The 144,179-nt window shown below is 45.8% G+C and overlaps 1 protein-coding gene across 1 annotated transcript; it reads left to right on the top strand.

Annotated features, from left to right (window-relative positions):
* Nucleotides 1-71,611: 71,611 nt before the first annotated feature.
* On the top strand, nt 71,612-128,741 carry LOC138268432 (trichohyalin-like). Its single transcript, XM_069218056.1, has 3 exons — nt 71,612-71,762; nt 85,720-85,880; nt 119,163-128,741. The coding sequence occupies exons 2-3, from the start codon at nt 85,743-85,745 to the stop codon at nt 127,311-127,313; spliced, it is 8,289 nt and encodes a 2,762-aa protein (XP_069074157.1). The 5' UTR covers nt 71,612-71,762; nt 85,720-85,742; the 3' UTR covers nt 127,314-128,741.
* The last annotated feature ends 15,438 nt before the right edge of the window (nt 128,742-144,179 follow it).

The raw sequence follows: 144,179 nt of genomic DNA, 5'->3' as shown, positions 1-144,179 counted from the left end.
GTACAAACAGGAGCAGGTCCAAGCCTTGGATTCTCTCTCCACAGGTTCAGCAGCAGATGCAGTCCTTCTTCAGTCTTCCACAGGTCCAGAGGTGGTCTGAAGATGGTACTGAGGGTGCCTCTTTTATGGCCAGTGCCAGCCTGTGGGTGGGCAAAACTGCTGGTCACTCCCTAACCAATAGAAAAAAAGTTCCCAGGGATGTCTCCACTCACTTTACAGCACCTCCTGTGTGTTTTATTGTAAACTACTCCATAGTGCCCCTCTCAATCAACCTGAAAACCAATATGGCTGAACCTTTCTTCCCTTCTGCAGAGCTCCCTGGGCCCACCCAGAGGTGTGGCTAGTATAATGGGTAAACCCTAACCTGTGGTCTCTCTGAATAGGTTCTGGAGGTAGCTTCCCTCCCACTGGGATTGGTGTCCAATCAGCTATCAGGACACTGGAGTGACACAACTGCGTTACAACTGGTTACAACTGCTTGTGACATGGTAGGCACCTTTTGAAGTTTAATTAAGTTCCTTGCACAGTCCAGATGTTCATCCGTTTAGGGTGGGAAACCTCTCTACACACCCCGGCCTTTCGTCCATTGTTTGGTAGCAATACATATCTCACCACAGGAAAGACATTAACAGTCAGATGGCAGTGAACACTGGCAAAAAGGGAAATTTGACTCTGGGAGGACAATGCTAGCCTTCTGAACGCTACTTTTTTGTATCAGGGATGCACTGTTTTTGAAAAAGCATTAATGTTCTAAAAGCCCTCAAAATAACATAGTAATTGTTCGAAGACAGAGTTCGGTTCCAAGGTGACCCGCAAATTCTGACTGGCTCAGCAGGATGATATCTTCTCTCGGAACAAATAAGAGTGTCATAAAAATCAATTGAATAGCTACTGGTTTAGCAGGACATAATCTGCTTGTGGGACAAATAAGAGTCTCTAAATCAATTGTAAAAATCTGAGTACCCACTTAGACTCTAGGAAGTCACAGTTCTATTCCAGGTCATGGTCCTGAGGAGAACCTTGACTTAAAGGGTTAGAAATGTGTCAGCAGTCTATTACCAGGGATTTATCTTTAAGATAGGCTGGGTTAAGGGAACCTTTAACCCCTTCGCTGCAAGACCTTTTCCCCCTCCTGTGCCGAGCCTTTTCTTGGCTATTTGGGGCAGTTCGCGCTTAGGCCCTCATAACTTTTTGTTCACATAAGCTACCCACGCCAAATTTGCGTCCTTTTTTTCCAACATCCTAGGGATTCTAGAGGTACTCAGACTTTGTCGGTTTCCCAGAAGGAGGCCAAGAAATTAGCCAAAATACAGTGAAAATTTCGTTTTTTTCAAAAAAATGTGAAAAGGGGGCTGCAGAAGAAGGCTAGTGTTTTTTCCCTGAAAATGGCATCAACAAAGGGTTTGGGGTGCTAAAATCACCAGCTTCCCAGCTTTCAGGACCAGGCAGACTTGAATCAGAAAACCCAATTTTTCAACACTATTTTGGCATTTTACTGGGACATACCCCATTTTTACAATTGTTTGTGCTTTCAGCCTCCTTCAGCAAGGGGTAATGTAATTTGTGTAGATCTTACAAGGGTTTCCTACAGAAAATAACGACTGAAAAAAATAATATTGAAATTGAGGTGAAAAAAAATGCAATTTTTCTCTACGTTTTACTATGTTACTTTTTCCTGCAATGTCAGATTTTTTAAAGCAATATACCGTTACGTCTGCTGGACTCTTCTGGTTGCGGGGATATATAGGGCTTGTAGGTTCATCAAGAACTCTAGGTACCCAGAGCCAATAAATGACCTGCACCCTGCAGTGGGTTTTCATTCTATACCGGGTATACAGCAATTCATTTACTGAAATATAAAGAGTAAAAAATAGCTATCAAGAAAACCTTTGTATTTCCAAAATGTGCACAAGATAAGGTGTTGAGAAGCAGTGGTTATTTGCACATCTCTGAATTCCGGGGTGCCCATACTACCATGTGAGTTACAGGGCATTTCTTAAATAGACGTATTTTTTACACACTCTCTTATATTTGGAAGGACAAAATGTAGAGAAAGACAAGGGGCAATAACACTTGTTTTGCTATTCTATGCCCCTAGCTCAGCCGGCACCTAGGGAAACATACCAAACCTGTGCATTTCTGAAAACTAGAGACCTAGGGGAATCCAAGATGGGGTGACTTGTGGGGCTCTGACCAGGTTCTGTTACCCAGAATCCTTTGCAAACCTCAAAATGTGGCAAAAAAAACACATTTTCCTCACATTTCGGTGACAGAAAGTTCTGGAATCTTAGAGGAGCCACAAATTTCCTTCCACCCAGCGTTCCCCCAAGTCTCCCGTTAAAATTGGCACCTCACTTGTGTGGGTAGGCCTAGCGCCCACCAAAGGAAATGGCCCAAAACACAACGTGGAGACATCCCATTTTTTGACAGAAAACAGAGGTGTTTTTTGCAAAGTGCCTACCTGTAGATTTTGGCCCCTAGCTCAGCCGGCACCTACAGAAACCTACCAAACCTGTGCATTTTTGAAAACTAGAGACCCAGGGGAATCCAAGATGGGGTGACTTGTGGGGCTCTGACCAGGTTCTGTTACCCAGAATCCTTTTCAAACCTCAAAATGTGGCTAAAAAAACAAATTTTCCTCACATTTCGGTGACAGAAAGTTCTGGAATCTGAGAGGAGCCACAAATTTCCTTCCACCCAGCGTTCCCCCAAGTCTCCCAATAAAAATGGCACCTCACTTGTGTGGGTAGGCGTAGCGCCCACCAAAGGAAATGGCCCAAAACACAACGTGGACACATCCCATTTTTTGACAGAAAACAGAGGTGTTTTTTGCAAAGTGCCTACCTGTAGATTTTGGCCCCTAGCTCAGCCCGCACCTAGGGAAACCTACAAAACCAGTGCATTTTTGGAAAACTAGAGACCTAGGGGAATCCAAGATGGGGTGACTTGTGGGGCTCTGACCAGGTTCTGTTACCCAGAATCCTTTGCAAACCTCAAAATATGGCTAAAAAAACACATTTTCCTCACATTTCGGTGACAGAAAGTTTTTGAATCTGATCGGAGCCACATATTTCCTTCCACCATCGTTCCCCCAAGTCTCCTAATGAAAATGGTACCTCACTTGTGTGGGTAGGCCTAGCGCCCACGAAAGGGAATGGCCCAAAACACAACGTGGACACATCTCATTTTTTGACAGAAACCAGGGGTGTTTTTTGCAAAGTCCCTACCTGTAGATTTTGGCCCCTAGCTCAGCCGGCACCTAGGGAAACCTACTAAACCTGTGCATTTTTGAAAACTAGAGACCTAGGGGAATCCAAGATGGGGTGAATTGTGAGGCTCTGACCAGGTTCTGTTACCCAGAATCCTTTGCAAACCTCATAATTTGGCTAAAAAAACACATTTTCCTCACATTTCGGTGACAGAAAGTTGTGGAATCTGAGAGGAGCCACAAATTTCCTTCCACCCAACGTTCCCCCAAGTCTCCTGATAAAAATGGTACCTCACTTGTATGGGTAGGCCTAGCGCCCACGAAAGGAAATGGCCCAAAACACAATGTGGACACATCACATTTTTTCACAGAAAACAGTGCCTACCTGTGGATTTTGGCCTCTAGCTCAGCCGGCACCTGGGGAAACCTAGCAAAACAGAGCATTTTTGAAAACTAGACACCTAGGGGAATCCAAGATGGGGTGACTTATGGGGCTCTGACCAAGTTCTGTTACCCAGAATCCTTTGCAAACCTCAAAATTTGGCTAAAAAAAACACATTTTCCTCACATTTCGGTGACAGAAAGTTGTGGAATCTGAGAGGAGCCACAAATTTCCTTCCACCCAGCGTTCCCCCAAGTCTCCCGTTAAAATTGGCACCTCACTTGTGTGGGTAGGCCTAGCGCCCACCAAAGGAAATGGCCCAAAACACAACGTGGACACATCCCATTTTTTGACAGAAAACAGAGGTGTTTTTTGCAAAGTGCCTACCTGTAGATTTTGGCCCCTAGCTCAGCCGGCACCTACAGAAACCTACCAAACCTGTGCATTTTTGAAAACTAGAGACCCAGGGGAATCCAAGATGGGGTGACTTGTGGGGCTCTGACCAGGTTCTGTTACCCAGAATCCTTTTCAAACCTCAAAATGTGGCTAAAAAAACAAATTTTCCTCACATTTCGGTGACAGAAAGTTCTGGAATCTGAGAGGAGCCACAAATTTCCTTCCACCCAGCGTTCCCCCAAGTCTCCCAATAAAAATGGCACCTCACTTGTGTGGGTAGGCGTAGCGCCCACCAAAGGAAATGGCCCAAAACACAACGTGGACACATCCCATTTTTTGACAGAAAACAGAGGTGTTTTTTGCAAAGTGCCTACCTGTAGATTTTGGCCCCTAGCTCAGCCCGCACCTAGGGAAACCTACAAAACCAGTGCATTTTTGGAAAACTAGAGACCTAGGGGAATCCAAGATGGGGTGACTTGTGGGGCTCTGACCAGGTTCTGTTACCCAGAATCCTTTGCAAACCTCAAAATATGGCTAAAAAAACACATTTTCCTCACATTTCGGTGACAGAAAGTTTTTGAATCTGATCGGAGCCACATATTTCCTTCCACCATCGTTCCCCCAAGTCTCCTAATGAAAATGGTACCTCACTTGTGTGGGTAGGCCTAGCGCCCACGAAAGGGAATGGCCCAAAACACAACGTGGACACATCTCATTTTTTGACAGAAACCAGGGGTGTTTTTTGCAAAGTCCCTACCTGTAGATTTTGGCCCCTAGCTCAGCCGGCACCTAGGGAAACCTACTAAACCTGTGCATTTTTGAAAACTAGAGACCTAGGGGAATCCAAGATGGGGTGAATTGTGAGGCTCTGACCAGGTTCTGTTACCCAGAATCCTTTGCAAACCTCATAATTTGGCTAAAAAAACACATTTTCCTCACATTTCGGTGACAGAAAGTTGTGGAATCTGAGAGGAGCCACAAATTTCCTTCCACCCAACGTTCCCCCAAGTCTCCTGATAAAAATGGTACCTCACTTGTATGGGTAGGCCTAGCGCCCACGAAAGGAAATGGCCCAAAACACAATGTGGACACATCACATTTTTTCACAGAAAACAGTGCCTACCTGTGGATTTTGGCCTCTAGCTCAGCCGGCACCTGGGGAAACCTAGCAAAACAGAGCATTTTTGAAAACTAGACACCTAGGGGAATCCAAGATGGGGTGACTTATGGGGCTCTGACCAAGTTCTGTTACCCAGAATCCTTTGCAAACCTCAAAATTTGGCTAAAAAAAACACATTTTCCTCACATTTCGGTGACAGAAAGTTGTGGAATCTGAGAGGAGGCACAAATTTCCTTCCATCCAGCGTTCCCCCAAGTCTCCCGATAAAAATGGTACCTCACTTGTGTGGGTAGGCCTAGCGCCCACAAATGGAAATGGTCCAAAACACAACGTGGACACATCACATGCCTACGGGGTCGCCACTGCGTGACATTGGCGCAAAAAAAAAAAAAGATCCCCAGTGCCTAGTTGTTTCTGCCCCCCTTGGGGGCAGATTGACCTAAAATCGGCCAACTTGCCCCCAAGGGGGGCAGAAATGGTCTAAATATAATTTGCCCCCCAGGGGAGCGACCCTTGCCTAAGCTCCCCATCTCTAAAAAAACAAACAAACACAAAACAAAAACACAAAAAAAAAATTAGCCCTGGCGCCTAGCGGTTTCTGCCCCCCTGGGGGCAGATCGGCCTAATAACAATAGGCCGATCTGGAAATGGGCTAAAATAAATTTGCCCCCCCCCACCCCACCCTGGGGAGCGACCCTTGCCTGACAGCGCAAAAAAAAAGATCCCTGGTGCCTTGTGGTTTCTGCCCCCCTTGTGGGCAGATTGACTTAAAATCGGCCGATCTGCCCCCAAAGCGGGCAGATATGGCCTAAATACAATTTGCCCCTCCAGGGGAGCGGAACCTTGCCTAAGGGGTCGCTCCCCATCTCTAAAAAAACAAACAAAAAAAAAAAAACACAAAAAAAAAATGTGCCCTGGCGCCTAGAGGTTTTTGCCCTCCCCGGGGGCAGATGGGCCTAATAACAATAGGCCGATCTGTCCCCAGGGGGGCAGAAATGGCCTAAAATAAATTTGTCTTTCCCACCCCCCGGGGAGGGACCCTTGCCTACGGGGTCGCTCCCCTTGCGTGACGCAGCCAAAAAAAAAGATCCCTGGTGCCTAGTGGTTTCTGCCCCCCTTGGGGGCAGATTGACCAAAAATCGGCCGATCTGCCCCCAAAGCAGGCAGAAATTGCCTAAATACAATTTTCCCCTCCAGGGGAGCAACCCTTGCCTAAGGGGTCGCTCCCCATCTGTAAAACAACAACAACAACAAAAATCCCCGGTGCCTAGTGGTTTCTGCCCCCCTTGGGGGCAGATCGGCCTAATTAAAATAGGCTGATCTGCCCCCCTGGGGGGCAGAAATGGCCTAAAATAAATTTGCCCACCAGGGGAATGACCCTTGCCTAAGGGGTCGCTCCCCTTACGTGAAATTCACGAACAAAAAAAAAAACTCCCTGGTGTCTAGTGGTTTCTGTCCCCCTTGGGGGCAGATTGGCCTCATAAAAATAGGCCACTCTGCCCCCAAGGGGGCAGAAATGGCCTAAATATAATTTGCCCCCTATTGGAGCGACCCTTGCCTCAGGGGTCGCTCCCCAGCTGTAAAAGAAAAAAGAAAACAAAACCAAAAAAAAACCAAAAGAAATTATCCCACGTGCCCAGAGGTTTCTGACCCCCCTGGGGGCAGATCGGCCTATTGGGGGCAGATCTGCCTAATAATAGGGGGGCAGAAAAGGCCTTAAAAAAATGCCCCCCCTGGGAGCGACCCCTGCCCAAGGGGTCGCTCCCTTATGCCAATTTCATTTTTAAAAATAAATCCCTGGTGTCTAGTGGGCGTTTCAAAAGCCAGATTGCTTTGCAATCCGGCTTTTGAAACGCAGAGAGAGACTTCAAAGGGAAGGAGGGAACTTTCCTTCCCTTTGAAGCCTCTCTCGGCCTCCCCCACGTGATCGGAAGAGAAATGCTGAGCATTTCTCTTCCGATCGCGCTGGAAGCTATGGGAGGACGACCTGCGTCTCTCTGGGCTCTGTGCCCAGGATGTAACCATTACGTCCTGGGCACAGAAGGGGTTAAGAATTAAAAAAGAAATCTAGGTCCCATCCTCATTGTTGGCCCTGAAAATGAAAAATTACAATCTCCATCCATCCCCTGAGATTATTGGTTAGGAGTTTGGATAACAATGTGGTCTAAAATTTCTTTTTACTCCTCCTTGAAAGAAAAAAAACTGGTTCTAATTATTTTGTGTGATTATTATTGTGTGGTTAATTGTCGATTGTTTATAGGTTGTCTAATGTTAGTGTCAAATGTAATGGTAATGTATTTGTTTTTGAACAGTAAGGTGGTGAAGCCCTTTGCTTGATTTGGTTATGGAATTGTAGTTTCTCTGAAGTGTATGACATATTTTTTTCAATTGCATATTAATTGTGTTGATTTATATAACAAGTAACTTAACCATTAAAATTGTGTGTGCCAGTGTCAATGAAGTTGTTTCTTTCCCATATACTTCTAAAAGTGGCATTTCTAAATTGTAAAATATGACTTGAACATTAGTGGATCATTGAGGTACCTCTTCAGATCAGGTTGGTGGCAGCGGAGATTTATGGCTCCAGGCAGACAAAATTAGTGCAATCTATGATGAGGGAGCTGATCCATCGGAGGACGGGTACTCATATGCCGGTTTCATGGAGATGTTGAATGAGGATGGGGTGGAGATGGTGTCAGACTTGGCCAAGATATCAATCAGTATGAGTGCCACTGTCTCTCCTGTGTCCATGATCAGGCAGATGTTGTCAGTGGAAGCAATAAGGGTGGTCTTGGTGCAAAAATTGGGCCTGAAAACAGATTGAGAGGAGTCCAGCAGGTGGTTGCCATTGAGGTGGGTGGCCAACTGCTTCTTTATACATTTTCAGTACTTTGGCTGGGTAGAAGAGCAGGGAGATCAGTATGCAGTTTGCTAGCACCTTCAGCACCTAAATGTTTCTTCAGGAGTGGTAGAACGGTCGCCTGTTTCACAGCTTCTCGAAAAGTGGCTGTGATGAGGGATTTGTTGAGTATTGAGGTAAGTGTTGTGCAGTTGGGGTTGAGTCCTTTGGTGAAGCTGAAGTGTGGGTAGGGATCTGATGGGAATCCGACTGCATAGAGCACATTGTGGTAGCGGTCTCTGTTGCAGTGATGCTGGACTAACAGTTCACTGCTGTTACTGGGGTGTTCACCTCATCAGGCTGGTGAGTGGTAGGGGTGGATGGGTTTGGTTGACAGCTAAGTTGTTGTAGATGTTGCTGATTTTGTCACAGATGTAGTAGAAAAGCTGGTGGAGAGATTGTGTGATGGGATGACGGTCGTAGAGCTGGCAGCATTAGAGGTGAATTCCTACACTGTGGCGAAACATTCTTTGGCATTGTTGGAGCTGTTCTCATGCGTTCGGTCAGTGCTGTATGTTTGCTGGAACTAAGTTGTTGGGAATGTTTCGGTCGCTTTCATTGTAGGTATGTTTCTACTGGTGTTTTAGTTGTTTACAATGGAGTTTTGGAGAGTCACAGGTCTTCTGTGTACCTGCTGGCTTGAGGACTGTTCCTGCGGCTGGTGATGGTTTTGAGCGGGGGGAGGTGGTCCAGAGAATCTGCCCAGGAGGTGGTCTAACCATTGAAGATGATGATGGATCAGGAGAGGTCTTGGTTGGCAGTAGCGAGTTGGAGCTCTGAGGTCCATGTTTTCTTGGGGATCTTATTCCAATTGCACCAAGAGGCTTTGGAAAGTGCAGTTCTTCATCAGTTGGGGGGTGAAGGCCAAAGTGGACGAGGCAGTGGTTGGTCCAGGTGAGGCAGGGGGGGATTAGTCCTCCGTGATGCCAGAGAAGTCAGTAATGACAGGGTCGAGGAAGTATACGGAAGTCCATGTGCGGTCCTTCACTCACTGGGTATTCAAGGAGGTTGTTGGTATTTTGGTCATTGCTGTCTTCCAAATGGAAATTAAGATTGAAGGAGGATAAAGGAGCTGGAGGAGAATGCCACTGGGGAGATGAAGTGCTGGATGGTGTTTTGGTTGTTGAATCTTGGGCTAGGAGATTGGTACAGTGAGTCTCCTACCCCACGTAGCGTTGGTAAGGACATGCAGCTGGAAGTTGCTGAGGTGATTAACCAGTAGGTGTATTCTTTATATATGATGGCTAGTCCTCCTTTGGGTCTGCTGGTTCTATTCCGTCTTGGATAGCTACTGTGAAGTAGGGCCGAAGTTGGGATGAGACAGGTTTTGGTCAGGAAGAGAAGGTGCGGGGAGAGGTCATGCAGGACATCCCATACTTCGATGGCATGTCTAACTGTTGAGCCTGTGGTACGGAGGAGGCAAGTCACAGTGGGATGTGAGTTGTTTTTGGCGGTGTTTTGTGGGTGTCAGCATTGGGAGTGCAAGAGGGGGGCTGACAGCAGCTGCTGACAGGGTGCACATAGTAGAAATGGCAGGTGGGGCAAGAGGATACACATTCTTTGTTGGAGGGGGAGTCATGGGAGCAGTGAGTCAATGGTTCACCAGTGTTCAGAGCACAGAAATTGGCAGCCAAGTAGTGTATGGGGTTGTGGTGGGCTGGAGGAGGTCCAGAGGTCCTGGAGCTGGGGGTAAAGGGGTTGTGGACGGGCACAGATAAGCTTTACTTAGGCGTGCCAGGATCACTCCAGCTGTGCATCTGCACTGCAGCCACCATTAATTAGGCCGGCAGGGACTGGTGGGGTAGGAGCGAGTGAGGAAAAGCCAATGATTGTGCAGCACTGGGAGAAAGGCAGAAAGGCTGCAGAGGGGAGAAGGGATGCAGAAGAAGTAAAAAATAAAAAAGAGAAGGCTACTTCTTTTGTTATTTTTACCCGGCTTAGCTACAATACCCCTTACCTCCTCTAGTTGCTACACACTCCTTCCTCTCCCTCGATTTATTTTTTCAGCATCACCAGCTCATTAGGTCCAACCCCATTTGCTTTCACCCATCTGGTGTAAGGCAAATTGATGGGGGCCCACCTGAAGAATGGGGTGAGTGGTCCCCATTTCCTGTACAGGGAGTGCAGAATTATTAGGCAAGTTGTATTTTTGAGGATTAATTTTATTATTGAACAACAACCATGTTCTCAATGAACCCAAAAAACTCATTAATATCAAAGCTGAATATTTTTGGAAGTAGTTTTTAGTTTGTTTTTAGTTTTAGCTATGTTAGGGGGATATCTGTGTGTGCAGGTGACTATTACTGTGCATAATTATTAGGCAACTTAACAAAAAACAAATATATACCCATTTCAATTATTTATTATTACCAGTGAAACCAATATAACATCTCAACATTCACAAATATACATTTCTGACATTCAAAAACAAAACAAAAACAAATCAGTGACCAATATAGCCACCTTTCTTTGCAAGGACACTCAAAAGCCTGCCATCCATGGATTCTGTCAGTGTTTTGATCTGTTCACCATCAACATTGCGTGCAGCAGCAACCACAGCCTCCCAGACACTGTTCAGAGAGGTGTACTGTTTTCCCTCCTTGTAAATCTCACATTTGATGATGGACCACAGGTTCTCAATGGGGTTCAGATCAGGTGAACAAGGAGGCCATGTCATTAGATTTCCTTCTTTTATACCCTTTCTTGCCAGCCACGCTGTGGAGTACTTGGACGCGTGTGATGGAGCATTGTCCTGCATGAAAATCATGTTTTTCATGAAGGATGCAGACTTCTTCCTGTACCACTGCTTGAAGAAGGTGTCTTCCAGGAACTGGCAGTAGGACTGGGAGTTGAGCTTGACTCCATCCTCAACCCGAAAAGGCCCCACAAGCTCATCTTTGATGATACCAGCCCAAACCAGTACTCCACCTCCACCTTGCTGGCGTCTGAGTCGGACTGGAGCTCTCTGCCCTTTACCAATCCAGCCACGGGCCCATCCATCTGGCCCATCAAGACTCACTCTCATTTCATCAGTCCATAAAACCTTAGGAAAATCAGTCTTGAGATATTTCTTGGCCCAGTCTTGACGTTTCAGCTTGTGTGTCTTGTTCAGTGGTGGTCGTCTTTCAGCCTTTCTTACCTTGGCCATGTCTCTGAGTATTGCACACCTTGTGCTTTTGGGCACTCCAGTGATGTTGCAGCTCTGAAATATGGCCAAACTGGTGGCAAGTGGCATCGTGGCAGCTGCACGCTTGACTTTTCTCAGTTCATGGGCAGTTATTTTGCGCCTTGGTTTTTCCACACGCTTCTTGCGACCCTGTTGACTATTTTGAATGAAACGCTTGATTGTTCGATGATCACGCTTCAGAAGCTTTGCAATTTTAAGAGTGCTGCATCCCTCTGCAAGATATCTCACTATTTTTGACTTTTCTGAGCCTGTCAAGTCCTTCTTTTGACCCATTTTGCCAAAGGAAAGGAAGTTGCCTAATAATTATGCACACCTGATATAGGGTGTTGATGTCATTAGACCACACCCCTTCTCATTACAGAGATGCACATCACCTAATATGCTTAATTGGTAGTAGGCTTTCGAGTCTATACAGCTTGGAGTAAGACAACATGCATAAAGAGGATGATGTGGTCAAAATACTAATTTGCCTAATAATTCTGCACTCCCTGTATATCTCACTGTTCTTTCTTGAATTTGGGCTGAATGGGCTCCCCTCTGCCGAAGCAGGAGCCTGCAACCGCCCCTATTCCTCTCCCACACTCCACGCTACACTCTTATGCTCATTCTTTTTATCTCTCTTTCATTTGCCCACACTGGGACGTCCACCGAATCCCAATGAAGGGCTTGTAAACTCAGAATGACACTCCTATTTCCCTCATCTTTGCTTACCCACCCAGACCTTTCTCTCTTTTGATCCACTGTTCTCCCACTTTAGTTCTATTATTCCTTTGTCTGTTGAGAAGTTCAATCTCTTTTTTTGCATTTAACCTGTACTCTCTTCTATTCATTTCTCCTTAGCTCATCTTTTCCTATGAAGCGTTCCTTCCTAAGAGATAATCCTTCTCTACTTTCCAGTTTATGGTTGCAGAAAAGACAGAAAACAGACTATTACAACCTAGGTTTTTTCACGCATTACTTTACCGCACTTATTTTTTCTGTTTTTATGGCGCATAACTTTTTGCACATCCTCTTTTTCATTGTTGAGAGACGAGTTTTGAGCTTTTTTAAATTATTTATATTTCGTTCGGGAAATTTCAATTTCAATTTTGTTGAATGAAATGCTATTCTTTATAGGTCTGCCCAGTACGTGCTGTGCCTGATGTGGTGCTTGCAGAATTGTGCAACACAAATAATAACTAACACTTATAAGCATCCCGATCTCTCCGCTTCTTCCCACCTCGGCACTCTGTGCGATCAGACTATGAATCAAAAGCTGCCCTGGCAAAAATGTTCCAACCAGCTTTGCTCCCTACCCCTACCCCAACAATCGCTCTCTCTTTCAATCCATCTTCTGTCTCTCTCATTCTGTCTTTCTCTTCTACCCCGGATATAGCTCTCTCTCCTTCTTTCTCTCTCCCGAAGCCTCCACTGTGCTTGCTATAGCTCAGAGAGCTGGAAAGGGTGACATAGGCGACAGTAGCGGCCCTTGACCTAAAGATGGCTCAAGTACCCTCTGGGAAATGCCCGATGGGATGCACAGTCAGTGCTGCCCTGACTCCTCTAGTACATCACTGTATGGCATTTTAGGCGTTATGTATGCTTTGTGATTGGCGTACAGGGCTCATCTGGGGAGTCCAGTCAATCAGGTTAGCACATTTTTGAATTACATCCCTAGAAGACACCTGTGATCTGCTTACAACTGTTGGTTTAAGGTATGACCACGTGAGAGGGCCCACGGGGGAGGACATGCTTTTTCAGCACAGGTGACTAAGTTCTGGAATTCACTCCTTTTGGACTTGCATTGCGAGAACAATCATCTGATGTTCTGTAAACAATAAAAGACATGGCTGGTTCTGGGCTAAATACCTGTAGTGAATAGTAACTGGCAAGATTGTAATTGTAAATGTATTTATGTAGCGCTTACTACACCTGATGAAGCGTTTTGGCAAATAGCACGCTAATCCGAACCCTAAGGATTAGTGGTGGATTAGTACAGGGAAATATAAATTGTTAATTTAAACGGTGAATATTTGTGTTGGACAAATAGTACCTTTTTTAGTTTCTTTGATTGGAGACTTGTATATTCTGATACGTTTGTGTAGGTGAAGTATGTCTTGATTACTATTTGTTTTGAACCAGGTGTGTTTCTCCTTTCCAATTTGTTGTTTTATCTGTTTTAGTTCTGCATTCCTTCAAAGTGCATTTTTTACTTTTGCCCTGTTTTGTTGTTCTTAGTGGTATCAGGATATCAAACACTTTTTTGAGCCACTCAAAGTTTTTGAATGGAACTTATTGTGTCTAGATCTGTGTTGGAAGTTAGTTGTGTTTCTAAGCATTCAAACTGAGTTTGTTCCACGGTCGATGGGTGGATGCATGTATGGTGGCCTTAGGTATGTTAATTTGTGGTGCTTTGTGTTGGAATGCTACTGGATGGTGGTCTGACCATGTGATTGGAGTAACCCTTTGAAAGGTAACCAGTTGTGATTTGAAACTTGACATCTAGGATGTGTCCTGCGATGTATGTGGTTTTGTGGATGATGTTGGTACAGTGTGTCTAGGCCAGTGATGTCAGTTCTTGGACGCAGCATATTGAGTTTTTCAAACCATATATGTAGGTCACCAAGGATGCATAGGTTGGAGTGTAGTGTCATAACATTTGAAACTGTGTCTAAAAACGTGTCTGGGAATGTGTCATTGCTAGCTGGTGTTCTGTAAAGTAGGATGACGTTCCAGGAGGAAGTTGGTGTAGGACTGCATCTGGTCATGATGGTCTCACAACCTTGTATGGAAATGTCGTCAGTTTTGGTGAGATGTATTGTTTCTTTGAACATAACAGCTAGTCCACCTCCTCTTTTGCCTATGCGAATTTGCTTGACAGCTTGATAGCCTGGAGAAACAGCTTCATGAAATACCTGAGCCATGTCATCTCCCAAACATGATTTAGCTATGAAGAGTAATTCAGTTTTGTGTCACTGAGTAGGACGTCAATGCGGTGCTTGTTTTTAGAGAGTGATCGAGCATTTATTGGTAGGCAGCCAAGAGATTGTGTTTGGGTGGTGGTGTGACATTGTTTGCTATAGGAGTGAGTAGTACTCTTTGAAATTGTTGCAGGTGTATTATTTGTGCTGGTATTAACTGTATGAAAATAGCCATGATGTTGTTTGTATATATTGTAATCCTCATCCACCAGGTTTAGAAGGCATTTTGTTGGGACTGAGTGTGTAGGTGGTGGAGACAGTGGTTGAGAATGAGTTGGTGAGCTGTGTTGTTTTTGTAGAGTAGCCTTGTTGTGTAATGGATTTGGAGATGAGAAGTGGTGAAGAGAAGTATGCTCTTTATTTTGTTCACATATGTTTAGGGTAGCAGGTGTATTGGTTAGTGGTTGTGATGGAGCATGTGGGTCATGTTTTAAGGGTCCAAATTGTGCAATTGATGAGAAGCGGGTCATGAGTGGTACTGTGTTGGAGTGTTTGTAGTAGGTGTTGGTGAAGATAGAAGATTTGGAAGTAAAGATAGTTTAGGATTATTTGTGTAGTCATGAGGGTGGGAGTGGGTGTTTGTTTCTATTTTGTGCCAGAATATAGTATGATGCTGTGTGTGAGTGAGCTCTTGTTGTGCTGGTGTGTGTTATGTTTTTTTGTGGAGTAGTGAGATGAGATATTGATGAACTTCTGTGAAGGATTTGAATGTACAGTACTGCTGGTGAGTGGAAGTTGAATGGTAAAGGGGGAGGTAATGTGCATTGGAGGAGAGGGTATGTGGTGTGTGAGAGTGGATGGACAGGTGTTAGGAGTGTTTTTGTTATATTTAATAGCAGGACGAGGTAATACGTGTGGTAGAGTGGAGTGTAAGGACTGTTTGGTTGTGTGTTTTGGTAGAAAGAGGAGGAGGGTGTTGTTGGTGGATGTTATGAGAGAAGGTTGATGATAGGTTTGGTGGTGATGCAAAGGGGTCTGGTAGTATAAGCAGAGGGTAGAGCTGGTGTCTTGTATGAACAGGAAGTGTATGTTTGAAGGGATTAAGGTTAGGTACAATGTGGGTCTGTGTTGTGTTGGTGATGTGTGGATTTGACAGTGATATACGATTGAGTGGTGTTTTTTGTGAGAGTGAAGGTGCCATTGTGTTGCAGTGGGGTAAAGGGCTGCATAGAGTTGGATGTTGTAAACGAGTACTGTGCATTTGCTGAGATTGTGTTATTATTATATATGAGAATGTGGATGGCTTAAGGTGGTTGCTGGTACTTGAAAAAAAAGAGCAGCATTTCTAACCCTAGGCCCGACTTGGCCTGAACAGGCCCAAACAGGCAACCGCCATTGTCCTCTCTTCCCTGATGCCTGGGCTGAGGCGCCCTGAGCCCTAAGTTTAAATAACACTAGTGATCAGATGACCTTTGACCAAAGGGGACCTTGACCCTAACCCTAACTCTAACCAATCAGAAAACCTTGTCTTAAACCCTGGTACCAATGGAAACCTGGCCCTATCACCCCAGTCACAGCCCTAGTGCTGGTAGCTAATCAAAACCCAAACCCTAAGCCTTAGTTCCAATAGAAACCCTAGCCCTAGGAACCAATCAGCACTCTAGCCCTATCAGTCAATCAGCACTCAAACCCTAAGTCGGAACACAGATGCAACGAGTAAGAAGGATTTATAAGGGGTATATGACCGTAAGCAAAAACTGGTGTGCAGAGGGGAAGGGAGGTGCTACAGAATACAGAATCTCATGGATACAGACAGGCTGAATCCACTCTTTGTAGTTCCTGTTCAACACTGCAGGTAAGACTCAAATCTAAAGCAAGTAACATTTCTGCTTTTCACGCACATGAACAAATCACTTTTTCTAGCCAAAAATAAGTGGTATAGACACTTTCCAAACACAATTTAAACCACAAAGCAGACTGAGCACACTCTTAAACACACTCTGATTAGGCTCTAGGGTGTATTTTGCCTATTTAGCTTCCAAAAGAGGTGGGGGTGCTGCCTTGTAGTGGCCTTAGCACAGCATAGATGAAAACCAGAAGAGAATTTTAAACAGTCATGTGTAGAAGAAAACAGCTGTTTTAAAAGTGCAAATTGCACAGAACCCTTCAATGGCTACCCTGTTTTCGGCAGACACAATCCATCATAGATCTAATGCAGTGGCACAATATGGGATGCTCCACGGCTGGAGAACTATATCTTAATGGCACCTTCCTCATGATGGAGAGACACAGGACTGCTTTCAACTACAACGTGGCCAATTCCTACAATATGCTAAGATCTTCAACACAACTAGCGAGATCTGGATTGGTTTCCCACTGGAGCCGGAGTAGTCACAGACAATGCAACTACTGCTGGACCCGAGCTCCTCCAGAGAAATGATCTCCTGAATATACAATGCCCTGAAGGCCATCCGCCGAGTGGGTGTGACAGGGATTCACGATAAGTCATTTATCGAACTACCTGAACTCCTCACAGAAGGTAAGGGGAGACGGGCAATCTCACAGATCCAGGAAGTTGCCAGCAACGCCCGCTTCAAGCGAACACAATATTTTTATTTGCACCGCACCTACCTAACATCTCAACGATTACATAGATGTAATACAACTTGCTCTCCAGCTTGCCCCCCGATGTGGGGCTGAGCCAGCAACATTCTCCCACGACATGGGACGGCACTAAACTGCAGCCTTACTGGGACGGGACACTGCGTGAACTGTGCGGGGACACATGGCTCCAGATAGAGACCTTAGTCAGGCACTGCCTGCTGGGTGCCAAGACAAAAGAGAGTCCCTGAAGCAAATATAGTAGCTCAACCAGGGAAATGAAAGCTGAAGCTGAATGAAAAATTAAGAGCTACTCTAAATTCCACTTTATAAATAGATACACAACAAAGAATCACAATATAACAATATTCACTTTATAATGTATGTCAACAGTTATTTCTTGGCTGTATGTCCAATCCAGAGCATATTCACAAAAAATATAGCAGGCAGGAACAAATCTAATCATTAATTAAACTAACCAATAAATTCACTTTTGGTTAATAGGGTCAATTACTTTCCCAAATATGTTTATTCATTTATTTACAAATAGCAATGTATACCTCATCATGAGAACATATAAAAAACACCAGTAATAACATATCAAATCAAAAACTATTACATAAATTATACTACACAATTACTTACAACTAAACACAAACAATACATAAGAATGGGAAATGCCCAACAAAATAACTCATACAGGTCACTCTAGCACAATTCTCATTGTGATCCTGCCTACTAAAGATGACCAAGGGGTTAGCACCCAGCTGCAAACACCTAAAAATCTTTAAAGGTATTTATCTAGTGCTTTTGAATTATTACTTGTGGCCTCTTCAGGACAGTCGAAGGACACTGGCACCACTTCCTCTAATCAACAAAATCACATATTGAATACAACCATCAGGCCAAATTATCTATTTGGCTGTTAGTATTATCCTGACGTTTCTGATTTCACGCGAAGCTACGAGCAAGTTATCGGCATGAACCGGGATGCTGCTTGGTGAAAGAAAAAACTAACCGCTTACAAATGATACGGACATTCAACTGCATGGTGACATTACCGCCTAATAAAATCAGAAACGTCAGGATAATACTAACAGCCAAATAGATAATTTGGCCTGATGGTTGTATTCAATATGTAATTTTGTTGATTAGAGGAAGTGGTGCCAGTGTCCTTCGACTGTCCTGAAGAGGCCACAAGTTTAAAGGCCGAAACGCATCGACACTAGTCTTGCGGGACCAAGGGCGTGTAATTAATGAATTGAGAGTTTAAATAATTCAAAAGCACTAGATAAATACCTTAAAATATTTTTAGGTGTTTGCAGCTGGGTGCTAACCCCTTGGTCATCTTTAGTAGGCAGGATCACAATGAGAATTGTGCTAGAGTGACCTGTATGAGTTATTTCGTTTGGCATTTCCCATTCTTATGTATTGTTTGTGTTTAGTTGTAAGTAATTGTGTAGTATAATTTATGTAAATGTTTTTGATTTGATATGTTAGTACTGGTGTTTTTTATATGTTCTCATGATGAGGTATACATTGCTATTTGTAAATAAATGAATAAACATATTTGGGAAAGTAATTGACCCTATTAACCAAAAGTGAATTTATTGGTTAGTTTAATTAATGATTAGATTTGTTCCTGCCTGCTATATTTTTTGTGAATATGCTCTGATAGTACCCTAAGCAGGGTGGGGTGAAAGGGTACTCCCATCCTTTTGTAAGTATGTCCAATCCAGGGCTACATGAATATCATAGCCTTCACTTCAACAGATCTCATTTCATAGAGTCATACAAATATTTCATCAATATTTTATTACATAATACCAAATACATTATAAAACAGACAATACATTGAGTCAATCATACCACATTCACACAACAATAATATATACAACAATATACAGAAATACATTCAAAGATGATATATATATATATATAATAATAGTGTGATATATTGTTAATATATATATTTATATATACACATACAAGGTGCTGTAAGACCTAATATCTGATATCACAGTATTCTAGTACAATACTCCAAGAACATAGTAGGAACCAAGAGCCTACGCGTGTTTCGGGGATCCTCTCATAGAGAGGCAACCTTCATCGGGGCTGTTCCCAACCTTGTGTTTAAAAGTGGATACAAACGCCATAGAAAGGACATATATGTTAAACGGAGTGTCAATTTCTTGATATATGCCACATCAGGAGAAGATATCTGGTACATAAAACACATAAAAAAGTAACCTTGAAATCGTGGAGTCCAGTGTCCAAAGTGTAACATATGTACAGTGACACAAGCTTCCCATGCACAGAATGGCAACCATAAAGGAATACAGACTAAGATTAAAAGAATAGAACATGCAAATAAACATATTAGAAAGACCCATTAGTGAAGCGTATACTTAAGAAACAGAGAGAATAGATACAGCCTCATGTCCATTAGACATGCCACAAGATGCACTTGGACCTTAATAGTCATTAATCAATATGTGCCATGTATCACCACAGATTTATTCCACCCAGATGAAGTTAGGGGATCTGTGTCCAACTAATCCCATCAAGTTGTTTCAAACATGTCTTTACCTGTAGGGATCTCTAGATACACATTGTCATAAAGAATAGACGATCTTCTAAAAGAAGGGAAAGAGACCGCTTTGCGTACGCCATAATGTCCACGTTAATATTTGAAGTATTAAGTTACCTATAAGGCAAGACCAAATGATGGCTAAAAGGATAGGTGCCAAAATAATAATAATTACGGTGTCTTATGGGGCCAGAGTCCCACTGCATTCATTTTACCTCTGCTAATAGATGGCTTATTACGTAAAGAGACTTCTAGAAACCGTTGATTTAATAATTTATAGCCGTCACTCCAGCAAATGCGTCAGCTGTGTTAGTCTAAAAGAAAAAAATAAAGCATTTTCTGACTAGCTTTAAACAAACGTACGTTTGCTGCAACTGTTAACTTGGTACTACATTATGCCAACAGGATAAGTGCCTCCGCCGAACAGCTTACCGTGAAACAGGATGAACGGACACACGTCTTCCTGGTAAACGCGTCTACCTCATGAACGCCCCTGTTGTGATCACTTCCTTTTGGCCTCCTAGTCACGTGACTTTACATGATTTAGGGATTATGTGAGACGTACTTCGACCCGATATTCGTTAATGACATCCATGCAACAAACGGTCGCCATATTGACGTGGGGTAACTAAGTCTCTAACGCATGAGCCATTATCATACATGTAAACAGAATAGAGGGTATGATATAAACCCCAAGCCACAAAAACTGACCCAAGCCAAACCAAAGTAAAAAAATGGAAAGATATATAATAAATGTGAAAAACAAAACTACATAATGAGTATATAAATGTGTTTACAAAAAATCTATAACGTATACAGATTTTTACTGATTTTTACAGGACAGTAACACTGATAAACTTAAGGCAACGGAGTTACAGGCAAACATCATGCCTGATACACACAAAGAGTACATAGGCTAAGCCAACTTAAGGATCCTCACGTTTAATTCACCAATAGAGTGGAACAATTAATCATAGAAGACCTAGAATGGAAGTAGGTATCTATAGGACCAAAAATTGACAAAACGGGGCTATATAGAGGACCCACGGGCTGATGACTGTTCGTATAGAAAACGTTTAGAAGCTCACTAGAGTTTTACATGTACTCCTAACATACATTGTCACCATTTCAAGTGTGTTTAACATGGGGAGCTCTCTAACTTATAGGTGGATTTAACCAATTATATTTTCCAACGCAATATATTAATTGAGCCCATTTTTACAGGTATCCAGGGTAAAGATCCAATATACTTCTCGTTTTTTACTAACTTTATTATCTTCAGCTCCTCCCGGTTTTCTTATCTTTTCTAGGATTGTCCATGACAAATCCTCTATTTTATGTCCAAACATTCTCCAATGTTGGACCAAGGGAGCTCCCTCCCTATTATTGCGTATATTGGACATATGTTCCAAAATCCTCACTCTTACCGCTAATCCTGTCTCGCCAACATATCCCAAAGCACAAGGACAGTGGATCAAATAGACACAGTTGGCTGTTCTGCAATTTGTCATGTCAATAAGTCTGAATTGTTTCCAATTTCACTGCAATATATCACCTATAATTGCTCCAGGGCACGCCTTACATGTTCCACACTTGTGATTGCCTTTAATTGGCTGTTTTCCCCTTAACGATTTTTGGCAAAAGCCTTGATCTCTCGACATATTGGATCTAACCAGGTTGTTACAGATATTCTGATTTTTCCTAAAGGCAAGTAGCAGGCATTTAAGAGGTGGTAGATCTTGATCACTATTAAGTATGTGCCAATTATTCAAAATTATTTTTCTAATTCTCTCATTCAAGTTGGAATGTTGTATGACACACACCATTTGAGATTTTGGAGCTTTATCATGTTTTTCAAACATACTCTTTTAGGATATCCTCGTAATAGGAGTTTTTTCTGTGAGATGTCCGCATGGTGGTCATAATCTTGCATGTTTGAGCAGTTCCTACGGATACGTAGAAACTGACTGAAGGGTATTCCCTGCTTTTGGCTTCTTGGATGAAAGCTGTCAAAATGTAATATGGTATTCTTGGCAGTGGGTTTCGTATAAAGGGACACCTCTAATTGGAAATTATTATGTCCTATCCAAATGTCTAAGAACTCAACCTTGTCTCTACTTTTATGGATGGTAAACCTCAGATTAGGATCACAGGCATTGATCCATACACAAAATTAATTGAGTGATTCCTCTTGCCCGGTCCAGATGAAAAAAATATCGTCAATGTATCGAGACCAGAATTGGACATTCTCATAGAAAGGAGCCACTTCATTATAGATAAGAGTTTCCTCAAAATTACCCACATAGATGTTCGCTACACTCGGGGCACAGGCCGCCCCCATGCTGACTCCTTTCATTTGTTGATATAAAGTTCCATCAAACGCAAAGACATTTTCTTGGAGGACAATATCTAGACTTTGGAGGACAAATTTAAGATGATCAGTCATCCCTTCTCTTTCAAATAGGTGGGCGACAGCCTGCCATGCTTCCCTCTGCGGGATGTTAGTATATAAGGCTTCAACGTCCATAGTTACCAACATCTGAGAAGTTGGGTTGTAAGAAATACCTTCTAATTTGGAGATGATATGCCAAATGTCTTTTATATACGCACACTGGGCAGATGGAGGGGAGACTAGTGCGTGTGTGGTGTAGCAGGGGAGAGACGGTTAAGACTTGTCCTCACTGATAAGAAAGTGGAGAGGGACCTGAAGCTATGAGGCGACATGTTGGATGGTCTGAGGGCTGGAGTATCAAGCCTTATAAGCACTCACCGGTCGCAGACTTAGCTGTATCCTCGGAGACCATACAGACAGGATCTTCAGACAACAGAATGACATGTATGTGTGTTCGTATGGGTGTGTGTGCTTGTGGGCAGGCGGGTGAGTGTGGGTGTATGTGCAATACTAATGCCTCTATATATGGGATGAAGCAAGGCAACTTCCGTAGGCTTGGGCTCTGAACATCCTTGGCCTTTTACTCTCCACCTCCCTTACATCCCAGTTCAAGTTGGAGACAATTCAAAGACACTGTCCCGCCCCAATCCACTACCCCCTCCACAACCGCCGTGTCTCCATGGCTTGCCTCCCCTGCTTCTTTTTCATGGAGGCAGGTTCTGGAGAGGACAAACACACACTTGTTAGCTGCTGCCACTATTGTTTTCTTTCTTTTCTTTCGCCCTTTTGAGTTCTCCATGGTCATTGCATTAATTGTTTTCTACTATGCTTAGGTGGCATACTCTTGCACCGCAACACATATGCAGAGTGGCGTGATATACACTGACACACATGGCTATGTGACTACTCAAAGGTGTCTTATGTAGTGGGTTTTCGGCCCCAATTGGTGGACCACTGTTTTATTTGTTCCCTTTTTATTGATAGCTGTACCAGATTGTATTAATATGCCTTCTGTGACACCAACATGTATGCTATCCTGTTATATTATATACTATGCGGCTGCTAAATAAAAAAACATTTTTTTTAAAGAAATGCATAGAAACCAAAAGATAAATTAAAACAGTCACAGGTAGAGGAAACAGCAATTTTAAAGTTTTAAAATACATAGCACAGAGTATGTGTTCTTACCACCTTGTTTGTCTTTCCACACTGGGCTGTTTAAGGCTCAGAGATAGTGGGGCTGCAAAATGGAGGTGTCTGTCTATGGGATAAAACAGCTTAACTGAGCCCAAAGGTAGAAGGGCATTTATAAAATTAATATGCAAATGCATTCATTTTATCCACTAATAAGTCTGGGGAAAAGAAAATAATACTGGACCCATAAACTTGGATTTGGCTATCAGGGAAGCCAATTGTGAAAAGGACAGTCAACCATTCTGGCCAGTTTAAATTTCTTCAAATAAATGGCTTAAGACTTAAATTATCATCTTATTTCGTATTTCTCAACTGGAACTTGACTACAGCAACAAACAGGAAAGTTCTAATCTAATTTTAGGTAGAGTGGTATGTTCGCCTTCATTTTCATACATTTGTACATTATTTTCATTCACCTCTCTTTGTTCTTGATCTCTCATCAGTTTCAAATTATTTTCTTTCTCACGTCAGTGTCCATTTATTTGATGTATCTTGATGTATTTCCTTCTTCAATTCATCAAGATGATTGACATTTCATTAATCAGGTAGAAACAATCCTACATCAAAGATGATTTTAGGTGACTGAATTGCTGACCAGGGAATTGAAGCTGTTCTTTTCATCACGAATTTAAAAACAGGGTTAAACAAATGTACTTTTCAAAAAAGGAATGCATGCCTTGTTTGAAGAGAAGCTCTGCTAGCTTGGACCCAAACTTTTCTCTTCAGTTCTACAAGAACAGGGACAAGGATTGTAATTCTTTAAAATACATCATACTAATAATTTATGTTTATCGACATGTCAATGTAAAGGTCAAAATGATACACTTACAGATGGACTTACTCCTGCTCTTCGTTCTATTGTTCTGTCAATGAAAGTTCTTAGTTTGTTGGATTGGAAGACACATATCTGCAATTCAAAAATGCTTAGGTCTTTTGCTTCTCTGGGTTCAACGTCAGTGTGCTTCCCTTCTGCATGATGCCAGCTTGAGCACTGTGGCTATAGCTGCAAGTCTTGGCAAGGAAAGAGCTGCATTTAGAGTCTTTGAGGCCACAAGCAAGATCTAAAACTATCATCTGAATTAAAGTAGCAGTGCCAGAGAGCCTGGTGTACTTGTGCTGCTTTTTCTTCTTTCTCTGCTAATTCTGATGGATAACACCTCGAGGTGGCCACCATGGAGTGCCTTTCCACCACTGGCTGAGTAATGTGTCTTGTTAGTCAAACTGAAAAGAATTGCCTTCTTCTCACAGTCAAGGCTTCTTTCTAATGATCCAAAAACAGTGGATGTAACTGTATCGGACAATGTTTTGACAAAGGCATATATCAGCAGGAATTGAGCACACATTCTCTTCCTCTGGCGGAAGTTGAATTTGAGATCAGCTCTTTGGAACAAGAACACCTGTTATCCTTTGTAGACATCCACATTAACTATAAAGAAAATATGGGAGCACTATGAGCTCGACTGTAATAACAGATTCTTGGGTCTCAAGTTTGTAAAATGCATTCGGTGAAAGTGGTCACAATTTTAGCACCAATGTTTACTTAACGTTTTGTTTTTTCTGAACTGATATATGTTCAAATATGTTGGTTTGCAAAACTACAATTCGTAGGGGGGTTCAATTTGACCTATCTCATTAATATGCATCAGGCAGCTTATAAAATGCAACCCACTACGAATCGCTGCCATTGCAGGGATTGTGACCTGGTGGGATCAGCAGCCCACCAAGTCTGTAATTGCTATTAAACAATCTTTTTTTTAAGTGCTGCCTCTTTTCCTAAAATGAAAACGGGATGTGTTTAAACAAAGAAATATAAATGCTCCTGAAACCATTTTTTACAAGTAAGCAGTGGTCTTTGGGACCACTGCCTTCTCCTAGAAATGCTTTACACAACATTCACAAAAGGGAAGAGGTCTTTAAGGAATCCTTTCCCATTTCCAAGTGGGTTACAAAGTCCTTTAAGGTGTCAGTAACCTATTGATTTGCAATGGCAAATGCAGTTGCAAAACATTGGTACATACCATAAGGAATCACAAATTGAAAGGTATGCCCTAAACACGACTTTCAATTTGAGATTCAGTATGTCGTTGCAAACCTATTTTGCGATTTAGTAACAAGTTACCGAATCGCAACCTGTGTTTTGAACATATCCAAAAGCTATTTTGTGGTCGCAAATTATCACATTTTGCAATTCAGAGCATTTGTGACTACAATATACCTTCGTTAGACCTGACAGCTTTAGGGTGGTCACCCCTAACTTTTTGCCTGCCTCCCTCCACTTTTTAGACACTGTTTTTTCTGGTTTTTAGACTCTGCGCACTTTACCACTGCTAACCAGTGCTAAAGTGCATATGCTGTCTCCCTTTAAACATGGTAACATTGGATCATACCCAACTGGACTATTTAATTTACTTATATGTTCCTAGAACTGGGCACTATATGTGCCCAGGGCCTGTGGATTAAATGCTACTAGTGGGCCTGCAGCACTGGTTGTGCCACACACTTAAGTAGCCCCTTAACCTTGTCTCAGGGCTGCCATTGCAAGGCCTGTGTGTGCAGTTTCACTGCCAATTCGACGTGGCATTTAAAAGTACTTGCCAAGCCTAAAACTCCCCTTTTTCTACATATAAGACACCCCTAAGGTATGCCCTAGGTAACCCATAGGGCAGGGTGCTGTGTAGGCAAAAGGCAGGACATGTACCTATGTAGTTTACATGTCCTGGTAGTGTAAAACTCCCAAATTCGTTTTTACACTGCTCTGAGGCCTGCTCCCTTCATAGGCTAACATTGGGGCTGTCCTCATATATTGTTTGAGTGGTGGCTGCTGATCTGAAAAGAGTAGGAAGTTCATATTTAGTCTGGCCAGAATGGTGATGTAAAATCCTGCTGACTGGTGAAGATGGATTTATTATTACTATTTTAGAAATGTCACTTTTAGAAAGTGAGCATTTCTCTGCACTTAAATCTTTCTGTGCCTTACACTCCACGTCTGGCTGGGTTTAGTTGACAGCTCCTTGTGCATTCACTCAGACACACCCCAAACACAGGATACTCAGCCTCACTTGCATACATCTGCATTTTGAATGGGTCTTCCTGGGCTGGGAGGGTGGAGGGCCTGCTCTCACACAAAGGACTGCCACACCCCCTACTGGAACCCTGGCAGACAGGATTGAACTGAAAGGGGACCTGGTGCACTTCTAAGCCACTCTTTGAAGTCTCCCCCACTTCAAAGGCACATTTGGGTATATAAACAGGGCCTCTACCCCTTCCAACTCAGACACTTCCTGGAGAAGAAACTTGTAACCAGAACCTGCATTCTGTTAAGAAGAACTGCTAGGCTGCCCAAAGGACTCACCTGTCTGCTTTCTGTGAAGGACTGCTGCCTTGCTGCTGCCCTGCTGCCTTGCTGCTCCCTGGCTGTGGTGAAGAAGTGCTCTCCAAGGGCTTGGACAGAGCTTGTCTTCTGTTCCCTGAAGTCTCAGGACCAAAAAGACTTCTCTCTTGCAGCTGGACCCCTTGTGTGGCGAAAATTAGACGCACAGCTTGCTAAAAATAACACACAGCCTGCCCCGTGGTGAAAAATTCACCGCATGCCAGGGCGTTGGAAAACCCCGCAGCCCAAGAAGATCCACGACCGAGCGCCGGAAATCGCTGCACAGCCGTCCCTGCATGGAAACTAAACGACGCATCACTGTGTGCGGCCCGAGAAATCGATGCACACCTCGGTTGTTTTCCCGCTTCTCCTCCTCTCCGGCCCATGGCAGAGATTTTTCACGCACACCAGGTACTTTGTGCTAAAAATAGACTTTGTTTGCTTTAAAAAGACTTAAGACACTTTGGGGGTCATTCTGACCCTGGCGGCCGGTGACCGCCAGGGTCACCGACCACGGGAGCACCGCCAACAGGCTGGCGGTGCTCCCGAGGGCATTCTGACCGCGGCGGTTCAGCCGCGGCCAGAAAGGGTAAACCGGCGGTCTCCCGCCGGTTTACCACTGCCCTTGTGAATCCTCCATGGCTGCGGAGCGCGCTCCGCAGCCATGGGGATTCTGACACCCCCTACCGCCAACCTGTTCCTGGCGGGTCTCCCGCCAGGAACAGGATGGCGGTAGGGGGTGCCGCGGGGCCCCTGGGGGCCCCTGCAGTGCCCATGCCCATGGCATGGGCACTGCAGGGGCCCCCGTAAGAGGGCCCCGCAAAGTATTTCAGTGTCTGCTAAGCAGACACTGAAATACGCGACGGGTGCAACTGCACCCGTCGCACCCCTGCAACTACGCCGGCTCAATTCTGAGCCGGCGTCCTCGTTGCAGGGGCATTTCCTCTGGGCCGGCGGGCGCTCTTTTGGAGAGCGCCCGCCGGCCCAGAGGAAATGTCTGAATGGCCGCCGCGGTCTTTTGACCGCGGTGCGGTCATTCAGCGGCAGTACCTTGGCGGACGGCCTCCGCCGTCCGCCAAGGTCAAAATGACCCCCTTTATATCACTTTTCAGTGATATCTCTACATTTACTTATTGCATCTTTGATCGTTTTCACCTGCAAATATCCAGATAAATATTATATATTTTTCTAAACACTGTGTGGTGTATATTTTGTGGTGCTATATTGTGTTATTGTATGATTTATTGCACAAATACTTTACACATTGCCTTCTAAGTTAAGCCTGACTGCTCAGTGCCAAACTACCAGAGGGCGGTCACAGGATAATTTGGATTGTGTGTGACTTACCCTGACTAGAGTGAGGGTCCTTGATTGGACAGGGGGTAACCTGACTGCCAACCAAAGACCCCATTTCTAACTTTGGTGATCAGCGGTGAAGATAGGACTTGTATTTGTGCAGTGACATACAGTACCTAAGTATTTCACTACCTACCCACAGTTGAAGGTCAACTTGATTTTATTTTATTTTCTGCAATTTCGTTTTTCCTGTAAATTTTTCTAACCAAAATCCTCACTCATCATGTCTGAGGCTGGGTCTCAAGCAGGAGATTTTGACCTAGCCCTGATGGAGACATACACTGTCAAACAGCTGAAAGGGTTCTGCAGGGATATAGGAGTACCCACCCAAGGTGCCTCCAGAAAGGAGGAATTTCAAAAGGTGCTGAGGGCCTGGGCAGAAGCCCATTCAGAGGAGGATGCTGGGGAGGAGAAGCCAGAAGATGGCTCCCCAGAGGATTTTTTGCCATCAGTGGATGTCACCACTGAAACTGTGCCCCCTGCCAAACCAGGGAGCAGTGTCTCTGATCAAAGCCTGACCGCAGAGGAAAGGAGAGAGAGTTTCAGTTGTAAACGGCAAGGCTAAAAATTGAGGCTCAACAGGAGGAAAGGAGGGCAGAGAGAGAAGACAAGCAAGCTGAGGCTGAAAGAGCAGCCAAACAGATTGAAGCCGAAAGAGCTGAAGCTGCAGCTGAAAGAGCCTTGGCTGAGAAAAAAATATTGTTGGCTCATGAACTGAGTCTCAAGGAGCTGGAGATCAAGGCGAGACAGTCTGAGTCCAGCAGTAATGCTGGCAACATACAGACAGCACCTGCTGGAGAAAAGAAGGTTTGTATACCCAAAAATGTGGTGTCATGAACTGAGTCTCAAGGAGCTGGAGATCAAGGCGAGACAGTCTGAATCCAGCAGTAATGCTGGCAACATACAGACAGCACCTGCTGGAGACAAGAAGGTTTGTATACCCAAAAATGTGGTGTCCAGTTTTGTGGTGGGAGATGACATAGATAAATGGCTAGCTGCTTATGAAGTTGCACTAAGGGCTCATGACGTTCCTGATGGGCAATGGGGTACAGCTATGTGGAATTATGTGCCAGCACTGGGGAGGGACACACTTCTCACACTGGATCCAAAGGATAAAACACATACCCACTTCAGAAAGCCATTTTACCTGCCAAGTTTGGGCTGACCCCTGAGAAATACCGTCAAAGGTTCAGGGACAGCACCAAACAGTCCACACAAACATGGGTAGATTTCTTTGACTTTTCCAGTAAGGCACTGAATGGATGGGTGCGGGGCAGCAAAGTAGATGATTACAAATGGTTATATGACTTGATTCTGAGAGAGCATATACTCAATATTTCTTTTACAGAGTTTCGCCAGCACTTGGTAGATAGTAAGCTGACTGACCCCAGGAAGCTTGCTGAGGAGGCGGACCTCTGGGTTAGCACCAGCGTGTCCAAAAAGGCATCTGGGGGGAACTCCCACAAAGGTGGTCAGGGTTCCCAACAAAAGAAGGGGGGGGAGAAAAACTTAAAGAAAAGGAGTTCTCAAAAGGCCCCCAAAAGAATTCCCAAGGGGCGGTGGATACCATTCCTCTTCTAGGTTTGCAAAGAAGCCAGGGTATTTTGATAAAACATTAGGGAAATTCATCCCCAAATGCTTAGAGTGCTACCAGCATGGACACTCTAAGGGGGACTCCCAGTGCCTCAAGAGGGCACATTCTACCACTGGACAGACACCTGGGTTGGCTAGTGTAGTGCTCGGGGGGGGAGACAGTCCCAGGTAGCTTTGAGGAGCAGGAAGAGGTTTCCCTAGTGTCCCTGGGAGAAAGAGAGATGGTGCCTAAAGCCTACATGCCAGAAAATACTTCATAGTATAGGCAGTGGGTCACCATTGATGGGCAAAGGGTGGAGGCTCTGCGTGACACAGGAGCCAGCATGACTACTGTCAAGAGTTAGCTGGTGTCATCAGAGCAGATAGTCCCAGATACATTCCACTAGGTCATAGTCGCTGACAATCGCGAGAGTCACCTACCAGTGGCTCTGGTTCCCCTTGAGTGGGGGGGGTCTCTAGTAGTCTGAAAGTAATGTGAGTCCTGCCATGCCTGTAGATTGTCTGTTAAGCAATGATCTAGAGCATACTGCCTGGAAAGAGGTAGAGCTCAGATCCCGCCTAGAGATGTTAGGTTTGCCTGAGTGGGTCTGTATGACCACACGGTCCATTGCTGCCCAGGAAGGGAGACAAGGGCGTCTGGAGCCTGGAACAATGGGCCAGACAGCTGCAGAGAGGAAGGGCACGAGGCGCGGGAAACCCACCTCAGATGTTCCCACGGTGGTGGACAGGGCCCCTGAGGAGGAGGAGGCCCCTGAGCCAACTGGTGAGGACATAGCTGACCTGGGTAACCTACCTGAACTTGCTGACTGGCAATTAAAGGGTGGGCCAACCAGGGCAGAATTCTGCAAGGCGCAGAAGGAATGCCCCACCTTTGGGGGCCTGAGGCAACAGGCCACAGCCCAAGTAGCAGGTGACGCCTCTGGCACTCACCATATTTACTGGGAGAATGATCTCCTTTACAGTGAGCCTAAGGTTCCAGGTCCTGGGGCAGCACATGTGCTTGTGGTCCCCCCCAGTGTTACCGGGCCTTCCTACTGGGTCTGGCTAACGACATTCCCCTGGCAGGACATCTGGGCGAAGACAAGACCTTTAACAGGCTTGTCACCCACTTCCATTGGCCCAGAATGAGGTTAGCCTCAGATAATTTCTGCAGAGTTTGCCCCACCTGCCAGGCCAGTGGGAAGACAGGGAAAAGCATAAGGTTCCCCTGCTCCCACTGCCTGTCATTGGCACCCCTTTTGAAAGGGTGGGCATCGAAAGTGTTGGTCCCTTGGACCCCAAAACTGCCTTGGGCAACAGGTGTATCCTGGTTTTGGTGGACCATGCCACCCGCTATCCAGAGGCAATCCCTCCGAGAACAGTTACTGCACCGGTGGTGACCAGAGCCCTGTTGGGAATATTTACCTGTGTGGGATTCCCTAAGGAGGTTGTGTCTGACAGGGGCACAAACTGTCAGCGTACATGAAGTCCATGTGTGATGAGTGTGGGGTGACCTACCGGTTTACCACACCCAATCATCCGCAATCCAATGGGCTTCTTGAGAGATTCAACAAGACCCTGAAGGGCATGATTAATGGACTGACTGAAGCCATGAGGCGTAAGTGGAACGTTCTCTTACTGTGCTTGTTGTTTGCTTACAGAGAGATGCCCCAGAAAGGGGTGGGGTTCAGCCCCTTTGAGCTTCTCTATGGCCACCCTGTCAGGGGACCTCTAAGCATTGTTAAAGAGGGCTGCGAGAAAGCTCCCAAGACACCTCCCCAGGATGTGGTCAGCAACATGCTGGCTCTCCACAACCAAACCCAACGCTTCTGGAAGCAGGCCAAGAGTAACCTTGAGGCCAGTCAAGAGGTGATGAAGAAGTGGTATGACCGGAAGACCACTCTGGTTGAGTTCTCACCTGGAGACAAGGTTTGGGTGATGGAGCCAGTAGAGCCCAGGGCTCTCCAGGACCGCTGGACTGGCCCCTTTGAGATCAAGGAGCGTAAAGGGGAAGACACCTACCTAGTGTACCTCAAGACCCTTGGGCGCCCCCTAACCGTCCTCCATCACAACAGGCTCAAACCTTACTTTGAGAGGTCTAAGATCAGTATGCTCCTGGTCACAGATGAGGGCATGGAAGAGGAGAGTGAACCTCTCCCCGACCTCCTCTCTGTCAAAGAAGGTGATGGGTCAGTGGAGGGTGTCATTCTCTCTGACTCCCTGACTCTAAACCAGAGAGGAGACTGCTATGAGCTGTTAGAGCAGTTCTCCTCCCTGTTCTCCCTTACTCCTGGACTGACCCACCTATGTGTTCATGACATTGACACGGGTGACAGTCCCCCTGTGAAGAACAAAATTTACAGGTTATCGGATAAGGTGAAGGCCAACATCAAGGAAGAGGTCTCCAAGATGTTGACTTTAGGGGTTATTGAGAAATCCAGTAGTCCCTGGGCCAGCCCTGTGGTGCTGGTTCCTATGGCTGCTGCCCCCAGTGCGAAGCCAGAACTCAGGTTCTGTGTGGACTACCGGGGTCTCAACTCAGTCACACAGACTGATGCTCACCCCATCCCCCGAGCTGATGAGCTCGTTGACAGACTAGGCGCTGACAAGTTCCTGAGTACGTTTGATCTTACTTCAGGGTACTGGCAGATCGCCCTGAATGAGGGGGCCCAAGAGAGATCAGCATTTTCTACACCTGATGGCCATTACCAGTTCCGGGTGATGCCATTTGGGTTGAAAAATGCCTTCACTACCTCCAATGGCTGGTTAACGGGGTCCTAGCTGGCAAGGATGCCTACTGTGCAGCCTACCTGGACGACATAGCTGTCTACAGTTCCAGCTGGGAGGAACACCTGCTCCACCTCAAGGAGGTGCTTCAGTCTCTGCAACAGGCAGGCCTGACCATCAAGGCTAGTAAGTGCTAGATTGGGCAGGGTTCCATGGTGTACTTGGGACACCTAGTAGGTGGTGGCAAGGTGCAGCCACTCCAGGCCAAGATTGAAACTTTCAAGGTCTGGCAACCATCAGAACACAGACTGAAGTGAGAGCCTTTTTAGGCCTCACTGGATACTACTGCAGATTCGGCAAGGGCTATGGTACCATTGTGTCACCCTTGACAGAACTCACTTCCAAGAAACAACCTAGGTTGGTGAATTGGACAGAGACTTGTCAGAAAGCCTTTGATTCTCTGAAGGAAGCCATGTGCACGGCCCCCGTGCTCAAGGCCCCTGACTACTCCCAGGAATTTATTGTGCAGACAGACGCTTCAGAGCATGGCCTAGGGGCTGTTCTAGCACAGTTAAATGAGGAGGGCTCAGACCAACCAGTGGCCTTCATTAGCAGAAGGCTATTACCACGGGAACAGAGGTGGAGTGCTATTGAGAGAGAAGCATTTGCTGTGGTCTGGGCACTGAAGAAGTTAAGACCCTACCTGTTTGAGACTCACTTCCGGGTTCAGACAGACCACAGGCCCCTCAGATGGCTCATACAGATGAGGGGTGAGAATCCAAAAATCTTGAGGTGGTCCATTTCTCTACAGGGGATGGACTTTACGGTGGAGCATCACCCGGGGATTGACCACACCAATGCTGATGGTCTCTCCAGAGAGCTCCCAGGAGGTTGGGAAGCTCTCCCCATTTTCAACTGGGGGGACACATGTTAGACATGACAGCCTTAGGGTGGTCACCCTTACTTTCTGCCTGCCTCCCTCCACTTTTTGGACACTGTTTTTGCTGGTTTTTAGACTCTGCACACTTTACCACTGCTAAGAAAACAAGTTACTTACCTGTAACTACAGTTATCCAGTATTGGTATCTTTCATAAATTCACATGCTTGAATCATCCCCGTCGTCGAAGTGGGAGTCCCACGGTACATAAAATAGCAACAAATAATAAAAAACAAATCTTTTTGCCATAGACTATAATGGAGCCAGCACTTGCTCACATAGCCTATCCATGTCCTTTTGTGAAAGGACCCAAACCTGCCTGCTGTCCAATCAGGCACCAGCACCCTCTAGAACCTTCTCCAGAGAAGCTCCCTTCCTTAGATTTTCCAGCACGAGAGTGAAAAAATTAAAACCTGAGAGGAAATGCGAGCATCAAAGGGGAGGAGGGTGGGTCGCATGTGAATTTATGAAAGATACCAATACTGGATAACTGTAGTTACAGGTAAGTAACTTGTTTTCTTATCCAGTATTGGATCTTTCATAAATTCACATGCTTGAATCTGAATAGACAGCAGTATGGTTGATAAACATTGTATCCAGCGTGGGTGGAGGGTGCGAGCATGAAGAACCTCTATCTCAAATGTAAATAATAATAATAATAATAATAATAATAATCATAGTAAACTCATACATTTCTGACCGTGAGTTACGAAGGAATACAGATACTTTAAGTACGTGTATATATATAGTAAAATTCATGCTGTAAATACCGATATAAATATATATATATACATATGTATATGTATACACATCCATAAATACATACATACACCTTACATATTCACATGGCAGCATAATAGAAACATGGTTATTTGCATCTCAAACCATATGATTATAACTAAGGAAAGGTCTCACCTTAATAAAAGAGATGGCGTAGCACAGCTTGTCCTACTAGAGAGTCTGTTCTTTGTGATGACTCCAAACAATAGTTCTGCGTAAAGGAGTGCGTAGTTTTCCATGGCGCAGCCTGGCAAATTTTATCAAGGGCAATACCTTGAAACAAAGCAGCCGATGTGGAGACTGCTCTTGTGGAGTGGGCTCTCGGGTGCCTAGTCAAGGGTTTTCCTGCCTTGGTGTGACAAAATTGGATTGTTGAAGAAATCCATCGGGCTATAGTGGCCTTGGTTACTCCTGTTCCCTGACGTCCCAGAGAATAAGATACTAGGAGTTGGTCTGATTTTCTGATGTGTTTGGTACTTTGCAGGTAAAATTTTAGGCATCGTTTGATGTCCAAAGAGTGGAGAGGGTTTGGAAAAAAGGTTTGTAGAATAACGGGTTCATTGAGGTGGAACGAAGATGGAACTTTGGGAATATATTTGGGATTGGTTCGGAGCATAACGAAGTCCTCAGAGAAAACTAAAAAGGGTTCTTTAGTAGTGAACGCCTGTATATCACTGACTCTCCTGGTAGAGGTGAGAGCGAGCAAGGTTGACACTTTCCAGGTGATGTACTTGAGTTCCGCCCTATGAATGGGCTCAAAAGGAGCTTTCATGAGTTGGGAGAGAACAATATTAAGGTGCCACTCTGGCGGAGGTAAGCGTACCGGAGGAAAGGTGCGGAACAGACCTTTCATAAACTGTTTGATGACTCTGGTTGAGCCGATAGGCGGCATGTCAGCCGATCGTCTGTTAGAGGCTATAGCTGCTAGGTGAATCTTGACTGATGCATGGGAATGACCAGCTTTGGAGAGGAAGAGCAGGTAAGAAAGAATTTGCTCAGGATTAATCTGAAATGGGTGAAAATTGTTCTGAGAGCACCAAACACAGAGGGGGTTATTCTAACTCTGGAGGAGTGTTAATCCGTCCCAAAAGTGACGGTAAAGTGACGGATATACCACCAGCCGTATTACGAGTTCCATAGGATATAATGGACTCGTAATACGGCTGGTGGTAAATCCGTCACTTTTCCGTCACTTTTGGGACGGATTAACACCTCCTCCAAAGTTAGAATAACCCCCAGAATCTCTTCCATTTGAGTTTGTATGTCTTGTTCGTGCTCTCTGCTCGTGCCTTAGATAATATGAGCCCACATTCTTGATCAATGTTCATATCTTGGAACTCTCTGTACTCAGGAGCCAAGCATGCAAGTGTAGTGAAGTTGGGTCGGGATGTAAGATGAGACCCTGATTCTTCGTTAGAAGATTGTGGTTGCAAGGGAGGCGGACTGGATTGGCTACTGACCGGAGTAGGAGCTCCGTGTACCAGTACTGCCTCGGCCACTTGGGGGCTATGAGAATGATCCTGCAGCATTCGGTCTTCATTTTCCTGAGGAGCCTGGGAATCAGTGGAATGGGGGGAAAAACGTATGCAAAGATCCCGGACCATCTTATCAAAAGAGCATTTCCCCACGACCTCGGGAGTGGGTATCGACTGGCGTAAAACTGGCATTTGGCGTTCAGATTGATGGCGAACAAGTCTAGGATCGGCCGACCCCATCGTTGGAAGATGTCCTCGAGTATGGTCTGGTTGAGTTCCCACTCGTGACAGTTGTCGTCTGTCCTGCTGAGAGAGTCCGCTAGAGCATTGTTGACCCCAGCCAGGTGCTCTGCCCTGAGGCGGACATTGTTCAGTGTGAGCCAGTTCCAGAGAGACTGAGCTTCTCTTGAGAGGGAGAGGGATCTTTTTCCTCCCTGCTTGTTGATGTAGAACATGCTTGTTGTGTTGTCTGTTCTGACTAACACTGATGATCCTGCGATGCGTGGCAGAAAAGCTTTGAGCGTGAGATGAATCGCCTTCAGCTCCAACAGGTTTATGTGCATCTCTTTTTGGAGCTTGGACCATCTGCCTTGAATGCGCATGTCCTGTAAGTGGCCTCCCCATCCTTCCAAGGAGGCGTCCGTGGTGATGACGAAATCGGTTATTGGTGCCAGAAAAGTTAGACCGTGGGAGAGGTGGTTGATGTGAGACCACCATTCTAACGCCTGCCGAATCTTTGGTGTGATAGTTATTAAGTCGTCGAAGGATCCTTGCGACTGGGTCCATTGAAGTTGCAGTTCTTCTTGCAGCGGCCTCATTTTGAGTCTTGCTAGCCGTACTAGGACTATGGCTGAGGAAATCATGCCCAGAAGCGATTTGAATAGTCGTACTGAAACTAACTTTCTTGCGGAGATTGTGACAGCCAATTGGGTCAGCTTCTGCTGCCGTGCTAGGGTAAGATATGCTTTGTTTTGGATAGTGTCTAATTCTGCTCCCAGGAAAACTCTCCTGCGTGCGGGAAGCACGACTGACTTCTGTAGGTTCACTGTTAGACCCAAACTGTTGAATAGTTTTAGGCAGGCGTTTGTGGCTTTGGAGGCTAGTAGAGATGACGGAGCTTTTATGAGCCAGTCGTCCAGGTATGGGAACACCTGGAAACCCTTGCTTCTGAGGGAGGCTGCGACTGGGGCAAGGCATTTCGTGAAGATTCTCGGAGCTGATCTGAGGCCAAATGGTAGGACTCTGACCTGATAATGGGCACCGGCTACTGTAAAACGGAGATATTTGCGATGCTTTTGGTGTATTGGAATGTGGAAGTAGGCGTCCTGGAGATCTAGAGTTGTCATAAAATCTCCAGGATTCAAGAGGTGCAAGATATCTGACAGTGTGATCATTCTGAAGGATTGTTTCCGAAGGAACTTGTTGAGTTTCCTGAGGTCTAGTATAGGACGCCACTCTCCTGACTTCTTCCTTATGAGGAAAAACCGGGAGTAGAATCCGAGACCCCGTTGACTAACAGAGGAACTGCCTCTAAAGCCCCTTTGGCCAGAAGGCTGAAGACTTCCGCTTGAAGCAGACGAAGATGGAGAGACCTGCCTGATGTTGGTGGGTGAAGCGGTGGCTTTTGTGTGAATTCCAGGGTATGACCTCTTGTCACTATATCCAGCACCCATCTGTCTGATGTTATTTTCTTCCACTCTTGGATGAAGTTGGAAATGTTTGCTCCTATTTGCTGATGTTGTGGGCATTGGGGAAGCATAGCTGGTGCCTGTTGATCTCTGGATTGCGAACCCTGCCTTCGTTTACCTCCTTGTCTGGTATAGGAGGCAGTCGATGATTGCCTGTACTGCTGGTGGTATGAAGGCCTGTAATGGGATTGCTGGTATTTTCTATAGAAGGAACCTCGAAATGAGGTGAAACCTCTTCCTCTAGACCCTCGAAAGGGCTGTTTCCGGTACTGCAGGGTACCCAGGGACTTGGCGGTGTCTGTGTCCGTCTTGATGGCTTAAAGTGCGTCATCCACATGTTTGCCAAATAGAGATTCGCCATCGTAAGGCATGTCTAGGATTCGGGACTGCACTTCTGGTCTAAAAGATGTGGCCTTGAGCCAACCTTGTCGTCGTAAGACCGTGGCATCCGCTAGTTGGCGGAAACCAGTAGAGGCTATGTCAAGAGCGCAGTCGATAATTTCTTCCGACGTACGCTCACCTTCCTGTAGGATCTTTCGTGCCTCTGCTTGTTTATTTTCCGGGATGAGGTCCAGGAAAGGTTGCATGTCGGACCACATTTGGCGGTCATATCGGCCTAAAATCGCTAAAGAATTTGCTGCCCTGACAGTGATTGCAGACATGGAGGAGAATCTCTTGCCTATATTGTCCAGTTGGCTACCTTCCTTGTCTGGAGGAGTAGAGATAGGCGTTGATGGATTTTTGAAGCATCTTTGAGCAGCCTGTGAGATGACTGAGTCAGGCTTTGGATGGCCAGTAAGGCATGCCGGAGAATCTTGGGTTGCCTTGTATTTTTTATCCAGTTTTTGTGGAACTGGAGGAACCGTAGCTGGGTTTCGCATAATCTTTGTGCCCTCGCTCCATATGAAATCAATAATCGGAATGGACCGTACCGACTTCCGTGATTGCTCCTTGAAATCATGTAGGAAACATTCCGACTGGGAGACAGATGTTGGAAGGTGGAAACGTACCGTGGCTCTGTCCATAAGATTATGGAAACCACCTATGTCCTCGGGCGGAGAATCAGAGGGGCGAGGAGGTGGTGGAGAAGGAGTGGGGGCCAAGTAATCATCCCATTCCTCTGTAGGATGTTGTGGAGTGGAAATTTCTCCTTCTTCTTGTTCCTCTTCCCCTGAAGTGGAACCTTCATCTCTGGGGGGTGCAGCTAACACCGAGTGGGATGTCAATCTTGGAGTAGCTGGAGGAGGAGGAGCATTAACTGGTGTCACCGGAGAGACTGGCGCTGGTGGTTGATCTTCCGCTGGGAACCTTCTATAATCCTGAAGCAGGTCTTGCAAGAGCGGAAAAGGCCTTTCCTAGAAGAATCTGACATATTTTCAACTCTTTTGAGAGAAAAAGTTCTGAAGTAGAAGAAAAACTGAGCAGAGCTCAGGGAGACTCCCGGGAGCTTCTCTGGAGAAGGTTCTAGAGGGTGCTGGTGCCTGATTGGACAGCAGGCAGGTTTGGGTCCTTTCACAAAAGGACATGGATAGGCTATGTGAGCAAGTGCTGGCTCCATTATAGCCTATGGCAAAAAAATAAAAATTATTATTTATTGCTATTTTATGTACCGTGGGACTCCCACTTCGACGACGGGGATGATTCAAGCATGTGAATTTATGAAAGATCCAATACTGGATAACCAGTGCTAAAGTGCATATGCTCTCTCCCTTTAAACATGGTAACATTGGATCATACCCAATTGGACTATTTAATTTACTTATAAGTTCTTAGTACTGGGCACTATATGTGCCCAGGGCCTGTATATTAAATGCTACTAGTGGGCCTGCAGCACTGGTTGTGCCACCCACTTAAATAGCCACTTAACCTTGTCTCAGGCCTGCCATTGCAAGGCCTGTGTGTGCAGTTTCACTGCCAGTTCGACTTGCCATTTAAAAGTACTTGCCAAGCCTAAAACTCCCCTTTTTTACATATAAGACACCCCCAAGGTATGCCCTAGGTAACCCATAGGGCAGGGTGCTGTGTAGGCAAAAGGCAGGACATGTACCTATGTAGTTTACATGTCCTGGTAGTGTAAAACTCCCAAATTCGTTTTTACACTGCTGTGAGGCCTGCCCCCTTCATAGGCTAACATTGGGGCTGACCTCATATATTGTTTGAGTGGTAGCTGCTGATCTGAAAGGAGTAGGAAGTTCATATTTAGCATGGCCAGAATGGTGATATAAAATCCTGCGGACTGGTGAAGTTGGATTTAATATTACTATTTTAGAAATGTCACTTTTAGAAATTGAGTATTTCTCTGCACTTAAATCTTTCTGTGCCTTACAATCCACGGCCGGCTGAGTTTAGTTGACGGCTCCTTGTGCATTCACTCAGACACACCCCAAACACAGGATACTCAGCCTCACTTGCAAACATCTGCATTTTGAATGGGTCTTCCTGGGCTGGGAGGGTGGAGGGCCTGCTCTCACACAAAGGACTGCCACACCCCCTACTGGGTCCCTGGCAGACAGGATTGAACTGAAAGGGGACCTGGTGCACTTCTAAGCCACTCTTTGAAGTCTCCCCCACTACAAAGCCACATTTGAGAATATAAACAGGGCCTCTGCCCCTTCCAACTCAGACACTTCCTGGAGAAGAAACTTGTAACCAGAACCTGCATCATGTTAAGAAGAACTGCTAGGCTGCCCAAAGGACTCACCTGACTGCTTTCTGTGAAGGGCTGCTACCTTGCTGTTGCCCTGATGCCTTGCTGTTCCCTGGCTGTGGTGAAGAAGTGCTCTCCAAGGGCTTGGATAGAGTCTGTCTCCTGTTCCCTGAAGTCTCGGGACCAAAAAGACTTCTCTCTTGCAACTAGACTCCTTGTGTGGCGAAACTTTGACACACAGCTTGCTAAAAATGATGCACAGCCTGCCCGCGGTGAAAAATTCACCGCACACCGAACCAAAACGACACAGCGCTTGTGACTTCGCTCCACAAGCCCACGACTCCACGCACAGACCCTGGGGCGTCGGAAAACCCCACAACCCAAAGAGGATCCATGACTGAGCGCATCTTTGATCGTTTTGACCTGCAAATATCCAGATAAATAGTATATATTTTTCTAAACACTGTGTGGTGTATTTTTTGTGGTGCTATATTGTGTTATTGTATGATTTATTGCACAAATACTTTACACATTGCCTTCTAAGTTAAGCCTGACTACTCGGTGCCAAGCTGCCAGAGGATGGGCACAGGGTAATTTGGATTGTGTGTGACTTACCCTGACTAGAGGGAGGATCCTTGCTTGGACAGGTGGTAACCTGACTGCCAACCAAAGACCCCATTTCTAACAACCTTTATAAATAAAAAAAATGCTATTGAACTTATCTTGTACTCCACATTTCAAGAGATTGTGCCTGGGATGTGAATGGGCTCATTTACCATTTTTTAAGCACCTCCCCTTCATTTTCTCCTCAGTGAAGACATCAGGAGGGGAAACAGTAATGGTGATCTTAGTGGGTTACCCCAAGAAGAGACTCCACTGGTACCCTTGCACTCCTCAGACAGCACATTGATAGGAGTGGACTTTCTTATTCATTCAGTGCCCTCTTACGGTTCTACACCTTGCTAAGTGCCTTTGACCACTAGCAGACAAAAAGTGTCCTATTCAATTCACTTTGCTTTGGGCATAGGACTGTGTCCTTCTCTGATGTAGCTGTGTCCTGCTCGGACCCTACTTACCTGCAAAAAGATGCAGACCCGATACTTATGGGTGGGCACTTTGCACATAATCTCAGACTCTTCTTATTGTCCAATGCTTTCACAGGGCCCATTTAGGCAGCTATACCTACTTACATAAGTGGTTTCCTTCATAAGCAAACCTGTTCTGGCTCTCCACTCGAATTGTAAATCAACTCTGCTTCCATAAGGATATACAACCTTATTGTTTCACTGATTAGGCTTTCTGAGGGATGAAATCCAGCAGTAGGAACCTTCAGGGAACTGAATGATTTATAAAATGCACAATTGATCAGTCAGTCAAAAAATCAATCAAATATAGCCTGATGGAACTACAACTGTCAGTGTGGGAGTTAAAAAAGCTAAGGTTACAATGTGAAGTGTGTCTAGGTATTGTCAATGTCTGTCAAAGATAATTGGCTACCATCCACTCTCAAGTGAACCTCATCTACTCTCTCCTATTCCCAGCCCAGCTCAGAGTGGTACACGAAAACAGTTCGCATTTTCTCGACAACCATGCATCTGCCTGGGAATGGACAGACCAATTCCGAAATTCTGCTCTGGCAACCCTGCCGGCACCCGCCTGCTGGCTCAGATAACGTCACAGATGTGACCGCTCCTCAAGGCACCCCAGGAAATGCGCTATGGGCAGCCTAAGACCCTCGGTCTTAATCTAGTCCACCGTCCACGCTAACACTGCATGACTCAGTCAGCGACACTGACTCTTCCATCATAGATACTCCAGTCCATGAAGGCAGAAATGAGTAGAAGTATTGGACTGCTGACTCCACAACTTCAGAACTCTTCTGGACTGAAGATAGTCTACTAGGAAGAAGAGCTGGATGCTGTAGGAGGAACTGCCACTCTGCCTGTTCCTTTGCTGTGCTGGCCTGCTGCTTCTGTCCTGGGAGAGAAAGAACTGGACTTGGCTTTCTACATCCAGCTTTCCAAGGTTTTCCAAGGGCTTGTATTGAGCTTGCCTCCTGTTGTGAAGCCTCTGGGACAACAAAGACTTCATCTGCAGTGCCTGGGCTTTTCCACTGAGAGTCCTGACTTGCTAAGTAGTGCCAAATCCATTGCCTGTGCCCTTAGAAGTGGAAACTGGCAACCTGAGTGAAAGTCCATGCACCAAGACTGTTGCATCAGTAAAATCGACGCAGCAGCAGTCTCGGAGCTGCAAAATCAATGCATTACCTGCTTTAACGCGGATCCATCGTTGCAGCGCGTCTGGAGTTTACACTCATCATCCCTGGGCATAATTTCTCTTCATCAACGTTGCTCCACAACCAGAAATGGACGCATCGCTAGTCCGGCAGGAAAATAATCCACACATCGCCAGCCTGGCGGGAAAAGAATCCACGCATCGCCAACCAGACGGGAAAAGAATACATGCATTGCCTGTCCAGCATGAAAATAATTGATGCATTGCTTGCTCTTCCAATGCATTACCTCCTTTGTGGCCAACATCATCTTTATTTTTGACGCATCCAAGGTACTGTGTGTTATAAGGATACAACCACTGATTTTTCAGAATTAGGACTATTGTAAACCTTTCAGAAGTGATCAACTTTATTTGTGTATGTTGGATTTTTGTCATTTTGGTCTTGTTTTACTCAAATAAATATTGGCTATTTTTCTAAACTAGTGTTGAGTACTTTTGTGGTGTTTTCACTGTGTTACTGAGTTTGTGTGTGCAAATACTTTACACATCGCCTCTGAGATAAGCCTGACTGCTTGTGCCAAGCTACCAAGGGGGTGACCAGCGGTTATCTTAGGTGTTTGACTCCCTTACCCTGACTAGACTGAGGGTCCCTATTTGGACAGGATGTAAACTGACTGCCAACTAAAGGCCCCATTTCTAACAATCAGCATGACTGAGGACTGTGGGGTGCCGTCCCTGGCTGCTATTACTCCCCTCCCCTCCCTCCCTTCTGCCCCACATGCTGCCCCCCACTGGCACACTTTGTACTTCTGATTCCTTTTTTGCGTACACCTTCCCACAGCTTTCACCTCCAGTGCACAACTAAAAATGGGTCATCTACATCCTTCACACCTGCTGCCGGGTATCAGTCACTATCCTGAAATATGTTTTATGATTGTTGGCAGATCTTTGTACGGAGGGCAATTTGCCCCCTGCCCCAATGTTCTTCCCTTGGTTCATTTTCCTATACCAGCTACTGAATATGGCTGGCTCTGTTTCCTTTTCCTCTGAGCGATGTACCACTTCCCTGCATGCTCAGTTCACTCCCATGCTCTCTGAGCCTATAGTGAATAATACACTCCTCCTCCTATGATAGATCCACTGATTGATTACAATCTCGCTACCTGGAACGTCAGGGGGATAAAAATAGCCACCAAGTTCTACACAGTAAACTCTTTCATAAAACACAGAGGGGTGCGTATTGCCCTACTACAGGAATCCCACATGAGTAGGCTTCTTCGGTACTAGCACGGACATCTCTTCTCCACATTCTATTCTGCATTTGCCCAGTGGGTCAGGTATGGATCAGGCTGAAAGTCCCATTCTAACCCAGCACCATAAAATTAGATGCAGAGGGCAGGTATGCACTGGTTAAGGCACCCTGGATGGGTGGCCATTAGTGTTAGGTAGCATATACTCTCCCAACGTGGAACATAGACTTTCTCAACTGACTAACTGGTATTCTCACCCGCTGGGCATTTGGTGCAAATGTCATCCACATTCCCGGGAGTAGTCCTTCTATTCTTCCCCTTGTAAGCTGTATGTATGCCTCGAAAGAATTGTTTGCTTGGGCTCTGGACTACTTGGGCCAAATTGTGTCTGATCACAACCCCTTGACAGCAGGTCTCTGGTATGGAGATCCCCACTACCCAGTACCTGCTTGGCACCTACAGCCCTCTTAACTTGAGGCCCAGGCATTCCGAGCTGACTTACAGGACTAAGGGCAGGATGTACGAAGCTTTATCAAATCGCAAATTGGGTGCAAATTTCTTTGCAACTTAAAAAGAGGCTATTTGCGATATACAAAAGCCATTCGTGGGGGCGTGGCCAGGACTTCGGCAATGGCGGTAGCATATGAGCTCGGCTCCGGAGGGGCCAGCTCAAGAACTTCGGCCCGGCGTGCCGGCACAAACTGCGGGGGTACTAAACTGCCCGACCATGCTGCCGGAAGGTGGGCGGAGCGGCGGGACCCCTGGGCCGAACCCGGTGAATGTTGCGGCCCGCGTGGGGCTGCCCGGGCAACAAGGAGACCTGAGGCCTTTCCTCCGTCCTGAAGCCGCGGCCTCGCGTGAAATAGCGGGCCGCGGAGGGCGCGGGAGGAGCGGCCTGCGAAATACGGCGACGACGCCCGAGCCCCGGACCTCGGAGGCGGGACCTAGCGACGCTGTGGAGGCACCGTTGGGCCTGCTGGTGCCCCCCCTGATGGTGCGCCTCACCAGAAACCAATAAAACGGGTGTGGTCCAGTTCCCAGTGGGGCCACCCCGAGAATACAGGCACTTGCCCCACACAGACATCCTAAGCGGCGACAGCAGGCGGCAGACGGCCCTCTCTGGCAACAACCAGCAGTAGGATAACCAGTGGGGTGAGTGATACCCCTATCTCCCCCTACGAGAAGGCGCAAACGACTCCGCACCGCCATTTGGGGGCCAGAGTGATATTCCAGTACACCACCAGCCATCGTGCGCATGTGTTGCGCAGGCAAGCGAGCACACACCCACGAGCATGCTGGCGCCACCGGCGGAGAAGTGGGAACGCTGGGCGTGGGATCGGCTTCTGCCTGACGGCGCCGCGCGCCTGACACTGGCTGGTACTGTGGGCCCTGCCAGTGGGTGCAGGCGAGGGGTTTGGCACTGCCTGGAGTGGCAAACAATCGCAACTGGCCGCGTCGGAACCCCCCCCCTCCGAAGCAGAACATGACCGTCCGTGCACCCAGGGCCCACCCAGCGACGAACATGAACAGCATCAAAGCCGCGTAGCCTAAATCGCGGGGTAAATCTCGGCGGCGACTCCCACGACAGCGCCCGGGTTGGCACCCGGCCCCCTCCCCGGGACAAACCTCTTGGTCGGACCGATGCCCCACAAGGGCCGAAATAAGGGCAGTGGCATGGACCCCCCGGCTCCCCCTGGGAACGGCGCAGCGGAACTGTTGAGCCAGCCACACTCCAAAGTTCAGGACACCCTAGACAAAATATTGGGAGCCATAGAGGACACAAAGTCAACACTGCAACGTGACATCAACCAGGTCGCGATTGAGGTGGGTCTCCTGCGAGCCGAACATCACAAGCTGGCCGACAGAGTCAAAGACACGGAGGCTACGCTGGCAGACATCACCCCAAGGCAGAAAGACATGGCGGCGGAAGTAACCTCACTGGCTGACAGAGTAGCAAGACTAGAACAACGCGCTGAAGATGCAGAGGGGAGGAACAGAAGGAACAACGTACGAGTGGTGGGCCTTCCCGAGGGGTCCGAAGGGGAGAACATGGTTGAATTCCTGGAGAAATGGTTGAGTACGGAAGTTGCGCCGGGATACCTGACTCCCTACTACACGTTAGAACGTGCTCACCGCGTGCCATCAAGACCGCTGGCACCTGGCAGACCCCCCCGGCGGTAATTGCTAAACTACTGCATTACAAGGACAGGGATATCCTTCTACAGAAAGCCAGAGAAACGGGCCCGTTCAAGGTAGCAAACAGAGAAGTAACACTATTCCCAGACTTTACGCTGGAGGTCCAGAACAGGCGAGCCTCATTCTTAGCGGTCAAAAGAGCACTACGAACCGAAGGGATCCAATATTCGCTTTTATACCCTGCTAGGCTGAGAGTGATTGTGGATGGAATGACCACTTTCTTCCAATCCCCCGAGGAGGCATGGGACTGGCTCGAGAGGCGCGGGACCAAACACAACGACCAGCGCTGACGGATGGTGGTGCTGGCGAGTTCCGCCGAGCAACTAGCAGGAAGAGGCCCGGGGATCGCCCGCGCTTGGCCCCGACGAAAACGCAGAGGGAAACAGGCAGAAGAGCGGCCCTGGAGGCGGCGGCCCGGGTCAGTTGCGAGGCGACCTCCCGCGAGGACTCGGGGGCGGACTCCGACAACACGATAGTGTCATCTGCCGGGGGCTCGGGGAGCCCGTCCCGGGCACCAAAGGTGACACCGCAAACAGCTGACGAGCTGAGTTAACCTGGCCGCGCGGCTGGGCCTGAGGTAATAACGATCTGAACGAATGATTGACCCCTCCGGACCTGCCCGCTTTCCCCCCTGACTATACCTCTCGCCTGTCAGGCTTGGCTGGCGAGTATTGTAATTATGTGTTTGGTAAAGTTGCACTGTTGCAAATTTTTTTGGGCTACCCATAGTTCCGAGGGTGCCCTGGGGAGGGGGAGTTGGGGTTCACAGTTCTGAGTTAATCCAACAGCATGGGCAACTGAATGTTATCACAATGTAGGAGCGAGGGCAGCAGTGGGTAAATTGAAATGCCGGGCGCACTGGTCCTCCAATTGTCAGATCCCAAGAACAGGATGGCAGATTACAATATCATAACCTGGAATGTCAGGGGAATGGGTACCCCGGCCAAAAGACACAGAATATTGTCTTTCCTAAAGAGAAGGGGGGTGCAGATAGCAATGATACAAGAGACCCACCTAGCCCCGGGGGAGGGAGAGAAACTCAGACGAAGATGGAGAGGGCGAGTGTTCGCAACAGAGTATTCAGCCTATTCAAGGGGTGCAATGATATGGATCAGAGCAGGTGTCCCTCTGTCAATCGAAACCGCAAACATAGACAAGGAGGGCAGGTTTGTGATACTGGAAGGTAAACTACATGGGACCCCATTAGTCCTGAGCTGCATCTACGCCCCTAACCAAGATCAGGTTTTATTCATGATGAGCCTATTGCGACACCTTACCCGCCAGCATACAGGGGAGGTACTAATAGGTGGGGACTTTAACGCAGTGATAGACATAAACATGGATAGATCCACCCCACCGCTACAGGGAGCTATATCAATTAAAATAGCACAAAGCTTGGTCAAATGGCTTAACTCATGGGGATTAGTGGACGTATGGCGGGTGCAACACCCAACCGTCAAGGACTACTCGTTTTACTCGGGCCTCCACCCCGTCCACACCAGAATTGACAGGGTGGTCTGTACCCCGGGCCTGGCTCGTGGGATGACACGTTCTGAATACCTGGCCCGAACAATCTCAGACCACAACCCACTATTATTAACATTGAGGACATCGCTGGATAGACCCCCCATACCGTCGTGGCGGCTTGCCCCTGCGGCGCTCGAGGATCAAGCGTATAGAGAGGCACTACGAGACTACCTATCAGAACACATTGAGATTAATAGAGGATCCACCTCCTCCAGGGCAGTGGATTGGGAGACACTCAAGGTGGGGACGAGGGTTTTTTTGCCTGGGGCAGTCAGTAGGGGTAGGGAAAACCCTAGAAAAGGAGCTCGCAGCATTAGAGAAGGTCATACACGAGGGCGAGCTAAGTCTGGGTCTTACAGCACAAGAGGAGGAAGAATACAATTGCGCCCGTAGAGAACACTCCCAAGCCGAGGAAAAGCTCAGATGTCATAGCATGCAGAAATACCTGGCATCCCTGCAATCGGAGGAGGGAAGGTCAGGCAGGCTTCTGCAATGGCTGGTGCGTCCGGGCGGGAGCAGCGAACCCATCACTAGTGTTACAGACAAAGAGGGAAACCGCAGACTTAGCCCAGGCCCCATCAATGACGCATTCAGAGAATATTACATGCACCTGTATGGTAGACCTAGCAGCCTGGAACTAGTGACCTTTGACAATTATCTGCGACAGACCCCGCTCCGAGAACTGAGACCTGAGGACAGAGATAGCTTGGGGGGGGCTGTGACTATAGAAGAAATCAACGATGCAATAGCGCATCTGACCCCTGGGAGGACCCCCGGAACAGACGGTCTCCCCATGGACTTCTACAAAAAATATAGATCCTTGTTAACCCCAAGCCTGGCGGAAATGTACGCGGAGGCGTTGCGGAACGGAGAGTTACCAGCCACGATGCGCGAAGCACTAGTAGTGCCACTCCCTAAGTCCACTAGCAGTGAACCCTCAGTGACAAACTTCCGTCCACAATCAATGCTGAACAGCGACTTTAAGATCCTTAGCAGGATCTTGGCCGACCGCCTGCTCCCTCATATGCCCACGCTGATTCACGCTGATCAAAACGGCTTCATTCCGGGCCGCAGCACCTCCCTAAACCTCAGACGCCTTTTCTCTATCATGCATATGCCCCGAGAATCGATTCCACCAACCGGGCTTCTGTTAGCGGTGGACTTCGAAAAGGCTTTCGATTCAATTAGGTGGGACTACCTGAGGTCGGTGATGACGAGGATGGGCCTAGGTGAGAACTGGGTGAGTTGGGTTGACCTACTATATTCGTCCCCACTGGCAAGGGTGAGGACGGGTAGAGTGATATCCAGAGCATACCGGGTGTTTCGTGGAACCAGACAGGGATGCCCCCTCTCCCCGCTTCTGTTTGCCCTGGCGATTGAGCCTCTGGCGAGCCGGCTGCGGGAGGAGGGAGCGGGACGGGGGGTAATGTGAGGACCTACTGAACACATTGTCTCCCTGTATGCCGACGACATACTAATATACCTTGGGGACGGCGGCAGCAGCCTCCCCTGGGCCCTCAGTGTCTTGGAGAACTTTGGCGAGGTCTCGGGACTTCGATTAAACCGCAGCAAAACGTACGTGTTCCCTCTGTCCTCAGACGGCGTGTGTCCTGCTACATGCCCAACAGATGTGAACTGGGCCCCCGAACCTTCAAGTACCTGGGTATCCAGACATACCACGAGCTGGGAGATCTCAGGGAGGGTAATCTGGGCAGAGCACTGCGATCGCTGAGGTCCTCGGTGGGATTCTGGCGTTCCTTGAAACTTACAGTAATGGCTAGAGTGGCACTGTCCAAAATGATTATGCTTCCCCGACTCCTCTATTACTTCGCAAACCTGCCGCTGCTGATCCCCCCATCATGGTTCCGCGACCTGAACATGCTGCTAAGGGAGCTAATATGGGATGACGGTCGTAGGCGCACCGCACTTACAACCCTTTGCAGACCGACTCAAATGGGAGGACTGGGCGCCCCCGACTTTGAGGCTTATTACCTGGCAGCCCAGCTACAATGGATACCTGGTTGGATGTCGGGCAGGAGACCACTGGACTTGTGCACACCTCGGGGGACAATAGACGCAGCATGGATTATGGCACGTATGATAGGTAGGAAGGTAGCCCTACCTGGTAGCAACATAATGACGAGTGTTGCGTTGGCGTGCTGGGAGAGGTGCATGAAAAGAGTGGGAGTGGGCCCCCCCTATTCTCCGGCTCTGCCAATTTCGGCACTGGTCCTGGGAGCTGGGGGACAGTGCCCAGGAAGCCTCGGACTTGGCCCATGGACAAGAGCAGGGATTGAGACCGTGAGCGGCCTCTTTAACGGGGGGAGGGGATACTGAGAGATTTCTCTGCCCTAACGGAAGCGGGTGTTCCCCGGGGCCAGTTCCTACTCTTCGGGAGGCTGGTTCACACCCTGAAAGATCACTGGTGCACGATAAACGCAGAGCCCGCTGTCCACGGGGTGCTGCACCTTTTGCTGACATCAGGAGAAGAACTCCACCTGATAGCTAAGATTTACCGGGCCCAGGCCCATGCAGTATTGGGCTCCTTGCAATCCCTGAGGGAGTGATGGGGAGGCACCATTGGGAGGGAATTGACCGAATCAGAATGGAGCAAAGCGCTAGCATACCCCCGGGTGGTCTCACGTAATATGCGGCTACGTTACATCCAATATAATTACCTACATAGAACGTACCTCACACCGCACCGGCTATTCCGAATATACGGAGGAACTCCCAGGACATGCCCGAGATGCCGGGGGGGCGAGGCAGACTTTGACCATATGGTGTGGGGGTGCCCGATGCTCCAGACCGGCTGGAGGGATGCACTGGCTGCCCTATCCCGGCTACTCGGGGTGGAGTTAAGGCCCACCCCGAACCTGTGTTTACTGGGACTCAGGCCAACTGAGCTAAAGGGGAAAGTAAGAGGGCGTTTTCTAGACCTAACGCTGGCCCTCTACAAAAGGCTGATCTCAAAAGGCTGGAGGGCCCCAGTCAGCCCGTCGCTTACCGATTGGAAAAGGGATGTTACGAAATGGTCCAGGGCCGAACTACAGGTCCTGAAAGCTGAGGAAGCCAAGGGTGTCCGACTTGTTCCTATTGCCCCGGCTTGGGAAGAACTGGTGACGACATGGGACGCTCTAATCAAGAGTACAACTGACGCTGAGGTAGGGGTGACTGGAGAACAGCATGCCCCAGGAGGTGATCCTGAACAGGAGGTGGCCCGGCAGGCGCCCTGAGGTCCCAGTACCGACAATTGGACCATATTTAGAAACAAAAAAGCCACAAGAACTGCCACCGCTCATAATGCCTCATGAGTAAGGGGGTGGAAGAAGCGGAAAGAGCAGACTCCTGCCCCACCCACACACTAGTGCGCCCCGGGCATGGCCTCCTTAAGACCACCATAGCGCACCTGCTCCTTAAAAAACATTAACTACAAGTATCACCCATACAATGCTGTAAAGTTAACCCGTTGTTCAGTTTGACTACCCTTCCTATCCCCTCCTAGCCTCCCTCCCCCCCCCTCTTTTTTCCCTTTCTCTCCCATTATCTCCGATCTTCACTTCTCATGATCCCCTCTCCAAGTTGCAAATAGGAATGGGTTTTTTATCCACAAATTTGTTAAAAATAAAAATCGCATAAATCCAATACACTAAGACCAACGATGAGTTCGGCGTAGTGGGTCAAGGGGCTTAAAACACTAGAGTCAGTACCTGATAACTGCACTAAACGCACTAGGGGCTCCGCAAGACCTAAAAGTGTAACACGATTAATGTATGCTACAACTGTGACCAGCCTATGTGTTCATGCATAACTGGTGCAAGTGATTACTCTGAACTGAAACACAAATGTATAATAACAAAATGTTAATAAAATATATTTTAAAAAAAATACAAAAGCCATTCGCAATGCAACTGTTTTGCGATTCACAATTATAGAATCTATAATTGCAACTCACAAATCGTATGATCGAGTCTGTTGCAATCAGAGACTAGTCGTAAAAAGGCCCCTTTGCACATGCAATTTACCATCAATTTATTTCAGGTGGTAATTGTGTGCAAACTATAAAGCTTGCCCAGAATGCATCAGGGGTTTCCACAATGGCTGCACTGTATGTGATTGTGAGGAGGATGTGAATACTGGCTGCTCAGCAGAAGAGGAACAGGAGGGGTTTTTCAGAGTCAAACTGACCATTTTCCAGCAAACTGGGGATGGGATTTTTGACAAATACAGGCTGAGTAGCGCTGTAATATTAGAGATTATTGCACTTTTAAATCCACATCAAGAAAGCAGCACTCTGCGCAGCAATTCTGTCCCCACCAGGTACTGTGCTCATTACACCCTTTGGCCTCAGCCAGTTACCGGAATGTGATTGCTATTGCTGGTGGGGTTCCTCAAAGGCCACTCACGTTTTGTCTGCAGATTCTAGATGGCATGCTGCTCAGTATCAACAACTACATATACTTACCCAGAAATGCATAGGAAACTCAATTCACTAAACTAAAATTTTACAGGTTTGCTAAATTCCCCCATGTCATAGGGTTTATCTCACCTAGAATATTTGTTTAGAAATAAGAAAAACACACATTCTCTAAATATTCTAGTGGTGTGTGATGCAAACTATTTAAAAACTGATATTGTGTCATAATACCCAGGAAGCACCGATGACTTTTTCATGTTTAGACACAGTAGAGTATACAAACTGCTGGATACTGGGACGTTTGATGATGGCTATTTGTTAAGTAATGATATTAAATATAATGACACGTCTGTGCTCGTCAAGTGCAAAATGAAAGAAAACTCACAGTTATTTGTTTGTTTTAGGTGCTAGTGCGTATGCCCTACGTCCATGGATTCTGACACCATACCTTTCTCCCACAACCTAAAATGCAAGGATATACAACACAGCACATTATCGCACTAGGGATGTGATTGAGAGGACCTATGGCTTGCTAAAAACTCATTTCTAGTGTCTACATAAAAGTGGTTGTCCCTTGCAATATGATCTGGAAGCCGCATGCAAAATAATGGCAACATGTGACATTCAGCGCAATATTGCAACCAGGAGATGCCTACATATCACTGTATCAGACTCCGATTCGGAGTATGAAGATCCTGAGCCAGGACCACAGCGCCAACAGTTACTTTTCAAGGTAAGTCACGTGTGAAGGTACAAATAACATTACATTTACAATGCTTTAATTGATGCATCAATGTAAAGCAACCTTTATTGTCAGGTTTTATAAATTGTTATATTTAACATATAAATAGTACGTAATTTCCACATCCAATGTCAATTAAGTCACCAGAAACATAGATATGAAGCAGTACTGGTGATTCCCGTACTGCTTTTTTCGGTTGCATCCCGGATGGAATGTGACCACATGTTGTGCAGTGGGAGTAAGGCTGCTGCTGCATCGCAATGAGCATGCATCTGCAGTGGAGATGCTGCTGACATTGGAGATTTCTTCACTATTTTGAGGTCCAGTAGCTACTCCACTAGATATTGGGCAGTTTGTACAGCCTCAACTGCAGAGGTAATCTACCCTGAGCCCCATGAGACGTCCCCACTAAAGTGGCCCATTTCCACTTTGAAAATGACTGTCCGCCGTGATAAGGTTGAAGTGGCATGTGCAAATTTCCCACAAAGGAATGGGTTAACCCATCCATCTGTGCTGCAGTGCTTATCTCCCTACACCTTTGATGGGCTTTATCCTCTGCGAGTTATAGACATAATTTCTCAAGTGCACTGGTAAGCCTGTCCATTTTAGTGTACATTTTTTCTTGCTTTTCTATCAAGCGATTGGCCACATTATTGAAGCCAGATGAAATGCATTGATGCATGTGTTGCAGTTTTTTTATTCACTATTTTTAACTGCTTATGTTGCAGACGCTTAATTTGCAGCTTGTAAAACACAAGCCCACCAAACAACTAGGGCCCATATTTATACTTTGTTTTCGCCACATTTGCTTCACTGTTTGATGCAAAAGCGGCGCAAACTTACAAAATATAATTGTATTTTGTACATTTACGCTGTTTTTGCGTCAAAAAGTGATGCAAATCCAGCGCAAAAAAGGTATAAATATGGGCCTAGGTGTCTGCAGCTGTATTTTCTGCCAGTGATGCTTGGTTGCCATGAGACCCCTCACAAAGCTGAGTATGAGCATGCACTATGACACGCTGGTTTGTGGCTTGACAACTGGCTGCAGGATTGGGCTTATAGGCTGTTGGACATCATTCTCTTCTCATGATGGTGGCTACGGGAAGTTTGAAGCACTGCTACAGGGACCATGAGGTTTGGTTGGCAAACTATCTATTTCAATGGGATCTTACACCACCATGTGTGAGTGATCATGCCCCACCACATTTGAGTCTTCGTCTTCCTCAGGTTGATCTGTTTAAAGAATGAACTTAAAATGAATTTCTGTGTCTGTGAAAAGCACTTCTTACTATTTGCTCTCATTTGTTTAATACATTTGTAAGACCAACCATATTGAGTGAGTTATTGACTACATGTTCTATGATGCACTATGATGGTTGCGTAAAGACTCCTTACTAAAAACTCTCCATTGTGAAAAATAATTATTGCAGGCAGAAGACAGTTTTAGGGTAACAGTGTAAATGAAAAAATAATTATATGTGCTTTGAGATGTTTCGGGTGCAGATGTATCAATCCTTGCTAAACCCACAACTGTCCCAGGATCCAAGGTAGCCTCCTCCATTGACTCCAGTGTAGTGAGTTGGGGAACAGTAGAGGGGCCATCTCCTGCTCTCCTGCTGCCCAGGATTCACTCAGCCCCGTTGCAACCTTCTCCTTTGTGCGCAATCTGAGATGTACCCTCTCTTCCTAATTTAATCAATGGAGTGCAGCATTACTCTAACAGCATTTATTTTATGCCGCATCTCCTGTCATTTACTTTCTGTGCCTCTGGGGCACTCATGGCCAATATTATAAACAGGTGGTCATGGTTGTTGTAGCATTTCTCTGTTAATATGTCAACTTACCTTTCAGAGAACTTGAATTTTCTTTTTCAGCCTCCTAACTACTTCTCTGCTTCCTGACTTGCCACTGCTGGTATATAAAGCTATGGCTTTGTGCAGCAGTTCCCAAATTACACCAGAAGCTGTGCAGCACCTCCTATCTGACTGCGTTCCAGGACTGAAATGAGAAGCACTTTCTGTTTTTTAAGTCATTATTCTGAAACAGGAAGGGCTTTTCTGCATTTGAGGTCACGTTCGCAATTTGAGACCAGGATCTCAATTTTGGGAATCGCAAAATGTAATTATCAAACTAAGGAAGTGACTACATTGCAATGCACCCTGGCCAAGCAAGAACCACAATCCTATTCAGGGTAAGTCAGATACACAACATAAATTAACATGTGCTAACCCTCTGGTAGCTTAGCACAGAGTAGGCATGTTTAACTTGGGAAGCAATGTGTAAGGTATTTGTGCAACACTTGAAACAGTCAAACAGTGAAATCACCACATAAAAGGATGCCCCACCTAGTTAGAAAAATGGAGCTTCATTTAATGAACAAAAAAGACCAGAACAGCAAAATTCCAATAAATAGAAGTCGACATATGAAGTTTTAAAGAATATCTGCAAATATGGTGCTAAGAAACATAAAGGGGGTTATTACAACTTTGGAGGAGGTGTTAATCCGTCCCAAAAGTGACGGTAAAGTGACGGATATACCACCAGCCGCATTACGAGTTCCATAGGATACAATGGACTCGTAATACGGCTGGTGGTATATCCGTCACTTTACCGTCACTTTTGGGACGGATTAACACCTCCTCCAAAGTTGTAATAACCCCCAAAGTGCCAACTGGGGATTTCTGGTCGCACCAGACCGGGTTAAATCTTAAAAGTCAGGGCGTTCGTGATGGAGCGTAGGTCAGATACTGGGACTAACCTTGGCCCGCTGAAATCAGTATCTTGGATTAGGCTGTGTCAGCGTTGAGGGAGAACGTGAGGAACGATTTTCACGGACTGCCTGTAATTTTGCCCTGCTGTCCGTTGTCTGTGATGAATGGCTTAACGGACAGCATTTGTCTGTAATTTTAGCCTTTCACCTAAAGGACAAAAGGAGGACAGATCAGTTTTCCAAGCTGGACTGAAAGGCAGGGAGTCTCCTGAGCTTTTTTTGGGGGGGAGGGGGGGGGGGGGCCTTCTTGCCAGGGTGTCTCCTTCCCTAAAGGAATGCAAATGTGCGCAACTGGTAAATCTGCAATTGTAAAAGGGCTTGGAAACCTGCATTGACTTTAATAAAAGGAGTCACTTGAAGCTCTCTGATGACATCTGAAGATATTTTCTTTTAGAGAGGTGCTGTAATGGTATTCCAAGGTGAGCTGTGGATTGTGTGGTTTTAATGGACTGTGATAAAAAATGTTAGTACTAGGTATAAACTATATATAATTCAAATTGTATTTTAGAAGGACTTATTTTTATTTAACCGAAATGTATTTGCATATTTTGTAACAGCCTATAATATGATCTGTGTAATTCATGTTTAAAATAAGGGCTTACACATTCACAGTTCTTTCAGGGACCTCAGTACCTAATAATACTAACAAACATTGGCAAAGCAAATAGGTCTCATCTACGCAAGAATTTTTGGCTTTGCCAAAGTGTATTAGGCATACACCAGAGTGGCTGCTGTTCAGCATGGCTAAAAGTTAGTGGCATAGTGGTGTAGAGTGGGGTAGAGTGGCATAGAAGCAGTGGTGTAGAGCACAGTGTTGCAGAGTAGAGTGCAGCGGGTACAGTGCAGGTGTTTGAAGTGCATTGGCGTAGAGTGCAGTGGTTTAGAGTGCAGTGGCATGGAGTAGCGTGGGGCAGAGTAGAGTGGTACTGAGAGCAGTGGAGTAGAGTGACATACAATAGAGTGGCATAGAGTGTAGTAGTGTAGTAGTGTAGAGTGGTGCAGCGGCATAGAGTGCAGAGTAGACACGCGTGGCATAGAGTGCAGTGTCATAGAGTGGTGCAGAGTGGGATAGTGTAGAGTGGTGCAGTACAGTGTGGAGTAGAGTGGCATAGAGTGCAGTGGTGTAGAATGCAGTAGTACAGAGTAGAGTGGTGTAGAGTAGAGTGGTGCAGAGTGCAATGTTGCAGAGTAGAGTATCAGTGCAGTGGTGTGGAGTAGAGAGGCACAGAGAGCAGTGGTGTAGAGTACAGTGGTGCAGAGTAGAGTGCAGTGGCTTACAGTGCAGTTGTTTAGAGTGCATTGGTGTAGAGTGCAGTTGCATAGAGTGGCATGGGGCAAAGTGCAGTGGAGTAGAGTGACATACAACAGAGTGGCACAGAGTGCAGTAGTGCAGAGTAGACTCGTGTGGCATAGAGTGCAGTGGCGTAGAGTGGTGCAGAGCAGAGTATGGTGCTGTAGAGTGCAGTGGCATAGAGTGGAGTGATGCAGAGTAGAGTGGCATAAAGCGCAGTGGCATAGAGTGCAGTGGCGTAGAATGCAGTAGTACAGAGTAGAGTGGTGTAGAGTACAGTGGCGGAGAGTGCAATGTTGCAGAGTAGAGTGTCAGTGCATTGGTGTAGAGTGGAGTAGAGTGGCAGAGGGCAGTGGCGTACAGTACAGTGCTGCAGATTAAAGGGCAGTGGCATACAGTGCAGTTCTTTAGAGTGCACTGGTGTAGAGTGCAGGGGCATAGAGTGGCATAAGGCAGAGTAGAGCAGCATAGAGTGCAGTGGCATACAACAGAGTGGCAGAGAGTGCAGTAGTGTATAGTGGTGCAGTGGTATAGAGTGCAGAGTAGACCCGAGTGGCATAGAGTGCAATGGGGTAGAGTGGTACAGAGTGGAATAGAGTATTGCAGAGCAGCGTATAGTGTTGTAAAGTACAGTGGCGTAGAGTGGAGTTATGCAGAGTAGAGTGGTATAGAGTGCAGTGGAATAGAGTGTATTGGTACAGAATGCAGTAGTACAGAGTAAAATGGTGTAGAGTATAGTGGTGGCCAGTGCAGTGCTGCAGAGTAGAGTGTCAGAGTGCAGTTGTGTATAGTGCAGTTGTTTAAAGTGCACTGGCATAGAGTCAGTGGTTTAGAGTGCAGTGGGGCAGAGTGGCATAGAATGCAGTGGCACAGAATAGATTGTTTCAGAGTAGAGTGCACTGACAGAGTGGAGAGGTGAGGGTAGGGTGCAGTGGCGTAGAATGCAGTGGCGGAAAGTGGATTGTTTCACAGTAGAGTGAAGTGGCGTAGAGTGGAGAGGTGCAGGGTAGAGTGGAGTTGTGCAGAGTGCCATAGAGTGTGATGGCATAAAGTGGTGTAGAGTGCCATGGCATAGAGTGCAGTGGTGCAGAGTAGATTAGAGTGACCTACAGTGTATTGATGTAGAGTGCAGGGGCATAGAGTTGAGTGTTAGAGAGTAAAGTGCACTAGCATAGAGTGTATTAGCTTAGAATACAGTGGCGTACAGTGCAGTGTTGCAGAGTGGCATAGAGTGGAGTTGTGCGGACTAGATTGGTGTTGCCTACACTGGAGTGGTATAGCATACAGAGGCGCAGAGTGCAGTGGTGTAGAGAGGCGTAAAGTGCATTGGCATAGAGTAGAGGGGTACAGAGTAGAGTTGAGAGGTGTATTGTGAAGTAACAGTATGCAGTGGCACACAGTGGAGTGGAGAAGAGTACAGTGTCCCATAATCATATAAAGGTATTTGTTTCCAGCACAGTTCAGAATTAACACAAATGTTCCTCATTTGTTCTCCTATTGTGATATAGTCTGAAGCTTATTTAAATGTTGTCATGTGATAGAAAAAACTCTTTCCAAACTCGAGTATCCAGCAACATTATTGCATAAATCCTCTCACTTTGAAGTCAGAGAAAGAAAAGTAAACACTAAGGCCCTCATTACAACCTTGGTGATCGGTGTTAAAGCAGCGGTAATACCGCCAACAGGCCGGCGGAAAAAAATTGAATAACGACCATGGCGGAAACCGCCAACATAGACAGCCACTTTAACACTCTGACCGCCACAGTGGTAGAAACAAACACCGCAGCGGTCACCGCCAACAGACAGGCGGAACACAAGGTTCTGCCCACTGTATTACAACACGCCTATCTGCCACCTTTATTGGGGGGGTAACAACGGCATCACAAGCACGGCGGAAACAGGACTTGGAACGAAAACCACTCACCTTTCAACACTTTACGAACAACCAGGACGCCATGGAGCCCGAACTACAGGTCCTGCCCAGGCTGGTCTACCTCCTCTTGTATCAGGAGCAGCAAAGATGCCGGCGACGACCACGGAGAGTCCTGCACCTAGCACACGGGGGGAAGAGAGTGACACACACACACACACGCAACACGCAACCCCCAACCCCGCACCCTCACCAAACACCATACACACAAATACATGCAGCAACATTACATATACACCGTTTGTGTCCCACTGTACCCCTGCAGTGGTGACCAGGGTGGTGTTAATGGACTTCACGTCCTCCCTGATCCCCAGGTATTATTCCTCCTGCAGCCGCTGGGTCTCCTGAAACTTGGCCAGTACCGTGCCCATGGTCTCCTTGGAATGGTGGTATGCTCCCATGATGTTGGAGAGTGCCTCATGGAGTGTCGGTTCCCTAGGCCTGTCCTCCCCCTGTTGCACAGCAGTCCTCCCAGCTTCCCTGTTATCCTGTGCCTCTGTCCCCTGAACCATGTGCCCAGTGCCAATGACCCCAGGTCCCTTATTTTCTTGGGTTGGTAGGTTTGCCTGGGTTCCCTGTAGTGGTGGACACACTGCTGATTGACGTGTCCTGGGGACAGAGGGATGGGCCCGCTGGGTTGGTGCTGTGGTGGTGTTTCCTGAGGGGGGAGGGTCTGTGGTGGCTTGTGACAGTGGCAGGGGAACGGACTGTCCAGAGGTCCCTGATGGGCAGGGCTGGTCATCTTGATCCAGGCGTGCAGAGCTGCTGTCATCACTGTGGGCCTCTTCTGTGGGGGGACTGGATATGTCTGGCACCTCCTGTCCGGTGACTTTGGATATGGGTCCTGTTAGGGTGTAAATGCATAGTTTTAGTATCTGTGTGTGCCATCTTGTGCATTGGGTGAGGTACCCTCTACTCCTGTGCTTGCATAATTGTGTTTGCCCTTTTGTGATAGTTGGTTTGGGGTTTGTGTGGGTATCTGTACTGGACATCCTTTGGTGACGGTGGTCCATGCATAGGTGTTGCATGCAGGGCCTTGGTATTGAGATATGTGGGTTTTGATAGTGGGACATATGTGAGATGATGGAGTGATGGGATTGAAGGCAGGTGGGGTGAGGGGATATGGTAATAAAGATATGACTTACCAGAGTCCAGTCCTCCTGCTACTCCTGCAAGGCCCTCAGGATGCAGTATTGCCAGGACTTGCTCCTCACATGTTGTTAGTTGTGGGGGAGGAGGTGGGGGCCTACAGCAATCTGGTGTCTTGATACCACGGAACGCACCTTCCCCCGTAGGCCGTTCCACCTCTTCATGATGTCATCCTGTGTTCTTGGATGCTGTCCCACTGCGTTGACCCTGTCGACGATTCACCGACATAGCTCCATCTTCCCGTGCTACACCTGTGATCCGAAAAGCGGTGGCTCTACCCGGATGATTTCCTCCACCATGACTCTGAGCTCCTCCTCTGAAAACCTGGGGTGTCTTTGAGGTCCCATGATGTTGTGTGGGTGATGTGTGAGGTGCTGTCTGTTGTGATGTGTGGGGGGATGTTTTGGTGTGTGTTGTTTGAGGTGCGTGGATGTTGTATGAATGATGGTGTTGTGTGTCTGTGGATGCTGGTGGTGTGTTTGCTAATCTCTCTCTCTGGGCTTCTTCCAAATGTGTTTGTTGTAAGGGTTTGTGGGTAATGTGGGTATGTGTTTTATAGTGTTGTGAGTGTGTGGGTGTGGTGTGTGTATGTGTATCAGGTGTGTGTATTTTGAATTGTCCAATGTGGTTGTGTTTTGTAAATGTGTGTGTATTATGAGCGAGGCAGTGTGTACCGCCAATGGATTACCGCAGTTGAAAGACCGCTGCGTTGATTCGTGGGTCGTGATAGTGTGGGCGTATTCTTGTGTAGGTTTTGGTATTGCCAGTTTATCACTGACCTTTGGTGTGGCGGACTTGTATGGGTGCCTGTATTGTGGCGGATTCCGAGATGTGGGTCGTAATACCTGTAGCGGAATTCTGCCACCGCAACGGTATGTTGGCGGTCTTCAGCACGGCAGAAAGCGGGATTTACCACCAGGGTTGTAATGAGGGCCTAAGTTTCCACCGAAGACAGAGCCTGACATTTGATCTTGTTATTTGAATGCAGAGCAAATGTGATGAGATAAGAACAAGATTTTCAGGCCGGTTTATAGAACGGGAGCACTCGGAAGGATACTGTAAATAAGGTGTGGGCAAGTGAAGGGACGAACTCAAGCTGCAAAGCCTAAAACAAATAAAGCCAGCAAATTGAAAGCAACGAAATATGAGTTACAAACCAAAAAGTCATATCTATGAATGTACTTAAAGTGACAGCTGCGGGATACTTTGTGGGGAAAGTCCAGTATTTCAGTCTAGTCTGAATCTTGCAGAGGTTTGGCCACATCACTCACCCAGGTAATATGACAAGAGGACCTTGAGTGGTCTCCATGTTGCAGGAAAGGTCTGTTCACCCATTCTATCAGTTTGCCACCAGTCACTATGGTGTAGAGCTTATGGCACACCTCTTGTAGGGTTAGTGGTAGGTGGCAGACATGTAATAGGGCATTTTAATGATTGTTTAAGGTGGTTGTATGTAAGGAGTTGACTGAGGTGAAGATGGTAGTCTGCCACAAGGATATCGAAATTTAGTTGCTCGACATCCAGAAACAAATCCTCCAATTTTAAGAATCTTGCAGCAAGCCACTTGTTAGAAATGGGGTCTTTGGTTGGCAGTCAGGTTACCCCCTGTCCAAGCAGGGACTCTCACTTTAGTCAGGGTAAGTCACACACAATCCAAATTATCCTGTGCCACCCCATGGTAGCTTGGCACTGAGCAGCCAGGCTTAACTTAGAAGGCAATGTGTAAAGTATTTGTGCAATAAATCATACAATAACACCATATAGCACCACAAAAATACACCACACAGTGTTTAGAAAAATATATAATATTTATTAGATAAGATGCAGGTCAAAACTATTAAAATGCAATACGTAAATGTGGAGATATCACTGAGAAGTGATATAAAGTGTCTTAAGTCTTTTAAAAGCAAACAAAGGGCCTCATTCTGACTTTGGCGGGCGGCGGAGGCCGCCCGCCAAAGTACCGCCGTCAGAATACCGCTGCGCGGTCAAAAGACCGCCGCGGTAATTCTGAGTTTCCCGCTGGGCTGGCGGGCGACCGCCAGAAGGCCGCCCGCCAGCCCAGCGGGAAACCCCCTTCCATGAGGATGCCGGCTCCGAATGGAGCCGGCGGAGTGGAAAGGGTGCGACGGGTGCAGTTGCACCCGTCGCGATTTTCAGTGTCTGCTATGCAGACACTGAAAATCTTGGTGGGGCCCTGTTAGGGGGCCCCTGCAGTGCCCATGCCATTGGCATGGGCACTGCAGGGGACCCCAGGGGCCCCACGACACCCGTTACCGCCAACCAGGTTCCGGCGGTCAAAACCGCCAGAACCAGGCTGGCGGTAAGGGGGTCGGAATCCCCATGGCGGCGCTGCCTGCAGCGCCGCCATGGAGGATTCCTCAGGCCAGGGGAAAACCGGCGGGAAACCGCCGGTTTCCCTTTTCTGACCGCGGCTTTACCGCCGCGGTCAGAATAGGCCTGGATGCACCGCCAGCCTGTTGGCGGTGCATCCGCGGTCCCCGGCCCTGGCGGTCCATGACCGTCAGGGTCGTAATGACCCCCAAAGTCTCTTTCAAGCACAAAGTACCTGGTTTGCGTGAAAAATCTCCGCAAAGAACCGCAGAGGAGGAGAAGCATGGAAACAAAGGGGTGTGCGTTGATTTCTTGGGCTGCACACAGTGATGTGTCATTTCGTTTTCATGCATGGACGGCTGTGCGTCGATTTCCGGCGCTCAAGGAGTCCTTCTTGAAGATATGAAGTCTTTTTGGTCCTGAGACTTCAGGGAACAGGAGGCAAGCTCTATCCAAGCCCTTGGAGAGCACTTCTTCACACCAGCCAGAGAGCAGCAAGACAGCAGTCCTTCACAGAAAGCAGTTAGGTGAGTCCTTTGGGCAGCCAGGAAGTTCTTCTTGGCAGGATGCAGGTTCTGGTTCTGATTCAGGTATCTCCTACAGGAAGTGTCTGTGAGGTAGAGTGTCTACCCCAAGAAATGTCTGAGTTGGTAGGGGCAGAGCCCCTGTTTATATACCCAAATGTCCCTTTGAAGTTGGGGAGACTTCAAAGAGTGGCTTAGAAGTGCACCAGGTCCCCTTTCAGTTCATTCCTGTCTGCCAGGGTCCCAGTAGGGGGTGGTGCGTCCTTTGTGTGAGGGCAGGCTACTGTCCTTTGACATGCAAGCGTCAGGCCCTCCACCCTCCCAACCCAGGAAGACCCATTCAAAATGCAGATGTATGCATTGAGGCTGAGTATCCTGTGTTTGGGGTGTGTCTGAGTGAATGCACAAGGGAGATGTCAACTAAACCCAGCCAGACGTGGATTGTAAGGCACAGAAGGATTTAAGTGCAGAGAAATGCTCACTTTCTAAAAGTGGCATTTCTAAAATTGTGATATTAAATCCAACTTCACCAGTCCGCAGGATTTTGAATCACCATTCTGGCCATACTAAATATGACCTTCCTACTCCTTTCAGATCAGCAGCTACCACTCAAACAATGTATGAGGGCAGCCCCAATGTTAGCCTATGAAGGGAGCAGGCCTCGCAGCAGTGTAAAAACGAAGTTAGGAGTTTTACACTACCAGGACATGTAAACTACACAGGTGCATGTCCTGCCTTTTGCCTACACAGCACCCTGCCCTATGGGTTACCTAGGGCGTACCTTAGGGGTGACTTATATGTAGAAAAAGGGGAGTTTTAAGCTTGGCAAGTACTTTTAAATGCCAAATCGAATTGGCAGTGAAACTGCACACACAGGCCTTGCAATGGCAGGCCTGAGACAAGGTAAAGGAGCTACTTAAGTAGGTGGCACAACCAGTGCTGCAGGCCCACTAGTAGCATTTAATCTACAGGCCCTGGGCACATATAGTGCACTCTTAAATAGTCCAATTGAGTATGATCCAATGTTACCATGTTTTAAGGAGAGAGCATATGCACTTTAGCACTGATTAGCAGTGGGAAAATGCACATACTCCTAAAGCCAGAAGGAATGAGGTCAGAAAAAGAGAAGGAGGAAGGCAAAAAGTTTGGGGATGACCCTGTGGAAAAGCCATTTCCAACACCACTGATGGAGTTGCTTGGAGCACAGCCATCCTGTGTGAGTGGGAAGGCTTAACAAAGGTAGTGCAGGAGCACAGGGTTTCTTCATGTCAGTGAGCTTACAGGTTCTAGCAAGGCAAGAGAAAGCTGTGCATGATAACCCAGGATGTTGATCCATAGAATGGTCAATAGGAAAAATGAGCAGTGCAGTAAAGCCCTCCTTTAAAGTCTTTACAGATCAACCCCATCTCATGCAAGGGGGTGGGCAGAAAGCCAGCGAGCCACTCACTGGACCTGTGCAGCTGAATAATAGGGTTCTAAGTCCAGAAGGCCTAATCCACAAGCAGTCTCGGGTAGCTTTAGAGTGGAAATAGCTACTCAAAGGCACCCCAGTGACCAAATCAGATGTGTGGCATGTCTGAAGAAGTAATGAAGGATGAGCAGGGGAAGGTTTGCAAAATAATGCTATCATTGGGGTAGCACACCATCTTCACTAGTGCCACTTGGCCCACTAAAGAAAGCAGAAGAGAAGACCAAAAAGCAAACTGGGCTTGGAGGGACCATGACATCCTGCAAATCAGTGGGAGAATGGTAGATATTAATCACTAGGCATTGAAAGGTAACTGGTTCCCAGTTCAATCTGAGGTCTAATTGTAAATAAAGAGGGGTACAACAGTGCCATATGTTAAAGAAACACTAATTACATTTAAAAAAAATACATTTTGTTTGTGCAATTTACATCCCAAGTATTTTGCAGATTCTATGTGTGCTTGACAATTAGCGATAACCCAGATCACTAGTTTGGCTTTTGCTCAATTTCAAAATCATTTTAAAACATGGACAAAGCGAGCAATTGCCTTGCACAACCTTGCAAGGGGTCTGGCCCATGCTCACCCTTCAAAAGCACAAACAGTGGACCATTGCACCAGAAGAGTTTACCATGGTGGATGGATGCAGCTTGTTCAACCGCTTGACAGTGCCTCTTCTGTTTCTCTTCTGTCTGCAGAGACAACTCCCCAGGTACCCAATACCTTCCGATAGTCTTGGTGGACCCATCATTTTGTCTGATTTTAGGAACTGTCCCACCTTGTTCTTCTCTTCCTTATTTATCCATTTCTTAGCAACAACCCTTTGAATCAGTTCCTGTGGACCTCCCATTTGATCTCAATTTCATCCTCCTCTTTTATTATCTTTGATTGATAGACCTGGCTCCCAGTTCTGAGATAAATGTAGAGTCCAAGACATACACTCAAGTGCTGTGGGACTACAGACAAGTTGTGGGTACCTCACATCCTGACATTAGGTGACTGTCTCCCACACCATCTGCCCTGCCTCATTATTATTTTTTAGGTTGAAAGTCCATGGGCGGTTGGGGTGAGCCAGATGTTTTTGTTCAATTTGTTTAAACTAGCATAAGGTTAATTACCTTAATGTTTCCCAAACTGCCAAGGGTTTTAAAATGTTCAGAAACAAAATCAAAAGTTTGCTGTTACTTCCTCTTCAAGAAAGATTGGGTAGATTTGGGTAGGGATGATGGCCTTGACACAGTGCTAAAGGGCATTGATTTACTGCTGAACAAGAACATAATGTGACAACTGAATGTAGCATAGCAGGAAGCAATCACAAAAAGACCTCTCTTGGGTTTGTCTGTAAAACTGACATTTGTTCTTGAATTGTTGTCCTGAATTTTGACACTTCATCCTGAAATTTTGTCCTGAATGTTGACCCTTTGTCCTGAATTTTTCACAGTCCTGTCCAGAATTTTCGTCAATACCAGGTGGTCACCCTAAAATTTGCCCCTACATATCATTCTTGCAATCATCCTCAATGTCCCCTCTTCCTCTTCGAGCCGTTATTCTCAAACTATTTTTTCCATTCATCTCAATTTCTGAGCACTAGTCTTCATGAAATTTTGCTTAAGAGTAATATTGAGCGACTGCTCTCTTTTTACTCCTTGTGCAAATCAGTGCCTTTCTCATCTTGCTTTCTCTTCTAAACGTTTCACTCTCCCGCTCCCATACATATCCATATGTCACTACCATCCGTATCATCTCTCCCATTCTTTTGTCTACTACACATTTCAATCTTTTTCAGCCCATCCTACCCTCTCGCTCATTTTCATTTTTTGTCTTACATGCACCTTCATTTCTCGTCTTCATTAATTTGCTTTCCTTGAGCACAATCGCACGTTTTCATTCTAGCAGCCAAAACAATGTATACCTTTCTTCTAAAGGTTATCCATTCTGACTAGATAATATTTTATTAATCTAAAAAGCGAACAGGAAGTATATCAGATTCACAAAAACGAAATATTAGCAAGGCCAGCAAAATATCATAATTACTACGTCCTATGAATAGCACTTCACGTGGTAGTTAAGGTGATATCACTCACCATGGAGAATCGTTATAGAAATATGTTGTTCACCTTGCAGAAGTTTGAAGACATATCTTTCAGGTATACATTTGTTTCATCATGATCTTTCAAGTACATATTTGTTTAATCATATTTGTTGTTTCTAAAAAAGAATTAGAAGAATGTTTAAAGAAGTCCATTATGTCACAGCAATAAACCGGAAACAAAAATATTTACATCTTCAATAGTAAACGTATATCTCGTTGTAAAAAGTCTTAACATCTTTGAAAAGGGCATTTGTACAAAAGAATATATCACATCACATGCATCAAACATAATATGTCAAACACGATAAAACCCTAAGCGAATCTCTGATGAAAAAGGCATTTAAAGTGAACAAGCAACAACAATTTTTATATAATATGTAAGTATGTAGGTGCTTTTAGAGCGCAAATGCGGCTGAAAGGTAGTGGAACACATGTCTACTTCCAAATCTCCTCCGCTCCAGACTTCCAACACTGCCTGCATATCATTCAGGTCTTAACGTCCCGCACCTACGTGAAGCTCAATCTCCTCAATTCAGAAATCCTGTTATTTGCCAAGGACAAGAAGCAACAGATAGCCCAAACCTGGCTCAATGACAAAAAACGTGATGGCTTTAAAACCTAGCTTTCACCCAATGACAAGTCACTTGGATTCATCCTGGGCACAGTGCTTAATTTGTAAAAAACGAAGTGCCAGTGCCCTCGCCGGTGGGCCACTGCAGCTCGCACCACCTATTGCCCCTGCCAGTGCTACCAAAAGCTACTTACCATCACACTCCTACAAGCGTGCAAATTCAGGCTATTCTAGGCTTTAAAAGTTACAAGAATAGCTTTTGAGGCAGGTATTTGTAGTGTTAATATGTATTTAATTAATAAACAAATGTTTTAGTGCTTATCTCTAAATTAGACAATAAACACCATCAGATGGAAGACTGTCGTAAGTGCCGGTGCTGGCAAGTGCTAGTGATGAGCACCGGAAACCACCAGCTTAAATTAAGCAGTGCCTGGCCATCAACCTCACTTCAGAATTGATTTTCAAGCCCTCAAATACTCTCACATATAGATAGTGGAAATGCACTATTCTATGGCCTCCCACACTGAACACTGGCTCCCTTAAGAGCATCCTCCAAAGTGTGCCATGCCTAAAGTGTCTGAAGAAACATTTTCACATCACCTCCATTCTGATGGAACTCCACTGCTTCCCCATGCTAGCCCACACCACCTTCAAAACCAAATGCATAATCTACAAAGACATCATGAACAGCACAAGCATGTAGCTTGTTGATAAGCTCCCTATCTCTGGTGGCTCCCAGCACATTCGAAATCAGGAAACCATTTGACTGTAAACAAATAAGTGTAAAAAAGAAATAAAACAAGGCAGCACAAGTTTTCTGTTGATGCATCCAGGCTCTGGATCCTTGTGTTCTTCAGGACTGCCACAACCCTCTCCAATTTAGGAAAGAGTTGAATTACTATCTCTATAAAAAAAAACACATCACTATGCAGTGACAGTGTACTTCTACTCCCAGAAACCAGCTACCCTTCCAATCACTCACTGGCTGTATCGTTGCCTTTGGCCTACACTTCTGTCTTTTTGCTGGGTTCATAATATACAAAGAACTCACATGTCCATACAAACCTACCTACCTAGATACATACCTACATAAAGCACTGTGCAGGTTTAAGGGCAAAGATCCAGTAACTCGTGATTGGAGGGGTAGTTTCTGAAAGTGGTAGTGGACTGCTACTTCATTTTTAGGCAGTGCTCTGTAACCAGATGTATCAGTAGTTCTTTCTTAAATTAAAGCAGGTTTGGGATGGTCCTGATGGATATGGAATGTCACTCCAGATTCTCGGAGTTTAGATGGAGAACGCATGTTGCTTTATTTATTTTATTTTTTTGCATTTCTTCGTCTCCAGTCTGATGATGTGTCAAGAGCCACCCAAAGTGGTGAACTTGTCACCCAGACAGATGACGGATTCCTGTCATTGTAGCGTTGTAGATTATGCTGCTAGTTCTGCAAAGGGTGCATGTCGGTTAGGAAAGCAAACCAAGTTCCATCATGGGTGGGGGTAGATCTAGTCATATTTCTTCAGACACTTGATGAGGGCCATTGCGGAGTGTGGGTTGTCGAGGAGAATGGAGCTGCCACTGCCTAAATGTGAGAGTAATTGGGCTAGAATAGCATGTGTAATGTTGAATTCTTGGAGGAACCATTTCAATTTCTTTAGTCGAGACAGATAGAACTAGTCTATCTTGGTGAAAGGTTCCTGCATGGTGAGATCCCTGTTCAGGATGAATCCGAGTCACATATCACTGGGTGAACTTTTACGTACAAATTCACTAAGGTTCATGTCATTCAACCAGTTTTGGATATGAATGCTCAGTAAAGCTGCCTTTCAGGGATTCAGAGAATCTTTGCACTCATTTATTAGAACTATTGGTACATGGCGCCACAAACCGATGATGGCAAAATGTTCTTTACTTGAGAGTCAATATTGATCAAATAATGCTCTGATAAGCAACCCTGATTAATTTCTTGAGGTTTGGGTGAATACGGGCATTGTTGACAGGGATAAGAGCAAAATTTAAATTTACAGGATCTCTGGCTGTATCTGCAACATATTTCCTTTCTACAGTTCAAAAATCCAAGTCTAAACCCCTGTGGGGACCGATTGTCAGTAAAATAGTATCCCTCTTTGAAAACATGTTTATGTATTAGATCAAAACTCTAATGGTATATGTAACATTGTAACCATACTACGTTCAAGATTCTGGTGATATGATCAGGGATTGGAAGGCATACAATGTAAGAGGGATGCTTGTTGGGGACACCTGATGTAATATGCACTATTTACATCTATAAATCACATTGGTAGATTAGAAGTATTAAAAACATTCTGGCTTGTAGCTCAGTTTTATATTTAGAAACTACTATGCATCTTGAGATGATCAAGTTCATTACAGAGAGTAAATAATTTCCGTTTACGGGAGAATATTTCCTAAGGCTAAGGTGGACGACCCCACACCCCAAAGCAGGTGCCAAACTTTTATAATATGTTTATTATAGTTTTATTGCATAAGAGGTGGGGCCGCGGGCAGAGACAAGCACTGAGGGGCAGTGCACAGCACTCTCCCTCAGTGTACATGTATGTTTGGCTGGCCGTCTCCGGCTGGCCAAACACACATGCGCACTAGGCGCTGTGCCAGGTTGGAGACAGCAGGCAGATGCTCCCAGTTTGCCTTGGAGCGCTCTAGGTGAATGCTCCGACCAATACGAATGTTGCTGCCATGCTGCCTGCAGCATGACAGCAGTGTTCAGATTGGCCGCAGGGTAGGCTGGGAGCCTGTGCCTGCAGCGAAGGCAAGAGGCGCGGCGTAGTGTTGGCAACGGCGATTCAGTTAAGTTTTTTTTTTTTAATTAATTGCGCCCTCTTGCCGCTCCTGACATTGTGGTACAAATATTGGCTCTTTGTTCAGATGCCAGCATCAAATTCAAATTGTCCAGCATGCAGAAATTTTGAAGACTCCAAGACATACATTATATCGAACACATGGACTCCAAAAATTCTAAACCAATCAGGCTCTCTTTAAATCATTTTCAGTATAAGCCAGATCTATAAAACCAGCATTTACCACCACACAATCTCTAAGAGCCTTCAGGAAACAATTTAAGACTCTTTCATTCTAACAGTACATAAAACAATCTTTGGAAAAGGCAATGTGTCAGGCTTTTGTTATGGGTGTTTGGAAACAAATGGGCGACTTTGTGTTTGCTGCCCCAGCTGTCCTAAACATTTAACTTTACAATGAAGCACATCTTGTGCTGCAACACTTTAGAAGCTGAAAGAAGTGACCTTATGCTGGACAGACTAAGTTAACAGAATTAAGCTCTGACTGCAAAGTAAAGTGTTATGAAAAAGTCAGAAAATGAGGTTTGCAAGGCAAGTGGTGAACTTAGAAGTCTTGAACAGCAATGTTTTTTTTTATTTATTTTTTAAGAAAAGCAAACTCCAAAAGCAGGGTTTTGTTTCTGTAAAACAACAAAGAAAATAACACTGTCGCACTGGGAGTATTCTCAGAGTATGGGGTCATTTTTCTTTTAAACCACCAAGAAAAAGCTTGGCGGTCACAAATCTGAGAAAAAGTGAATCAAGCTATCTGCTTTAAATATTCAAGACCGTCTGATGCAATCACACAGACGGTTCGAAGTCTGTCAGGGCATTGGTAGAAGGTTTTTGCCAGAAGAACCGTGCATTCAACACCATCAAAGCAATAGCAACCCTCGAGAGACAGTAGCAGATTGGGGTTGGCTCAAATGCCACTCTTTCTCTCTAGTTCTCATTGCAGTTTTATGACGTGTGGTTCACCAGATAATTAAAGTTGACCATAGTCATGTCCAAAAACGAAGTTTGTATCAACATATAACTCTATGGCCACTAATTTGTTCCCGTTCTTTAGATCGGGAATCCCAATATCCGCTTATCCTCTCTGCAATAAATCATTAATTTGTTAAACTTGTTCACTAGCATCTTTTCTGTCAGATTTTACATGTACTCTATTTAAACTGCTCTTGTGCCCTCTGGAACTTTGTTGGATATAGACAACGTTAAATAAATGAAATCCTACCAGCAGCTGGTATCATCCCGGTCACGATGTGAAGGAAGGAGAACAGCACAAGTCTATAGCGTGCAACTACTTCTGGGGAGAATTGTACCCAATCTTGGTGTTCTCTGGACAACTCTCTTTGTTTGAGAAGCTTAGTTGTTAGGTTCCAGGTTTTTCTATCTGAGAACTATTGTGGTATGCAACTTCTGCTGTAGCTCATGCCTGTTTGCCGACATATTTGAGAACACATATACACAAAACTTCTGTTATGATTGGTGAAAAGCCTTTGATTAGTGTTGATTGTTTCTGCTGCTACTGCTTGAAAGATGAGAAGTGTTGTTGGTGTGAGCACAGATTTACCACCTTTTACAATCTGTAGGTGTCATCTATTACCCTTCGCACTGATTTCAGGTTAGCTCCATGATATCTAAAGCTTTGAAAAGATTCACTGTTCTTTTTGGTATCTCATTTGACACACACAAGGGCTATCCTTAACCAGACCGGTGTGATAATCAGCTTATGGAGCAAAATAAACAGTAAAGTACTGTGACATAGGCAAGCCACACATACCAAGCCATAAGGTCAGTATTTAATGTTTTAGCGTAAGCATATTAAAGCTAGCTGGAGTGGACAGACGGAACTGTGGTTGTAAAGCCGTCCCTTATGTTGATCACTGCAAGCACTCAAGTGAAAGCAGTAGGATACACCCAAACAACCACAGCATTAGGAGAAAGAATAATCCACTGGAATTAGCCAATATGTGATTGACAAAGTCTCCAGCAAATGGTTGAAAGAGGCCGGTAGAAGAAAGTCAATGATACAAAGGGGCGGACCCAAAAGCATGCTTCATATACATTGTAAGCAGTAAAGCAATTTAACGGCTGCACTGTCAAAACCCACCCCTAAAATACCTGATTCCACTATCCTTACCGGGAAGGATCACCTTATATTTGCACATCATCATATTCATACCACTGACCATTAAAAATCACCAGTACACACTTTTCAAACAGACCAATCCTCGCTGATTAAACACGACACCAAAACACCAATCCAGTCAATCAGAACACGTAGGTGAAAGTTCTAAAAGGCCATACAGGAGGGAGAAGTGCTCTCCATTATGTAATGCCAGCTCCATACTCTTAAATGCTGTACAGGGTTAGGGACATACCGCCAATCTGAGATGGTTGTGCGTCATTATGAGAGCGTAAATATCATCCTACAAAAAAATTGCAACCACCACACCGCCTGCTTTAGTGGCTGCCATTTTTTAAATAAATGTAGTGATGAAGAATTCCCTGCTGCCCCCACATGCTCTCAAACCTGCCAATTATACCAGCAGCTGACGGGTGGATTAAGCGGGCACCATAAATCCCATCGTGGTCTGACCGAATTTAGGATGAAATTGAAAAACCGGCAGTAATAAGTGTCACATGTCTGCAAAACTAGCTCATGCACCTCTTGCTTATTCTCACTTAGCTAAATATCTGTGCATCTGGACCATCAGCTGTATGAAGTAATAGTTTGTTTTCGCTCTTGGAAACCTTTTTGTTTTTATCACCTGGAGGGTGTGGCTTGCAGGTTTAAGAGCTTTGCAAATCGGAGCCAAGTCAGCTAGGGAGGTACCCTGAGCAGCGTGGATAAGAAAACCAAACAGGGTGGTGTCCAGGAGGCGCTGTAACTGCTCTGGGTTAAAATCTGCCTCGATCCGCAGAGGGAGGTTCCCACCATGGAGCCAGAGCATTGGGCCATATAAAGGTTCTTGCGCCCTCCGCCCTTCATTCCGATCTCCCTGCCGCTGGCTGAACAAGGTGAGTACAAACCCAGGCGTATGAAAGAGAGGCAGAATTTGCAGGTGTTTGGGTGCACTCCATTAATAGGATGGAAGGGTGTGAGAGTTTGTGAAGCATCTGCAGTACTATTTTTGCAGAGCTAAACTGGTGAGCAGCATTCACCATATGTCACGTTTACCTTCGGGCATCGTCTTTAAGACACTTGACTTGCACTGCCTGAAAACAACTGCTCTTAAAGTTTGATTGATTAGTCTGTGTGTGTTCGTACCTTGCAAATTGCAAATCTGCATTAAAGTCTTGGAGCAGGATTATATAAATTGCACCGTGGCAGTGCAATTTAGCACCAACAGCTCTGAAAAACATAATTTGCAAGCTGAAATTTTGGACCAACATTGTTGGATCACTTAAATTGTACCACTGACATTCGATTCTGCAAAAATATTTATGGATGACATACATTACATGATGCCATTACAATAATCCACCACATTTTTTACATTACGTAGATTGTGCCAGTGCATTGCAGTTGTGATCCAAATTATACAGATTACAGAGAGTGCAGCAGTACATTTTTACACTGACATGCTGGATTAAACAGGTTGTTACGGGGCCACTGCAATTGCAAATTTTCGGACCAAACCGATTGAACTGGGTTCAGTTAAAAAGGTTACTGCATTTGCACAGCATAAGAATAAATCTGGCAGCTGCGGTGACCAGTGCAAAAATGAGATCTCACACCCGCCTGTTGATCCGATGACAGAGAACGTGAGTGAAAATTGCAGAAGTACAATCTGCATCCCCAGAAATGGTGCAACCTAATAAGTCTTGGATTTGTGCTTTTCCACACTTGATCCACAAAAGCAAACATGATGGATCCTCGACGGGATAATTTATTGCGCATGTGTGCAAATTTAGCTATTGTTTGGAGGTCCGTGAAATTTGAATTATTTTGGCACAAGTCAGGACGTGTGTTCAAATTCAAATCAAATAGAATTTGTGGGCACCTCTGAGCGGCATCTATTTCGGAGGCACGCACAGATGGCGATCTCAGATCTGTTCCAAGATATCATAGCATCATATTCAAACCTATGTGTCAGTGATGCAAACTGTCAATCTAGATTCTCGGGTTGCCAAAAGAAACCATCCAAGATGTACCTCTTCTTTTGTCTCTACAGATGAAACGCAATGAGAGAATGGGTATGGGAGCCTAGTCATCATGGAAGAAGTCAATGATGCATAGGATAAGGAGACTCCTCCCTCCTTGTAGAGTGTCAGACCATTTAGACCAGTGTGTTGGAACAAGGGTGTCGCTGTGTGAGGAATCATTGCACTGCCCCACATGTCTTGGGAAATGTTGGTTGGTGCTGTGTTATACTGTTGTGTTGTTATTTGTGTAGCAAGTAATGCAACCCTAGGGTGGCTTCAAAGTTCTGATATGCTGACAGGAGGTATGGAAAAGAAGGACCAGGAGAAAGGGTGGGGGGGCATTATCTAGAGTGAGCCGTGGGTGTGGAGTGTGTTCCACAATACATTAGAGTCACACTGGTTAGAGAAATAATATGCTTTGGGTAGCAATCCTTGGGCCTTTGACCTTTGGTTGGGGGCACTGGCAGCTCGGGAGAGCAGGAGATGTAATGGAGAAGAGGAGGAGGAAATGGTGGGTGGTGTGGAGATCTCATCGTGGCCCAGCTACCTTGTTATGTCCAGCGTGTTATCAACAATGCACCCTAATTCCGACTTGTGGGTGTATGGGCACTCATGAGCTCGCTTTTCTTCTTTATTTAAACTCCTGTCCGTGCCCGATGTCGGGATACAGGAATGCATTGTGACACACCACATGGGTGGTGCGTGACACTTAAGGAGGGACCAGAAGAGGGAAGGAGATAGAAGTTAGGGTGTGACGAGGGACAGCCAGTGAAATCTGAGCAACGAAAACCGATATCAAGGTACACTGTTCCAGCAGGCAAGAGAGAAACCCTATGAGGCAAGAGCCCTCTCTAAAGTATTTACAGTTATAAATATAATTCAGATTTTTTCGAAGCCACGCATTTACAATGTGTCCACAGATAAAGAGGAACTCTTGAGAGGAGGTATGGAGGCTACTGATTTCTAAGCTAACTTTCATTTTCGGGATTGCAGGCGGCTCAGGGTTAAGGCACTGAAATCTTGACCCTAGAACTGACCTGGCGTAGCACTGGTTGGATAGTGCTTTCAGTATTCAACACCCCACCTTTGGTTGCCCACTTGAATGTTTCTCTGAGTACTACCTGTGTGCTCTTAACTTGGAGAGGGCTGAGGCACAAATGCAAGCTTATCCCTAATTAAAGTATCTTGTGTGTTATGCCTGACTGCAACCGCCTGAGGGAGGAAATAACCAAATCTCGATTTCCATACCCTGCCGTGTGAACGCTTCAGCCCTTCGATGCTGACCTCGAAGGCACTAGGTATGGTTCCAGCTAGGAGGTTGCTGGTCGGTAGAAGGAGCTGGCAGGTGGATGGGGGTCCCTGACAGAGGTCAAGACCATCATTATGATAGCGTTCTGAACCAAATTACTTCACATCAGAGCTTAAAAAAATTCTGACTTGACATTTCTGCAAAACTGAAGCCAAAATGTTACCCACCGCCAGCTTTTAGGCAGCCTGGATGACCTAGTGATCAGAACCCTGCCCATTTCACTGTAGACTTTCAGGAGAATCTCTGAGACAGCAGATGCACAGATGTGCAAGTACTTGGCCTTATGACTATCATGCTGCTACGACTAGAGGTAGCAATGGCTAAGCTATAAATCACAATACAATGCAAAATACGCACAGCAAGTAAGGCTCTACAGGGTGGGTAATGGGGTACCTGAAATGGTACATGCATGATGATTTTGTGTCTTAGATTTCAGGACCATTGAATGTGAAATCTGCTTCTTTTAAATGGTGATAGGTTAGATTGGCATATATAAACTAGCTATGCTGCAGAACCTTAAAACACATATCTTGTACATGTCCAAGATAGCTGCCTTCCCACAGCACTTATGCACACACAGCCTAGTACAGATAGTGTCACACACCCATATTATCTTTGGGTCAGAGCTCAAATCCCCTGGAGTCAGAGTCTTCACCTCACTTTCATCTGACTTGCCATTTCTGGCCACCAAGCATTATCCGTGCTCAACCTCCAGTGGTGTGTGTCTTAATCCGGGGGCCATGAAGGAGTAGAAGTGCAGATGCCAAGAACAAAAAGATGACAGAGAGAGGGAATGGGGTGGTTTACATTGTAAATTAACGGGTAGGTTTGGGACAGAGGCTTGGGCTGTTCCCTGTGTTTGTTGTCAGATGAGTTACATAGTAATGGTGAAAAACTATAGGATGGCAGGGGTTGAGGTGGAGCCCTCACTTGGTCAGGGGAGTTGTCAACATGAGGCAAAAATGAGGCCCAAGGAATATGACAGCACTAACGGCAGATTAAAAAAAAAGGCTCTCAACACTAATTGGCCAGTCTACAGACACACCCAAGCACTTAAACATAAGTAGCATACAGGTAAATGTAACTTCTTCATGATGGACCGTGTGACAAGCTGGGGAAGGGCAGAGTCAAACACAAGGCAGCTTTTAGTTATGATAGAAATAAAGATACATTTCAGGACGGAAGACAGTGCTGTGCAGTCAGAAGGACAAGCACATGGTCAAGTTAAACAAATATGCGCTTAGAAGGAAAGGGAGCTATATCAGGACAAGGTTAGACTTCTGAAAGACAGAGAAGACTGGGTCTGCATCAAGCATAATAGAGAGTATTAGTGATTTTAGAACGTCACATGACCACTGTATACTGGTATGTCTAAGGCACAGATAGACACAGTAGGGCCTATTCACAAACTGCACTTTGTAGTAAGGTATTACTACTGCGGTGGTAGTACTCACATACTACAACATTCTAGTCACAAACCTACATGTGGAGACCTCTGCCTCCGCCTCTCCTAGCTTTTTTATGTGCATGTCTCTGCATATGTGGTGATATGTTTTAGTAATAAATGTATGGGGAACCAGGGATAGTGTCAGGAAAATGGGGAATACTTACTACTAGATGGGGAAAATTGGGAGGAGGAAGGAGGTGCTAAGGAAGGTGTAAGGAGGGTTTTAGGGAGGAACATGCAAATACAAACATCCACCCACAAAACAGTAAGCCTATTGATATTCATAAACAGCACTTCTAAAATTACTGCAGCCAAAAAAGGAACCAAAACAGTTGTAAATGTACTCCTGGCTAGCCTTGGAGTTAGTCCAGCAGGACAAGAAAATAATGTTAATTAAAATTATTTATTTCGAATTTTATTTTATAGATAGATAGATGTTTAAAGGTGTATTCAAATTCATTTTTTTTAATGAAATACATTAAAAAGCAATTAAAACAATAAATACAACTTTTAAACTATTAGTTAAAAATGTAAGTACATTAAAATTAAACAAATTATTTTGAAAAATAAATATAAAATGGTAGAGTAGAACTATTTAAACCATTAAGTGAATAATTATAAATTAAATTAATATACTTTATTCTTTTAAATATTTTAAAACAATACATTTGATGAGTTCATGTGCTGTAACAATTTAATGTAGTTCTAAAATAATTATTGTAAGTTATTTTGCATGTTTATTTTACATTAAAATATTTGAATATTTTTTATTATGAGGTTTCAGCTCTAATGTATTATAAATTCCATCTGGATTGGCAGCCACTGGAGAGACTTAAGATGCTGCCAAACTGGTAAGATTTATGCACAGCTACCAAGAGACCGACAGACACTTGCTAGGCCAATTAAAATGGGGCCGCAAGATGCCTGTGGGCCCAGATAAATAGCAGATGACATTAGTGAAAGGTGAACTACATCACCTCCTCCCAGAGCAGACAAGGAGAAATCATTTGATTTGCTTAGCTTCAAATAAGAGGAAGATCCTCATCACCTCTTCCTCTATACAGAAAGGTGCACTTTCGCTTTGACGTCCCAATTATTTTCTTATCCGTTGTGCTTAAACTTTGAGAAGGTGGCCGGAAGGCAGCGATCCAGGTGTTCCTTGCAAATCACCCTAAGTTCAGTCTTATCGGCAATTGATATGTCTAGGCATTCTCTGCATGGAATGCACTCAATCAACATTGAATTTCGGAGGCGAAACACCACGGTCCCTTCCAAAGCTGATTTAGACCTGACCGCGACTGTTGTATATGCAGGAAAGAGGACCACAGGAGTGGAGGAGACATTTCAATATCTGAATATAAAAGAGGAAGATGAGTGACACCATGGAGTCATGTGGGGCCCCACACGTCATAAGACAGGCTTCTAATGAAAATCTATTATTAATAAGTACTACAGGAAAGCTGCAGGACGTGTGAGTCGTTGCCTTTTGCCAACAGTGGTCAGTGAAGGACAGATCATTGGCTGTTTTAAGCATTTCCAAATTGGATGCATTTCCCAACAAACCAAATGGGAACGTTTGCTTGCCAACAGTTGCTCAGGATGTATGTCATGAATATGAGCACATTTTGGGCACTCGTGCTTTTATCAGCAGGGGTTTTATCAGGTAGTTTAGAGAAGTTCAGTCGGCTGTGGCAGGATCAAAGTTTCTGAATGAGAATAAACTTGTGTAGATGGAGCTGGAATGAGTGATGCTGGAACGTCACTTCGACCAGTGGGTGGCGCTGCAGGATTATGAGTCCTGGTGATTAGTGATTAATGTGCCTTTGTTGCGAACACACGGTATTTTGCTGAAAAGCGGAATAGTGTTCTGCCAATCCACTGGTATACTTTATCAGAGGGTTCCGAAATCTAATCTTTAAAAAGTGTTTTGAATGCTGCTTTGAATGTGGTACAACTTGGCTCATCTATATGTCTCTGTCAGAGAAAACGCTGCAGCGAAAAATGTAGCGATGCCACAGGAATATATATCTGATCGGAATGTAGGGAGAACGATACCCTCATTTAACATCATTTCTAAGAGCTCTCGTCGTTTGAACGAAAAGGAAACTGTGGGAGTGTGAGATAAGAGTGATTGGGAGAGACAGTAATTTGATAAGAAGGGGCGCGTAATATCTCCACAAACATGGAATGGTTGAACTCTGTAGCTCAGATTTATGACAAAAAGTCAGGGCTTAATTTGTGCTTGTTGTTTCCGGTGCTGAGCACTGGCACTTATTTTTGAGGGGCGGTGCTTATTCTTCTCCCGCAAGCATTTGCTGAGAGCAGAAGACACATATGGGAAAGACAGAGGAAGGGAAAAACGAAAAAGCGTCACAAAGTCAGAAAGCAGAAAGCTGCAAGAGTGAGCTGAAGCGCTGGGAGTGGCTTTAAATGGAGTGAAGAGACCCGAGATGGCTTCAGGATAACGCTGCCTCAGTATTCAGTGCTCACACATTTAATTGCAGCAGCCGCATGCTTAAGAGGAGGGCTTTGGGCACTGGCACGTTTTTATTTACAAAGTAAGCACTGCAGAAAGTGATGCAAGGATAGCATGCGCAAAAGGTGTTTTGTGCTGGAATGGTGCCTTTTTCTCAGTGCTAAAAAAAACACCTCTATGCTACTTTGGATTACTGGAGCATTATTGAGGCAGATCAGCTCAAATACCCCAAAGTTTAGGTTAGTCAGCATGGTGCTTCATCAAAAACTAACAACTCATTGAAGTAGGCGTTAACAAGAGTAAAAGTGTTTTATTTTTCCAAAGAACCCCTAACTTTGCAAGTGTGCTGCTGTGCACAACACTCAACCAATGTATGGGAGCCTTCTGAATTTAGCTAGGCACAGTCATTTGCACTGATCGGGTATGCTTCAGGTCCAACTCCTGTCCTACACAGCGTACACTCATCGAGGCTGTGCAGAGCACAAGACAGTCTGTTGGTGCACCAGCAGAGGGGATGACAACTGCAACAGGCCACGCTTAGTACAGACGGGTTTGTCTAGCACGAGAAAAACAGGGTTTGCATGGATAATCAGAGGCGTATTTCTTAATCATAATAAACACTGTGTGGTCAGGTTTTGGAGCCAAAGCAGATCGAGAATTGAAACTGTTGATACTCGTCCTCCTTCGCATGACCTCCCCGCCCTCAGGCACCTGCCTTTGTCACACGTGATGCTAAGGGTTGGCAATCAGATTTTGCAGAAACTTTAGGTGCAGAACCGAAAATTGAAAAAATTTAAAAAGGCGTTGAAGAGATGAAAAGTTCAGAATTTGACTAAATCTGATCATCGTTGATGAGTCAAAAGTACAACCCAATGTATGAATATTTTGACATGGATGTGTCCTCGCACTTAACTTATGCTGTAGAGACTTACTTGGAGAACTTTGCTAATCAATCAATCAGTGCTTGTAAAGTGCAGCTACTCACCTGTTAGAGTCTCAAGGCGCTAGGGGATTGGGGGGAGTGTAGCATGTACTGGTGAGGTGGTTTAAAAAAGCCATGTCTTCAGTTTCTTCGTGAAGTTGGGGAGGGAGGTGGTTTGTCTGATGTGGATGGGTAGGGCGTTCCAGGCGGTGGCTGCGAGGTTGGAGAAGGAGCGTCCTCCTGTTCTGGTTTTTCTGATGCGAGGTACTTCTGTGAGAGAGAGCTGGGCTGAGCGTAGGGCCCTGTGGGGTACGTGGAAGTTGAGTCACTGGTTCAGGTAGGCTGGTACGGTTTTGTGGAGGGCTTTGTGTGCATGGGTGAGGATCTTGAAAGTGATTCTTTTCTCTATGGGGAGCCAGTGCAGTGTACGTAGGTTTTGCGAGATGTGGCAGAGTCGGGGTAGGTCGAGGATCAGTCAGGCGGCGGCGTTCTAGATGTTTTGCAATTTGCGGGTGAGTTTTTTGTTGATTCCAGCATAGAGAGCGTTGCCGTAGTCCAGTCTACTGGTGATGAGGGTGTGTGTGACGGTCTTTCTATGTTCGAGGGAGATCCATTTGAAGGTCTTGCGTAGGAGGTAGAGGGTGCGGAAGCAGGTGGAGGTGACTGAGTTGATTTGATGGTTCATGCTGAGGTCGGGGTCCAGGATGATTCCGAGGTTGCAGGCTTGGCTGACGGGGTGGGCGGGTTTCCGAGGGTGGGTGGCCACCAGGAGTCGTCCCATGCGTTGGGTTTAGGGCACATGATGAGCACTTCTTTTTTGTTTGTGTTGAGTTGAAAGCAGCTGTCTCTCATCCAGTTGGCGACTGCTTTCATGCCTTTGTGGAAGTTGTGTCTGGCCTTGTTGGGTTTGTTGGAGAGAGAGAGGATGAGCTGGGTGTCGTCAGCATAGGAGATGATGTTTATTCCGTAGCTTCTGACTAGGGTGGCTAGCGGGGCCATGTAGACATTGAACAGCGTGGAGCTGAGGGAGGATCCCTGGGGCACTCTGCAGGTGGTGGGTGTGGGATCTGCGAGGAAGGGGGCGGGTCTAACTTGTGTTTTGCCGGAGAGGAAGGATTGGATCCAGTTGAGGGCCTTGTCTCTGATGCCAGCTCCGTGGAGTCTTCTTATCAGGGTGTGATGGGAGACCGTGTTGAAAGCTGCAGAGAGGTCAAGTAGGATGAGTGCCTACGTTTTTCCCTTGTCCAGTAGAGAGCGGATGTCATCTGTTGCGGCCAGGAGGGCTGTTTCGGTACTGTGGTTTGACCTGAATCCAGTTTGGGAGATGTCGAGGATGTTGTGGTCTTCTAAAAAAGTGGTGAGTTGGCTGTTGACTGCTTTTTCAATGACTTTTGCAGTAAATAGAAGTGGGGGGATGGGCCTAAAGTTTTTGAGGTCGGTGGGGTGTGCCGAGGGTTTCTTGAGGAGGGGGCTGATCTCGCCATGTTTCCAGTTGTCGGGGAAGGTGGTGGCAGCTAGTGAGCAGTTCATAGTGAGGCGGAGCTTGGGGGCGATGGTGTCTGCAGCTCTGTTGAAGATGTGATGGGGGCATGGGTCTGTGGGGGCCCCGGAGTGTATGGATTTCATTGTTTTCAGCGCATCTTCGGTGAAGAGGGGTGTCCAGGTGGAGATTGTAGGTTTGTTGGTGTCAGGGTTTGGAAGGGGGGTTATGCTCGTGGGTTGTCCTTGTTGAAACTATCGTAGTTGGTCTTGATTTTGTGGTGAAAGTAGGTGTTGAGTCTGTCACATAGGTCCTGTGAGGGTGGGATGTCCGTTGTTTCACTGTTGGGTTGGGTGAACTTCTTGATGATGCTGAAGAGTTCCTTGCTGTTGTGTGCTTGTGAGGGGATCCTGTCTTGGATAGCCTTCTGTCTGGTGTTTCTGATGAGTTGGTGGTGTGCGGTGTTGGCGGCTTTGAAGTTACTGTGGGCTTCTGGGGATTTGGTGTTTCTCCAGATTTTCGAGGCAGCGACAAGTGTGTCTCGATTCCTGGAGTTCGGGGGTGAAGCAGCTGGCTCTCTTTGCGTGGGTGTTGTTCTTTTTGAAGGGGGCTATGCAGTAAAGACCTTTGTACTGGATATTCATTACTTGCAACATTATTGCAAGCTTGTTTGTTGTAAAATGTATGGTGTTGTGCCTTTATTTTGCTGAAAACCTTTTGAAACAAGTGCCCCATATCCTGAGGCGAATGGCTTAATGGTGATCTCTTGACAATTCTGTAGGCTTCAGACAATGCCAAGGTAGTTGATTTTATACAGCGCTTACTTTGTGGTTGAAGGTGGTCGGCGCAGGCACTCGTTTTTAAGGATTCAAACTTTTTTTTTCATCATCTGGTTTTGACCTGGAGCGAGAGGGAGAAAGGTAGAAAAGGGAGAAAAGAAGAGGAGTGGGATGACGGGAGGGACAAAAAACGTAACTGGAAGAGTGATATAAAGAGAACTCAAATGGAGGTTGGTGAAAGGCAGAAGCATGCAGTGCTTAATTTAAATAAGTGGGTGCGGGTGGGGTCCATGACACAGATGTTTCAGGACTAGCACTTATTCTTCTTTATTAGACTTTGACCCAGATGAAGAGAGAAAACACAAAAGGGGGGTAGAAAGAGGAAAAGAAGGGCAGTAAAATAATAAGAAAGCATGGATGAAGAAGAACCTGCAAGAGTGAGATAAAGGAGCAGGGGCTGTATGGTGATAGATGAAAAGGCAAGAGGTGGAATCAAGACTCGGCAGCTTAGGCATTTGGCACCCGACATTCTGTAGCGCCAGCAGAGAGCTTCTGAGAAAAACACTGAGATCGAATCATGACGAAGTAGCCATGGATTCTGGGAGCCCAGTAATCAGCAGTGCAGACTGCTGGCTCCTAATCAAAACTCTGTGCTTGCAATTATTTGTTTTTAAGTTAACCACTGGTTTACTAAAAAGTGATTTGGGCCACTACTCAAACCAGCATATCACTTAAGTGCACTCACACAGCCACAACTCTCCCCCTGCAATAACACAGGCACAGGGTCAGACTGCCCTTTAATCAGGCAGAGCCTGATAGGCTGTTCTGACAGATCAGTATTTGGGCTGGTTTTTAGGCAGTTGTGAGCCACTTTCATGGCCAGGTGAACCGTTTTTTACTGTTGATTTACCCGATATCAGTCTTTTAACTATATGCTTCACTAATGTGGGCCATTTTTATTTTGGTGCCCGGACCTATTTTTCATCCCAGTCCGACACTGCACAGGCACAACTCTCCCCTGACACTCACAGAAGTACACATTTAATCATGCACTCATATAGGCACAACATTCTGTCTGTACACACACAGGCACACTGCTTATCCTGCAACCACATGAGTGCACTTTTTGGCAAACACTTAGAGCTACCTCTGCACAAATAGATCATACTTCTCAGTCTGCACTCACAAACAAACTCCACTACTCACCCTCCGCTCATGAGGGCAAGCCACCCACACTGTAGTCAAGGTGGTACATCACTAACCGAAAACTCTCACACTCGCACCCCCAATGCAGCAATCACACAGATGCACCGCTGTATTCCTACATGCGTTACTAACTGTGCACTCACACCACTTACTCTGCCCTCCTCTGCAAACAATCCTCATACTGCATTCATGCAAACACATCACTACCCCAGCTATCACACAGATGCATTGCTTACCTGCTTACAGGAGTACACCTCTCGTCCTGCACTCATAAGGTCACATATTTCATTCTGCATTCAGATGCCACTCACCCTGCACTCACATAAGCACAACTCTCACCCTGCACTTAACAGCTCTAACCTTTTAATTGGCATCAGCGTACAGAGCCTTTTCTGGGATTCCCCTTTTCAATGGTATCCCTATAGCTCTCCCTCTTCTGTCACCCTCTGCATTTCCTTTTACGGAGAGGATGTGGTGTAATGTCCTGAGCTGCCGACTTCGGAGCTGAGGGAACCAGGTTTGAGTCTCGGCGTTGGCTCAACATCCTGTGATTGGGGCAAATCACTTAATATCCCAGTGCCTACAATTCAGCACATCGAGACCATCAGGGCTGATTTGCAGCACATTACAAATCATGGATTTAATTATGTATTGGCCTGAGGTACCTGCTGCCTATCTCTGCCTTGATACCTTCTCCTCTTGCACTCTTTTCTGCCACACGTCTGACCTTTCATTTTTTAATATGTTGCGTCCTTCCTAGTCTATGGAAAGGGATTAAAATAATATCCATCTCTCCTGTTTTACTTAATCCAGACATCTTACCCATTGCACTGACAGACACAGGCTGAAGAAGGGTCTGCCATGCCTCGGGTACAGTCTGCTCAATAGCCCCCAAGGGCTTCTCTGAGAAAGGTGAAGTTTGTGATGCCTCAGGTGCAGTTTCCTCAGACCAGCCCAGGAACAGCCATGCCTGAGTTACTGTCTCCTCCATCACCCATGGGGCCTCTCCCAAGACTCGCAGGCAGGGTCCCTGGGCTGCTGATGGTTTTGGATTCTCTCATGTGTGGTCCTCTCCATTAAGGCTCACAAGAGAGGTCACCGGGATCCAGCACTCCAAGATGCTCCTCCAACACTGTCTATGTTCTCCCCGTGCCCCAAGGGAGGGTAAGTGCTATGGATTTTGGTTGTGGTGCATGACGGGGGCATGCAGGATGGGGTTGTCTACTTGGAACCTACCATTCAACTCAGGCATAGTGTTGACTCTGAAAAAAGCCCCAACAACTGGCAAACAAGTCCAACTGAAACCATCCATGCACTCACACTGGCAAAGGCATGAGGAAGCTTGAACATGCCACGTTACAGCCAAGCGGGAGGTAGCACCAGGAATCTGTCTACAAAAGATGTGGTGCCAGTGCTGTTTTGGAGACATCTGTCTGCTGTGAACGTCCCATTTTAGTACTTACAAAAGTAGGCCTTCTGTGCCAGCATGGTGTCCATGAATGCTTACTGTTACTCTTGCATGGTTCTTTACCATTGTTTTGGTTTCAGTCATGTTAAAGCACACAGTCAGCACATGATGGCACTTCTGCCACCCATACAGCTACTGAATCATGTGAACTGTTGAGGGGGAAACCCTTTCAATCAATACTAATATTGTAAGGTAAAGTGTTTTCCCCTTGCAAGCCACTGCATCATTACGCAAAGGTGGGCATGTGAGGCGAGGGAACACTACTCACAAACTTGTAAGAATCTAGTAAGCATACAATATTTCCCGATCAAATGCTGTACTCAAGGTAAACAACATGGGGTGAAGTTAAAGAAACCTCTTAGTAGTGTTTTGTAACGCTCTTTTTCTATTCAATCCTAAAGGTCTGGCTGCCTTCACAAGTGAGACGTAAAACTAATTGCTGTCTAAATATAACGCATCTATGAGATAAAGAACTTAATGTCATGATTCAGTGTGCTTTTCAGTTGTAAATTAGAGCTTCATGCTTGACAGAGAAATAACTCAAAATGAGGTGAATTGATACACCAGTCAATAGAATGAGGTGAGAAGGAAGTATCCTTCTTTTGAAGCCAAAGCCTAGTGCATATTCTAGATAATTGGAAAGAATGGGTAAGGCAAACAGCTGCACTGCCAAGCCAATCATAACCTAGGTGGCTCTGTCCATAACATTAACAAAGACACAACTGATAAATCTAATACCCGACTAATTTTTGGCCTATGGGTCTGAAAAAATATAAGTGTTTCTCTTGCAAATTTCAGTAGACTGGGTCAAGCCTATCTGGACTATGACACAAAGTAAGTCCTCTTCCGAGCTTATAGTACTGAAATACAGGGGAGGCACCGAGATATGGGGGTAGTGACAAAGAGGAAGAGCTCTGTTGAGGGTTGGGGGAGGGGATTTTCAGAGGGACCCACTAAAATGTATCAGCAAGCAACAGGAGAATTACACATGGAATGAGGAATTGAATAATGAATGTTTGTGCATTACAATTGGGGTAAGACAATATGAGAGAATCAAAATTCTAGTGCTGTAACTTTTTCTTAGTAAGACATATTGAGGAAGTAGTCTACAGAAACAACAGTAGAATATCAGGAGCTGACAAGTCTAGATTGAGTTTAGTTGCTTCTGTAGTCTTTTCTGCAATAACTGCTGGCTAACTCCAGTCAGTGTTACTTGGGTGGGACGTGGTTCAGTGATGTAGATAAGATATTATACTCCAGTGGTGATGTTTGACTCAGTTGAGATGTGATTTAATTATTTCATTGATATGTGGATGAATGGATTCTTGTAGGTCTGATGGTTTAATTGAGATATGGTGTAAAGATATAGTTCAGGTGACGGCTTATGGTCCAATAGAGAGGTGGTCTAGTTGTTGATGAGATGTGATTCAGTTGATAAGTCCTCAAATGCGGATCTAGAAGATCTGACTCCTTAACCCAGTTTACCCTCTTTGGTATTCTTCTGTCTAAACTAGTTGATCACCATGTCTCCATTGCTCTTTGTCAAAGGAATAAGCATGCAGGGACAGGCTGTCACCCACTTTTAAGCATGACTGAACAAACTGACATTTTGTTTAAATTCATGATTTCTAATTAATACGTGGGAACAGTACCACTCATAAAAATGTATTCATGGGAAATGAGGCTGTGGCCAACCGTGCTATGCTTGTAAAGTGGCAAATTATACCATACTTCTATTTCAGATCAGTAGCAGCAGACGGGAAAAATGGCGAGGTTGCTCCGAGCAGTTAAACTCATCATTGACACCTACAGTAGCTACAGTCGCCAACAAGGTCATGAAGACAAGCTAAACAAGGATGAGTTCAACCTTCTGATCCAGAATGAGTTTTCTGATATTATTGAGGTAGGTTTATGACAAGACATAGGGGACCTACATGCACACTGAATGATTTGACTGAAAGAAAAATGTGTTTCTTGTCTACGCCAACTACATACTTGGGGTACATAACAATACTGTTTTGTTTGTGCTGGATGGGTAAAGGTAAACTCATCGCAAGGGCCTCTTAATGCATATGTACACTAATATATAGTTTTCTGTGAAGTTGCCAAATTTGAGGGTGCTTGTGAAACAAATCTAGACAAAAGTAGCCAAAAATGACAACAAATAATACATTTAGGTCCAATTCTTGAGAATCTAATATTGCCTTACAATTAGTAATGTTCTTTTTTGTTTAAAAAGAAGGCGGGTGTTTAAAATATTTTTTAAATTAGCATCATTTGCTTGACTTCAATAAAGGACCTTCACAATTTCCCAACACACTTTGAATAACCCAACCCATATCACAGAGGTCTTGGTTACCGCGTGAGAGATTTGAGTAGTTTAACCGATCCAATTTATTCTTTCTGGTCCTTTTTTTATAAATGCTGGATTATGATACCATTTATGGCATTCATTTTCTTCTTCAAGCAGGGGCTAAGCATAACTCACACACATTAATGCTGAGCCGGCTTATAATAGGGAGTACTTGCAGCTTATCCGTCTAGGTGACATGTCACACTAGAAAACCTTCAGGCTGGATCTGGGAGCTGTAGGTGTTATGGTACCCTTACATATAGAATGAAACACCGCAATGAGGCAAAGCAATACTTTACGGTGTATGCTAGTGCTACAAATGAAGCAGTTGGAGGATGTGGAGCTAGCTGTCACAGTCTTGTAATAAAGACAGTGGGGGTCATTCTGACCCTGGCGGTCATTAACCGCCAGGGTCAACGACCGCGGGAGCACCGCCAACAGGCTGGCGGTGCTCCCAAGGGCATTCTGACCGCGGCGGTATGGCCGCGGTCAGAAACGGAAAACCGGCGGTCTCCCGCCGGTTTTCCGCTGCCCTGAGGAATCCTCCATGGCGGCGCAGCTTGCTGCGCCGCCATGGGGATTCCGACCCCCTCACCGCCATCCTGTTCCTGGCGGGTTTGACCGCCAGGAACAGGATGGCGGTGAGGGGTGTCGTGGGGCCCCTGGGGGCCCCTGCAGTGCCCATGCCAATGGCATGGGCACTGCTGGGGCCCCCGTAAGAGGGCCCCTAAAAGATTTTCAGTGTCTGCCATGCAGACACTGAAAATCGCGACGGGTGCTACTGCACCCGTCGCACCCTTCCCACTCCGCCGGCTCCATTCGGAGCCGGCTTCCTCGTGGGAAGGGGTTTCCCGCTGGGCTGGCGGGCGGCCTTCTGGCGGTCGCCCGCCAGCCCAGCGGGAAACACAGAATAACTGCGGCGGTCTTCTGACCGCGTAGCGGTATTTTGTTGGGGGAACTTTGGCGGGCGGCCTCCGCCGCCCGCCAACGTTAGAATCACCCCCAGTATCTCTCTAGCCACATTCGGACTTTTGGGAGCTAGAGAGAACAGTGAAATACTTTACGGTTTTAAAACGAATAACCTCCATTTGAAAGGCTGCCGTCAACAATGTCGAGAGTCACCTGTAGTGACCAGCACTTTAAATGGTGACGCAGAAAAAACTGACCAGTCTGGGAATGGTATTACAAGGCGAGGATGGGAACAGGCTGCTTTTATCCATGTAACATGGCTGACAAAAACCCTGATCTAAGAGTTTACGTATTTGCATCCATTAGGCAATTGCACAAGGTGACCACAAACAGCATCCCTCCATCTAACATGCTGGCCATGGCAGCCCTCCTTACCAGTATCACACAAATTAAGGAGTAGACGAACGGCCCAAAGAAAGTAGCACTATTCTATGCATGGTCCTGGTTTGCACATGAGCACACCAGAGCCTGGTGCACCTGATGCAGGCCAGAGAAATAGCATCACTACTAAAAGGTGAGTGCTGTCTCCTGTAGGTGTACTAACAGAAACAATTGGAGTATGAATAGTAGACCGCATAGCACAGAGATGCACGGTAGTGGTTCACCGGCTCCTCCAAGTTTGTATGCAGGTGCTTCCCCAGACTGGAAGGAGGTCCTGGTAGAAGCCCACAGGATTCTTCTCAAGGGCCTGGGTGTTTCTGTTTATGTCCTTACCTAGCAAACCCTGTTGTACACTAGGGCAGCGCTTCTTTACCTGTGGTCCATGGACCCAGAGGGTCAGCGATCCATACTTAGGATGTCCGTGAATCCAAAGAAAATTAAATAATATTAACAGATTAATAAAAAGTCCGAACTCTGGACCCATTATTAACATGAACAAAGGGGATCGGAAAGGGAGTTCCCTGTTGCCATTGCCTGAAGAGTAAGGCCGCATGCTGTGTAAATGACAGGATAATGTAGCGTAGGACTTTCTTCCATTGTGTTTTTCATCTGTGGCAGGCTGTAGCAGATCACAAACGTTTGTTTGCTCAGTGATCCATTTACCGGAACAGAAAAAACAAGTTTTCGCCCAACCCACCTACTGAGTGTGGAATTTTTGTGTTACCCCTGTGCAAATGCCCACCTGGGATGTTTGCCTTTCAGGTTCTGTAGACTGGCTGTACAGAAAGAGTAATGCTACAGTATTTCCTTTCTTGCATGTGGCAGGACCACCTACAAACGAGCGAATTGTTTTGCCCCGCCCATTTTACGGAAGCAAACAAGTCCTCCTGCGGTAGTTTAGAGAATGCGCACGTCTCTGGATGCATTTACCATGCCTACCCACGTCCCGTTTGAGGGAGACTGGGAGGACCGCAGCCTTTATCGCCATTCGCCTTTGGAGGAGAGTCAAACGCAGCCTCGGAGACCTAGCCTGCACAAACATTTAGGTCCAAATTTAGGGTGACCAGATTTTGAGGAGCAAAAACCGGGGCAGGTCAGACATAAAAGAAGGACTAAAGACTTCACTCTCACATATCTGGCCTGTCCCGTTTTTTTGCGTAGCTTTGTGAATGTGGGCCTATACATATGTGTGTGTGTGTGTGTGTGTGTGTGTGTATTTATATATATACATACACAAACATATACACACACACATATTTACAAGACTACATATATAAAATTAGATATGGCTAGACCTCCCACCCTGCACCCCCAACCCGCCCCCACCCACCTCTCTCTGCTCCTCACTCTGCTGGGAGCAGACAGGGGACTATGTTGCCCAAAAGTAACAGATAAATTACTTTAACTATCTCGTACTTGGGGGCGTGGCTTGGCCATCCCGCAAGATGGCCGCCACACCATGAGGCTCTGCCGGCAGGGGACCAGGAACGCATTAGTTAGCCTTCCTTCACTGCCTCCCGCCCCACCTACAACACCTGAGACGGCGTCGAAGGGCCATGGGAGGCTGCAGGCCGGTGCCTCTTTCTGCACGCGCACTTGTGGTGCGCGTCTGCCGCCGGTCTTGTGCCGGGACCTAGTTGGCGCGCGGAGAGCACGCAGACCTTTACTGCTCTGGCTGGCTCTGCAGTCAGGAGCTGCTGGAGTCGGAGCCGCAAGTGGCGGCTCCCCCTTGCTGCATCTGCCTCGCCCCTGCGTTCTGTGGGTGGAGGCACGAAGAGGATTTGGCAGGCCCCGGCGGCCGGCACTAAGTTAACCGGCACCCGCGGGGCCTTCGGGCGGTTGGCTCAGGCCGCGGGCTCCCGCAGGGCCGTGGCTCTGTGCTGATGCAGAGGTGTCTCCCCCCTCCTGCTGTAGGCAGGTTCCGCCTTTTTGGGCTGCATTTGTTTGATGTCAGGGGTCCTAGAACCTGCAACAGCCCCCTGGTCTTCTAGACTGCAGTGCTGCGTTGTTGCCCCTGTGTGGCCCAGTTGGCGACTGGGTCGGACCGCGGGCTCCCACGGAGGCACTGAATTGCTGCAGCTTGGGGCCTACTTTTCCTTATTTTAGTGTGCTGGCGCTTTTGGGTGCCTATTGACCCCTTCACTCTGGGGGGCCCTGTATTATATGCAGAGGGGTGCTTTCTTTTTTATTCCCCCCTCCATTTTTTTTTTTTTTGCTGCAACTTCTCCTAGCCCCTTGTGACCCTGTTGCTGCTACCCTGCGGGGGGCCGCTGGCGGTGTTGGGCGGGTCGGGGGACCTTGTGCTCCTAAGGATTGTGACTGCTTGAGGCTGCTTGAGGCTGGGCTATCATTTGTGACTGTGCCTGGCTGAACGGTGCTTGCTGCTGGCATGGCTTTGGGGCCTGCCGTTTACTCTCCTTCCCCCCTGCCTGGTTCCGAGGTGGGTGACCTGTGAGAGGGGTCTCTTGGCTGAGCCCATCATTTTCTTGTGGCTCTTCGCTGGTCTGTTACCTGCTGGTGAGGTGCGGTGGTGCCCCGCTGGTTGCCTGTCTGATCGGCTGTGCAGGAGATGGGGAAGGCTGCACAGAAGCAAGCTTAGCTCTCATTTGAGAGCGGGAAAAAGAAAAGTGGGTCAGCCGGCTGTTGGAAGACGCATTGCCTGAGACCTCTGTGTCCTCCGTGAAGGCTATGTTTTTTTATCTCAAGCACAGCCTGGCCGGTATCAATGCTAAACTTGATCATTTTATGGAGCAGATGGATCGCTTAAAGGAACGAGTGGACAGTCATGAGTTACGATTTGAACAGCTGGAGTCCCCCACCTTCAATTTGGAGGATGGTCAGCATGGTGACAGTGAGCAGCTGCTGCATATGGAACATGTGCTGGAGGTGATTCGGAATAAAAATGAGGATCTTGAGGCCCGGTCCCACCGTAATAACATTCGCATTTTGGGCCGTCAGGAGTCAACGGCTGTGGGGCGCATGGAGGACTATGTTGAGACCATACTCACTGCGCTCTTCCAGGGTGAGCTCTCTCGTGTGCTAGTGGTGTAGAGGGCCCACAGATCTCTGGGATTGCGGCCTCCCCCGGGAGCCCCAGCACGCCCTATTATTGTGCGTTTGCTGAACTACAGAGACAGGGATACTATTCTTCATCTGGTCAGGGAGCGCAGGCCTGTGATGTACAGTGGCGTAGAAATGAATATCTTCCAGGACTATACTCCTGGGGTGCAGGCGGCTCGCAAGGCCTTTCTGCTGGTTAAGCGTACACTTAGCCAGACTGAAGCAAAATACTCCCTCATCTACCCGGCTAAGCTGCAGGTCCAACATAGGGGCAAGTTACATTTCTTCACTGACCCGAAGCTGGCCGCAAAATTGTGAAATCTATCCCTAAGGGGGCGCCGTCGGGGAGCCAGAAGGCTGCTGGTGGTGACGATGGCTCGCTGAGTGACAATAACTGAATTTTTATTTTTTTTACCCAGGTCCCGTGACTGTATTCGGGGCAATGTGCTCTGTTCATTTCTTGGTTGTTACGGCTGGGGCAGGAGGTTCTGGTGTCTGTTCCTTTATTTAATGGTTCCCTTGCCCTTTCATCCCACTTGGGATGGGTTCAGATGGCCTTGTCGATGCCCCACTGAGTCCATTTATATTGTTTGCTATCTTGTTGGGGGATATACATTGGAGGATGGGTGGGGTTAAAGCTCTGGCCCTTTTGGGGGCGTCAGCGTGGGTGGGGGCTGGGACTGCTGCATGCTTGGTTTACTTACTCTGCTTCTTCTTTTCTGTGCTTATGCCTACTCCTGCTAGCAGCGGTAGCCTTGTTTGTGGTGCTGGCCAGTGTTGTATGTTCGCATAAGGCGTTGTTGTGGTGCAAGAAAATGTGACTCTTGTGCGCTGTCTTACTTGGAATGCTTGCGGGTTGAATGACGGGCGCAAGATGCGTTTGATATATGCTGATATGCAGCGACATGGGGTGGACATCTGCATGCTGCAGGAGACTCACCTGGTGGAGGCCACTAAGCACCGGCTGAAGGCTGGCTGGATTGGTGAGTGGCACGCTGCGCTGTATTCGCGCTGTGCAAGAGGTGTGGCGATTCTGATCCGAAAGGGTCTTCCGTGGCGCACTGCGAGGGTGCTGGTAGATCCTAATGGCCGCTATGTAATGCTAAGTGGTACGCTGCTTGATAGGCCGTGTAGGTTGGTAGCACTATATTGGCCCAAATACGGATGACTCGGAATTCTTTGGGGAGGTGGGGCGACTCGTCGACTCACTGGGCCCTGGGTCCCTGTTATGGGGTGGTGACTTTAATGTGGTGTTGGACTTTGAGTTAGATCATGAGAGCTGCGCTAGACCTCAACATGCGGTGGCTGCTAGAGCTCTGTGGCAGGTGATGGAGGAGGGGGTCTTGGTGGATTTATGGAGGAAGACACATGGGAGTACCAGGGAGGGCACCTGTGTTAATTATGTACATGGCAGCTGGTCCCACATAGATAAATGGCTCAGCACCAGGGATGTGGAGCTCTAGATAACGGCCTTTGAGCATAAAGCCCGTACTTTGTTGGACCATTTGCCGGTCATGTTGGAGCTGGCTGTTCCGGGTGGGCCTCATTGTGCTTTCTTGTGGTATCTCCCTCATGGCGCACTCTGGGATCAGGTATTCAGGGATGAGGTCTGTGACGCTATACTTCGTTACTTTGCTGAGAATCGGGGGGGGCGGAGGGCTCTGCCGGCACTGTGTGGGAGGCCTTTAAGGTGGTGATCCGTGGGATTTGTCTCTCTAAGCAGCACAGTGTGCTGAAGATGTTACGGCACGAGCTGGCTGAACTGGAGGCCCAGATTGCTGAGCTTGAAAAACGCTTAGCTATGAACTGGTCGGAGGACCTTTTGGCAGCCTTGCGAAAGAAGATGACTCAGTTTGAGGAGGCTGCCCTGCATGGGGTATGCTTCTTGGGGAAGCACGCTGTGACGCATCGATACGGTGAGGGTGACAGAGGAGGCCGTACGTTGGCCACAGGGCTCCGCAAGCCGTGGGCTAGTAATCATACTGTGGAGCTGAATGACGCGTCTGGAGCGCGTCGCACTGGCACAGGTGTGATCATACGTATCCTTACTGATTTTTATTTAGCTCTATATGCTGAACCCCCAGGGTTGCATCCGGAGGCTGCCGCTGACTATTTTGAGGATATAAGCCTTCTGTGGTTTGAGAATGTGCATAGGCAGTATTTAGTTGTCCCCTTTTTGGTGGGCGATGTTGTCCAGGCAATACGCAGCTTAACCGGGGATAAAGCACCAGGGCTGGATGGTCTTATTCTGGCCTTCTATAAGGAATATGCTGATATATTAGCTCCTCACCTCTTAGAGGTTTATGCGGAGGTTCTAGAGACCGGGCTCCTTCTGCCCTTGCTGCGTGAGGCTCTCCTTGTGACAATTTTGAAGCCCGGGAAAGATCTGTGCTGCTATGATTCCTACAGGCCTCTCTCACTGATCAATATTGACAATAAGATCCTGGCAAAGCTTATTGCTGCTCGTCTGCAACCTCTGCTTCCTTCTTTGGTGCTGCCGGATCAGTCAGGTTTTGTGCCGGGGCGCTCAACCCTATATAATCTTCAAACGTTCTTTGCGATATTGAGTGTGATGTGTCCAGTGGGTGTTTCTAGACGCCACTAAGGCCTTCGACTCTCTGGCATGGCATTATATGTTCACGCTGCTTGCTCAACAGGGTTGAGCTTTCGGTTTATTCAGCTGATTCGTCTGTTGTACTCTCGGCCGTCCGCCCTGTTGAGGGTCAATGGTGTCATTTCTAGCCCAATCACGATTGTTAGAGGTACTTGTCAAGGGTGCCCGCTTTCTCCGTTACTTTTTGCATTTCGATGGAACCGCTTGCGGCTTGCTTGCATCAGCATCATTATCATAGGGGATTGGCTTTCTGGCAGCGCCCAATATTGGTCTCCATATATGCGGACGATGTCGCCCTCTATGTTTGCGATCCGCGGCTGCACTTTGATGTTTTATGGATGAGATTGTGGGCTTTGGTCGGGTTTCGGGGATCACTATACGCTGGTCCAAATCGGTGGTGTTGCACCTGTCTGAGGTCACAGTACAGTTCCCCTCTAGATATCCCCTCTGCTGGGCTGATGGACCGGTGCGCTATCTAGGTATATGGCTAAGTAGAGATGTGAAATCGCTGGGGTCAGCTAATTATGGTAAAGCCATGATGTGGCTGGAAGAAAAGAAGGGTGACATTCACTTCCGCTTTCACTGGCAGTGCGCATTGTAATAGCAGAGTTGGTTATTCTGCCAAAATTTCTATAACTATTTATTTATTTACCTCTGGTTCTTACCGCTAGTTTTTTTAAACGGCTTAGATCCGCCCTTGTGACTCTGGCCTTGGTGGCCGGCAACCTAGAATTTCATGGGAACAGCTGACACTTCCGTTTGACCGTGGTGGGCTTGCGGCCCCTGATCTTGCCTTCTACTACCAGTGCGCTCAGGCACATTTTGCACATTTCTGTCTCCACCCTATTCGTTACCTACCCCACTTGGTGCCTGAGAGCGATGCCGTGTGGCCCGACAGATTACCGATGTTGCTGGTTGGGCCGCCCCGGCCCAGACTGTGTGGGGTCGACACAGTGGCATGCACAGCGAGAGCCTTGATGGCACTGCTGAAACGCACGCCTGGCGGGGGAGACCTTTGCCCCATTGATACCGATTTTGACATGGGTGACATGCAGTTGGCGGAGGACGCACGAGTACGTGAGTTCATCCGTGAATCTGGATTGCTTACCGTAGGGTCTTGGTTCCCTGATGAGCACTTTATTACAACCGCAGCTGCGCTTGGTGACACATGCGATACTGCGCTACATCAACTAGTCTCTCTTAGAATCTACACTATGCAATGCGCGTGTTACCCTGTTTCCCAGAAATACCTGCTGTGTGTAGAGCGCTGGAGCTTATGTATCAGGTACAGCCCCAGCGCAGGCTTATAACTAAGTTGTATTGATGTATGTATGCAGCTCAAAGTGGATGGGCTGGGTGCTACCGCCAGGGCCAAGTGGGAGGTGTACTTGGGTGAGCCCATTTCTGATGAAGAGTGGCAATGCTACTGTGCGCATATGCGAGTGCTGTCCCCTAACTACAGACTGCGTCTCATTCATTTCAATTTTTTGCATCGTCTATATTACACGCCTCTTCGGCTGAAGAAAATGGGCCTCCGGTCTGAGGCGTGTTGTGAGAGATGCATGTCCCCTGATGTGGACTTTATGCATCTGGCGTGGAGCTGCCCGATGCTGAGTGTGTACTGGTTAGAGGTGCTGCGGGCGATTGAGAAGATGACTGAGATTCAGCTATCACATACCCCCAGGCTTGCCCTGTTGGGGTGTGTTGAGGGACTCCCCGTTGCGCACAGGAGACTGATCAGACTGCTGATGCTGCTGACAAAGCGTAGGGTTGCGATGTGTTGGGGGAGCTGGCAGACTCCCCGCTGTTTGGAATGGTTGCATGATGCTTTGTATTGTCAGGACCAATTAATGATTTACTGGGACCTGATGCCGGAGGGATCACGGCCGCGAGATATATGGGCCCCTCTGCGCTCTTTTTTAGAGACCTGTGTACTCATAACTTCACGACCTTAGCCCAATAGTTATGCCCCCCTGCTGCACTATTTTCCCTGCTGGCTTCATGTGTATGATGCTCTGATGGCTACGCATTTCCTATCTTCACTCACTTCTTCTGCTCTATCTTTTTTTCCCTCTCTTTCTGTCTTCTTTCTTCTCTGCTGTGCACCTCCCGCCGTGGAGGTCATCTTTATGTTGTTTCTTCCACACATCGAGGGATCGCATTGATGCGTTTTGGACAATAATTGTGATCTATAATGTTGATTGCCGCCTCAATGCATATGTGGCGGTTGGATGTAAGACTCTAATGTTCCTTATTTTGTATTTGGTCATGATCCATTTTTTTGACCTCTCAGATGTGTCTGTTTGATGTTGTTCTCTATAAATGCCAAAATAAATAAATTAAAAAAAATATTTTAAAAAAAACTAGCTTATACTTTGTAGGTATCTGTTAAAGGAGAGCATACCTTTAACTTATGCTTCCCTACATGATATGACCTTTGTCCCAAAAACCAGGACATTTATTTAATAACCTGACCTTTGTCCCAAAAACCGGGACATTTATTTAAAATTAAGAGAGGTGTCTGGACACCAGGACAAGTCCTCTAAAAACCAGGACTGTCCAGGGAAATCCGGGACGTCTGGTCACCCTATCCAAGTTCCGAGGTAACCGGTAACTGCAGGAAGAGTTACGGAAGGCAGGTTACGTCTCTTGCGAATTACTTTTAGCATACATGCCAATACACCCGGTTCAGGCGGGAGACTCACTCTTTTTTAAGCTAAGAAGGGCTTTATTTTGTCCTTTTCCCACTGAAATTGCATCTGCTGAATTGACTAGTTTGGCAAAGTGAAATGTGCACTGGGCTAAAACTACTCCCACGGTACCGCTCTGTAGGTCTTTTGGGCAAGTCCTGTGCCAAGTATGTCTGCTTGTAGTGCCCATTTGACATAGTTTTGTTCTTCAGCTGCGCCCCATCTCCTTATTTTCCATTAATTTGTTTTTAAAAAGAGTGAAATGATTTGTGGATCACTGAAACCTTTTGGGCACTATAGGCCCATATCGGTGCCCACATAATTGCATACAGAAACTCATTGAGGTAGCCATGTGCCCAAATGTATACTTCTGTTGGTGGGGGCAGGAGGTCATTATTTGCCCTACGTAAGGACATAGGGGGTCATTACGACATTGGCGGGGGGAGTGCGGCCGCCAATGCGGCCGCACTCCCGCAGCCCCCAATAAGACATTCCCGCTGGACCGGCGGGAATGAGGCCGCAACATAGGAGCCGGCTCCTTATGGAGCCGGCGGTGTTGCGGCCGTGCAACGGGTGCAGTTGCACCCGTCGCGCTTTTCACTGTCTGCTATGCAGACAGTGAAAAGCTGGCCGGGCCCTGTTAGAGGGCCCCTGCACTGCCCATGCCAGTGGCATGGGCAGTGCAGGGGCCCCCAGGGGCCCCAGGACACCCCTTACCGCCAGCCTCTTCCTGGCAGTGCAAACCGCCAGAAACAGGCTGGCGGTAGGGGGGTCATAATCCCCAGGGCAGCGCTGCTTGCAGCGCTGCCCTGGCGGATTATCACCGCCGGGGCTAAAACAGCGGGAAACCGCCGGCCCCGGCGGTGCGACCGCGGCGCTACTGCCGCGGGCGTAATAGGCCAGGAAGCACCGCCAGCCTGTTGGCGGTGCTTCCGTCATTTTAGCCCTGGCTAGTTTCTCCTGGCAGTGCGGTGTGCTCACCCTTCTTCTTGGTCACCGTTCTCCCTCTCCCAGGACTGCACACTATTATTGCAGCCCAACCCCTTCACCATCATTCTCTCTACCTAAATGTTCACAAAACCAATAAGAATGTCTCCACGACAAGCATACTGAAGCACAAAAACAATCAAGGGAATTATGATAATGAAAACTTGATCAGTGTTACGGCAGAAAAGCCTAGTAAATCAGAGACTTTTAAAATATCATCCAAGAATCACATCCTTTCTGGTAGATCTAGCACACACAACCGTGGAGAACAGGAGAGGTTCGAGACCATCCTATAATTAGTACAACAAAGGATTCCACCCTATCTGAAAGTCTTTGTATCAATCCACCAGAACTCCGGAAAGCCATGGCCAAAAGATCCCATAGCCTCAGGTGCTATTCTGCTGTATAAATAAGGCTTTTCTTATTTCACTAACTAAATCTATTTGATTTCGATTTGCATTCCAGTATTGGGTAACAAAGGCTTATAAGAGACAAGCAACATCTGAAGGCACAGAGCAACCCAGTAGTTCTTTCTATGTTGCCAGGATCCCATCCCAGAAGAGTCTAATGTGAGGGCAATCCCACAATATATGATGATAATCCCACAGGTGCCCACATTCCATCCAGCATAATCGACTGGTAGAAGGATAGAACCTATGGTGTTTTGCTGGATGGAGATACCAAACAAAGGTTACCTTACAGTGAGTTTCCTTTCCCAGTATCCCATTCACAAGTCACACAAAAGGCGTACCCATAGTTCCTTTATCCTTTCCTCGATAACCAATTCTATCTGGCCAGATAAGCCCAGTTTGAATTGAGCAGGCCACGGTGTATCAAATCCAGAAGGAGAGATTCCAACTTGGTTGCAAGTATTCTCGCAAATATTTTTGCATCCATATTCATTAGTGCGCTAGACCTATAAGACAAACAATGCACAGAGACCTTTCAAGGTTTCAGGATCAGAAAGATGATAGCTTCTTCCATCGAGACAGTCACCTGACCTTCCCGAACAAAGGAGTTAAAGAGGTCGTAGAGAATCCTCCTACTAAGCCATCTGTGCTCGAAGCTTATTGAATTTATTGCACTGTATTGCGTCAGCACTTGATCAAGAGTAAAGAAGGCCATAGGTGTGGATTCCAAACAGAAGTATGGCAGCGTGTCACAGAAAGCCACTATCATGTCTACTTAGGAAATAAGAGCTATCTCAGGAGGAGACAGGATTTCACAGATATACAACCACCTTTCCCTTGTGCCTTTCCTGACTAGAGAGACACAAACCTATCTTGTTCCCCTAACTGAAATAAGTTTTCTTATGAAAGAGCAAGGCAATATCAGCTTTGTTAGAAGCAGCATCATTAGGTTTACCCCTTAAAGATACATATATCATCAACGTTGTACAAATACCACACATATGTGTGTAAATATGTATTTACGTGCAATGTTAGATTTGTGTTAGGTTTTCTGTTTAATATGTTGGAGAGTTTTGTGGGTTATTTGATAGAAAGTGCTGTGGGAGCATGTTGATATCCAAATATTTAGTATGTATGCTCTGTGTTGGGACCAAGGATCCCCAACCCAGTAGCAGGGATCCTCATGTGGCCAGTTCCACGCACTCCAATTCATTATTATACACATTTTTGAAGACATGGATGCTCATCATTATGCAAGCACTGCTGCACCTAGGTTTGGTGTGTTCCCAGTGATGGAGGGAGGTAGCACATATAGAGGGATAGATACAAGGTTTGAACAACGGTATGCTCTTAAAGTGCATGATATATGAGGCAAATGAATAACATCGTACGCCTGACAAGATCTGGAGTCAGTGGAGGGGCAATTTTCACTTGGACTAAATCTCGGAGCAACTTTGAGTCACTAGCCCTTTCTCAGTTTTACCTCAGTGTCCATATCCGCCCTTACACATTATGCCTAAATCTGAATAAGGGACGTTCGTTCCATGTATTGTTACATGAACGTTTCTATATGCAAAATATTGATTCATGATTTTCTGGTTGTTGAACTGATGATTTGTGCTATCACAAATTCCAATAAACACTTTATATGAAAAAATGTCTGCTCTGTGTTGCATGTTCGTACAAAGTTCAGTCTAAAGGGTTCTGTGGGATGTTGTGTTGAGTATTGTTTAGATCGCACTGCAGACATCTAAAGCATATGTCGGCTGTGTGTTTAATGGTGAGTTCTAGGTGTACCGCTCGACTTACCTATGGGATGGGTACCATACTGATACAGGAAATTCAAGGTGAAACAAGCTTGTTTTTCATGGTGTCCTTACCGTACAGGCAGATTTCTCCCTTGTGCCTGTTGCCATGCATATATTGCAAGAAATCCTGCTCTACAATGCACGACGCCATACAGATAGTGAATGCAAGAACCTAGACAGTATGTCCTTCATGTGTGTTAGTATATAGATAAATGCCGTGTTATGTTATGTTACATTATGAGAATTTGTACTGCATCTTCAAACAGTTTTATGGTGGTAAAGTAGGCTAGAGTATTAAGGAAAAAAGAACAAATGGGGTGAAATTTGTGTGAATGTGTCCATGTGAGGAAGAACTGAAGAGAATGTAAGTGTTTTTCTGTGGTCAGAAACTGGGCCTGTCAAGGGATACGTTAAAAATTACTTTTAGCGGGTTATCAGGCCAGGGAGGATTCCAGGAAAGTAGGAGTCTGACACCTTGTCCTATACCTCTAGTGGGATTTTGGCTGGGAGTAATAGGTAGACCGCATAATTAACCTAGGCGCTCTGACATCTGGGAGGCCATAGTTGTAAATATTTTTATTATGGATTGTGCAGTTTTGCCCTGCTACTCACATAGCTTAAGGTGGCCTGGGTTAGCCTACTCAAATGTAGGGACTCACCCTAAACTTCAAGAAGGGTGTTCTTGGGCCAGCCTCCTGTCCCAACACTGCACCTATGAGTTTGCAGGACATGTGGAAATATGTAGGGCGTAAAAGCATGCCCATTTAGCTCTACAGTTTCAAGTTCTTGGACTGTAACAGAAGAGTAACTAAGCAAATGTTAGTGTGAGAGCAGTGCCACGCAGTGTAAGTCTGTGTAGGTGTATATCCTTTCCATCTATATAGTTATGTATTTTTTATGTTAATGTTTTCAGTGATAACACTTTGAGGTTGACAACTATTGTACACCTGAACACAAACACTGTGGCTCATAGGGAGATCTGTAAACTAGGGTGTAGCTCTTCAGTTGGTCTCTCCCCTTCTTAATCACTGTACACAGTAAAATTAAAAATAAAGTTTAATAAATACACAGAAGTACAGGATAGGGCTGGGCGATGCCCAGAAAATGTTTTATCATTAATCCTAGACTGATGCAATTTTGGGAGGGGCGATTCCTCTACAACAGGCACCAGTGTTTAAAGGTCGGAACATTTACCAGGACTAAGTGGTCAGAAACACATACCGAAAGGGAGTATATGGATTCAGAACATACCAAATGACAGTACTGAGTAAACTGCCGCTAAATGGAGGAATTAGGATACGACTTTGTCAAACGTTTATTACTTTGTACGTGCACACAAAGAACGTTACAGATGCTTAGATACTGGGGCATACTGTTCAGAGAACCAAAGTAAATGTTTCTTGGCTACTACATTTGAAAAACACTCACTCTAATGTACTGAACACACTATGTGGATCGGGCATTGCAGTGTCTTGGTCCTCAGACTATGGTGTTAGTCTGACCCATTTAGACCTTACGCAATCAATAAGTACAGTCATTCCCCACTGCGCGTGATATCCATGTACACACACAAACACACACACACACGCACACACACACACAGTGGTGTTAAAGATGCCACTCTCCTCACACAAAATTCAAAAGTATCTTCAGCTCCCCATATTCTGAGAACATTCCATGTTGTCTAGGCAATTCACAATCCTAATCTTGGGAATGTGTTTTAAGGGAACAAAGAGGTCAATGGTACTGTGGGGTTAGGGTCCCAAAATATGGCACAGGTATGTGGACTCACTTACGGGCCAATAAAAATTGACTATATTGATCTGGTAAACCTAGAATAATGTGAGGCTAGAATATTATCCATCTTGTAGCCCCCCTAGATCCAGAAGGTCAGGTGGTGGAATTTTACATGTTGTGTGTTGCATTGTGTATGGTGAACTTCATGAATACTCATGTTAGGTTTGGGGTGTTCAACCAGTCCTTGTTTAGCTTACATTACTTGAATTTCTGGTACTGCAGTTGTACATTTTCTGTTAAGCGAAGGGCTGCCAGAATACAGGACTGTAGTCACAAATGTAAATTCGGTTGTAAAGGCATGTTTAAAACTAAATGTATCTTATTAACGGCCATGAGGAATTCACAAAGCTATTTCTGGTCGAGATAAACCCATTTATTTGCGTGGAGACATCCGCCACAAGTATGGAATTCCTCCCACCAGTAAACCCCACTAAAGAGGTTAGTGAACATTCCAAGGCATGGTTAGCTTTGGAAGTCTGTGAACATCAACAAATATGGACCGTTTTCAGCATTCATTCACGAACTTCTTTCCCTCTCATTTCCGCCCTGGAAATAGTTGGATTTTTTCTCCCACCAAGTGCCGGCATATATTATTTTGCACAGTGAAAAGGCGACTGGATCACTCCCAGATTTATTGGGGATGAAGGAAAATGTCTTTCTTATGACGGAAAATATTTGCCACATAGAGAAAAAAGTCCATGTAGGTGGAGATCTCTAACAGTACTTTTCCTACTTTCTTTGTGAATGAAGCTCACTGATAGTGTAAATTAAAAATGCCACGACCGCTATTGCTTCCGTGACATTAGACACTTTGGGGGTCATTCTGACCTTGGCGGTCCATGACCGCCATGGCGGAGGTCGGCGGAAGCACCGCCAACAGGCTGGCGGTGCTTCCTGGGCTATTCTGACCGCGGCGGTAAAGCCGCGGTCAGAAAAAGGGAACCGGTGGTTTCCCGCCGGCTTCCCGCCGGCTTCCCGCTGCCCCAGGGAATCCTCCACCCTTCCCGCCATCCTGGTCTTGGCGGTAAAAACCGCCAGGAACAGGATGGCGGGAACGGGTGTCGTGGGGCCCCTGGGGGCCCCTGCACTGCCCATGCCACAGGCATGGGCAGTGCAGGGGCCCCCTAACAGGGCCCCATAATGATTTTCAGTGTCTGCTTTGCAGACACTGAAAATCGCGACGGGTGCCACTGCACCCGTCGCACCCCTTCGACTCCGCCGGCTCCATTCGGAGCCGGCTTCCTTGTTGAAGGGGCTTTCCCGCTGGGCCGGCGGGCGGCCTTCTGGCGGTCGCCCGCCGGCCCAGCGGGAAAGTCAGAATGACCGCCGCGGTCATTGGACCGCGGTACGGTCTTCTGGCGGTTCCCGCCAGGCGGGCGGCTTCCGCCGCCCGCGGGGGTCAGAATGACCCCCTTTGAGAGTTTGCAGGGAGTCATGGGACTGAAGGGAACAGCAGATTACCACTTCAGTTCTAGTGTAAGCCCAAAGACCATTGGTTATATAAGGGGTTCTTTGATTGAATATCGCTAGAAGAGCTGGGTTATAAGGCTCACGGGATCAAAGACTGGATGATACGTAGAATATCTGCCTGCCAAACCTGCCAGGAGTTTGGTATGCAAGAGAGGGCAAGATTAGAAGGCCATAATTCATTTAAAATAGTCTCCTGAGAATATTCCTGTGGCATCAGTTTTCCAGTTGCACTTAATAAATACTGTTAATTGATAGCTTTACAAGTCATTGACAACAAGGATCGGGTGCGAGGGGACTGCACGAGCAAAGGTGGTGGGGGAGAGAATGTGTCACCAGAGGAGGCCCACCAGGACCACTGCGGCGCTCACCCACATTACCTCCCCTATCAATGGACTGGCGAGGAAGCAGGATCTGTGCTCCTGGGGCACCCCTCAATGAGGGAGACCAGGGTCCCTCCCCTCCAGCGAGTCTTGGAGGAGCCATCACCTGAGCCATGGCTGACCCCGCGCTGGCCCAGAGCCTGGATGGCATCGACCTGCCAGCGCTGCTGGACCCAGCGGGTATCTTCGAGGTGGTGGGGGTGGTCGGCAATGGAATGTATGGACAGGTGTCCAAGATGGCATAATATCCCTTCCAAGCCCGCTGAGGAGCAACAATTCTTTCTTACAGATATCTTCTGAACTACGCATGATGTGTTACCGCAAACTGCAATGCTACAGACTGAGATGACAAAGTTTTAGACTGTATACACAGGTGGTAGTGGTTTTTGTTGATCAGGAGACAATGAGAAAATGGGTCCTGAGGTGGCTGGGGCTACGCTTCAAGGTTGTCTCGGCTGGACGTGTCTTAAAGGAGGTGACTGCCATCAGTGTAAGCACTAGGGAGGGAGAGGAGACCGAGCTGGGAGGCACCACGAGGAGCTTCCCTAATGGCTGGAACGAGTTCGAGAAGCGAAACAGCAGGAGGAGCTGCAATACCACCAGATACGCCAGGGAAGCAATAACACAAGCCCAGAGAGCCATGACAAGCAGGGGAGAACCCAAGACTCAGCAGACTGGACCCAACCCGACTCGGGGAGTTAGCTCTGAGACCCAGAATGCAGCACCTCTAACGTGGAGCTGTGGCCCCTGGCGACTATCCGGGGATCTCATTTTGTGTCTATGTGGGCACTTCAGAGGAGGTAACTCATGGGCTTTTGAGGATTCCGCTGGCAGGGTGTAAAAATGGGCAATGAGGTTGTTTTAGCACTGGTGCTTAGGAAGTCACTAGCTTCAGGGAGCTTGTGGGTCCTGAGAATTATCTGCATTGTTTTGTTGCTTTTTTGTGTACCACCATTGTGTTGAGGTGTTACCTCACAGGTGGCCCAGTGACGGGCTGATCCTAACTTTAAGATTGCCGGATTACTCAGGAAGCATATTTGTTTTGTTTCCTTTAGGGCTACGAGGGACTCACACATCCATACATGCACACACAGACAACATGCATCACACACCTGCACACACGCACACACATACACAATCCCCCCACACACACATTACACCCCCCTCCCCTGTCGGAGCACCCAACTTACAATGTTTGGGGGTCCTCCGGCAGGAGACGGGACGGGCGCTGCTGCCAGCAGCAGCTTCCGCCAGCAGAACACTGCCAGGCCGTATCATGGGTCATGATAAGGTCTGCAGAGGTCTACTGGCGTGGGGGTGCTGCTGGCAGCAGCGCCACCTTACCGCCATCCGCCGGCATGACCACAGACAGATTTCCGCCATCCTTCTGGCGGAAATCTGGCTATGGTCATAATCCGGCTGACGGCTGACGGCTGGTAGCTGCGGCGACGATCTTTTGGTAGCCTTCACCGTGGCAGTAGGCGGTATATACCGCCAATGTTATAATGAGGGCCTAAATCTGGTGGAAGACCATATAGAGGAAGTGCAAAAGCTAATTACCGACCCATCTTTGTTACTGGAGGTTTAACCTGGGGAGCATATCGCAGAGTCCAATTTGGCCCTCAAGGAACATGTATAGTCCTCGATGATTTGAGAGATAATGGATTTAGCCCATCCAGGCAGGGGTGGTGCAGCCTCTCTTCTTGGCCCCACAGAGACAGTAGTGACTAATTTAATTACTACAGACAATATGAATGCTATGATACAAACATGTTGCAAACCCATTTTTTTTCAAGTGTGGTACCAACTTTGTTGATCGGACTAATGATTTTCAGCCCAAGCCCTGAAGGCCAGTTATCCTTCTTCTTTTAGGAGCCCTCACACCCAGCAGGCTTCATCATCTGCATCAAGGGGCCAATCTACACGCTTACATCTTCTAGCTGAGTGTACCCCATGTGTGATTGTCATGGAGGTTGTTCCTCCTTTGGAGGAGAACGTTCAAGAGGACAGTCAAGGCATTATTCACAAAATTGTGCATTAGTGCAAGAAAAATGCAGGTTGCTCATTTGACATTGTGAATAACACCATTATGGCCTGTAGGGAGAGCTGGGTGGGCACACTGCCTAAAACTTTGCGGGGGACTGCGTGGTCATCAATTTTAAAGACCCAGACCTTGTGTGCCTTTTGTTGTAAGATTTGGACTATCTAAATAACCAGTAAATTCAAATGTGAGCCCTTCCATTAGTTTTTTTTAAATCATTCTCCTCCATCAGGGCCGTCGATATTACCTGGCGGAGACCTAGTTCTCAAAAATCATATGCATCTGTGGCCCCGGCTCCAGTTTCCATTACTATTTCGATCCCTTATGAGGCCTCTCTGAAATCGATTGATGTCAAATCATTTCCAGCTCCTATATAACTATTACCTCTCCCGCAACTGTTCCTGATTCTACAGGTCTTCATCAGCTGGAACCTAAACCAAGGTTGGATCAAAAACCAGTGAAGACCCCCCCAGGTTTTAAGTTATTATCTTGAAACATTGCAGGGATACGTCAGAAACTTAGTAACAATGACTGGTTATCCTTTATCCAAAATTTCGATATCATATGCTGCCAAGAGACTTGGGTTTTAGACTCGATTCATGTTGAGGGTTTTGAATTCTTTTGTTCTCCAGCCACCCTGTCAGTTTCAGGAAGGGGATTTAGCTTTTTTAGTTTCTGTTGCCATCAGCAGGGCCGTAGCTTCGGGATGGAGTTTAAGATGTTACGCCACCCTAAAAATGTATTTTATAATAAATAGTTGGGTTCAGGTGCTCTCAGTCGGTAATGGTAAGGTGCCTTTCAGATTTCACCAGGAATTTTTACACATGCAGACAAACACGAACACACTCTTCCTCCTCTCTCTGTTTGGAAAGGCTTAAAAAACATAGGTGGTCATTACAACCTCGGCGGTCTTTTAAGAAGACCGCTGAGGGACCGCCGTGCGGAAGACCGCCAGTAGTGGCGGTTTGCCGCTCGGCGTATTATGACCGTTGGCTGCCCTCCGTCGTTTTTCCGACGGAGAGCCGCCAACAGCCATACTTGCGGGCGGCGGGGAAGTGGAGGTTGCTCCACCTCCACCGCCACGCCAACAGAACACCGCCGAGCTAATCACGTCCTGTAATTCTGCGCGGCGGTGTTCTGTTGGCGGTGTGGTGGTGGCGGAGCTGCCCCCATGGCTCCAGTCCCCTCCCGGAGGATCGACGGAACAGGTAAGTCGATCGTCCGTTAGGGGAGGGGGGTGGAGGGTGTTGTGTGTTGTGTGGGTGCATGGGGGTGTGCGTCTGTGTATGTAGGGGGGGTGTGAGTGCGTGTATGATTGCGGGGGTGTTGCGTGTTTCGGAAATGGGTGCATGTCTGTATGTATGTCTGTGTGCGTGTATGTTTGAATGTGGGTGTGCGTGTATGACTGTGTGTGTGGATGTTGGCATGTATGTCGGTGTGTGTGCGTGTATGTGTGTTGGTGGTGCCTGCATGCGTGTCGGGGGTGTCAGTGTAAGGTAATGTCGGGGGTCGGGGTGGGGAGGGGGGCCCTGCCACCTTTGGGGGGGTGGCAGGGGTGGTGGGGGGGTAGGGGAGGGATTTGGGGTGGGGGTAGGGGGTGGGGGAGACCCCTATCAGTGCCAGGGAAGGAATTCCCTGGCACTGATAGTGCTTACCGCCATGGATTTCATGGTGGTTCCTACCGCTGGAAATCCACAGCGGTAAGCCGGGTCACAATACCGGCCGCAGTATTGTCACGGCCGCCGGGCTGGAGACCCAGGTCTCCAGCCCAGCGGTCGTCTCCGCCCTGGCAGGCGGAACGGGGAAGCGGCGGATGACCATGGCGGTAACTGCCATGGTCATAATACTAAAAAAAAGACCGCCAGCCTGTTGGCGGTCTTACTGCCGCTTTAACACCGTCCGCCAGGGTTGTAATGACCCCCATAGCTTATTTCACAAAACAATGTTTTTGCTCACTTTCTACCCCTACCAATCCGCATTCCTCTCCTTTTCCAACACCCCTTACCCAGCACTGGTGCGCCCTGCTTGTTGTTTAATGTATTGTAACATTATGTGCTAGCGTGACTGTTGGGAAATCTGAAGCATACACTCCCTAATCTTACTGACCAAGCTAAACCCCTGGCTGTCAGCAATTTGAATGTCAAGATTTTGCCCTCCAATCCATGGTGGTCATTAGGTGACCGCCAGGGGTAATGTGGCGTCCGTAACGCCAACAGGCTGGCGGTACGGAGACCAGTATTACGACCGCGGCGGTAGCACCGCGGTCGCACCGCCGGGGCCGGCGGTTTCCCGCCGTTTTAGCTCCGGCGGTGATAATCCACCAGGGCAGCGCTGCAAGCAGCGCTGCCCTGGGGATTATGACCCCCCTACTGCCAGCCTGTTTCTGGCGGTTTGCACCGCCAGGAAGAGGCTGGCGGTAAGGGGTGTCCTGGGGCCCCCTAACAGGGCCCCGGCCAGCTTTTCACTGTCTGCATAGCAGACAGTGAAAAGCGCGACGGGTGCTACTGCACCCGTCGCACGGCTGCAACACCGCCGGCTCCATTAGGAGCGGCTCCTATGTTGCGGCCTCATTACCGCTGGGCCAGCGAGCGTAAACTTGGTTTGCGCCCGCCAGCCCAGCGCGGATGTCGTAATGGGGTCCGCGGGAGTGCGAATCTGGATTCGAAACTAGTGAGTTATGAAGTGCGCCCCTCATCATTTATTGGCCATAATCTCATTATTGTTAGTTTTAATTTTTCTTAGCAATCCAACCCCAACAGAGTAGGGACAAGCCCCCTTTACAGTGCTCTAGCAATAATGCGGTTTGTATGAAGTGGGAAAGTATAGAACCAAATACATTCTTTAAAGATACGATCACTGATACCTACGAGGGTATAATGTGCTGTCTTTCCACCGACGTCAACCCAGTCAAAATACGAGACAGTTTTACAGCGATCTGTTATTAAGAGAAAAATATTAAAGGAACAATCAGCTCTCCCGTGGTTTAATTCTCATTGTACTGCTGCCCTTAAAAACCTTAAAAAGGCTACCAACACGCTCTGGTGTAATATAGGTGCTATTAGGATGGCTAGAAAGGAATACAAGTGTGTTTTAGAGATAAGAAAGAATTAAGTCAGAAGCAAAGCCTCTGAAGATTTGGAAGAAGCAGCCCAGTCGAGAGACAGCAGTTCCTTCTGGGAGATTGTAAATTGCCCCTTCTTCTTGGAACGTACAGCTTCCGGCATAGAATGCCATATTCCAACAAATGATTGGGTCTCTCTTTTCTCCTAAATTTTTGATCCAGGCAATCTTGTATTAGAGCAGTTGTCTTTGTTAGATTGTCCTGTGTATTCCACATCCACCGAACTCCAGTTTAGGAATTCCATCGAAGTGGCAGATGTTTCTAAACTCATCCTGAGTTCTCTGGCTGGGAAGGTGCCAGGCCCAAGTGGGGTCCCTATCAACTTGTTTAGGCACAATCCCAGCTTTTGGGCTGATGTAGTTCGAGCTGCTAGTGGGGGGTGGGTCCCATTGACTCCTGGATGGAGTTAATTATGGTACCGATCTTCAAGAAAGGCGATATGAACTTCCCAACCTGTTACCACCCAATTTCATTATTAGATTCTTCCACCAAAATTTTAGGGTGAGTAATTTTAGGCAAACTGTAAGACTGGGCTGAGGCCAATTCCTTTTTTTCCAGAGTCCAATAAGGGTTTCGGCCAGGGCTAGGCACTGTTGAATAAGCGCTTAACTTATCCCTAATACTTGGGAAATATGTCAAAGCCAGGAGGGGTGCTATACAGATGGCTTCTATGAACCTTACAGTGCCTTTGACTTGGTTGACAAGGTGAAACTATGGGAGTTGATGGATCAGGCAGGTATTGACCCCTGTTTAATAGACCTTCTCAAGCACCTTCACTGGGATGCTTCCATGAAAGTGTGCTTTACCCAAAACGGGGATTGCACTCAATCAATATGGGATTCAAGAGGGGTTAGGCTTGGCTGTATTTTGGCACCTTTTTATTTTTATTTTACATTAATGCTCTAGACTCGGCCCTACTCGCACATGTTAAGGATGTTCCTAAAATTGGGTCTCACCCAGTTCCTGTGCTCCTATATGCAGATGACGCAGTTCTTATTGCCCCTTCAGCCAATGGTTTACAGGCCCAGTTAGATAAATTTAATGATTTCATGAGAAACCTTAATTTGCAAGTCAATCATCAGAAATCTTTTATCTTGACATGTTGCCCAAAGAACACCAGATCAAAAACTTACTCAATAGGGGATAACCCCATCACCAAGGTGTCTAATTTTAACTACCTGGGTATCTGTTTTGATGTCAATCTGAAATGGAACAGGCCAACTACCCAGAAAGGCCAGAAGATGGTGGCATCCTGGGAAGTGATCTGTAGCTTTATGAAAAAGCTAGGCCACAAGCCGGTAAGAGAAATGATCTTGTTATACAGGAGCAAATGTCTTTCAGCCAGGTCATATGGGGCAGGAGTATGGAGTTATGCATGCCTGGGTAACTTGCAGTCTGTGGAGAATAAATTTTTTGTGTTGACTTCTGGCCATTTCCAAAACCACACCAAGTTTCATCTCACATCTTGAACTTGGTTTGGGTTCTTTGGAGGACCAAGTGAGAATGGCTCCCTTAATACTGTGGCTGAAATTGTGGGCTACACCAGAGACTAGCTATTCTTGCAAGGATTTAGAGGACTTTCTTAGTCGAAGTAACATGGCTTCCATTCCCTGGCTGGCAGCCATCAAGGAAGCCTTTCATGATCCTGGATTGACTCATTTATTTGATTCTCCAGGTTGCATCGGCTTTAGTTCTAAGATGGTGGTGAAGCAAAAGTTCTCCGCAGGCAGAGGAAATGCCAGAATAGTAAGGTCCCTTGATATGGTTTCAATTCTTCGATATGTGCCAATCTCAACTAGAGCAGGGACGGAATTGCACTTATATTGGACAGTGAATCCTAAGCGTAGATTCTATCTAACACATTTAAGATTAAGTACAGTACACTTCTTAGTAGCATTCCCACTGACAGGCTGTTGGTTTGCCGCACTCCCTTGTTGCACCCATGACGTGGTTTCTTTCCCATCTACAACGCACTTTATGCTTTTGCACATTGTATTGCTGTTTAAAATCATGTTTCCTAACCCTTCTCTTACATCATAGGAATTTTAGTACACCCAAAGAAGGGTTGTACTTTTTACGTTGTTAAATTCACTATCAGTATGTTTCTCTGTTATTAATTATTTCTTCTGCTCTAAGATTAAGAAGTAAATATGCCTTATAACTAGGGTAATTTTAGATCTTTTGTCCAGTTGTATAGCTCATATTTTAACACTTTATAGTTTTATTAACAAATCTCTATACACTCCCTGCTTGCAATGATGAATACTTAACATATTTCCATCTAACATAACGGGCACTAAATTGAGGCTTTTGTTATATGTATGATGTTAGGGTGGTTGCTACATAGTACTCAGTTATTTTTACTAAAAGGCATGTCTTTTTGTCTTCTCATGATGTGATAATTTTGAAAGAAGATCTCAGAGGAGTGCACATCAGTCATATTATGTAGTAACATTTTCCTAAGAGTTTTACCTTTGAAATAGTTACCTGATAGCAGCACATGTCCCTTTGACACTCATCGGACAGTACTGTGTGATAGTATCTTCCTGGCAGTAACTCTCTGAGTAAAACCTACATGAGTGTTATTCCCTGAGAGTGATAAATGACACTGATTAATTAAGAATGTTGGGAGAGCTGATGACCACAGGACAGCTTCTAGGTTTGAGATCGCGCATGGGTGTGTATTTACACTCTCTTTTAAGTTGGTCACGAAGCACATGAGAGTTACAGTAGCAAACAATTTAATTTATAGTGAAGACCATTTGGCCCCACAATAAGGGCCAGGAAGTGCTAACTGAAGTTAAGCTGATTTATTCCCAATCAATAATCAATCAAATGTATATGCATGTCATTAGAATATTGAAAAGATACAGAATTATAGCTGTCAAGCTGAAATATCACAATGTGTTCAGTCTCAATAGATTAAGGTACAGAGCAATTACAATCACAACAGTACAGAAACTGAGAATTATTACAAACATATGTTCCATAAAGAAACTCTGTTTTCTCCCTTAAACATGAAATGATTCTAAAATCATCTAATCAGAGTTCTAAACAAGGAATGCAAATGGTTTTGTAATAAATCTTAGGATGGTTAGAATAAAGGCTTAAGAATGGGTGGAGAGTTGGTTAGGGCAAGTTGAGAATATAAGAGGGTGTCAGCATGGCAAAGACTTCAGTAGAAGTCTTCTGAAAAGGAGTAAGGCCCTCATTACGACTTCGGTGTTCTTTTTAAAAGACCGCCAAAGCCGCGGTAGCCAGCATACTGCCAGTGCTGGCGGTATGCCGCCCGCCCTATTATGAGTTTTCCGTTGGGCCAGCAGGCAAAAACAGCATTTCTGCCCGTGGGCCCAGTGGAAAACTCACCACAACATTAAGGCTCGTAATCGAGCCAGTGGCAATGTTGTGGTGTGTCGGGTGCGACAGCACCTGTCACGCATTTCACTGTCCGTAAATCGGGGGTGAAATGCGTGACAGGGCCCCCTTGGGGCCCACAACGCCCCTTTTCCACCAGCCTTTGCAAGACAGTGAAAAAGGAGGCTGTCGACAGGCGGCAACCTGGGGGCCGTCAATCGGACCGCGGCCAATCTGCCACAGTCATTATGCGGTCCAACCGCCATCACGAGTGCGGCGGTCTTGAGACTGCCAGACTCATAATGAGGGCCTAAGTGTTTAGCATGAAGCTTCACACTTGCAAGAATAAAAGAAGCAGATAGGTCTATACCCATCGAAGTCGAAAGGGAATCTACCTTAACTTTTAACAGTGCAGCAATTAATTGAAACAAACAGAACTTTCAACACCTGTGGAATTTTCCCTCCCTTTCAGGAGCCAATGGGATTTCCACCTGTCTCGTAAACTGTAACATCACCCGGATTTCTCATCCCACAGAAACTTGAACAGTCTCTACGACTTTGAACGTCCCACATTCCTGGTATGAAGAATAGGAGTCTTCAGTAGCTCACTAAATCTTCACGTTTTGTGGCAAGGCTTTCTCTTCTCAGGCCTTACTATCAGAGAAGTGCAAGTTACTTACCTTCGGTAACAAAATATCTGCTAGGTACATATTTTAGTTGCAGATTCCTTACCTTAGGATTTTCCCCCAGGCGTGAGACTGGATCCGGAGATTTTTTCTGGGAGCAATACCCTTGCGCATCTGTAGGTGGCGTCGGACGACTCTGCGGGCGTCGTAGTCGCCGTGATGACGTCGGGAGTAGTACATAGACATCGCCCCAGTGCAGTGACGCCAGTTTCTGTTAACAACTTTCCACGCCAAAGCACAGAGCCACTAAAAAAACTGAGATTGGTGCGCCAGAGCTAAGGACCTGAAGGGGGGAATCCCTGTCACTAGAAATCCGTTTGCAAGCAGGGAGGATGGGTGGGTCAGTAAGGAATCTGCAACTAAAATCAGAACGGCATAAAGAAGGCCGGAGTTCCACTTGAGATGAAAAGCGTCTCCGAGCGAGTGCAGCCTTGGAAACTCCAAGGCGCAAAACGGCTGACATTGCACGTTCTTTGCGGAGGCGAACAGATGTAACCAAGGCTCTCCCACTACTGAAAGAGGCCTTGCGCCATCTCTGGATGGAGAAGCCATTCGTGATCGGCTGTGCATCAATGGCTGAGTTCATCCTCTCTGTCATTGAGAGAACCCACCAGATGTTGAAACACCAGGGTAATGTACTGATGTTCCAGCCATGTCCAGAGGCTTAGTGCCTCCTGAGAAAGGGTCCAGGACCCTACTCTGCCCTGTTTGTTGCAGTACCACATGGTAGTATTGTCCGAACACCTGCACTACTTTCCCTTTGAGAGAGGGAAGAAATGCTTTCAACGCAGCCTGATCGCCCGGAGCGCCAGAAGATTTATATGGAGCCCAGACTCTGCTGAAGACCAGAGGCCTCTGATCTCTGCCTCTCCCATGTGGCCACCCCAACCCAGAAGCAACACATCTGTCACTATAGATAGATCTGGCTGGAGAGGGAGCTGCAGTGGAGCCAATGTGGATTTGAAAGCCACCATTGCTGGTCTTTCGCAGTCCCCTCTGAGATCTGGACCATGTTGGAGAGATTCCCCTGATGCTGCACCCACTGGAGCTTCAATTCCCACTGCAGAGCCCGCATTTGCCATCTGGCATGTGTCACTAGCAGGATGCAGGAGGCCATGAGGCCCTGCAGTCTCAGAGTCAGTCTCACTGAAACCCAAGACAGAGGCTGAAGGATTGGAATCATAGCCTGGATATCTTGGACTAGCCTTTGGGGAGGATAAGCCCGAAACTGCACTGTGTCCAGAACAGCTCCGATGAACGGGAGCTTCTGAGAGGGAGTCAGGTGTGACTTTGGCACGTTGATAGTGAACCCCAGCGTGTGCAGGAAGCTCGCCGTAGTCTGAAGATGGGAGACGACTTTCTGGGGCAAGTCTGCCTTCAACAGCCAGTCGTCGAGGTAGGGAAAGACTGAGACCCCTAACCTGCGCAGATGAGCTGCAACCACCGCCATCACTTTCGTGAACACCTGAGGGGTGCTGGTGAGGCTGAAGGGGAGCACGGTAAACTGATAGTGCTCGTGACCTACCACAAATCGCAGGTCACGTCTCTGGGCAGGCAGGATGGGAATGTGGAAATAAGGGTCCTGCACGTCCAATGCTACCATCCAGTCTCTTGGGTCTAACGTGGACAGGACCTGAGCCAGGGTGAGCATTTTGAATTTCTCCTTCTTGAGGGAGTAGCTGAGGTCCCAAAGGTCTAGTTGAGGACGTAAGCCCTTGTCCTTTTTTGGCACCAGAAAGTAGCGGAAATAACAACCACGACCTACTTCTGGCACAGGGACCTTCTCTATGGCTCCGTTGGCAAAGAGAGCCGCGACTTCCTGGCGGAGAAGTGCCAAATGATCCTCCAGGAGTTGGCTGATTGATGGAGGCATGGCTGGTGGGGCAGATTCAAAAGGGAGGGAATAGCCTTTTCAAACTATCTGCAAAACTTACCTGTCCGTAGTGATGGATTCCCAGTAGGGCAGGTGATGGCGAATCTTGCTGCCAACTGGATCGGAGTGAGGGGATGGACTAGGAGGGTTTGGAGGCTGCAGCAGGGGCAGGGGTGGACTGGGCCGACCTCTAGTTCCCTGTTCCCTGCCAACGTGGGATTCCACATCCCTGGCAACAAAGCTGCTGAACAGTATGGGTGGCACGGTGGCTGGGTGGGGGAGGTGATAGGGAACCCCTTCCATGGCCACGAAAGAGTCAAAAGGGAGACTGTTCGGGGCGAGGGGCAGCGGAAAGGCCAAGGGACCGAGCCGTAGCCCGAGAGCCCTTGTATCTCTCCAAGGCCGAGACCGCCTTGTCTCCAAGAGACGGGAGCCATCAAAGGGCATGTCCATTAGAGACTGTTGGACATCCCCCAAAAAAAAGAAGTACTCAACCAGGTGTGGCATATCAAGGCCACTGTCGTAGCAGCTGATCTGCCGAGAGAGTCGGTTGTGTCCAGGCCACATCGGATCGATGCATCTCTCCCATTGTTGACAGCTTGGGAGACGATAGCACAAACCTCCTCCGGTACCTGCTGCAGAACCTCCGTGACCATATCCCACACAGTGTGGGTATAGCGGCCCAAAAGGCATGCAGGGTTCACGGATCACAGCACGAGACTGGAGGAAGAGAACATCTTCTTCCTGAATTGTTCCACCCTTTTTGATTCCCTATCCGGGGTTGCGGAAGGGAATGCTTCGATGACAAGACTCTCAGGCGTGGGGTGTAGGGACAGGAACTTAGGGTAGTTCGGTGCGGGCCGATGGTGGCGTGCAATAGTCCTGTTCACAGGAGCACCTGTGTTGGGTTTGGGCCAAGTACCCAAAAGGGCATTGGTGACGGCTTCATTGAATGGCAAAAGAGGCTCAGATGTGGAAGCCCCTGGCTGAAGCACCTCTGTCAGGAGATTGGACCTGACCTACACAGAAGGTAGTACAAGTCCAAGGACCTCAGCTGCTTTACTGACCACCACAGCATAAGTTGCTCCCTCCGCCTTAGCCACTGTAGGAGGAGACAGCATACCAGCATCTGGAGAAGTGTCCAGTCCACTGACCTCACCCAATTCCTGTGCCCAGTCCAAAGATGGGTCATCCTGGTATTCATAAGGGTCCAGGGACCCCTCCAATCCTTCCCCAAATTTGTACCCATAAGGAAAAGGGTCCAACTCTGATCTGGGGTGAGTAGGCCCCATCGAAGACAGAGGCAGCGGAGGCGGAAAATGCAGTTCCGACTCCAAGTCGTCAGGGATAAGGATCGGGTTGACGCTGTTGGTGGGCACACTACTGGCGTCAGGAGCGTCGACAATCGAACCAGCGCCGGGGAAGGTCTCAGTGGTACGGCCGGCGTCATCAAGGCTGACCGGTCTATGCCAGCCTGCCACTTCCAGACGAGTTTCTGACCACCTGGGGTGAGTGCCTTTGTGCACTCTGTGGTCAGAAACAAAGCCTGTCCTAGGTGGAGGTGCTTCACACCTCCCCCTGCAGGAACTGTAACACCTGGCGGTAAGCCTCAGAGGCTCAGGCCTGGTGTTACAGTGCCTCAGGGCACTCCAGCCAGTGGAGCTGCCCGGCCCCCAAATGAGCCCCCACTTTTGGCGGCAAGTCTGAAGGGATAATGAGAAAAACAAGGAGGAGTCACCCCCTCAGCCAGGACCACCCCTAAGGTGTCCAGAGCTGAAGTGACCCCTCCTTGAGAAATCCTCCATCTTGCTTTGGAGGATTATTTCCAATAGGGATAAGGATGTGCCCTCCTCCCCAGAGTGAGTAGCCACCCTCAGGGACAGTTGCCATTGGCTACTGACCCCAACCCTAAACACACCCCTAAATTCAGTATTTAGGGGTGACCCTGAACCCAGCTCCTCAGATTCCTGACAACCTCAAGAAAGAAGACGGACTGCTGAGCTGAAAATCCCGCAGAGAAGGGGAGACAACAACTGACTCGGCCCCAGCCCTACCAGCCCGTCTCCTGCTTCAAAAAGCTGCAAAAGAAAAAGCAACGCGTTTTACAGGACCAGCGATCCCTGAAAAGCCTCCGGGGGACTGCCTGCCTCACTAAGGACCAAGAAACTCCTGTGGACAGCGGACCTGTTCACAAGAAGACAAAGAAACCATCTTTAAAGGGACTCCCACCTAACTACAGAAGCATGAGTCCAAACTACTCTGCACCCGACGCTCCTGGCCCGTGTCCAGAGGAACCAACCAGCCAGAGAGGACCCCCAGGCGATTCCGAATAAGTGTCTGACCTCTCCACCCCCCCACGACGACACCTGCAGAGGGAATCCCGAGGATCCCACCTGACCCGAGTGCCCGGGACGAAGATATCCAATGCCTGGAGAAGCACTGCACCTGCAGCCCCCAGACTTGAGACAAACTGTCCACCGGTGCAGAAGTGACCAGCAAGCGGCCCTCCTCCCTGCCCAGTCAGTGGCTTGCCCGAGAAGCCCCCCTGTGCGTTGCCTGCAGCGCCTAAGTGACCCGGGGTCTGCCCATTGAGTTCCATCGCGAACCCGATGCCCTGTTTGCACCATGCACCCGGCTGCCCCAGTGCCGCTGAGGGTGCGTGTTTGGTGCCTACTTGGGGCCCCCCCAGTGCTCCTCTAAACCCCCATGGTCTGCCCTCCGACAACACAGATACTTACCTCCAAGCCAACCGGAACCGGAGTACCCCGTTTCCATAGGGGCCCATGTTATTTTGGCTCCTGTTTGACCTCTGCACCTAACCGGCCCTTTGTTGCTGATGCTGGGTGTTCGGGGTTATCTTGAACCCCCAAAGGTGGGCTAACTATGCCCCGGAGACTGAGCCCGTAAGTTTGTTACTTACCATAAAAACTGTACTTTACTTACCTCCTCCAGGAACTGTTGAAAATTGCAGTGTCCACTTTTAAAATAGCTTTTTGCCATTTTGAAGAAAACTGTGTACATTGTTAGTTCCATTCAAAGTTCTAAGTATTAATATGCAAAGTACCTTCCATTTAATGTACTTACCTGATAAATGAATCTTGTGGTTCTAGAAATAAATTAAGAAGGAATATTTTTCTATATAAAAACCTATTAATCTGGAGTTGTTTGTCATTGAGTGTGTGTTTTCACTTATTGCTTGTGTGTGTACAACAAATGCTTAACATTACCTCTGATAAGCCTAACTGCTCGACCACACTACCACAAATAGAGCATTAGTATTATCTATTATTGCCTCTGTCAAGCCTCTTGGGGAACCCCTGGACTCTGTGCATTCTATACCTCATTTTGATATAGTATACACAGAGCCAGCTTCCTACAGGCAACGTCTATTGTCCACTCCCAACGTCAACACCGCGACTAAGACACCAATAATGCCCGCGGAGTTGACCAACGCCACCGACTGACGCACAAGGGTTTTGCTCAAAGAAAAAATCTCCGGATCCAGTCCGACGCCTGGGGGAAAATTCTAAGGTAAGGAATCTGCAACTAGAAGTCTCTATCAGATACTAATAAATAAACCCAAACTCCTTTTCTCTAGCTAATAAGACCTTGAAACGCATCTGCAGAGAAAGACACACTACCCAAACAGAAATACATTTCGGATTTAAGGCCTTTAGTCATGTTAACTTTAACTCAACATTAAATGCACATTTCGAATACATGGATGTACATATGCACTTTCAACTTTCAGAATAAAGGAAAAATGTGAAGAAAAGAAATACATGTTACTTCCACAAATGCAACTTAAAGTGTAAATTTAAACGTGAATACTGAATACATGAAAGCATTTTAAATGTACATTAGTGTGCACATTTATCAAGCTCCAAACTTTCAGTGGCTACATATCATTAATGTGTTTAAGTAGGCACACATGTTAATAATTTTAAAGTACATATGTTAATTTTATTAAAACATACGGTAAATATAATAGCAAATATAAATGCATATTGGTACAATGATGGACGTGTAAAGGGTGGAGTCTAAATTGCAAAACTCCATGTTTTTTTAAGTCATGCAGAGTGTATAAAGTAATGAAGAGATCTTGGGCCAGATGTATCAAAAAAGCCTTTTGCAAATCGGTAATAGCAAATTTTAAGCAATCGCTATTTCTGATTCGCAAAATGCTATGTATCATATTTGCGATTCAGTAATAGCGAGTTCTTAAAAATCGCAAATGCTATTACCAAATCGCAAATTGTGATACAGCCCCCATTTGCACCTATGGGTCTGTAGGCCCATATTTGTGATTTTTTTGCATTTCCCAAATAACGAATTCCTAACTGGAATTCGCAATTTTGGAAATGCTAAACCCCAGGGTGCTGGAGGCCTAAGGCCCCCTCTGCTGCACCTCAAAAAGGTTTTTTGGACATGTAAAGCGCACACATGCCAAAGGGGCATGTGTGCGTTACATGTCAATTTAAAAAATTCAGTTTTAATGCATTTTTTAAATTTGCACATTGTTACCACCACATTTTACTTGGTGGTAATTGAGAGTCCTTAATGCCAAATTCGCATTAAGGAATTGCTTGATACATGTGGTTTAGAAATCGCAAATAAGGATTCCTTATTTGTGATTTCATATTTAGAGAATCGCAATTTGCGATTCTCTAAACGGGCTCGCGAATTTTAGGAATCGCTATTTTAGCGATTCCTTAAATTTGCGTTGCCAATGTCTTTCATAAATACTGAAAGGCATTTTTGCATTCGCAAACGGGCATTCGCACCGTTTGCGAATGCAAAAAGGCTTGAGACATCTGGCCCTTTGTTTGTAAAAAAGTCCTTATGTAACATTCTATCACAAATCACTAATTGTTGTAACACAAATTGTAAAATCTAGATATCAAGCATATAAAAACCATACAGTAAAAAATTAATGATGGTGCCTAACAGGTGCTAAACAGAATGTTATGATGTGTTTTATTAAATTGTTAATTAACTACAAACTATGTATAATTATCACCTAAACCATGCTTAGCAGGACATGTATGATTACATAAATTCCTTTTTCAGCCCCTTCTTCAAAATATGTCATTAGTTATTACAATTCAATTAGTGAGGTGTAAAGAACATTTCAGACAATATGCAAAATTAAAGCTGTCTATCTAATAAAGTTGTGATTATTTTTTTGCAGGATTCAGATAACCCGCAGACTATTGCAACAATAATGAAAGCACTGGATGAAAATGAAGATGGAGAAGTTGATTTTAAAGAGTTTATGGCTCTGCTGTTCAAAGTTGCCATTGCGTATTATGAGGCAGTGCAGGCAGAACAACCACAAGGTACACACAAGCAGAAAAAGGAAGCGAAACAATTCTCATTGGAATCACAGCAAACTCAAAAGGAAAATCAAACTAAAGTACAACAAACACAACCTGCAAAAGAAGACTCACTGCAAACATCAGAGGAGGTATCTGTGAAACAAACCACACCACAAGAGCAAATATATCTAGCAAAACAAAAGGATAAAGATAAACAGGGAGCTCTGCCCTCCAAAACTGACAGACCGCCAAAAACGACTTCAGTTGAAAAGCAACAGGAATCTCTGGCATTGGAGTCTCCATATTGGAAGCAAGATTTGCCTAAACAAGGAGAACCCCTAAAGCAGCTAGAAAAGGTTGTGCCTCAGGCACAAAAGGAAGAATCACTACCAAAACTCAAAGAACAGTGTTCATCATCCGAGAACAAACAAATGCCACTCACAAAAATGGAAACGTCTAAAACGTCAGATGAATCGAAGCAAGTTTCATCCAAAAAACAAGATAATTCAACCCACAACCAAGCAGTATTCGATACAAAAAAGGATGAAATTTTAAAAAAGAATGAGGTACAGTTGAAGCAAGAGCAAGTTACACTAAAAACCCAGGAACCTTTAAAACAGGACATTCCTGAGAAAAAGCATGAGATATTGTTCAAAGGCATACCGAAGCAAGATACATCCCAAAAGCTAAAAGATCTGCCATACCAGCAGAAAGACGTTTCCACAAAAGAAAACTTCACAGAAGATGTGTTCACCAAACAAGATCTACCACCAAAGGATCTCACTCAGAAACATGAGTTGCCAGGTGAGAAAAAAGACCTTCTGCAGAAAGGACTACAGAAAGAAGATTCCACACAGAAGGCCCATAAGGTACAGAAAAAACAACTAGATCAATTGGAACAGCAAGCATCTTGCCGAAAAGAAGATCCCTTGCAAAAGCAGCAAGAACCTTCACAAAAACAAGATCTATCCCAAACAACTGAATATAAAGGTTTGGCACAGATGCAGGAACAATTAAAACAACAGACATCTCAAAAGCAAAAGGTGTTATCCCAGAAGGAACATTCATCACAAAGCCCACAAGATGAAGTGCAAAAACAAGAGGAAGAAAAGCATGAATCATCACAAAAGAAACAAGATGTACTCAAAAATGACAATTCAAAAAAGCTAGAGCAAAAAGATGATATATCACTAAAACAACAAGATACAATACAAGCATTAAATAAAATAGATCAATTGGCACGAGGTCCTTTCGAAAAGTATGATTCAGCACAGTGGCAGCCACTGTCTCCCCAAAGTGATCCTGTTTTCTCCTGTAAGCAAAAAGAGCCATCTCCATCACAAGAACCATCACAGAAGGAGAAAACACAAAAACAAAAAACAGAACCTGAGAAACTATCAGAGGCAACCACTAAAAAAGGCAATGAAGGAAAATCCCATTGTATACAGTCAAAACAAGGCACATATGAAAAAACAACACATGAGCACCCATTACAAAAGCAAGATGTTTTGCAGAAACAATATACATCTCAGAAAGAAGACCAGACAACAAGTCACAAACTTTTAACAAAAACAGATGTATCAGAAAATGTGGAAAGTCAAAACAAAAATGTAGATATGTCCCAGAAACAGCATGCTTTAGCCCCAAGGAAAGGTTCTTTTGAGAAACCAGATGCATTGAAGGAACAAGAACATACTAAAAAGGAGGATGCATCTAAAACACAACGCCCAACTCCAGTGCAAAATGTTTTATGTCAAAAGCAAGACTGCACAAAACAATTAAACCCACCACCAGAAGACAACCAACCACCAAAAGCAGATTCATTACCTAAAGGAGATCTGCATGATGCTTACGGCTCTTCCATGAAAAAAGACGATAAACCAAACAAGCTAGATCCATCAACAAAACAACATTCAACAAAGAAGGAATCATCACCATCGTCAAAAGAACTGCCAACTCAAAAACAACAAGACATGCACCAAGTATTGCCAGATCCATTACAAAAGAGGGATCCATGGCAGAAAGTAGACCTTTCACCACAAATCAAGGACATAAACCCAAAACACCAAGAACTCCCTCATAAACAAGAATCTCCCAAAGAAAAAGATACATTGCCTGCACAGAAAGGAGTACATAAAAAGCAAGGGTCTCTAAAGAAACAGCGATCAACACAGAAAGAAGACCAATCCTTAAAACAGAAAGACCAGTCAGAAAAGCATGAGCCCTCAGAAAAACAGGGTCAAAAGCAAGAAGACCTACCAAAGTGCTTACACAGCCCAAACCAAAAGGCAGATCTACTGCAAAAGAAGGATTTACAACAAAACACAGAAATAAGTGATCTTTTCACAAAACAGGATCCATCAGAAAAACAAGGTGGATCTCAAAAACCTCAAGACTCATCTTCAAAACAACTGCAAGACAAAGAGCTATCAGAAAAGCATGATCATGCACAAAAAGTGGAGACCCCACCCCTCTCATTGTCAAACCCTATTCATGCAGTAGACAGCAGTAAAAGGAAAGCATTGTCACAAAAAACAGATCTAAAACAGAAGTCAGGTGTGTCAAAGGATCCTCAGATTCCGGTGGGAAAACAAGACACAGCAATACAACCATATGATATTGTAATACCACAGTTTGAAAGCCAAAAACTAGGTACATCGCTGAAGGATCAGCCAGCTATAGTAACACATCATACAGAATCTGAACCACAAAATCAAACAACAAAGGATAACATACCTAAAACACAAGATTTATCACAAAAACAATCTATCAAAATACAAGACCAAACAACAAACGAAAAAACACAAAAGCATAAATTGGAATGTGCAGCCTCAAAAGATGAACCCATCCAATTAACAACCTCAAACCAAAAACCAGGTCAATCAAAAAAGGAAGAAACATATCATACACAAAAGGAAACAATAAAGAAAGATGAAGTGCTAAAACAAGACATTTCCCAAATGTTAGATCCATTTCAAAATACACCCCCATCCCCAAAACAAAAAGATCCTTGGGGGCAAGATTTTCCAAAGACTCAACAAGAACCCCCTAAAATGCAAGATGTATTAAAAAAGCAACAAGATGTATCATCTGCAGAGACAGGTGTACCAGGGACACAACCAGATCTTTCCAGGAAACAAGATATACCAAACCCATATGGTATGTTCCAAAAACAGGACCAACATGCAAAGCATCAGGACTTGCTGAAGAAACAAGACCCACCTCAAAAAGAAGATCAAAATAAAAATCAAGATCATTCACAAAAGAAAGATTTGTCAAAAGAAGTATTGAAAGAAAGTCAATCTAAGAATACAGGTCCAGACAAATGCCAGGATTTAACACCAAGACATGGGCCAAGCATTGAAAGGAGTCAATTTGGTCAAGATCCATATAAAAAGCAAGCTACACCAGAAAAACTACCTCATTTATCCTCCGAACAGTCCTCTTTATTAAAACAAGGACAAACTGTAAATAAAGATGCACTGAAGCATGGGTCTACACAAAAACATGATCTGTCTCAAAAGCATGACACTGAACTTAAGCAGGAGTCAATCAATACGCAAGATCCTCTGTTGCCAGATCCCTCACAAAAAGATGATCTAACCAAGAAAACAGCACAACACCACAAAATAGACTCCCACACGAAGCAGCAAGACGAAGCCTCAAAACAGCCCCCAACATATTACTCTGAAAAGCCAGATTCAACAAAGAACCAGCAGGAAAAATGCCAAAAGAAAGAAACTTTTAAGAAACCACACACATTGGAAAAGGAAAGCCCTAGAGATGATCAAGCTTATTTAGTACAACCAGAGATCATCCCTAAACCACATGATTTACCATCAACACAATACCACCACTGTGAAACACAGACTTCAACCCCAAAGCCAGAAAAACCTATTAAGTTGAAACCAGTTTCAAAACAAGAGGATCAATCTGAAAATCAGGACTCACTGATAAGCCTAAATATATCACAGAAACAAGATACATTTCAAATAAATGCCCCTTTAAAAAAAGAGGATACAACTCAAAAAAGATATGATACATTACAGGAGACAGTCAAAAAGCAAGAAGGTAAGGAAGATGATCCAACAAAACAATGTTCTCCTTTCCGTCAACACTCACCTCCACCTCCTTATCAGCAAGTTATGTCCTCTAAGGAGGATGTCACTAAAAAACAAGACGAGCCAAAGAAATATGATTTGTCCAGGAAAAAAGATGAATTATCTCAAGTTCAAGATCATTCAAAACAAGACACTGACAAAAAACATGATTTACAAAAAAAGCAACAAGACCTATTACAACAAGACCCAAACCAACAAGAGGTACCAAAACAGGCTTCCTTAGAAACACAGAAGATGCCAAAAACTCTGCAAGCTTCCACACAAGTGTCATCCCCTAAACAAGACCCAATAAAGAAAAGGGAGTCCCTAAAGAAAGCCCAGTCTGAAGAATATTCCCCATTTCAACGGCACCATACAATACAAAAGCAGGAATCCTTAAAAGAAGATCTTTCACATGAGCACGGCAATGACCAAAAAACAGGCACACTGTTTAAGAACTTGGACCCCTCTAAAAAAGAAGAAAAAGCAAATGAAAAAAGAGTAGAAAAAGAAGACCAACCTAAAAAAATAGATTCTGTTGAAAAACATTCAAAACAAAAGCAAGATCAATCCCAGAAGCAGGATGAGTTACAAAAGGGACAATTAAAACAAGGACCAGCACAAACAACACATTTGCAAGAGCTACCTAAAATACAACAGGCTTCTGAAAAGCAAGATACGGTAAAACAAGGTTCCTCACAAAAATATAACCTATCTGAGAAACAGGATGTAACCAAAAGTGTGTTACAAAAAGATCAACAAAAGCACGATCCATGGATAGAGGATCCTTCTCAAAAACAGGATCACAGTCAAAAGACTCCACAGACAGAACGCACATGTCCAAAACAAGATATAAATGAACAATTTAAAAAAGATCAAGCTAAACAAGACACTTTTGAAAAACAAGATCTAGTGAAAGATGACTCAGGCCAGAAGGAGGATTCAGACACAAAACAAGCTCAATTTTGGAAACAAGGTCCAACAAATGAAGACTCATCTATAAGCAAAGAACCAGTACAGAAATGTGATCCAGCTGACGTAAAGGATCCTTTAAAGCAAGAAGTACAAACAAAATCAGATTCAAAAGAAAAAGATCTGAATAGGAAACAAGATGAAAAGAATCAAGACACAGACCAAAGTTCAACTATAAGGAAAGAAAACCCATCTAAAAAATTGGACAGGATGGAAAAAGAGGTTACCGAAAAGCAAACCTTTTCCCAAAAGCATAATGCTCATGTGAAATCACAACCGACTCAGACAGAGCATCCAGAAAAGCAAGACCACTCTCAGAAGTTAGAGTCAAGTACACAAGAGCTGCCAAAAGAAGATCTGTCTAAAAAGCAACATCCATTCACAGATCAACATCAAACAAAAGATACACTGAAGCAAGATCCATCTCAAATTAAAGATCCACAGAAACAAAAATTATCTCATGAACAAGATAGCTTTAAAAAAGAGCATTCTCAAATACATGATCTGGAGAAAGACGACCCACATAAAAAACACGATCAACTGAAGAAAGAGGCATCTCAAAAACAAAATAAATCCAAAACACAATCTACAGCCACAAAACAGGAAGAAATTAAACAAGAGACTTCTAAAAAAGCAGATCAAATTAAATATGATATTCCTGAAAAACAAGGTTCGACTACTGAATCAGTAATTAAAAAAGAAGTGTCTACACCACAGGACTCCACAAAAACATCTGACTCGGCAAAAAAAGACTCTATTAAAAAAAAAGATTCAGCTCAAATGCAAGATCAGGTAACACATGACACTTCACCCAAGACAGATGAACCTAAAAAACAAGTTACAAAGAAACCAGAGTCACCATTAATCCATTATCAAAAGCATGATCCATTCAAAACGGATTCATCACACAAAAAAGAGCCACTACAACAAGATACATCTAAAGCACCAGATCACCAGAAACAAGATGCATCAGAAAAACAACATAAATTAAAACAAGATCAAGCTACAAAATATCTAAAGGGTGACACTGCTCAAAAACATGACCAGAAACAAGATCAATGTGAATCACAAGATAAAAAAAAACAGGATTCATCTAAAAAACAAGAACCACTGACAGAACATCCTTTACAGATATATGATGAACTGAAACATCCGTTGCAAAAGCAAGAACCTCCAAAGAAAGGTTCTCAGCAGACAAAAGAGTCACTAAAACAAGGTCCATCAGAAGTAAATGATGAAACAGAAAAAGATGTGTCTCAAAAACAAGATCTAGTGAAAGACGATGTATCTCAAAAGCACCTGCTAAAGCAGGATCAGTCTGTAAAAAAAGAACCACTGCCAAAAGATTTACACAAAATAAAAGAGCCACTGAAACAAAATCCACTTCAGAAACAAAATGACACGCCGAAGCAGCAAGATGAAATAAGAAAACAGGATCCAACTGAAAAGCATGATCAATCCCAAAAGAGTGGCATGACTTTTGAAAAAGAATTTCAAAGCCCAGCTACATTGCTAGAACAAGATCCATGGAAGATACAGCCAAACCCTTCTAAACAACCAGAGGAATCATCAAAAATACTGCAGGATGCAATTAAAAAGCAAAACACACAGCTCAAAGAAGATCCATCCAAAACACAGGATGTCTCTCAACAAACACTGCAGAAAACATCATATGGCGATAAGGAAGGTTCACTTCCCAAACAAGGGCAATCGCATGAATTTGGTGATACAAAGCAAACGCATCAGGGAAAACCAGAACAATCATATGGATGGCGGATGGAACTTCTATACCCACCAGCAGATCCTGAAGGTATACCAAAGGAACTTGATCCATCTCAAGCAGAAAAGCATAAGACGCAGCTAAATCCACCAGCTTATCAAACAGAAGTATCAAAACACATTACACACCATATTCTTGGGCCCCAGCAAGATGATCTACCATTATATTCACTCTCACTGCAGCAAGTTCCATCCCCACAGCAGATTCCATCCCCAAAATACCCTTTATCTCCAGAGCCAAAAGATCAACATCAAGAATTGTTATGGAATAAATTTACACACCAAAAACCTTTAAACCAACATGATGCAGCAAAGCCACATTCTCCTACATCTCCATATCTAGGGATGCCCCAACAGCCCCAATCAGCCCTACCCTACCTTGGGCCAGCTCAGCAGAAGCAACCACCATCGCCACACACTGGCTTATCACAACAGAAACAACCACCATCATTATTGCTTGGGGCAACCCAACAAAAGGAAGCAACTTCTCCAAATCATGGACTTCCACAACTGAACAAACCATCATCCACACGCCCTGGCTCACCACAGCAAAAGCAACCATCACCTCCACATGTTGAGCCAGCCCAACCCAAGGAAACATCTCAAAAGGTTAGTCTATCCAAACCCAAAGAAACATCATGTCCGAATATAGGGTCAACAGAAACAAAGGAAACACCAACGTCAAGTACTGGGCAAGCCCAACCCGCACTCACACCAGCTCCAGATGTTGCCCTCACCAAACTAAAAGAAACACAGTCTCCAAGTGTTGGGCCAGCCCAATTGAAGGAAACATCAACATCAAATCTTGAACCAGTACATCCTGAAGAAACTCCACCCACAAATCTTGGCCTAGGCCAGCCAAAAGAAAGACCATCTCTAAATCTTGGGTCAGGTCAGCCTAAGGAATCACCATCTACAAATCGTGGAAAGTCCCAACCTAAGGAAACACCAACTTCTCCAAATCTTGGGTCAACCCAACCAAGCGAAACACTACCTACAAATACTGTGCCGGTCCCAACACTGGAAGCTACATCTAAAAATCTTGGCTCCCTTGAGGCATGTGAACAGAAGCAACCACCATCTCTGCAACCCCCTAAGTCACTGCAAAGTCAAAATGTGCCCCAACAACAGCAGGAAAAACCAAAGCCATTTAGATGGCCATGGCAATCATAAAATATATTCCACGAAGAAACAAAATGGACAGCAGAGCAAGATTTGCCAAAATCAATGGTTTATGTACATACCCCAGTTGCTAACTACAATTATTATGCAGAGGGTTTAATCTGTCAGTGTTAAATACTACTGTATACACGTGCATAAATGATATGTTATTGATGTTGGACGTTGTGCCTGTCATATTTTTCACAATTAATTAAGAAGTGGAGTCAAAAAGGTATGAAAAATTCAACAATGGATGAGGTCTGTAGCCCACTCTGCTAGGCCAGCAATTATAATCCTTAGGTCTTAATTTTGAATTTTCTGTTTTTTAGCATCACTAGCCAAAACCCTCTGTGGAAATACTCATGAAACATGTGATCTGCAACCATCGGATCACAGCTGCAAATGTTTTAGGTGTAAATGCGTAATTTTTTCGACACAATCTTGCCGTCTGAACCAATAAAGACTCTCAGACTACTTAGAGAGGGAATGCCCGGTTCAGAGATCTATGTAAATCAGTTTAAACACACACTTTGATGATTACCAGTCCAGAGTGTAATGCGCTACAACAGGACAAGGAGACACTAAACTGGCGCCGATATTAAACCGAATTGAGAAGTTAGCAAGTGCATACATTGTTTTCATTTTGTCGCCTTTCTGAAAAGGAACTCTAAAGAAAGATACTGTTTTGAACACCTGAGAAAGGCTAGTTTTAAATTAAGAAACATAAATAATTGAAAACGAAAAGTGAGATCTAAGCTATGCAGGGTATTTTTGAAATATAGTATCTTTTTTTAAAGTGTTTTCATCCAGATTACAACCTGTAAAAAGGTGATTGCTTCGGAACTTTTAAATATCACAAATAAGTGACCTGCCATTCCCAAACTGAGAGCGAAGTTGCTGCCCTTCTTCAGGCGCGCATGCAAATGAGAAATCTGAACAGGTTTGCAGTTACAGAGGAATGAAAAGTTGCATAACATTTACTTTTTATATTGTCCTTGAGGAGCAGTTTTTATAGATTTGTAATCTTGTGCTTATTATGGGGGATTGCTGTACCCCTGTTCCTGTTAACTAAAGGTTTTCGTTTTTTTCGTATAACATGACAGTGTTATATGAAAATGTTTAAGCATGTTTCCTGCTCTGAACAGTGTGTATGTATACATTTTTATTATATATATATATCTCAACTACAGTTATACTGTTAACTAAAGGTTTTCGTTTTTTTCGTATAACATGACAGTGTTATATGAAAATGTTTAAGCATGTTTCCTGCTGTGAACAGTGTGTATGTATACATTTTTATATATATATCTCAACATTTGTAATTCTTCTGATTTGCGGCCAGAAGTGTACACAACGTTAAATGGCATGCCCTTCTGATAAATCAAAGATGCAAAAACGCAAAGCTCTTTTCCTAATAAACATCTTTACATCTTTCTGGTATTCTTGACCCCTTTAATTGTTTCCTTTGTTACTGGGACACACAAACCTTCTTTAAAATGATCAATAATGCCCTGCTCACCTAAAATATTGCCTCTTATGGTAAGTCAAATAATATTAATAAATACGTTTTCTTCTATCGACAACCTTTCGGATGAGCCGCCACTGGCTAAGGAAACCAATTGAAAAGTGAAGGCAAGTTATTTGAAAAAAAGAACAGAGCAGTTGGCAATCTACTGTAAACTGCATCACTCCGCATGCACATTTGCCCCTTTTAATCCACATCCTGCCTACCTACCACAGTTCTCTGATGTTCATTCATAAACAATTCAAGATTATAATGAATTTGCCTTTTGGCGCCCTGTTCCGAGGTGGCCGTACAGGAAGAGGAGAAACAGGCTCATCAATAGCTATTCAGTGGTATCCCCACAGCAGTTTCTGGTCACCACATGTTACGGGACAGAAATGGGGGATAACTTGCAGCACCACAAATTACAGGGTCTGTGTTACACCCGGTAAAATTCGGAATCATGGAATCATTGAATGAATGGATTCATGAGGCTGGGCCTGACTTGTTATGAAAAAAAAGTAAAAACTTAAAGTACTGGAGTTGCCAATATGGTAATACTTATAGGGCTTTAAGTGGGGAAAAAATGTGTGGGAGGGTCATCTCTAAAAACCCTTTACATGAGATGAGATTTTATTAAATTCCGGGATTTAGTAATACATGTATAAATAAACGTCTACCGTGAGAACAACTGAAATCACTAAGCCAAAGGTTATGTATTTATTCATTTAGCTGCACACTAATCCTTGGTCATTACATTTGATGACTGACATGTAAAATCTGAAGAGCGTAATGTATTCAACTTATTAACATTTACAGGCTGTGTGCCCCATTTGAAGACTTTGGCTCGGATCCACTAGGTTCACCTTGCATGGCCAAATGCAGGGATTAGTGATGCTAAGTGGATCACATCATCTTGTTCCTTCATTCGCGTTTCACAAAATATATTTAAACACTTACAAAGAGGCTGAATAGTGGATTGGGGACTAGGGGCCAGATGTACTAACATCAGTGTTTGCGATTACCAAATAGCAAATGTAAGAAATGGGTCTCCAGTTGGCAGTCTGGAAAAGTAGGGATCCTCACTCTAGTCAGGGTAAGGGAGTCACACAACCAAGATAACCCCTGCTCACCCCTGTGGTAGCTTGGCCCAAGCAGTCAGGTTTATCTCAGGGGCACTGTGTTAAGTATTTGTACACACACATAGTAACACAGTGAAAACACTACAAATTGACACCACTCCAGTTTAGAAAAATAGCCAATGTTTATCGAAGTAAAACAAGACTAAAAAGAAAAAAATCCAACATACACAAGCAAAGATATGAATTTCTAAAGATAAAATCACAATAAAGCACTTAGAAACACAATAGCTCCAACTGTTGCTATCACGGCATTGTGATGGAGTTGTTCCCAACAGTCTGACGCCACTTACGAGGGAGTACGGAGCCAGTCACCGAATTGCACAGACCACATGTACATTACCTTAGAAATGAAGCAGAGTCAAAGTAGTGGCATGGAGTCGGGGAAGTGAGGCGTCACTGGAGCCAGTGCGACATCGGTTCGGTACTTCTGTGCAGGTGAGGTGTCCGTTCCTTACTGCTATGCGGGGGAGGTGAGGAGTCCGTTCCTTATGGAGGGAGCAGAGGTGAGGTGGCGTCAGCAGTGAGGCATCAGTTCCTTACGATCCAGCAGGGTTGATGAGTCCAGCGGGTCAAGATGCGATGAGGTGACTTCATAGTCACACAACGGGGCCACAGGTGCTGCAGCGGAGTCGGGTGTCACATAACTCGGGACTCACGGTGTTGCAGGACTTCAAATGCGCTGCGGAGGCACTGGCCTGCGGTGCCAGTTGTGGTTGTCACACTTCAGTGGGGACCACGGCTTCGGGTGCAGGCAATGGCATGGAGTCAGGCAGTGGCTCCGGTTCTGGAGTGGTCTGGAGTTAGTGTGCCTGGTACCTCTTGTTTTATGCCAGACCTCACTCCCAAGGGCACAGGAACTGGAGTGGGCACCTCTTGGCAGTTCAGGGTCCGCAGCAAGAGAGCCCTGGGCTGGCAGGTGAAGTCTTTGATATCCCTAAGACTTCTTAACAGAAAGAAGCTCAGTCTTTGCCCTTGGAGAAACACCACAAGCAGGATACACAGCAAAGTCCAGACTTTGTCCTCTTCAAAGCAGAAGCAGCAAATGCAGGCCAACCCAGCAAAGCACACACAACAAATGTGCAGTTCTCCTCTTCATAGCTCTTCAGCTCTTCTCCTTGACAGTGACTCCTCTTGATCCGGAAGTGTTCTAAAGTTGTGGTCTCAGAGGTCCAATACTTATACTCCTTTCTACCTTTGAAGTAGGCAAATTTTAAAGGAAAGACTTTGTTATGCACAAGACCCTGCCTTTCCTGCTCTGGCCCCAGACACACTCCAGGGGGTTGGAGACTGCTTTGAGTAAGGACAGGCACAGCCCTTTTCAGGTGCAAGAGACAGGTCCGCAGGAAGACCCATCAGGATATGCTGGACCCACCTCAGCTCTCTTTGTGTGATGGTCTAGAGTGAATCCACAAACAGCCTAACTGTCATCTGACCCAGACGTGTATACAGCAGCCAGGCAGAGGCACAGAATGGTAAAGCAAGCAAATGCCCACTTTCTAAAAGTGGCATTTTCAAATACGCAATTTAAAAACCACCTCCACTAAAAGACATATTTTTAAATTGTGAGTTCAGATACCCAAAACTCCATGGGACGGATGTATCATTCTTTCCAATAGTGATTACCAAATTGCGATTTGTTTTGCAAATCGCAATTAAGTAATCGCTATTGGAATGTTTGAAACTCCAGGAGTTTCGCAAGGGCTCGCAAATGGACCTACCTCATTAATATTCATGAGGTAGGTCACAATTTGCGACCCATTGCGAATGGCTATAATCACAGGTATGGTGGCCTTCTGGGTTCAGCAGACCACCATGTCTGTGATTACTTTTCAATAAAGCAATCTTTTTTTTTTTTAAATGCAGCCCGTTCAAAGGAAAATGGGATGCGTTTAAAAAAGGAAAATGAAAACTTTTCTTTTCATTTTTTAAGAGCAGGCAGTGGTCCTTGGGATCACTGCCTGCTCTTGAAAAATGTTTCACATGCATTCACAAAGGGTAAGGGGTCCCTTGAGGACCCCTTCCCCTTTGCGAATGGGTTGCCACCTATTTTCAATGGGCAATAAAATACGAATGTTTTGCAATCGCATTTGGGTCACAAAACATCCATACATACCTCTGTGATTCAGTATTAGGAAGGGACACCTTTGACACACCCCTTCCTAATACCGAATTGGTAAAGTCGCAATTCTAATTTGCGATTCGTAACAAGTTACCGAATCGCAAATTGGACTTGATACATACCAAAATGCATTTTTGTGAAAGCAAACGGCCCGTTGGACTGTTTGCGATCACAAAAATGTTTGATACATCTGGCCCCATATCTCTATCTGCTCCAAATGGGAAATCATACTTGAGAGATATTTCAAGACAATCCCCCTGTTAACCCATGGGAGGGATAGGCCTTGCAATAGTGAAAACCCAATTTGGCAGTATGTCATATCAGGACATGTAAAATGTAAAACACACCAGGACACGTCCTACCTTTTAAATACAATGCACCTGCCCATGAGGCTACTTTAGGCCTACCATGTGGGTGTCTTACATGTACTAAAAGGGAAGGTTTGGGCCAAGCAAGTGGGTGCACTTGCCAGGTCAACATGGCAGTTTTCACTGCAACAGAGACGCTGAAATGGCTGATGTGAGACATGTTTACAGGGCTACTCATGTGGGTGTCACACTCAGTACTACAGGCCCACTAGAAGCATTTGATTTACAGGCCCTGGACACACATGGTGCACTATACTAGGTACTTACTAGTAAATCAAACACTAATGTAGTAAAGGGATCCTTAGTGGGTCGCCAATAGACCAACCTCATGAATACTAATGAGGTAGGTATCAGTTTGTGACCCACTGGGAATCGCAAAAATCATAGGGATGATGGCCTGCTGGGGTCAGCAGATCACCATGTCGGTAATTGTTTTAAATAAAGCAATCTTTACTTTTTTTTTTTTTTTAACTGCAGCCCATTTTTCTTAAAGAAAAACGGGCTGCATTATTTTTTTTTTTTAAAGAAATGTTTTCCCTTCATTTTTTAAGAGTAGGCAGTGGTCCGTAGGACCACACCACTGACAGCCCTACAAAAATAGTTATTTTTTATTCTCAAATGGGAGGGGCTCCCTCCTGGACCCCTTCCCTTTTGTGAATGGCTTTTCACCAGCTTCGAGATGGTGGTAAAATGCAAATGTTTTGTGACCACATTTCAACTGCAGAACATTTGTGCATGCCAATGCGAATCGGTATTTGGAAGAGACAGCGGAAACACACTCCTTTCAAACGCCGATTCGCATATCCAAATTGTGATTCGGCTATAGGTTACCGAAGACCATTTTGGGCTTGGTAAATACAAAAAACTATTTTTTGCGTTTGCAAACAGCCCAATTCTGTGAATCGGACCTCTGCGAAAGCAAAAGCTTCATACAACTGACCCTTGTTGTACTATTCTCATTTGGAAACCAGGGATGAAGTTTGCATATGGAGTGGTTTGCAATTGGGAATTAGATTTGTGATATTACACGTACTAATATACTACATTGCAGATTTTACATTTCCAGGGAATCACAAAATGACCTGGCTCATGTCACAGGGACATAGCACAGGCCTCAGCAGCCAATGCAATGCATGGGGGGCCTAAACCTCCAAGTGGAACCCCAGTTCTTCAAATGGACTTCATACAGCCCAAGCTTAATCAATATCTGTCAGATATGGGAGATTCAGGGCCCTCCATCACATTCTTCGGGGGGGGGAGGGGTCCCATCAGTTTGCGTTACGCCACTGCCTCATGAATATTATTTAGGGATGTCACAACTTGTGACCAACCCCCTACGACTAGCTTTTTTAAAGCAACCCATGTCCATTAAAGGGACATGTCCTTGTTTAAAAAATGTTTCTCATTATGGGATACTTCAGCAGAACTAAGCAGTAGTCTTGTGGATGACTGCCTGATCCCCCAAGGTCACTGACATGATTTCAAGGGAAATTTGTCTCACTTGGGCAACTTCACCTTACAGATCAGTTTTCAGCCCATCTTGGGTGTCCGTAATTGATCAATGTGTGCAACTGCAATGACTAACCATTGATATGTTCCATTACAAAACCCACCTATTCCTTATTCCATGTCCCCTCCTATTTGTGATTTGTAAAAGACCCCAAAGCCTTTTTACAAGTCGGAAATACTTTTCTGACTAGTAAAGGATGTGGATACCTTTTTAATAGGTATTCTGTATTCACAAACCCTGTGTCTTTGTGAATTTGCAGGCTTTGCAAACAAAAAACACCAGTGTAGATAAGGTCCTCTGTGCTCCATATAAGTCCTCGATGGAGGAATTGACATACTTTAAGAGATAAGCTCCTTTTAGTCTGTTCTCTGTGTGCTCGAACCATCTCTTGCTGTAAGACTACTGTGCAGAACAGGGACTAAAGTAGTGTTCGGCATGTATCAGCCTGTTGCTCTTCTGTGTCCCAACACACATATCACTGAACATGTTATGTTCTCTCCATCGTGCATCTCAGGAGGGAATACCTCCACCCTGCTCCCTGCTAAAGCAAGATATATTTAATATGCACTGAGTGACCTGACTTAACCCCGAAAGTGAACACCCCTGAAAGATAGCTGCATCTGTTTTGTATTGTATGATGCAGCTCAAAATATCAATTCACTAACTAGTCCAACCAGTTTCGTTACTCAGAGTGCCCATTTCAATAAAAATGCAATTTGGAATCCAAAAAATATGCATACACAAATGTTTTTTAATTGACATTTTTTTTGCAAGTTTTACAGTAATAGAGGGCTAGTGGGGACGTTCTCAATGCTCATATTTTGCTTGCCTGTGCCACTCAAGAGCATGAACCGGTGATGTATGGCAACGCCTATGTCAGGCTCTTTCCTGTTTGCAATATCTGGAAAGGTGAAAATGGGGACAGAGAGAAGTGGCACAAGCCAGACCTCAAGAAGACATGCTGGCTGGAAAAGCTGAATCACCTTTGAGTATCCAGAAGGTATTGTATTGAGATACATATAACCAATTACTTGTGGGTCACGGGGAGCTCCCAACGCTTAACAACGCGGGTTGTTGCGGGCACTTGTACTGTGCAGACGGAGGTATCAGGGGATATGCTGGTCGGCTTAAACAACTGTGGGCAAGTTCTCATATGGCAAAGCTAACCACACTAATATATACATATATATATATATCAAGAGAATAACATGAGAATAATGGTGAGAATATAAGCACTCTGTGAATAACTGCAAGAGTCAGTGCATATAATACACGCACACACAATATACTTCAATGCTCAATAGCATGAAAATGACTGCAAGAATAAGTGCATATTACGCACGCACACACAATATACTTAATAAATTGAAAAGCTTCACCGAAAAGAGCGTCTGCATCCCTCCGCCGTACACAAAGCCGGGGAACCCAAATCAGCTGGCACAGGGAGCCTTTTTCGGAACAATCAGTCCTCCTGGCGTTGCGTCCAACCCAGAAGAGAGTTCCTAAACCAGTCCATCCAGGCCCCCAACCTTTATAGTATTTACTAACGCCCAGGAGTCTTTTCTAGAAAAAGACCCCCTCCTTTACAAATTGTGCAATCGGCGGTACCTTGTTCACCCTTCGAGACGTCTCCTCAGAACGGGCCAAGTTCCCAGGAGAGGGCTCCAAGGTGAAGCTTGCATTCCTCCTTGTGTACAGGTGCATCCCCCTGTTGTTCTAACTGATAGCTCGTGGAATGTAAATAGCGCCCTTCGTATCAGGCAGATGGAGCGAAGTTGAGCAGAAAAACACCCCACCCTTCAGCTTGCCGAAGCTTGTGGAAAAACACAGAACAGTGCCTTACGCACTGTACCAGACTCGACAAAATGGAGTCGTGAACCAAAATGGAAGCGAAGGCCAAAGGAAGCAGAGGCCAATGGTCCACACCCTGCACCACTGTTTACCTTGCACGTAGTGCATGTAGCAATACAGACGCATCATTCAAATCGCACATAACTGGTAAAGCACCAAAAGCACCAAAAGCACTCAAATCGAGGAACTTGACCCCTGCAATGGGAAGATATAACCCAGGCTCTAACAGGCAAGATCATCCAGAGATCTCTTCGAGGGACTCCAGTGAACGTCAGGATACTCAAACCTACCTACAACTTCTCTCGCACCCTTCTTAACTAGCTCTAGATCACCGACACGGCAGGATTCAGTTACACGACAGGCACCACAGACCACAGAATCTCTATCGTCATCTCCTACCCTAGTGCTGGGTAATTCTACTCTTAATAAGCCAGTAAGACTTTCCTCCGCAAGTGTAGATAGCTTTCCTCTTTCTGCTCTACCCTCTGCACTGCCCCCTGCTGGTGACTATTCTAAAGAGAAGCCCTCATATCCCCTGTTTTCAATGAGTAATGTCAAGGGGATCAAAAAAGAGAATAACATAGCAGTGCCTTTTGAGGTTTCAAATAATCAGTCTGTCACGAATTTAGTAACAATTGATCCAGCTGTTAGAGGCCATATCTGCCCTGCCTCGAACTTGGCTTCCGACAGTGAAATCGATCATATCCAGTCCGTCGAAAGTGCTTCACTTATTGTCAACTTTTTGAGGCCTCCAGGTAACATACCAGGCCAATTAGGCCAGCCATCGGTAGAAAGCACGCTTTGTCAGATCCTTAGGAAGCTACGTGATATGAAAATCTCAAAAGAGGAGGTTCACTGGAAAACCAACGAACAGCTGGTTCAGTTGAATGCTAATATAATACATCTTTTTACATAGGTCTCTCAGGCACAGTAGAGGGTCTCAGACCTGGAAGATACACAAAACCGGCATGAAGCAGCTACAACTAGGATCCAGGCTGAATTAGAGGAGCTTCAATTAAAACTTGACGAATCCAAAAACAGATCCAGATGTTTGAATTTGAGGTTTGTTGGAATCCCTGAAGAGGTAGAACCAACATCTACATTGACTGGAATGGTTTCAGATCTTATTTACAAGTGTATTCTTCCTGACAAAGTCACAACTAATGCAGATCTTACTATTATACGGGCGATAGGGTCCCCGCAATAAGACCTTTGAAACCAAAGTATTGACACACTATACTAGTCAACGTTAACGACTTCATGGTCAAAGAGCAGATTCTATCACAAGCCAAAAAAAACAAAATCTTCAACTTGGGTGACAACTTTACCTTTTGCATTTTTTCTGATCTGTCTATAGCAGCAGCACGACGTCGCTGTGAATTTCTGAGTCTCATCGAGGACTTTAACTAGGGGCCCCAGCTGGCATTATTCAACTTGCAAAACTCTAGGTGCTTCATGAGGGTCAGGTCAACATCTTTCAAGGCGTGCAACAGGCAAGGGACTTCATGGGGTCACTTAAAAAATAACGTGTTAGAAAATCATGCAATTTGTTTTGTGACTCAATATTAATGTGGTGTACCTTGCATGCACCATATGCACGCTCACCGGCCTACACTTGCTGTCCTTTTCCGGATACAGGTTCTATGGGTGCCATATCAGTGCACTCCTAGAGGAGGTTTGGGGGTTGGTCCCAGGAGGGGTTTTGGAGTCACAGGGGGGGCAAGGTCATGACGGGTTAGGCCCCGCATGGTGGCAGTGGGATTGGATCACATTCTGGTGACGGGGTAGAAAATGTGAAGGTAACCCAAAGGTGGTCAAATGTCTTTCCTTTGTTTCCATGTAGGTGTTTAGGATAGGCTTCGGGGACCAGGCCTTTTGTAAATCTAGACATCAAGATTTTAATTTCTCTTTACTAAATGATTGCTAGCCGAAACAATCCGTGCCCCTTCAGCTCTTTCGAAATCGTTTCTTGTAACGCTAATGGGCTTAATAACTCCCACAAATGTAGAGCAATACTTTACTGGTTAAGATCCCTACAAGTCTAGGCTATCATGTTTCAGGAAACCAATTTTAAGCAACAGGCAAAGCTCCCTAGTATTCCTAGCTTTATCTCTTATTCTTTCCTCGCCTCTGCTAGCACAGCTGTGTGTGGGGTTGCAGATCTTCTAACTCACGATTTTCAAGGAGAGGTACTCCAGGACTATCGGGATCCCCAAGCCAGATGGATAGTAGTCAGTGTCAAAATGGGAAGGCAGCTAGCACATATCTTGAGCTTTTATTATGGCCTTCAAGAAGACGAGATTGCCTCCCTGCAGGACCTCTATGATCAAGTGAGTACATTTTCAGGTCTTTTGATAGTAGGAGGCGATTTTAATATAATTCAAGCCATGAAATTCAATGCCTCCAGTACAAATCGTACACAGAATAAACAGCGAGCCTCACGATTTAAAAAAAGATGGTCTTGTCGCAGAATTGTATAAGGCTCTGTCTGAATAGATTGCCGCAACACTAGTCGCCTTATTCAACACAATACTTGGTGGCGAGAAAGTACCTAGTTCTTTTAATAAGGCGGTTATAGTCCGTTTCCTCAAGAAGGGTAAGCCTGGGGAAGAAACAGATTCCTATTGCCCCATTAGCCTTTTTAATAACGACTATAAGATTCTAATGAAAATTTGGGTAGCTCATATTACGCAGCCAGCCCAGAGCCTTATTCATCAAGACCAGTGTGGGTTTCTCCCAGGGAGATTTATTTTGACCAACACGACCTTCCTGTTGCAGGAAATCGATTATTATTCAAAGAATAAACCAAGGCAACTATAATGAGGCTGAAAAAGCATTTGATTTAGTACAATGGGAGCTCCTTTTTGCAATCTTGAGAAGTTTCCCCACCAAACAGTCCAACTTCTCTCAAATCTTTATCAAGGGGTGGAAGCTAAAATTCTAGTTAACTCCCCAGCGGTAGGCCGATACGTTGTGGGACTCATCAGGAATGCCCTTCGTCCCCAGTTCTCTTTACACTATTTATCGAACCACTGTCCTCGGCTCTGAGACAAGACGATTCTATTAAGGCCCCATTGTTAGGCGCACCCGAACGAAAACTTTTCGCAGATGATGCAATTTTTTTATCTTGCTGCGGATACTCAGAATATTGGGAGTGCCTTCAAAAAGATTCAAGCCTTTTCTGATTTAGGGGGCTATCAGATTAACAAATCGAAATCCGGGGCATTACCTTTCAATGCCCATGACTCAATACTGCCATACAAGATGCAAATCAACTATCAAGCTTCCTGCTCAATTAGATATCTTGGCATTTATGTCTCCCAAAACATGTCAGACCTTTAGGTGCTTAACTATCCCTCCACGCTTAAGAAAGCACAAGCTCTGATGTGTAAGTGGCAGAACTCCCTATTAACGATAATTGGTCGCATTGCATTGGTCAAAGTGATGATACTCCCTTTATTTTTATTCATATTTTCGAATATAATGATTAAGATTCCTCAAATCTTTTTTAAGGATCTCAACTCAATGCTTCATGAGTTTGTCCGGGAAGGCAAAAAATTCATCCAGCTGAATGTCGAGGATGGGAGGCTATACTGACCTCATTTTAAGAAGTATTATGAAGCAGCATATATGGATTGGATTGTAAATGCTGCCACAACGCATCATGGCGATTCTAATTTCTACCTGGAATTCTCCTGGAAAGTAACATTCAATTATTCAATTTTCTCAAAATGCTATGGCTCCCGAAATGTAGTAGATATAAGGTTCCAAATTTGCTTTGGTCTAGAGGTACTGAGCTGCAACAGTTTTATCATTTTACTTGTTTTCATCCATCAATTTCCTTAAAAGAAGCTGGAGCATTTGTACTCCCTCTAGTGAGTAAGGTCCTAGATGACTGGGCTGAATTGGGTTTTTTGAAGCTTCAAGATTTTACTGTAGGAGACAACGTTAAAACATGGGCACAACTCAATACTAATAATCCTGCAATTCCAGATTTTTTAAGCTTTTCATTTTTTTCAGATCTTTTATTACATCCAGTCAATGGGTTTCGCAATTTGCTAGCCATCTGAATCACTTTCTTTAAAGATTACTGAAGTGTTGTAGGCCCAGAAAGTAACAGGGCTCGGTAAAAAAACAGATACCTAGAGAAATCTGGGAGGGGTGACTTACATGGATCACATGAGTTTTTTTTTTTTTAACCAACAATGCCCTGCAAACCTCAAACTTTGCCTGAAACCACACAGTTTCCTTACATTTCTGTGATGGAAACTTCTGTATCAAACCAAAAATAATAAGAGCCATTGCATGGGGCCTCCTGTGGTGGCAGGCTACCCAAGCCCAAAATATGCAGCTGGTCACCATTGCAAGTGGGATGATACTGGGAAGTAGACAAACTCTCCTGGCCTAATCTGTAAAAAAAAACAACACCTACAAAAATCGAATATCCTCTTTCTTGCAGTAGGGATGAAATGCTTTAGTCTGCAGAGGAGCAGAATGACTGTTTCCTCATTTTTGAGGGGGTGGTGGCATGGACATGCCCATGCAGGACAGCCCCCACCAATACAAATTAAATAAAGAGCAACCCCTAGTGTCTAGTGACCTTTTTGACCCCATGGGGGCAGATGCAGGCAGCTGCACACATCTGCCTCCCTGGGGGGGCAGAGAGACTGTTTCCCACTGGTACAAATAAAAAAATAGAAATGACACAAATGAAAAACAAAAGTAATCCCTGGCATTTAGTGGGCTTTCTGCTCCCAGCAGAGGCAGATGAAGGTAATTGCCCACATCTGCCCCCTGGGGGGGCAGAAAGACTGTTTACCTTTTTTTTTGGGGGGGGGGGGCATGCCCATACTTACCAGCTCGCACTGATACAGATAAAAATAATATACATCCCTAGTGTCTAGTGGGCTTTCTGCCCTCCCCCCAGGCAGAACATGGGGATAATTGACCCATCACCAGGAGTTTCCAGAAGGGGGTAATTGCCCTTTTTGGGGGGCAGCCGTCACTGATACAAATAACCCAAAAAATCCCTGGTGTCTAGTGGGCTTTTCCCTTTTTTTTGTGGGGGGGGGGCATGCTGGTCAGCCCCCATCAATACAAATAAAGAAGTAATCCCTAGTTTCTACTGAGCTTTCTGCCCCCTGTGGGGAGGGGGAGGGGGGTTGGAGAAAACTGTTTTGCTTTTTTTGTGGGGTGTGGGCAGCCCCGACTAATATTTTTTTTAAAAAGGGATTCCTGGTGTGTAGTGGGATTTCTTCCATCAATGGGAGGGGGGCAATTGAGGGTAATTGCCCCATCTGCCCCCGGGGGGGTTGAAAGAATGTTTTCATGCTGTGTGGCCCCACCCCTACAACAAAAAATAGTAATCCCCGGTGCCTAGAGGGAATTCTGCCCCTCCGGGGAACAGATGGGGTAATGGCCCCCATCTGCCCCTCCAAAAGAGCAGAAAGTCTGTTTCCTTTTTATTTTGGGTTGGGCATGGCCAAGCTCATGCTGGACAGCCCCCACCCCTGCACATTAAAAAAAGAAGAAAAAGGAATCCCTGGTGCCCAGAGGTTTTCTGCCCCCCCCCCCCCATCGGGGGCAGATTGGCCTAAAAATAGGGCTAATCTGCCCCGGGGCAGAAAACAGCCCATATAAAGGGAAGCCACCCTTGCCCAAGGGGCCACTCCTCAACAAATGTAATAATTATATCCCTGGTGTCTAATGGTATTATACCCCCCCTGGGGGTGGGGGGCAGATTGGCCTAAAAATAAGGCCAATTGCCCAAGGGGGGTTGGGGCAGAAAATAGCCAAAGTAATGCTCCAATTTTAGGGAGCAGCCCTTGCCAAAGGGGCTGCTCCCTTGCAGAAAAATAAATCCCTGATGGTCTAGTGCAGTGGTTCCCAACTTGTGGTCCGGGGACCCCTGGGGGTCCGCGAAGCCTCCTCAGGGGGTCCGTGACTGCTTAGAAATGTAAATAATATAAACAGATTAGGTCCCCAGCTTTCAGTTATGACAGTGGGGGGGGGGGTCCCCGGATTCCAATAATGATTCAGTGGGGGTCCCCGGGTCCCAGTAATGATGAAGTGGGGATCCACATTAGTCAAAAGGTTGGGAACCACTGGTCTAGTGGACTCCTTCCCTGCTTGCGGATCACCTTCCTTGGGCAATCCCCATGCCGAGACCCCCTTGGGAAAGGTACCATTGGAAAACTGAGATTCTCCCCTTTCCAATGATACCTCTCCTGAGTACTTTGGTGCTTGGGGGCTGAGACACCCCCATGAGCACCAAAGCAGTGATGGAATGGTAATGACGCGCTGATAGTCATTGCAGTGAAGGAAAGAAAATGCTTTGGGCATCTTGGGAAGGTCTTCCCCAGCTCCTGAGGTGAAAAAAAAAAATGAAATCCCTCTGCTGCAAAACCTGCATGTAATTTCTCAAAAAGTCGGAATAGGTGATAATTAAAACAACAATTATCTCATGAAAACCTCTGTGTCAGGTTTTTATTGGAAACAATAACTATCGGACAACTTATAATCAGGTCCTTAACGTCTCTTCATTAAGATTCACCACTCAATTAACAATGGCAGGCAAGAGTATTTTATATTTTTTGTTCAAATTTCTTTATTGGCATTAATTGAGAGTCACCACAAATTGTACAGGATACAATAATCAACATGTTCTTGAGGTGGATAGACGGACACCCATCATCATTTCAACATTAACAATATTCTGGTTGCAGGTCATACAGTGACACGGAAGACGTAGCAGAAGATAATGAAAGAAAAAGAATAGGATGTCAACCTAAAGCGACAAAATGTGCCCTGTTGTGCAGAGAATTAGCCAATGTGTACATCACAAAGTAAAACAAAACAAAACAGTAACTTTTGAAACCCTCTGGCTGGCACTGCCATTTCCAGCTATGTAGGAGTGCGGTAACATGGGAAACTGGAGGATACTATAAGCATGGAGAATACAGGTTAGTGGTGGTTCCAAGGGGAGGAAGGGGCGGGAGGAACACCTTTGAAGTCCACCCTAGAGAGCGCAATATCCCTCGATTTCCAGTGAGCAAGCGTGTGGAAGCGAATGGGTCGAATATAATCCGGCCAGCCACCAGGTTCACAGTGGGAGGTTCAATAACTTATAGAGGGGGCAGATTCAATATGTCGAACAACTTAAAAACATAGTTGTCCCACACTGTAGCTGCTCCGCCTCGCCTTCGAAACCTATAATCATGGCATCCGCTTCTGTCAGAGCCCATTTATGAGTCACCAAAAGCCAGTATTTGATCGTGTGTGGATGAGGGGCCTTCCAAACCATGGCGATTAATCATTTGAAGAGAACCAACACTAGATTAACTAGCTTCAGGTAGTGTTTGGAAGCTTAGTTCATTTTGTGATCCCCAAAAGACAGAGGAAGGGGTCTAGTGGAAGTTGGAAATCAATCACCGTTGACAAATGTTCCATCACTGCAGACATTCCCAAAATGTATGACTAAATGTAGACTAAATGACCACATCTCAGGAACGACGGGGACACTCCTTGAAACATTTTGTGCAGGCGGCACTGTGAAAGGTAGGTTTGATGTAAGTAATTGAATTGAATGAATTTTAAACAGGCATTGTGCAGGACTCGCTTCACCTGTTCTAAGGCCATGGTCCACTGCTTGGTGATCAATTCCGTGCCCAAGCAGTCATCCCATTTGGGCTTGCCCGTGTCAGGAATTCACTGCATCCCCCTGTACTGCTGCATATAATACCGAAACCGCCCAGCGGCCTAGCTTAAAAGCACTTCATACCCAAATGCAGAGGTGGCTTGGCCGGCCTTGGTGCCCATACATCCTCAATCAGCACCCTAATTGCAGTGTGTGCAAGAAAAAGACCTGTCCCAATCAGGTATCACTGTATAGATTATCCATTTCAGTGTGCCCGTTGTCTCACAATGGAGAAGAATCATGAACCCTCAGCAGATTTTTCATGGCTAGCACACTCCAGAGGGGCAGCTGCGGAGTATAGGGGGTTACTGCACATATGAGTTGGATATATCGAGTCCACATAAGTTTGGCCACTCGTATGAGCCTGCCCACTCCTCTGGTCGGTCTACCCAGCAACAGCATCCACTCCAGTACAATCATGCCCCACAGGTCCACCCGAACCAGGCCATCCTCTGCCGTTCTATCCCTGGTGCCCCAGTACATAGGCCACTGCAATTGGGCCACTGAGAAATACAGCCTCAGGTCAGGGGGCCCCAAGTCCCCCCTCGAGCATGGGGTGCTGAAGTATGGGGATCGAAACCCTGTTCCGAGCAGATCCCCAAACAAGCTCAGACTCCAGACTACTTCGAGTCCTGAAAAAGGATCCTCGCTCCCCTCCCCCCCCACAGGGGCACATGGGGGAAATTGG

Source organism: Pleurodeles waltl, chromosome 12 (assembly GCF_031143425.1).
Source record: "Pleurodeles waltl isolate 20211129_DDA chromosome 12, aPleWal1.hap1.20221129, whole genome shotgun sequence".
Lineage (NCBI taxonomy): Eukaryota > Metazoa > Chordata > Amphibia > Caudata > Salamandridae > Pleurodeles > Pleurodeles waltl.
The sequence above is the reverse complement of the archived record's forward strand: the minus strand, read 5'-3'. Positions and strand labels throughout refer to the sequence as shown.

What these genes read in the sequence shown, in the direction of transcription:
- LOC138268432 (XM_069218056.1), top strand. Translation starts at nt 85,743, where the DNA reads ATGGCGAGGTTGCTCCGAGCAGTTAAACTCATCATTGACACCTACAGT. An exon ending in AGTTTTCTGATATTATTGAG is followed by an intron (nt 85,881 to 119,162) that starts GTAGGTTTATGA and finishes ATTTTTTTGCAG; the next exon opens with GATTCAGATAACCCGCAGAC.